The 129,829-nt window shown below is 44.2% G+C and overlaps 1 protein-coding gene across 1 annotated transcript; it reads right to left on the bottom strand.

Annotated features, from left to right (window-relative positions):
• Window positions 1–13,736: 13,736 nt before the first annotated feature.
• Window positions 13,737–119,914, bottom strand: COX10 (cytochrome c oxidase assembly factor heme A:farnesyltransferase COX10). Its single transcript, XM_082326668.1, has 7 exons — window positions 119,814–119,914; window positions 119,091–119,215; window positions 117,062–117,386; window positions 107,194–107,318; window positions 47,047–47,117; window positions 28,392–28,624; window positions 13,737–16,039 (listed from the first exon to the last, which is right to left on the bottom strand). The coding sequence occupies exons 1-7, from the start codon at window positions 119,854–119,856 to the stop codon at window positions 15,597–15,599; spliced, it is 1,365 nt and encodes a 454-aa protein (XP_082182794.1). The 5' UTR covers window positions 119,857–119,914; the 3' UTR covers window positions 13,737–15,596.
• Window positions 119,915–129,829: the final 9,915 nt, after the last annotated feature.

Raw genomic sequence — 129,829 nt, 5'->3', positions numbered from 1 at the left:
TGGTCTCCAGATCACTTTTGTGGATGAAAGGTGCTGTCTGGAGGTGAGGCAGTGGTGCCGATGCTTTTATCCGCCGCTGTCCCCTGCCCAGCACATCTATCCAACGTGCCGGTGGAGCATTATCAAGATCCAAGACGTTATATTAAACAGACTTCCCTCAAGTGTAAAGTCTGCCTAACCGAAGTGGGTCTCCAGCATCATCTGGTGCTGTAAAACCACAAAGAAAAGGACATGTGAGAGGATTTCAGTTTACAGACCGTGGCGGGGCTCTCGGACGCTCTGGCTAACGTCCGCATTCGGGGGTGTCTCTCCCCACCCCGGGGCGAGCCAGGCCCCATATTCCCATGGGAGCACCCTGGCTCCTGCGGCCTCTGGCTGAGGCACCCCCTCCGTCCCCCAGAGCCTGCACTCAAGAATGTTAATCAGACTCGGCTTTATCCCTAAACAAGATTTAATGACGAAATAGTAAGTTTAATTGCTAGACTAAAGACAAGGGTTCAGAGGTCTATCTGCTGTACAGACACAAAAGAGAACCACAAGACAAGATAATGCAATGCTGCATTATACCTGTCAATCCACATTTCCCTCGGTTCCTTTAGTGTCTCAGCTAGATTAGGACGATGGCAGCCCAACCTTCCCACCCGGCAGGCATGTCCCCGGAGAGTTCACAGCTGCACGCCTCGGTGCGATGGCTGCGTCCCTCCTCTGGAGGCTGCAGGACAGAAAGAGAAGCGGGAAAGCCCACGAACCCTGGCAGGCTGGGATTTCCCACTCCCCGTTCCCCCCACGGCTGCGGGGAATTGCCAGCTGGGGCTCGGGCACTGCGGCATCACGGTGTTGGGGGCATCTCAGTCATTTCCTCCTCCTCCTCCCCAAAGTATTTGGATTTACCAATTCTTTTGATGAGCCACACCTTTCGTAGCACTGTATTTTCCGAAATCCCTGCCTGTACAAATACCTGGTGAGATCTGTCACAGTCCACGTATTGGGAGTAACATGCAGAGACCAAACACAACACACCAGCCCGTGAAGCTGAATTCAGAGCGCCTGGCCGAGGAGACCCGTCCCACGACACCATCAGCTCTGGGACCCTCCTTTCTGGGACCAGATCATGCCGGTGTTTTCCAAGGAGCCGGTGGGGATTTTGCACACTCCATGGAAGCTCCTTAGTCAGCCTTCACGCAGCAAGCGTGCAACTCAGCAGCTTCGATGCATGGGTGCAGCTTTTCTACCATATTTTTATTAGAAGATGCATGAATTTTTGTACTGAATTAGCCTGCTTTCAGAGCACTCTTGCTTTAAGGGCAGAGCCACGTTTTGCTGGAACCTCTACCTTTTATTTTTAACTTTTGCTACGAAACAAAAGGCAAATCTTTTCCCTACCAAGGGCCTCGATTTTCTTGTGTGTCAGCAGTGATAGCACGATGCTGACTTCTTGATGTATCAGCTTTATATCAATTCATGAAAAGCGTCGTGCAAAAGTGAATTGTTCCGATCACGTTGGCTGTGGTGTGAGCATCTTGTAAAATTATCCCAAACTACAAACTAGAGTTTACAAACTCATTAAACCAGGCAGATTGAAGAGGGGAAATAAGACCCTGAGAGGTGCATGACTTCTCCAAAAGCTGCTCAGCGGGTTAACACAGAGCTAAGAATAGAGCTTGGGCCACCCAAACCCCCATCAGTACCAGTGCCACTGGTCCCCATCCTCCCTGGGACCAGGTATTCGCAAAGCAGATTTTGGGATGACGCAAGGAGATCTTGTGTGCTTCAGCTACGGAGTCAAACAGCGAACAACTCCAAAGCGTTTCTCTGCTGTGAGATAAAATCGAGGGCACTGCCGGGACCTTGGTGATATGAAGGGTGACACGAACCAAGCAGAGATGAGACGCAGTCGTGGGAGGAATCGCTTTCGAGTTTCCCTCTGCGTGCTGGCAAAGCTCTGCCAGCTGGCCCAGACTGGTAATTGTGGGGAGAATTACAGAGGACACTTCTAGGCAGCGCATGAATCACAGCTGCGGGCAGCAATCGTCCCACAGGTGACACAGGCTGGCTCTCCTGGACCCAGGTTTACTCACCTCTTTACTCGGTGTTTTGTACAATTCAAAACAGAAAACCTGCTGCTTGCGCGCAGAGGTTGCTCCATTGCACGTTCCTACGCCCATGAGGTAAGAGGACAACCCTTCAGATGGAATAATTCTCCTTGTTCCTTACATCCACCAGCACCAGCCAGGATAACATCAACAAAATGTCACAGAAAGTTTGGTTTAAGCCTTTAATATATGTCAGCTGTAGCTTGTAAAAGTTGGATTGGCTTTTTAAGAAAAATAGCCCCAAGACAGGTTTTACTGTAATTGTATCTTCAACAGTTGGATGTCAGGAGTTTTTTCCCTAGGAATGGCAAACGGGTAAGTGATCAGAAACAGCATCCGAGCAAAGGTGGGTCAGGAGGAGGGCCGAGACCGCTCAGTCTGAGCTCTCCCTGGAGCGGGGGGGGCAGGTGAGGCAGGTTTTGACAAGCGGGTTGGGAACCAGTTGTGGCTCCATCCTCCAGCCTGACCCACCTGCCTCCAGCTGGAGCCTGCACGTCTGCTCGGCGGGGCACAGGTCTCCTCCGTACCTGCTGCCACCTCGGGAGCAGGGCTCCAGCGAGGCTCCCACGCTTGCTCTTGGTTCTTGCAATTTGTTTAACGTCCCACATGCAGCAGTTGTGGCAGGAGCACGTGTGTTGTACCCCACTGGTGAGGGCAACGGAGCAACGGGGGCTACATCGTGAAGAAACCGGGGTTGGAAAGAAATGGGCACAAACAGAAATGCAAGACTGGGTTTGCTCCGTGCTGTTGCTGCAGAGCCCTTGAATCATAATAGTAGCTGTCTTGCTAGCTGGTTAATCAATCAACTAATTGAGCTGCATCAGTACAGTCTCTGGATCCCATTTCTTGATGATCGATTTATTACACAGACGGCACTGGGAAGGGCTCATAGTGGCACTTAGTGGAGCACCGCTGAGATGGGCCTGGAGGGTGCCCAGCTCTGCGAAACGCACTTGTTAGGGCAGAAAGCAGAGCACCCAGCGCACCCTCAAGCCAAGACGATCAAAGTCTCCAGCAAGGACCGAGGAAGGGTCAGCTCTGCGGGCTCACCTCGCCGGCGTCCACACTGGATGACTCTTCCCAGGCCACATGCCCTGCAGCTGCAGTCATGGGCTTTCCAGCATCTTCTGGAGTCTGACACAAGGCAGCATCTCCCAGTGCTGATCCTATCCTGTTGGCCTGATGCCGAATTTCACCTTGTTGCTTTATCTCTTCCCAACTAGAAAATCCGTACGTCCTTTTAGCAAACGTTATTTTCCCACCACTGAACAGGGCGGTTCTGAAATGCTCAGCATCGTCTTTCTTCTGAAGTACAAAGACTTGTATGTCAGTGACAGGGCACACACAGCTCCATCAAGATCTGCAGGAGCCAGTCCTGCTGGGGCAATAAATAGGAGCAGGTACCCAAAATCAAGCCAGGGTGCTCCTGGTCCCAATCCAGACAGGATGCCGTTTTCCTGACACAGTTGTAGTTTTGTTTGGAGATAAGTAATTTGCCATTTCATGATGTTAATCAAGTGCACATTCATGGGAAAATAAGGCATTCTGGAGCGTGAAACCCTGGAGTGCTGTTGCACACAGTGACCTGGCTGGAGAGGAGGTGACCAGCCCGCACCACCTCCGTTTTGGGAACCTACAGCACCTAGCACACCGAGATCTAGGTCTTTGGTGTGAGGCTTCTGCATGCTATGGTGTGTCCTCTTCCATACATGTTTTTTTTTGTCCTTATTGGTCTTTTGCAGTACTCTGAGATGTTCCTCAGTCATGGGTCCACGTCCCCAGCCCCTGCCCCCCTGCAAGGTGCCAGGAAGAGAGATCCCGCATATCTTTATTCCACTTCTTCCGCCCTAAGAAGTCCTTGGCGCTGTCCCCTCTCTTCCTCGCGTGTCCTTTGCTGGTGGACTGCAGCTATTTTGGAGCAGAGGGGAGCTGAGGATTGCCAAGGTATAAATCTTGTGCGTCTGCCAGCAGCCTCCTCTCCTTTTGTACCACAGCAGCTCCATCACCGCACACATCTCCTGGACTCACATTAATGTCACGATAGTGAGGTAAGAGCTGGGGGAAAGGGCCCAGGGCATTTGGGATTTTGTTCTGAAAAACGCGTGCATTGGTATCACCCACAGAGGCACAGCTTGTGGCGAGTGCTCCGTGGGTCAGGATTGCTGGACCAGCAGCCAGCGACCGTCCCAGCTGCAAACAGCCAAATGGTGGGGCTGGGCCACCCTGGGGACGAAAGGGAATGGGGTGACTGCGGGTAGCATCACTGGGACTCGAAACAGGTCAGCCCCTGGCAAGGAAAGTGCCCAGGGCTTCATGCGCATAAGCCCAAGTGCCACGTACTGCCCTCGAGCCCTCAGACGTGGCTTCGTAACCACGCCAGCGCTCAGGGACACCCCAGGGACATCGTTGCCTCTTGCAGCATTTTGCTGCCGAGTCCCGGGCGTCCTCCCGCCGGGGCAGCGGGCAGCACCGCTGTACAGATGTAAGAGGAGATCTTATTTCTCTCAACCTGAAACCATTTCCTTTCCCCCACTGCCCTCCCTCCCCTCACCCCCTAATTTGTCCCTGGGGTTTTAATATCTATTTCTCCAAGTGCCACGGGCCAAATTTACTGCTCGCATAACTCCGACGACTTCAATGGAGAAGAGCGTTTAGGGTGCTCCAAGGAGGCGTAAGTAGGAGTGATGTGATGGAATTGAGTAAAGGAAAATATAGTCTGACTGTCAAGAAGAGTTTCCTACCAGCAAAATCTATAGACTGTGGAAGTTTCCCATGGGAACAAGCAGAAACCAAGTTGCTGAAGTCATTTTAAAACAGCACAAGAGAATAGGAAATCAGCCCAGCGACTGGCCAAAAGGAAAGGCGAGATGACATAATGCTACTTCTCCTTCTCTAATTTCTGTGGCTGCATTGCTTTGTCTGTGGAATTATTTTCACACAACTGGATTTCTCCTTGTTTTTTCAGCGATGCGACAGCCCTTGCTGCTTCTGAAGAGGTTTCAATTCCCCCACTAAATTCTGTCCTGCATTAAAGCAATACCCGCTGCAGCCCCCGTTAGTCCTCCTGTTATTCCTGATGCTTGCAAACTTCTTCTGGGGTCTTTTCAAGCTTCTTCCCTGACTTACCTGAGTCTTCGGCTCCAGTTCTGTGCTTATGTAGCTGCACAAAATGAGTCAGCCTAATTTGGGAATAATGGCAGGGCTCATCCAGGCCAAGGCAGAGGCGTGCCGGGCTGCGGAAGCTATCAGACACGGATCTGTAACTTACTGGCAAGCAGGAGAGAGACCAGGGATGGAAATCTTCCTGTCTTCAGGGATCCTCCAGGCAGATTCCTGGTAGATCATCTGCCGGAAAATCATAAAGGCAATTAGCACATGGGGAAACGCTGCTCTCCCTGGTGACTTTTGGTTCTGATAACGACTGCCCGCCTCTTTTGGGCCCGGTATCGAAAACCAGGTCTGCACAGGCTGCGGGCATGCCCAGTTACAACCCGGTGGCTTTTGCAATCTCTTGCCCACGGAACTTCCTAATGTATTTATGAATGACTTAACATTCGCTCACCGTCTCAACATTAGCAACTTAAAGCTCTACTGCTAGCAACCTCCTACCTCGCACAGTTCCCAGATAATTACAGATTAGAACCGGCTAATTTTTATTTTTGTAAAGCTGTCAGAGATCTATGTTTGTTATTATTGTCTCCTAGGTTGCCAGTTGCATAAATACATATGTAAAAACCCCTTTGATCTCTAAGTATAATGACACAGATTTATCAAATGTTTGCCTTTTTCTGTCTCTTTGAAAAGGCTGATTTATGGAGTGCAGTCCCTACCTCCCTTCCTCTCTTGAAATATGAAGTGTTTGTGAGCAGCCAAGGTAATATTTAATATCCTGCCAAGAATCCTTTGCACTTCCTAACAAATGAACTACAACCTAACCAAATGGTTCACATCTGTTTAGCCTCTTCTCCTTTTTAACTAAACAAATTAGCATTAGAATACCTGGGAGGCACACAAAGTCCCTTTCTAGATGACAGAACACAGACAATTATTAGCAAGGGGAGTAACTGTACTGAAAGGAGCAGGCATGGACCTAGCAGATGTTTTCACATCTCCTGTAGTGCCTGTGAATGACCCGCACCGCGGCGGACGTGCTGCCACGGCCTTTTGAAGTGGGCGAGGAGTCCATTCACAGTCCCCTTCTGAATGAAATTAAAGGCGGCGGCCTCAGCTAGTTAAATGTTTCATTTAAACCGCTTCCAGATAAGTTTTGATGTTCCCCCCCCCCAAATGGCTAAAATAAAGAGCATCGCCCCGCTCCTCCCCATGCACGCCAGCTTGGAGGTAGCGTCCTGCTCAGGAGGCAACGGGCGGCTCTGGTTTTATTTCTGTTTTCAGCAGCGGGTTCTCATCCCAAGAGCATCAAACCACCCGGCCTCACTGCCCTTTCTCCCTGCGGAATAAGGCATAACGGGTTCGTTGGGGTTTAGGGGAACCGCAAGGCGCAAATGAACATCTGCAAAGTATATTTTGAATTATTACGGACTTCTACGGCCCGCACATAGGCAATTACAAACTCACAGCCCTCCAACCACGCGGGGCCTTTCGAGCACCCCTGCTCCCGCCGGAGTCTCAAACGCCTTTTGACCAGAGGTGCAGGCGCAGGTTTTGGGGCTGAGGCGGGAGGGGATGGGGGAGACGGGCTCTCCGCTGAGCGCTCGTTTAATTGGATTCATCGCTGGAGGAGGGAGCCAAATGAAACACACATTTTATTAGGGCTAACACTTAGCTTTTGTTGTAAATGTTTTGAAAAAGAAAACACTCTAAAGCCTCAAGAGATACTGCTATTCAATATATCATCCGAATAACAAGTGATTAAAACCAACAACAGCTACTATGAAAATGTGGCTTTGTAGCACTGGACCGCATGGGATGCAGCAGGGAAAATCATTATGAACACACCAGCGGGGTGCAATTATAAATAAAAACAGCTCTGTAAAGGCTACAAAAGCAGCAATAATCAGTCCGGTCTGCGGTTTAGTAAGGGCTAAAGACATTTACGGAAGGTGCTATTTATTACCAGAGACAGGGACACGACTGGATTAAGGGGTGCAACTTCAGGATAAGTCAACAGAGGGAGTTCACTGCCATCACGGCCAAGCGAGACACAGCCTGCACATCCCTGTGAGCGGCCCGGATCACGGCATGTCCGTCTGTCCGTCCATCCAGCATGGCCTTCCTGCAGTCCCCACTATAAGCAAAGCATACGAAGGGCCGGCGGCACTGGAGCAGGCTCATTAGGTCCGAGCTGCGGAGTCAGACAGTGTCTTTGGCACAGGGCACGGCTCGAAGGACAGACCCAGCAAGGCTGAGTAGCTCATACAGCGGCGCTTCTTCCAGCATGATGGCTCCTCATCTCACCCACGGGCAGCTCGCGAAGGTCCTCGCGGAGCCGTCCTTGCAGAAAGCCCAGCGAGGCTGCTCCCGAGCGGGAGCGTGGGATGCAGCGCAAATGCCGTTGCAGGTGCTCGGTGACTCCTGGGGACCAGACCTGCCGGGCAGCAGAGCGGCAGCGCAGAGGACAGGCCCCTTCCCACCCCCATGGAAGCATCTGTCATCGATGGCAGCGCCCAGGCTGGCCGAGGCCCCCGGGGTGGGGACAGCCCCGCACCCCGTGCGGTGCCGTGAATGAGGAGCACAGGGGACAGCCGCTGCGGGAACGTCTGCCTGCAGATGCTTCCACTATGCTCTTCTCACTGCTCATTTTTGAAGCAAGGGTTAATTAACCTCGCTCCCGACATATTGACAGCTCCTGCCAGTCCTTGTTCCCGCTGAAAGCCAAGTGCACGTAACAGGCAGGCAGTGGCCCTAAGCAGCACACCAGGGGCATCAGACGGGGGAGAGGAGATCTGAATAATATTCTTCTTCTGCCGCTGGGTAACTACACGGCCCCGGGCATCCCGCTTCCCCTCGGCACGCCTCGGTTTCCCTTCTGCGCCGGCTGGGAGCGGCTGGGTGCAGGGCCGGCCAGGGGCAGCGCGTCGGTCACCCAGGCCTCCGGCTGCTCTGCGGTGCGAGTATCGGTACGAACCTCCGAGTTCAGCTGATAAACTCGGGCTGTTCCTTCCCCGGCTTGGACGCCGTCCAGCGGCTCCCCTGGAAGCAGGGCGGAAATGCCTTAATCACCTCGTTTGCATCTCTGTTTCAAGTTTAATTTGATACAGTGCCTCCTCTCCCCGGCCAAAAAAAAAATCCCAAACATCTCCCAGCCTTTCTCGGCAGCACAAATCGTGATCTTTCTCGTCGCTCAGAAAACAAAAGGCGAGTCCCCGTGCCAGCCACTTCTCTGCAAATGAGCTTCGACTGCCGTGCACCCGTCTGCATCTGGGCAGCCAGTTCCCATGCGTGGGGACGAGAGGGTCGGCAGCAGAGCCCGTCCTGCCGGGCTGGAAGCTCTGTCCTCCCCTGGCACCACGGTCGGGTCTCTACCCCACCCCACCCGCAGGGATGCCTCTTTCCCTCTTCTCCCTTGCTTTTCGGAGGGGCGAGATGTCCCTACTGGTCCCAGTTAGGGACAGTTTGATCAGTTTGGGAGACTGGAGCCCTTCTGTTTCCAATCGCTCAGGGCAATTCCCCAAAGTCTGTGTTTCTGTTTAAGGAAAAGGCAGCCCAGCTACAGCTGCAGTTTCGACGGGTACAAGCAATGTATTTTATCGCACATATTTCATGAAAAAAAAATATCAAAGGAAAGCTGTAGTTACGACCGAAAGTGGAGCAGGGGCCAGAAGGGACCTTGGCATGAGTCTTGGGCAGCAAAACCAGGGAGAAAACACCTCAACCACCAAACTGCCCCAGCCTCGGGGGCCACATGCGTGAGACGTGAAAGCCTCCCTTCGGGTATCGCACTCTGCCTCGCTCGACGGGCAGGACTGAAGCAGGGCTCCTAGCAAAATGCTAATACAGGCACGAACTTAGGGCAACTTTTCCAGCTCTAGGGACAGCGAGGCATCCTCCTTCCCAGGCACCTCTGTTTAGTGGCAACAGCTCCCTGCCAGCTCCCCAGTACGGTCTGTGCCTACCACGCTCAGAGCATCTCTTCAGAGGTGTCAGCAGCAGCCTGGTTTCAGCTGGGACAGAGTTAATTTTCTTCCTAGCAGCTGGTATAGAGCTGTGTTTTGGATTTAGGATGAGAATAATGCTGATAACACACTGATGCTTTAGCTGTTGCTAAGCAGTGCTTACGCTGGTCAAGGACTTTTCAGCTTCCCCTGCTCTGCAGGGTGCACAAGGAGCTGGGAGGGGGCACAGCCGGGGGGGCTGACCCAGGCTGGCCACAGGGCTATTCCATACTGTATGACGCCATGCCCAGTATAGAAACCGGGGGAGCTGGCCAGGAGCGGGGCAGTGCTGCTCAGGGACGGGCTGGGCATCGGTCGGCGGGTGGTGAGCAATTGCATTGTGCATCGCTTGCGTTGTATATTCTATGATGATGATGATCTTACTTTATTTCAATTATTAAGCTGTTCTTATCTCAGCCCAGGAGTTTTCTCACTTTTACTCTTCCGATTCTCTCCCCCATCCCACCGGGGCGGGGGCAGTGAGCGAGCGGCTGGGTGGGGCTTAGCTGCCAGCTGGGGTTAAACCACGACAAGCAGCAACGCTCAAACAAGCATTGGGAAGCAGGAACCTTTCAGGGACGCGGGAAAACACGTGGTACCTTCCCAGAACGGATAAATGCACCAACCTGAACCGGTGCAAGCCCGCTGCCAAATTGTCAGTTCTCGCTCCAAGGCCTGGAGGTGCCAGAACTGGTTAGGAGCGGTAGGAAAAACATCTCCACGTTGTGGGAAAACAGCTCGTTTTGCCAACCTTGTTCTGTGAAACAGTTGAACTGTGCCTTTTTGAAACACTGGAAACTAAACCCCAGCCCGAGGCGCTGACCCAGGCTGGAAAATCTTCAGCGCAAACAGTTAAAGTCTGGAAGCAGAAAAGCAGAGGTGACGGAAAGTGTACAAGGCAGAGCTGATGAGAGATGTTCCTGCCAGCTCTTTTAAACACTTGTACTGCTGATGGCGGTCTAAATGGCTGTGGGACACTGCACACATGCTGTGCTCGAAAGACCTGCTTTTCCTTGGACCGGGGAGAATTTGGCTGCTCTGGGCCTGACAACAGCCCTTCGGAGGCGCGGGCAGCCCTGCGACACGGCAATCCAGACCAACGCAAGCTCTAACAGAGCACAGAAACTGTCTTGCGTTTAAGAAGTACTCCAAGCTCAGTCAAGAGAGGGGTTTGGAAGGCAGCTCCAAAGCTTGCTAAACTTTGTGTCGAAGCCCTAAAAGGCTGTAGCACATTTATTTCAGAGGGGACTAAAAACCGACGATGGGAACCACCCGGCAAGTCACAGTCTGAGGGACTCTCCGGGAGGAGCGTCCTCACCAGCGACGCTCCTGACCTCACAACTCGGGAGATGCTGCCACTGCAGCCAGGCTCTGACTTGTCTGTGGCAGGGCCAAGTGCTGGACACGCACCCACCGGGGACGAGCCCTGCCCCGCAGGACCGACCCGCAGAAGAAACGGCAGCACCAAGAGGCCAACAACTGACCCCAGGCCACGCCGCCGGCGCGGGCAGCATCCTGCATCCCACGAGCTCTCGCTGGGGCCGGCTCTTCGCCTGCTTAAGAAATACCATGACCAGAAATGCCATCAGGGACAGCCTGCAACGCAGCTTCTAGTATTACCACCTCCAGCAGAGCTGCTTGGTAGGAAAACAGTGCTGATATTTATGTTTTAAAAGCAAAGCGTTCTGTAGACAGCCTGTATTTTCAAGGAAGGGGGAATATCTAATCACCTCTGGAGAGCAACCAGGACAACACGCTTTCTATCTGTAATGATAACGATTTCTAATAGTATCACTCTGTTTCCATTCCTGCTCCCGTGGGATCGTCGGAACTGAAAAGGACGTGTGTGTTTTGTGTAAGCCTTGAAATGCCGTGGCCTGGCTGAGTGGGAAACGCTGCTGGAGCCAGGAGAGTGTGAATGTGTGACTCTGCTGGGGCAGATTATATCAGAGATTGATACAGGAAGCGAGGAAAAAAACCCCAGTGGGGAAACGGGAGGGAAGGAGCTGCGTGCGCAGGGGTTGGGTTTCCTCATTCATTCACGCTGCAACAAAGCGCGGAGCCCCGCCAACGGCTCGGCTCGCTGGGACGCCTGTCACGCCGAGGTACCGCAACCGGCTTCACGCAGGACCCGGGGGCTCCTCGCCAGTGCGAGAGCTCGGGGCCACTCACAGCCGCGTTGCTCAGCTGCCCGCGCTGCCCTGCGAGGCCAGCCTCGGGCTGCGGTGAAGCGGCTTGCTGAAGGTCGGAGCAGAGAAGGGACGTGGGGCGGAATCGAAGCATTAGCCATCGCTCTCTTTACGGGGCCATAGACAGTAACGGGTAGGGGTGCTGACAGACGAAAAGCTGGATGTGACCCAGCAATGTGCTCTTGCAGCCCAGAAACCCAACCATCTCCTGGGCTGCATCCCCCGCAGCGTGGGCAGCGGGGCGAGGGGGGGGATTCTGCCCCTCTGCCCCCTCTGGGGAGACCCCCTGGAGCCCTGCGTCCAGCTCGGGGGTCCTCAGCACGGGAAGGACATGGAGCTGTGGGAGCGGGGCCAGGGGAGGCCACCGAAATGCTCCGAGGGTGGCACAGCTCTGCTGCGAGGCCAGGCTGAGAGTGGGGGTGCTCAGCCTGGGGAGGAGGGGGCTGCGGGGAGACCTCACTGCGGCCTTGCCGTGCTTAAAGGGGGCCTACAAGAAAGATGGGGGCAGACTTTTTAGCAGGGCCAGTAGCGATAGGACAAGGGGTAACGGCTTTAAACTAAAGGAGGGGAGATTCAGACTGGATATAAGGACGAAATTGTTTACGCTGAGGGTGGTGAGACACTGGCAGGGGTTGCCCAGAGAGGTGGGAGCTGCCCCATCACTGGAAACGTTCAAGGCCAGGCTGGCCGGGGCTGTGAGCACCCTGCTCTGGGTGAAGATGTCCCTGCCCATGGCAGGGGGATGGACGGGATGGGCTTGAAAGGTCCCTGCCAGCCCAAAGCATTCTGTGATTCTGTGACTGACAAAAACATGAGCTGTTTACTCGTCCAGCAAGGCGAAATGTCATCATCCCTATTTTACAGATGGAGTGCATTTCTTAAACAGGGATCTGGAAAGAATGAAGATCCCCTGAGCCTTAGGGCTACTGTTTTATCCACAAAACCACACAAAAGGTTTAAAGTCCAAACAGACTAAAACCAGCTTCAACCTCTTGAGTCCCTGGCACTCTCTGAGCTTCGGTACAGGCTTCTGGTGGTGTGCAGCTGCCGGCTGTAGCAGCAACGCCTAGGTGGGACCCCCTCAGCTACCAGCAGGCCCCGGGGCTGGAGGGACACGGCCCATGGCTGCTGTTTTTTCACTACCACGCAAATAGCAGGTATTCTCCCCAGTTCATGGGGACATCCTCAGTAACCAGGATAACAGGACGACAACCAACCCATATTCAAGTTCTCCAAACGGGACACGGAACAAAACATTGCAATTCTATGCAGGAACGGCCGTTTTGGATTCAAGGAGCTGTGCAAAGCCTGACGTTTCACGGCCCAGGACTGAGATGCGGGAAGCCCCAGTTTAACTCCCGGCTGTGCAAAGCCATCACAGCAAGACACTCGCGCGCACCGCGCCCGCCTCTGCCCCTGCGGAATTTCGGCAGCGATATCAGAATACTGAAAAGGGCACCCGAGAGCCCCCGCTGTACCATCGGTCTGTAACCGAGATTTCGGTTTGGCAATGTTTTTATTTTCAAAGCACATGCAACAGCAAATTCCTAAAGGCAGTAAAATGACAGGAGATGACTTCATCCATACCTGATACATGGCCATTTTGAAGCACAGCAGAGACCACCTTCTAAGTCAAAAAAGCTTTTTTTTTTTTTTTTAAATTAAGCTATTTCTTACCTTTAAATCCCAGATCCACTCATTCTAAAACCACGCTCTCTCTCCAGGCCAGACCAACGGGCGTGGAGATGTTGGTGCAACGCTGTGACCTGCATTTTGCAGATACTCAGGGATGATTATAAAGCTCCTGTCTGGCCGTAAAACCTGTGAATGTTACATGTTTTGGCCCAAGAAATGAAGATGACTGCTCTTCAAAACTGAACCACAGGCATCTCCTTGGGACCTTTAATCAAAACTGAGTTTGTCAGGACAGCACCCCGTCCTTGCAGGCCACCCTAAAGCCTGGCTCTATAACGACTTAGGAGAAAACCACAACCCTCCTGCTTCAGCACCACTTTCTGCCTCCGAGAGCAACATCTCTGGGTTTTGTGAGCCATCTGCTCTTTTCAGGTTCTTCTCCCAGCTAAAGGTTGACCAAATTCTTCGGTTTTGCACAAACCCTTTCCACTCACACGCAGCTCGGTTTCACTGTGCTTTTTGCACAATAACCCCAGATTTCACAAGCCGCCCTTGCTCTTGCAGTGATCAACAATATTGTTGCTGCAAGAAATGCCACAAAACTACCAAATACCTTTGCAATTAACTGACGTGTACCAGAGTTTCAATCATAAGTGAATTGTTTAAAACAGATTTTGAGCATTCATCTCTGTTTTTGTACAGTACGCACTTTATTGCAGAGAAGACCGGATGCATTTTTAAAACAAATTCAGGAGTTGCACAGTTTCCAGACTTTTCTACAAAGTGTTGCCCACAGTAACTTGAGTACAGCAGAGTCCGTCAGACAAAGAGGAAGAGCGAACTCAATCCTGTCATCTGCAATCACTTGAGAGAGTCAGAAAATCTCGCAACCGCTTACTGAAGAGCCAGGGGAACCAGGTGGCTCTGCTCCCGCCAGCACCTCCGCCAGCAGAACAGGGGTTAATCGTGTCACTCCTGACTTACACCAGTGTAACCGAGACCAGAAGTTGGGCTTGTATCACGAAAGCAGCCAGTGAAGATTTTATGTCAGCGCGATACGCACGTGGTGGCGGACTTGTGACGTTTGCCGCAGGGCTCTATTCGGGATCAGATTAGAGCCAGCGTCTCCCATTTCAGGTACTCCCGTATCTTTGGATCGATGCACAACGGTGCTGCCCAGTCCCTCTCCGCATGGGAAAGAAATCTTGGCATGAAAACGCATCAAGTCATAACAGGCACTACCTACCGCAATAAACTCTAACAGAGTCCGTGTCTACCCTGGGCGCTGCCGTGTTTGGAAGCATCCCAGCGGGTCCCAGCCAGCCCCAGGGAGGCTGAGGGTTAGCCGCAGCCCGTACTGGCATCACGAGCACATCAGGCTGTGGCTAGAAATACGCTTCGGTGTATCAGTTAACAAAGATAATGCATTTTCCTAGTGAGACCATCCACAGTAATTGCTTTTGAGAGACACTGGCTGCAATTTGAACATTATAATATTAGATAAAAGTCCCCAATTTTTTTTCTGCCAAATGTGTTTCCTCACCGATGACATACCCCGAGCGAGGCCTTCGCGCTGAGCCACCACGGTGTGATATTAAATACAGTTCAAACTCTTGATGCAAGCACCGAGCTCATCCGAGGAGACTGAATGGGCTGGCAGAGAACGCATCAGCATAGAAAAACCTTAAAGCTACCAGACTCCGAGATCTGGTTCTCACTCCTACACCTTTTCAAAGTTTCACTGACATAAACAGTAATGGCAATTTTTACCAGCGAAGATCTGACACACAGGGCTCAAACTCTAATGAAACAAAACCACCCAGGAGTCAGAAATTCCCCGTGAGGGATGTACAGTAGAATGGCTCAGAGTGTGTTCAAGGTACACGCTACAGAAGAGCTGCTCATCTGGAGGCTGTTTTGTGTTTAAATGCTTATGTGTGTGTGCTGAAAGACAGTTTTCTTTACTCCTTTAGCATTGTGCCCGCTGTATGAAAGCTAAAAATCTACTGGGGTGAATGGGAACCTTGGGAAAAGCAAGTGATTGAAAAAAGCCTCAGAAACTCAAGGCTTCTGTGTAATATCAGAGCAGGGGTGGCACGGATCGAGACGAGAAGAGTTCACCCAACCCACCATGTGCCTCAAAGCTTAATTTGGAAAGGATGCTTGGGGAGCAGGGGTGATAAATCATTCATCTGTCGCTTCCCGGCGGCTTCGCCGAGGCTGCCAGTGCTGGCGGCTAGTGAGTGTGCGCATGTGACTCGCTAACTGAAAACCTACCCACGAGACGAGAGACCACAACTCCCGGAGACTTTGGAAGGCCATCCCAAAGTGATGTGCTTCTGACATAGGCTAAATTTTAATCTGTGATGGGTGAGTGAGCCTGAGGCCCGTGAATGCTTTAAGCTCTCACGTCTATTCCCTTTCAGAAGAAAAGAGAAAATTATCACATAAAGTGGTCGCTAGGCACAAATGATTCTTCTTCAAACAAATCCCCACAGGTTTCCCCCTTGTAATTACTAAAACATACTACCTGACGCGTCACGAGGACGACAAGTAATTGACATTTAAGGCAATCTAATTTCCATAGCCCTCCCGTGATTTCCCCCGATCAGATCGCCTTTGTCTTCCTTCTCTAGGAACGACTTCTTGCAGGTGAACATGACGAGCAGCAGCATTGGCAAATGCCACAGACTGCAGAAGAAAAGCCTCCTGGAGCTGCTGCGGTCTGCATCCCTGTAGAACCGAAAGCCGAGGTAGGAGATGTAGAGGTTAATAGGGAGCGAAATGACGGGGAAAGTCCACGTGGTGATGTCGAGAACAGGAGCCACCGTTGAGAGTCCGATTAAGGCCAAGCAGTGACGCAGAGCCACCCGCCTGCACAGCGCCGGGTGGGTGACGGACATCATACAGTATCCTCCTCGGGAGTAATCCTCCCGCAGCCCCCAGCTCAGGGCGTTGAAGTGAGGGAACTGCCAGGAATAGAGGATTCCTCCTAACAGTAACGCACCTGCAGCGGGAGAGAGAGAAGGAAACACGCGTTAGAAGAAGCGCAAGCGGTGCTACGTGAAGAGCTCTGCAGATTCGGGCTGTATTTGCGGAAGAGCAGCGCTACGAACCTGTTACAGCGCACTGCGCAGAAGACCAGGCACGCTCTGTAAGGTAAGGCATGCTCTGCTTGCTGTTAACGGCATTTACACAGGGTTGCGCAGGTTCTTCTGTTTTTGGAGCACTTGAAAAGCATTTCAACAAGTCACTTCCTCCTAATGAACCATCGCTAATTGGTTTCTGCACCAATTCAGTCTCTACCTGAGGGAAGATTGATGGAAATGAAGCAAAGTTGGGCAAAAGTCTGTTCTCCTGGGAGCCTCCAGCTTCCACTCCCGGGTTCCCAGTGGGTGCGTCCAGAGCAGCGTCACATTGGCCAGAAGCAGGGAGCCCTGCTCAAGGACAGCAGAAAAGGAGGATAAGCTGCTTCCTCCTGGGAACTGGGAAAATACCAGCTCCTGGTAGCCTGGAGCATGGCTGAGCTTTGTGTTTGCCCATTGCCTGAAGGGCGGGAATTGCTCACAGCACGGAGCGCCTTGATCTCGGACCTCGGGCAGGCGGCAGAACCGGCAGGAGCTGCTAATGAGGTGACAGAAGATGGAGAACTTTTTACTCCTTCCAATCAATTGTAGGAACTTCTAAGGAGTTTGATCAAGTAACTTTATTCACAGCAATTAGCCACTTCTACATTTAAAAAGGAGCTGTGGAAGCACCACGTTCTTCACAGCTATCCTCGGGACGTGGCACAGGGCTTATCGAGGCAGAAGCAGCTTTAATGCTGATCTCAGCAAGCTCCAAGGAGGCCCTCGGACTAAATTCCCTTCACTAATTTTGTCTGAAGACACAAAAAATCCCCCAAGGCTGTTGTACATTATGAGCATTCCTGGATTTTCCTTTTGTTTCCCCAGCTCCCAAACACTCCGCTCCAGCATTAACACTTTCTTTGCATCTCCCTGCCTCCATGAGCTCATTCTCTACGGAAATTGCTTCTCAATTGGAGCCGTGAGTCTATCATTTTCTTAATGACTTGATAGAACCAGAAACAGCAACGCTTATCTGCACACAGGTTCATGCATTTAAATTCTTCCCCAAACACTCACTTCTGCCCCAGCGACTGCTCGGGCGCTACCAAAGACCAAGTCGCTCTCTCCTTTGAACGACTTCGCGGTTCACGGCTTCTCTCCATCCGCTCTGGCTGTACCTTCCTTGGGGCTGTTGTTGCCTTAAACAGCACACCTTACGCTGCTGTTGTCATGCAAATAATAATAATCTACGTTTGCAAAAGAGCCTTTTTTTTGCCCTGCCTTATCAACCAGTGAAGGAACAGCCCATTAGACTTAATGAGCTCTTCCAGTTGCCTAGAAGATCCAGTAGTGGTGTAAAAGACCCGTCTCATCGTTTTTTTAAAATGAGTAGCAAATACTCCATTAGGTGAGTACATGCTCTGAAAGTTGATTCCACGAAGAATGGAGATAGACGCTCATACGTGGGGCACGCAGCTTTCAGAACACCATTGCCTGCTATGAATTACAGGTGATTTCCTGGACGCGGCCCAAAACGCTTGCAACTCCCGCCATCCCGTCCTACTGAAGCCGACGTTCAGGGTGCGGATGCTTAGCCCCTTCTCTCCGTCGGAACCTTTTAAGATGGTTCAAAATGCTGCACCCCAAAATTACAATTCATTTCAGAAAATCATGGCAACAAAAGTAATTTTGGCCCTAAGAAAACAGGATTTGATTCAGAAACCCAAGGGAGTGGCTCTACTGAAATAAACTGAAATAAAACTTAATCAAGGAGCAGTACTCCCTACACCAGGAGAAACAATGGGGAAAATGTTCTTGTAATATGTTGTTCTTCAGCTTTTTCCTATTCTTGTAAAACACATTACTGGAGGCAAGATCCTGAATTTGATAAACCTAAGATAGGAATATTTTTCATGTTTCATATCTGAAATGCCTTAGAGACATTAGCCTGTCATTTTTCAAAACTTAGGGGAAGGTAAGCTACAATTATCCATCAGCTGAGGGAACTCGGGCAGCTGGAGCCGGGGCCAGGATTCAGAGGCAGGGGCCGTCCCCGCTGGCCACGGCCACGGCCCAGCCGGCCTTTCAGCTGCCGTGTGCCGCGTCCCCGTGTGTCGGCTGCAACGCCGGCTTTGCTTATTCAATTGTTCAAACGTTGTGTGCAGCCAAGCTCAAAACACACCCTAAACCTCAAAGACACAAAAACCTTTAACAGTTCTCTAACTATAACACCATTAAAAAAAAAAAAGTCATCTGGAGAAACTTGTAAACACAAACAGACCAACTAAACTACTTGAGGCTGGATTCCCATTTACAAAGCTCTGGTTTTTACATGCAAGCCTTTGGAATTTAATTACTTTGATTACATTACAACCATTGAGATAATTGATATTTTACAGAGAAGCTGAACAGTAAAACAATTTAATAGCCCATTATGAGGATTTTAACTGACCCGATCTTTTTGCTCAGGTTCCCATGTGCCTCGGCCATCCTGCAATTTCCTCTGCCCAGGCTGAGACTGTCAGGTTGTCAGAGGTTTTTAAGCGTCACGTATGACTGATGACTGGCAAAGCACAGCACATGGTACAGCACCATTCAGCGTCAAATGAGCCCACAGTAGGAATCCTGTCAAGCCCAGCGCAGACACTGTAATACTCATTAATTACTAGATGAATGTTAACTTTGTCGTAATTAGGTCAGCAGTGTTTTTAAGCAATATTACAGTGAGACTAACTCTGGAGACTAACCTGGTTCAAAATAGCGCAGAGTCTACTCTGCCGCTCCTGTGCAGTTCCCAACAGCTTGGGAACTCAGTTTAATCAATGCAAATCCCCTTTTTCTCTATGGGGTTTATAATGAAGTGAAGACCAGACGAGGTCGTTCACAACTGTAACACGTGGAGCTGGCACAGAGTTTGCAAAAGCGAAGCCGGCCGTCGGAGCAGAGCCGTGGCGCTCGCTTTGGCAGCGGGAGCCAGCCAGCACCCGGGGACGCCGCGGCCCTCGGGCTCCTCGGCCCCTCCGCGGCACGTGGAAAACCGGAGCGCGGGCAGGCCGATAGAAATCCGTATTAGATCTCTCAGCTTTCTGCAAGTGTTTATAAACTGCAAGACCACAAGTACCTGGCTCGTGGATATCCCAAACTCTTTGGCCTTTTGGGCTAAATTTTTACTAGCCGCATTTTTAGCCCCTTTATGAGCACTTCCAAACTCTTCACTTCTCCAGGTGTGAGAATCGGGGACAGCTGCGAGCAGACACTTAGGAATCCTGACAACTTGGCACAGGAGTCCTGTTTGATTTTGGAAAAAAAATGAAGTCTCTTTAGGCAAACAGGACCCAGGCCTCCAGTATTCTTCCACTGCTGTGTGCAAAACAGGTATAAAACGTTTTCTTGTTGAGCTCCTATGTTTAATCACTTTGTACTAGCTTAAAGCATCTCAAAAGTTACAGGATTGCAGAGAACCAGGTGGGTCCTATAGCATCCACAGGGTTAAGGATACATAACAGATTTTACAGTTCTTCATGAATTTTAAGGTTAAGCTATTATTTCTTTTCTTAAATTCTTTTAGAAGTATTTAAATAGTAATAATACATCTTCTTTTTAATAAACAAGAACAAGCTGAGATTTTTCTTTTATTTTAATATTTAAGATAAAGCCAAAATGTCAACTGGCAATGAAAAAGATAGAATATGATTCTTTCTTTCTGTAAATATATTTTTATCTAGTGAAATACAGAAGCTTTATAAATTGCACTTTTCCTAAACCAAACGAGACCCACAGGCATTCAGAAACTGCTGGGCAAGACGTTTTAAGGACTCACGTCCCGTGAAGGATACGGACTCTGTTCACGTCTATACATCACCTCCTCAGGAACGAGGAGGCGCATTCAGCCGCCAACAGTGCCAGCAGAAATCGAGCCGGTAGCATCGTCCTGAGCAAACCGTTTCATTCGCGTAAAGCAACGTGAGGACTGCAAATCTATCTTCTCGTCCACTAAAGGGCAGAAGTAAATGTTTGGCTCCTGTTGGACTGCCTCGTGCTGGGGATGCCACTCTCTTAAGCAGCGATTTGAAATATGCCTCTTTCATGCTGGCAATACCTTTCATCATCAAAGAGCTTTATACATTGTGCAGTTGGCACATGGAGCAGTAGCGATGATTTCACCCACAGCTGAATTATTTCAGCTGAATTATTTCAGCTGCCTGCCTTCAACAAGGCACAAGAGTTTGGGACGATCCAATTGAAACTCTCCAAAAAAATTTCTGAAGGCAAGTTCTTCCAGGGCAGAACAGGACTTGAGCTACAAGAGGGCAGAGGCGGGAGCAGAGCGCGCGTTGGTGGGAGCACCGGCCTCGGGAGCGGGGCCAGCTGGAGTCCAGCCAGCCCGGGCAGGCGGAGGAGCGTGGGCCTGTCTGCACACGTCGAGGCAAACGTGTCCCAGGTTATCTGCGGAGCCTGCTGCATCAACATCGTGTTCCTGAAAACACGCTGGAGGTGAACAACTTATTCTTTCTTATCCTTCTCGTTGTTCTTTAGACAACATGCAGTGCCTTCCCTCTACACAGTGTTCTGCAAACCTCTGGTACCACTTTCAAGCTCTAGACAGGACAAACACCTACTTATTTGATCAATAAAACAAAAAAAAATAAGGCAGGGGGAGCTGATCTGTAGCATCAATTCAAGAACGGACTCGCCCCTTCTGTCTTTGCCTTGCTGCTGCGTATGTATGACTGGGAAGTGGCCAACCAGGCATTAAAATAAACATGGAATGGTTAAAATATCAGCTCCAAAACAGATGTTGAAATCTTACTGCATTTCCCAAAGCTGGTGTTTACTGCCTTGGCAACCTAAGAATGCTGTTTTGCTTAAAGCACAATTTTAGTAATTCTTCTGCCTTAAATAATGCGAAGGAATTTTAAAATTATTTCCAGACCCTGGTAGCTCCCTGACTTATTAGAGGAAAGCACCGGCCTTTTGTCTCTAGGTGACTGGTATGAGTTTGCTGCCGTCAGGAGGGGAAGGCTTTGGTAGGCTAAGCTCAGCCTTTCAATGGATCGTAGTCAGGAAACAACCACACACCGTTTTACTTGATAGCACACAACTGGCTCTCCTCCCTTAAAAGATGTTGAACAAATTACTCCTCTCTAATCCAGACAAGGTAGATTAGAGCTCGGAGCCTTGACTTGGTCCAGCTGTATCCACCTGCTTGCGAGCAACCGCGCCACCTCAGAATGCATTTTTCACCTTTTCTACAGGAAATTTAACATAACTCATCCAAAACTCCTCACCGTAGTCCTGCATGGTTTTTACAGGATTGTACGCTTGCAAGAAACATCCTGGATACATCCCCAAGGCTGTCATTTTCTATCTTTTCTTGTGTGCTCTTTTACAACAAGTTTAACACAGAGGCTTCTATACTATACAGCAATTATGGGGGTAAAGAAAGATTCTGAAGTCTCGTCAAAGCCTTGTTGCCCATTGCAGATTCAATGTAATATTGACCACCCAAAGGATTATTTGGATGAGCTGGTACCAATATTCAGAGTGGTTTGGAGGGTCACGGCCGTAACACAGCTGTAATCTCCTGATAGGTAAGGATTGGGCTATTGAGCTGGCAGTGGCATTTTCTGTTCGTGAAGGGGAGTTGGAAGGCGCAATAATTACCGCCTTTCCTTCAGCTTGTTTTGGTGATGGAAAATGACTATTAGGGTAAATCTACCGGCCTCCCATTACAAGCGTTCAAGATACTGCCCTGATACAATCACTCCCGAGGAAAAACGTTACCTACTATTTAATTTTTGTCTTTGGAAGTAGAAAAGAGATTAGCTCTACAAAACTTGCATCTTAATTTGTGATTATGAAGCCTTCTCAAACACAAAACCATCTGGGAATTATCTAGTCATGAACCTTAACCAAACTGATGCAATTCCCCTCTATTTTACCACTGCAGCATTTCCTATCTTAGCACCACAGCAAGACAACGACCGGCACTTCTGCTTCCACTGGAAAACAAAAGCAGATGCTCCTGCTTGTGTCGGATGCCGCCTGAGCGGCTAAGCAGCCTTGAGAAGGAAAAAAAGGAAAGGTATCGCTTCTAAAGCTTTGCACAAGGTCTCTGGGCTGCAAACAATGGTCCCGGCCGCCGGCGCGGGCACGCACAGCCCCGCGCACGGCCCTAATTGTGCGCCTTCAAGGTTACACGGTCATGTAAACGAAGGGCGAGGAGGAAAACACTGGAAAACTCAAAAGCTTCATGGTCATGGGTTTCAATAGCTGTTTCTTTTGAAGGATGGCACAAAAGGCTTGCGGAACAGGAGCGTCTCGGGGCTGCGATAGACTTCTCTGCTGCAGCACATAAAGGGAAGGGGATGTTGGCCGTGTCTATGGCTTGTCTGCCAAACAAAAGGACGATCCTTAGTGTCCACCACGAATGGGAAACGAAGTTGGCAGTGGGGTTTTTCACCTCGAGGGAGTGCTCCTGGCCACTGCCTTTAACAGGAGGAAACCAGATGTCCTCAGGTATGCTCGCCATGCGGAGAAAAGCTGTGTGCATACGGATACACAGGCGTGCACGCTTTTTGTATGACACACACCAGGTTATTACAGCCGAAAGTCTCACAGGTAAACACCTTTCATTATACAGGCGAGGTTGAGAAAAACAACAACGCTGCACATAATTTGTCCTAGCTAACCCCAGCAACAGATGCCATAAAAAAAGCGAGCCTGTTGGGTAAGATGAAAATACGGTCTTTGCGCAGACCATTCGTTATGTGCAAATATGTTTAGGAAGTATTTGCCAAAGGACCAGGCTCACCAGAGGACTGCAACCCTGCAGAGCCACGCAGAGGCTCCTCATCAACCACCTCTTCCCGCCGGGGCTCCCCCAGAGCCCGAGGGTGGGCATCCCCCCTGCAGTGCTTCTCCTGTGGGTGTTGTGTCACACCCGGGGCACCGGTGCTTCTCCTGCGGGTGTTGTGTCACACCCGGGGCACCGGTGCTTCTCCTGTGGGTGTTGTGTCACACCGGGGCACCGGTGCTTCTCCTGCGGGTGTTGTGTCACACCGGGGCACCGGCGCTTCTCCTGCAGGTGTTGTGTCACACACCCACAGCACCGGTGCTTCTCCTGCGGGTGTTGTGTTGTGCCACACACCCGGGGCACCGGTGCTTCTCCTGCGGGTGTTGTGTTGTGTCACACACCCGGGGCACCGGTGCTTCTCCTGCGGGTGTTGTGCCACACCCGGGACACGGGGGTTGCTGCACAGCCCCATCTCCTCCAGGTGCCCAACAGCCGTGTGCGGGGCAGAGAAGCGGGTAAGGGCACGCTGCCTGTGAGTTTGTGGGGTCGGTCCCCCAGGTGCCCCAGCGGTGGAACTGCCATTTCTTTTGTCTCTTGTGAAGATGGAAAGGGGGAAAAGAAATAGCCCATTGGCTTTTGTCCTAAATTCAGACCAGCTGCTCCTAATATTGTCCCTCTGTCTCAGCTTTTACCCCCACAAAGGACACTCCTGGGCCCCCACCTTCCAATTCTCGTTTGTCAGCGGCATGAATATCTCCGCTTCCTCTGGAACGGACCACAGATTCTGCTGTCTTTCATCTGAGAAGTGAAACCCCGAAAAGCTGAGTTTACCAGAGGGAGTTTACAGCCGGAGCCTCCTCTGGTCCTGCGGCAGGACGGCGGAGCTCCCGCGGCGGCGGGACCTGCTCGCACATCAAGGGGCTTTGAAAGCTCAAAGCGCTTAACTGGAAGGGACACAAAGATCTCCAAGCTTATTTTGCATGCAATTAAGCTGTTGCTTTGCTCTCCCTCCTCCTGGCAGACAAGTGCTCCACCAGGGAAGGTATGAGAGACTCCAGGCATTGACAGGTTGGGCGCAGCCCCCCCCCAATTCTCTTTTTTTTGTTACTGAAACCATCCATCTGCCAAATGTCACTAGCTGATAAGAACTGCCCGTTTTTAAATCCCCATTTGTAAATAGATGTTGGCTGACATAATTAATGTCTACCATACAACACAATTTGAATTACAAAGTAAAGGCAATTTAAAAATCAGCCTCCGCATGATTACAATTGATAGTCAGTCTATAAATTCCATGGCCCCAGGAATTATTTAAATTTCAGAAAATGAATGAAAATCAGTACAAGATGTCTTTCAGGAAAGCGAGACCAGAAGTGGAGCATCTGAGATAAACTAAATAGTCTCTTGAGATAAACATTCTTTGGTGCAGTAATACCTATGGCTCCAGGCCACCACGGGTCTGTAATGTCTGCTATACTGGCAGGGCTGTTATCTGCTACGCCACTGCCACCTACTCAGAATAAATCCCCTTGACTGATAAGCACATTATGTTGAGGACCCCTGCTTGTCACTTCCATCTAACTGGGTGGTTTATACCAACGCGGCGGCCCTGAATTGCTCCGCGCCGAGAGGCCGGTGCCGCTCGCCGGCTGGGATCGAGCCTTCAGCGCACAGGCACAGGAAGGTCGGTGGAAGAAGCGCAAAATCTATAAGGCAAAACACGGGCTGTGGCACTTCAAACGCTTACCCTGGATTCAGTTTTTCTGCTAACTAGAAATAACAAGTTTAAACGGACAGCAAACGTTTCTAACAAGCAAGCTGCAGCATTCGTCTGGGGAGAAAGACCAGCAACACTGAGTAATTTAAAGCATGTCTACGCTGTGCCGCTCGCACGCCAAAATAAACGGCTCCGTTACTTCCTAGAGACATCCGTACACAGGCTCCGCGGCGGCGCGGCCCGCGGCTTCCCGCCTGCGGACCCTGCGCCGAGCTTTGCCTCCGTGCTATCACTTATGGCTTTAAGCGAATTTCATTATTTTTCCTGCTAGTCCTTCCTTTGTAAAATCAGGAGAAATGCTGTGAGGGCATCTAGATTTACTAGAAAAACAAATCTCTTTGGAAATAAATACTACCACAAAGGAGCAATGAAATCTGCTTTCAAGGAAGCAAACGTGTTACTGCAAATCACAGGCTGGCAGTTTAGTTCTGCATAAATACACGAGATACACGGTAGTGATATCCACGTGATAAATTACATTTATCAGGCACCTTTGACCATCTCACCTGCACTGGGCTCCCCCAGCGAGGAAATGTGAACATTCCCGATCTTTCATCAGTTGCAAACAGCTGCCATTAAAAAAACACAAAAACCCCCAAACCCACAACAAAGAATTCCACATCTTCCCAGAGATAACCTTATCTTTCGCTATTGAAATGGGAGGTTTTCCCTAAATTACGTTGGCACAAAATCCAGGGTTGGGGGCAGGAGGTTCAATCAGGCTCCAGAGCGTACAGTTAAAGTTACCTATCGGGGCAGAAATGGAAGCAAGCATCACTGGGAATCGCGGCAGGATCTGCAAAAGATGTGTAGTGTAAGAAATACCAGCAAGTGCTTGCATCACTGGAAATATAAGGGTCCCAGATTTTTATCTGCAAATATGCGATATTTGTTTCTTGTGCAAGAAACTGCCAAGGTCTCAATCTTTGAAATAAGAAAGTTATAAACAAAATGAGGACAAATTAAACCAAGGCTGCTCCAGTCTGAGACGCTTTGTTACTATCTCTGGAATTGGAAGCTAGGAATCAGCTCCAACTCTCTCAAACGACCCAAGGCAGCTCGCAGCACGAGCTCTGCGCCGCCGCTGCCGGTACAGAAGAGGGCCGACACGGCTGCCCCGGCTGCCCCACAGCGCGCCGCAGCACTCGGTTACCTCCCTCAAATGGTAACGAAAGGTCTGCGCTTAAATATTGTTTTCCCTACAACCAGCAACATGTACAACAATGCGCCTGCTGTGAGAAGATTACAAGGAGAAAAAATTCACAGGAAAATGTAAACTCAAAAAACCACCAGTTAAGCAGCGAGAACCTTCCTTCTCATTAGTTTTCTAACTCCCTTCCTTCACATTCCTCTTTGTTATTGAGTGGAATGATTTTTTTTTTTTTTTTAAAACGAGGTGTAAATGCATTTTCACACCTCTACCTAAAACTAGGTTAAGTCTCCAAGCTAATTACACATTATTAATGAGTTCAACAACTGCGGGTAGGCCGGTTAGAGAAGGGATGCAGGTCTGCACGTCGTGCATGTACGCAGGCGGATGCACGCCTGTGCGCCGCACCGGCCCGATGCCGCCAGATGCTGAACTCTCTTCTCCCTTCCAATAGCAGAACACTTAACGCTGGAAATCGTAGTTTACAATGCAATCCTTTTCTTCTATTTATCTCTTCTCTTTTTAAAGCTTTTTTTTTTTTTTTTTTTTAAATCCTGAAATGCACTAAAATATGACATTCAGGTCACCGTTTTCAGGACTCTCCCCAGGTGTACTTCATGACAAAGACCAGCATCAGCTCAGTAGCGTTTCTTTCTCTATTAAACAAGCTGCCTGCCCTCACTGACGCAGACCGGGAGGTGACTGTAGAAAGTTTTAGCTACCCAGAACAAACAGTACAGCACGGGGTTACGCACCGGCGCAGATCATCATGTTCTGGCAAAGCCTGCTCAGGTGGTTTGAAGTTATCATCTTCCACTGATGGCATCACTGCCAGGGACTATCTGCTCCACAGCAGAGCTGGCAGCGGGCCTTGTCACCGCATCTCAGCGGCAAATTAGAGAGGAAGAGCTTACTTGGGACAAAGGTGGTGCGCTCTGCTGCCTGCCCTGCCTGCCTGCCTGCCCTGCCTGCCCTGCCTGCCTGCCCTGCCTGCCCTGCCTGCCTGCCCTGCCTGCCTGCCCGCCTGCCTGCCTGCCTGCCGTACAGCGACCGCTTAGCGCTTTGCGAAATAGGTCTCAAAGAGCAAGTCGTAACTTGACAAATTAAAGATAATGAAACGCGGTGCCAGTTTACTTTGCTGGGCTTTATGTGCAGCAGTTTAGCTGCCTTTTTAAAACCAGGGGTGAAAATTTGAACTGTGGCAGCCTCTACAGCAAGGGCTTTTGGTGAGTCAGAGCTCTTCACTCCAGCTCCTCCGGGCTGGACTTTGCAGGTGAAGCCTGGGCACTGAGAGTCATCTGCTAGCATCAACTCTGCATAGAGATGCCAAAACCAACGCAGAAATCTCTAAACAACGTAAGATCTGAGGTCTAAGCAACTGCAGCCAGAATGATACAGTCCTTAGAAGGACACATTTTGCGTTTTTAGTTCATTCTCTTCCCTTTAGAAATACAGCCCTTTAAATGATGTCTGTTACGCACTCCTTAACATGAGACACTATACGTATATATACATATAATTTATAGGCCTAAATATAAAAAAAACTTTCAGAGAAGTAAGTGTTTGTATAGAAGTGGCACACGCATTTACAAAAAAAACCCCACAAACCCTTCCTCCTGGCTCTGGATTAGATCTGCACCAGAACGCGCACACACAAAGCCAATTCAGACTGAGTTTTATAGGAAGTGCGCAGCATAAACGAAGAAGGGTGCGCTATGGATTTTGCACAGATTCTGATAACTTCTGTTTAAAAGCCTTGTTGTTGAAAGTATTATTCAAGCCTTAAATATGCCACACTGTGGGATGAGTGTGCGCTAAAAAAATTCTTAACAGACCTGTTAATTGAACTTCATGAGTTTCTTCAGACTATAACTATGTGGAGCCACTTTGATTCTTAAGTTTCTAGCTGGCAAGAAAAACAAGCCCTAATTGTGTCAGAGTTTAGCTGCTGAAGAGATCAGTGTTTTATGAGGGATGTAAAAACGGTTCACAGTTACTAAAATAGAAATATTCGTTTGCTTTTCAAGGAGGAGGGGAAGGAACATTTATAACTTAGAGTTTAGAAGTGGGCAATTAAAAAATACAACAATAAATTAATCTTCCTAGGACATTTTCTGGCTTGTGGAAAGACAGTAATAGACACATCTGGAAATTTTCCAGCTGAAAGCTCCTGACTTGTAAGTTGGATCTTACTGGGTATGGTTTTAATCCTGAAATTACATAATATTTTCTTCCATGTGAACTCCGAAGACACTACCTTCCTTCTAGATTTTTTTTTTAAGACGGCCTAAACACATATTCAGTAGGACACAGTCTTTATCAGCTCACATTTGCCCCTGAAATGCCCCCGTAAGGAGGATGATACAATCATGTCTACTTCATCAGTCCTTACGGTACCACGCTGTAACAGACTTTGGCATCACAAACTGCAGAATATATCTGCTTTTGAAGGAGTATCAGGTCAACAAGCATAAAGCACGAGGTTTGCTGCCTTTTGAGTGGGTCTTTTTAGCTATCCCAAAGCAACGCTGACAACCACTCACCCAGATGCGAGGGTTTTATACTCACCAGCATCAAGACTACCAGTAGCCGCGGTCCAGCCCATGACGGGGGGAATGGCACCGACGACAGCTCCCACCCACGTGTTGGCAATGCTCATTCTCTTCATGGGTGTGTAGCAACACGTGTATAAGAAAATGTTGAAGGCTCCCAGGGCCCCGGTGAGGGGGTTGACTCCCAGCGTCAGCAGGGCGATTCCCGGGACTCCGCAGGAGGCGGCAAAACAGACGGCGAGCAGGGGGCTGCGGGCAGAGAGCAGGAGACACGCGCTGAGCAAGAGTCTGTCGTAAAGAATGACTGCGGCCCCTCTCCTTTTGCCTCCTCCCAAAAATTAAGATTGCATTTTTGTTATTTTTTACTGCCCAGCCCACATTTTCCCATTTGACTCCCCACCCTAAGGCAAGCCTTTCTAAAAAGCTAAGACACTCTTGCTGCAGATGTGCAGTGATAGGTGATTCTTATTCTCGTGATCACTGTCCTCACCAACTAAATTCAACCTATGCAGGTAAACAGCCCTTACAGAGAACTGCTGCTTCCAGCAGACACCTCTCTCTCATTTTCATCTTAGTAAATTTTGACCTCTGGAAAAAGCACTCAGGGTTTCGAGTGACTGAGAATGCTTGTAGCTTGTCAGATTTTTAATTTATTGCAATTATCCAAGGGATCCTTTGACTGAAATGCAACAGGGTTAGACACAAAATTAGGAAGCATTTATAAGAAAAAGAGGACATTCAATCAGTTTGAAATTATGTCAACGGGAATGAAGTATTTTTTGGCTTTACTGAAAAAAGGCTGAATTTTCTACATTCCCATTTAGCTTAGGCACTGTGTTAAGCAGGGGTAGCACGCCACAGCAATTCTGGCAACAGAACCAAAATTAAAACTTATTATCTTCTAAGTGTGACTGGAATTAACTGAAGATATTTTAGGTTTGGCCGAAAGCAGCAAACAACAAAGGTGCACATTATTTCTCTTGATTTCTACTGCACATCAGCTAAGAGCTCAGGGAAAGCTGGGAAGTCCTGTTAAAACCTGTAAGAAAGCGGCTGAAGCTATATAAACTTCTGCTAATAAGTTCCACAATAAACATCCAAACACGATGAACAAGGATTTTTTGTTTGGCTACCAAAACCACGCTTCACAGGCGGCACCGTGATCCAACCCTAAGGAAGCTTTATTTGTGTTCCCTTGCACCAGATCGACGTTTGCTGGTGGAGGCATCTTTATACGCGCTTGTTCGAGGGTGTTCGGTGGGATGGAAAGAGAGAACTAAATGCCACTAGGAAATAACGTGGCGTGGGAGACCTCTGGAAGGGAGGAAAATGCCATTAACCGAGTTGCATTTAATAACCCATGTGGCTAAATACACACTTCTAGTCATCCATATAGGAGCCAAAAATATGCGTGCTTGCTACAAATGTCTCTGCATGAAGTTTAGCTTTACACGTTTTGTGTAATTGAAAACTATGCAGCCTTTGTATTCTATGATCACTCTGCCCTCTGGCCAAATCCTTAACCCTAAAATACGTGTTGCAAGCACTGCTCCAACCCTCATAAGAAAAATTTGCTGGTGGGGATGAATTTTATGGGAGTTCTATCAGCAAAAAATCCTACCATTCAACTCTTGATTTTTAAGACCTTTGTTGGACCAATATGGTATGGAGATCCTAAATAACTGGAAGAAGTAAAACGAGCCAATCTCACACTAAAGATCTGCCTTCAATTTAAAATAAATTGACTAAGTCATTTTATCCGGCTTTTCAAAACCATCAACAGATTTTAGGTTACGGAGCGTGCACAGCGCACATTTACGCTCCAGCATTGCCAGCCTTGGCGTTACCAACACATCAGGAATAGAGGCAGGGTACAGCATTGCCATCCATCGACAATGAGATCTGCAACATTTGCGACTGTTTTCAGGAGCCGTACTGCGAGAGGAGCCAGACGGTGGTGTGCCCTCGGGTTTTGCAGCTAGCGGTGCTCTTTTGCAGAAAGGCAGGAAAACACAATCTGTACCGTAAACTATCTTGACGCCGACTACAAACGCTGTACTTCGTAGACATTGTCCCTCCGTAGTAAAAGCCTGACTGGGTTCGGTTAAACAAATCTATCTTGACTGATGCCTGAATAAAATACAGTCAGACGGTAAGCACCAGATTTACACAATACACGCTCTTGAGGTGACAAAAGACCAGCGTGACCCTACGAGGCCGGGCTACCCACGTTCGCTCCTGCGGGGCCCACAGACATAAATGAGGACACAGCTTGACCTAATGCAATGAGCGCTTTTCTCGCTAATCAAGAGTGAAGACTCATTTACATGTCTCCAATTCAAATGCACGATACACACCATGAGCTGGTCACGGAGCGGCGGCCACCAGCCCTTCGTGCCTCTTATGGGAAGGGAAGGCGAAGGCTGGGAGCGCAAAGCCCTCCTCCATGGTTGAACTCAGCATTGCGTCTCTCCCACGTCGCTCCCCTGCAGCAGCGATAGCCCTGCGGTGCCAGCCCCGATACCAGCCGTGGGCTGCCTTCACGTCCAACTGATGGATCGGAAAAGCACCTTTAAAAAACAAGGCTTTACCAAAAGGGAAGGGGGAAGTTACATGACCGAGACCTTCAAAGAAGTTGTTCTGTTCCTGGTGGATGAAAACACAGTTTTGTTTCTCAGTTTCTTGCTTTCTGTCTCTTTAAAAGGAAGCTCCTGGAGGCAGTTTGATTAGTGTCTGCGATAGTCCTAATGACCTCAGGGCAGGGCATCAAGTCAATGATGGCTGTTCTTCATAAGCAGTTGAACTATATTACTTTTAGACATCCTGAAAGTATCGCATTTTCTGCTTCTCTCCAGTGTTTCCTTAACAATCAAGGAACTGTAAAATTCTTCTAGAAGAGTAATTGTCCAACTTAACAAGTGCCTGCCCCTAAAACTCCAACTGAGATCGGAAACTCAAACTGTGATCTGATGATTCAGCTTTATTTCTGCCCCTTGAAATACTATTTGGCGTCACAAAGACACTGCAATAAGAAATTAGGACCTTGCTTTCTTGGGGAGACATGAGGTAGAGGAGAATTCAACTCATTCTCACATAAATATGTCATGTTTATAAGGTCTACGAGAAGTATAAGCATCTCCTCATTGGGAAAGAGAGAATATTTGAGGAAAAGGTAGAGAGATTTCAGTCACTGGTGCAGTTTTTTCCGCTTCTGTGACTCAGGATTTTAAGAAGAAAAGGCTGACTCTAGGTTTAAATGACGGCAGTTTAAGGGGTATTCTGATTTCTACTAGTTTATGGTCTTCTAGGGACCATTCTGACCATGCTCACATTTGGTCTACCAAAACTCAGGCATGTGGTGTGAGGCTCACTGATCTGACGCACGCTCCTTTGCCGGGCTGCCCGTATCTCACTGCGGCAGCACAGACCAGGATCCCCTTCTGGAGCAGGAGGAAGGCTGTGATGCCAAGCTGTCACTGGATTTGCCCCATCACCTAACGTCCAGGCAGTTCCTCCCACTACAGCCTCGTGCCATCACGCAGGCCAGCAGGCATCACAGGAGCATCCGTCTTGGGCAACCCAACGCTGGGGAATTCTCACGCCGTGGTCAAAAGTGGCTGCGGGGTCTCTGCTGGTTTCCTTCATCCTTAAACCACCCCATGCAGTAAGTGCAGGCTGATGACAGACACTGGTACATAAGCCTCATTTCACTTGGGCGTTCACTTATGCTAAGGGAATCGCTCCCATGGGAAAAAAAGGCAACCTTCCATTGGAAAATTGGCCAAGGAGCTTGCTCAGAAAGCAAACATATTGAGTAAGAAACTAGGTTTTATGATGGATTCTTGGGAGGAGTTGGTTTCAGTTATTCGACTGATTAAAATCAGACTCTGGAAAAATACTACAAGTGCCAAATGAGTTCTCTTCAAATTTCAACTCTAAAATACCCAGTGTGTCACCACATAGGACACCTCCTAAAGGAAAACCAAAAACTGGTAGTTCTGCCTTGTCCCTCTTCTCTGCCTTATTGAGAATGCCCACACCAAAGTCTGCCTAATAATACTGCTGAAAGACATTCACGAGAACTCCAGCTTGATTAGTGAATAATCAAACCTTTCCTGATCCAAAGAAAACGTGCTGACACGTCTCTCCCGTAGAGTTCGCCCAAGACGGACCCTCCCCAGTCACACTCCACTGAGAGCATCCAGGAGGAGGAGGAGGAGGAGGAGGCGGAGAAGAGAGCCAGGCTTCTCCTCATTCCCCTCAAGCTTTTGCTGACGCAGAGGTGTCTGGGGCGACGCCGCGGGTCAGGCTGGGGAAGATCGCTCCAGGACTGCTGCTGCGGGGGAACAGGGCGCAGGCAGGAGGAATCCCACAGGGGTGATATTCAGGCCCTCGCACACACGACGGCGAGGCATCCACGCGGACCCTCGCTCGCTGTACCGTTCACAGCAACTTTGGACAACGCAGCAGCCTATCTTAATGCATGTGCCATAGCATAATCTTCCAATCTAGTTGCCACTTACAGATGAGCTGGTTATACGTATATAATGATCTTGCGCACATGCACATGAAATATATTTATTTAATAGGCTCCAGAGTCATGGATAACAGTACTTATTGACTCACAGCGTTACTTGGAAAAATTGAGAGGGGAAAACAAATTAAAGCATTTGCCCATCTCTAAAATTAATGTACTATTTTACCTATTTCACAGCAGCATTAGCAAGCTTAATCTCTGTAAAGATCAATAGCATCACTACTACACATGCCTTTCTATGCTGTCTTTGGCTCTTTGGCAAAACATTTTGTGAAGACGACTGTCAAAGTACAGTTAGAACGACAATTTAAAAAACAGTACTGAAAAGGGGAAAAAGTTTAAAGAAAATTTTGTTTGGAAAAAACAATCAAGAAGCTAGACAAAATTCCCTCTTAAAACCTATCGATATTTAGAAATATGGACAATTCCTGTACCACCATCTCATGCTTCGACCCGTCTCTGTGAATATATTGACGCTCGCATACAGACACAAAGCCCATATGAATCCTGAAGAGGCGCATTCATGCAATCAGCAGTTGTATGCAATTCATGTTCAGATGCTATGTAAATACATAAGAAACTTAATTTGTGACCTTGTGTTAATGGGAAATTGGGCACGCAACCGTATTTACATAAAAGCATAAGCCTGAATGTAAGTGTCCATTTAAGACTGCCTGCATATTTTTCAGGTGAAGCATAAGTGCTTATATTTGAAAATTAGATTCAAAGCCTAATACAAAAGGTAATAAAACAAATTCCGTCTTCTCCCTGTCTGTCAAAAACCTTTTATAGCAACATCACCCATTTCTAAAAGGGCAAACTAAAAAAAAAAACCCAAACAACAATGCTCTTTTGTTTTGCTGCAGCATGCACAGAATACCTTAATGGATTGAAACATCCGAATCCCTGGTTGATTATTTTGTATTAGATCTTATTACTATTGCCAACTGTCCCTCCAGCCACCAGGCCAGGGGTGCATTCTGCCAGCCGCAGGGTGACGATCTCAAACCAGCCGGACAGGGACGGCAACGAACGCAGCGGGGAGGGCGAGCGCTGCGGCAGGGCGCGGGCAGGCGCGCAGGGCAGGGCCCGGCACCGCTGCTCTGCTCCCCAGCCTCCAGCCAGGCTGCGCCTCCCTAAAGCAGGTCCTCCACGTCCAGGCACGGGCTGCGGCGGGAGAAGGAAGGTGGGAAGAAAAGGAACTTATTTAGAGTCATTTCTGCATCCAAACGAAGCCAAGATACGCATCCTTGCTTTCCTCTGCACGGGATTTTAATGGCAAATATTCTTACACCCTTTAATTGCAATTTTACTTATTTTTGGTGAGGCAAAACCTGGTTTTGGTTCTATCTGGTGAGTTTTCTGTTTCATTCAAGACACAGGTTCAGCAAGACCACCGGGCTTCCTCCCCTCGCTCGTTTGCTCCTGCCACCCACAGAAACGGTCCCAAATTATCCCCGACTTCAGCATCTTCCGCGGTGGCAGGTGCTGAGACACCAAAGGTGAGACTGACGGCTCAGATTAATCTCAATATTGCTACTCTGGGCACAAATTCCATCTGCGTACAGTGTCAAAACAATTTGTCGTAATAAGAAAAGGAAGAGCCTGAATCGGCCTCGCGCACAGACAGGCTGAACGTAGCGGGAGCTCAGGAGAAGGTACTCAGCAGACAGAGAACACAAGTGTGATTCTCATCTCTGCAATTCCATTTCGCCATCACGGGCTGAGATACGAGTCCAGTGCATGAACACAGTTCCAAAGCCATAATTAAAATCAGATTTCAGGAGTAAGCATCATACGTTGCTTATTATTTCTGGAGTCTGTAGGTACTAAAAATGTCCCCAGACTACTCGCCAGTACAAGGCTGCTGGAGAAAGCCCCCTCTTCTTCCTAATTTTTTCCAGGTCAGCAATAAGTTTTAAGGCTTCTGAAGCTCCTCAAAAACTAAGAAAAAACATCAGCCTGAAGTTTTTCCATTTTTCCAACAGCAATGCGAGGTTACACAAACTGGAGTGCAAGTCGTGTCCCTCTGATTGCCTCTATGGACATGAAGGCCTGTGGTCATTTCAGGAGGGGAGGAGGCGCATGGAGATCCCCAGCACAAACGCACCTAACCCCGTGCAGAAAACCATCATTTTCCCTGGCTGCTGATTCACCGTTTTGCTCATCTCCTGGCATCTTCTCAATTCTTGTGGCCAGGCAACACCAACAGTTGCTGATAGCCAGTCCCAGGGCAGGAGCTGTGCCTGTGATCGCTGACTGTCATATGGTGCTGAGCCATGACTCGGTCACCTCCCCCAGCTGGCGTATCAGCCAAGGGAGTTTTTGAAATTTTTATTTTTTTTTTTTAAAGATCAGCACCCAAGAACTGCTGAACCCTCCTCGGCAGCTTATAGAGATCTACCAAGAAAGCCAAGGAAGGCCATCAGCCCCAGCAGTTACACCAGGCGATCCCATCCCACTTGGTAGAGACACAGGGAGCCGAGGACGTTACGCACTGCAACAACATACGCCTGTATGGAAGCCTTCCTGCTCCTGTGACTTAGGTAACAGGGAGGAAGGCCCATCTCCTTCCAGCCCACATCTGGACTGCATTTGCGTAATTTCCAGCTCTGCTTCCCCAGATGGACAGATGCCTGAAACCAGCAGTGGGGTCGGCTGCTGGCGCAAGAGCCGTAGAGTCAGCTGACTGCGAAAAACGAGCCAGAAAGCTGTAAAAGGCACATTTTGCCCTGAATAGCAACGGTAGCGTCCCTGAAATTATTTTTGATGAGAGGTTAAAAAAAACACTCATAAGCTTCTAAGCTCAAAGTGAGGCACAGAGCATTCAAAACCAATCAGTAATCATGGCAGACAACCGAACGATGGCAATCTACCAACAGTGAAATGAAATTTTAACTTTCCACACAAATCCTTTCAGGCTGCATATTTATATATTTAGTAATAAAAACCATATTCATGACCATTGTCAGCTGTAAAAGCTCTATAGTAATAACAACAACACTAATGGAAACTGAAACTGGAACGACATTGCCTGGATCAGCAGCTTCATCTCTGATGACTTTTCTAAAATGATTCTGATTTTTTTGCAAAAGACGTTAGACTAAACTCCGAAAGAGTCCTACAGACAGATTGGGGATGTACCGGATAGAAAAAAGATCCACACTCACATTTTGGATTTTAAATCAGAGTGGTTCCATGATGATGCATTATGACCCCTAATTGGTATAGTTCTGAGGCAGCACAGCTTTTTTTTAAGGACTCAAAGCATGACTGACAAAATATTTTTATATTCAACTACAACTTTCAATTACAGGTTGGATTAGTCTCAAGGAGAGGTATTTCTTTCCAATTAAAAGGAAAAAATAGCTTTAGCATTGGCAGAACGGACGTATTGCTAGACCCCTTTCTGTCTTTCACATAGATCTGATTCTGCATCAGCCAGCAGCTTTGGTGAACACACGCGATGCACGCTCTCACTTTTGGTATCATCTCCCACAGGTACGTTGTGACTGACCATTATGAAAAGCCCAAGAATCTGCTGATTGAGGCTTAATCTTGCAAAGTATCAGAATTACATTAAACTGAACAATATCTATCAAGGAGCTAAAATGGTAGTATTTTAGAGGAAAAAAATGTAGAGAAAGATCTTAATAGATATTCATTTATTCTCTCTCAGTCATGCAAGACAGTTCATGACTCATGACAAGGGATGAAGGATGATGTGTTTTAAAACTAAAACGTGAAACTAAATTACACTTTTAATTGGGAATTCAATTTTCCCCCATCAACTCCAAGTATCAGAACACACTCTTGTCTACCATTTACCACTGAAGACTGACAAGATGTCCTTCAGGAGGTGCAAACAAACGGGGAGCTTTGTCAAGTCTTTTTTTTTTTTTTTCTTATTAAATTACTTAACTTTGTCTTCACAGATTAAGAAGTAGTATCTACATTCTGGCAGTGGCTGGTATCTCATCCCCAAAAATGTGTTGCTGTGGCAGGTCAGGCCCTACGTGCACTACAAGCATTGAATTTTATATCAAATCCCCTTTAACTGGGTAGAACACTACCACAATTTTTAAGATTGCCAGAACACACTTGCTGCAATTCTGCCTGCTTATGTGTTTGTACCTGGCTTTTTGTGATTTGGTTTCTGGTAATAACTACGACAAAGATGTTGATAATCTCAGATTGGACAGTACTTTGCCCCAAATGTAAAAAAAATAGCGTGGAAAATAGTGGAAAAGTTCTAAAACCAACTTGTAACACAAAACCTGAGCTGAGGAGCGACTTTGTGTTAAGAAGAGGTATGAAACGTGTAGGTGCTCCCAAAAAGCCTAATGAGCTGGGTTAATGGGTAGCATTTAGGCACACTTAAATCAGGAGTTCAACACCACAGCATTGTGTCTCCAGTTTACAGACCTGAACCTCAAATAAACTTCTTTCAAATGCAAATCTCTGTAAAAGGAATCGCCCTTAATACCTTTCCTTTGTCCACAGGGCTCAGCCAGGCCTATCGGCACCAACCTGGATGTGGTTTTGAATGACATCTGGACCGTCAGCGGGGAAAAGGGGCAGGATTCTGTGAGTGATGCCTAAATCTCCCAAGGAATGTCGTACAGTGAGAACCCGGCACATACGGAGCTCAGCGACGGATAAACAGGTATAGCTGGCTGGGTCTCATCACGAAGTTGCCTTCTTGAGTTTTGCCACAGCAGCTCTGGCTTTGCTATCTAATACACTTGTTAGAAGTGTACTTAGTGTAAATAAATACAGACTAGGATAAAATATCCCGTGTCTGTGTCAATTCAGCTCTCTCCCAATGAAGAAACCACCCATGCATGGAGCCCAAGGCGCCCTGTCATGGCTGTGTATCGCTATGGTATAAAAGCGTAATCGACACTGTATTTTAAGCAAATTGGAGGCAATTCGTTCCCCTCGCTCCTCAAGAATCCGAGCTGCAGATGTTCTGTCTCCCCTGCCAGAGCGAGGGACTTTAAAACTATCATAAACAAACACGGCTAATTTAAAGGAATCATTTCATCTTGAAAGGGACACATCTCTCTTTTTTATGCTTGTGTAAATCAAAATTGGCTCGATCGATTTTGCTGAAAGTTTCCACAAAGACGCAACGTGTATGCTAAGATGAGATGAGAGGGATTTCAACTCGGCCGAAAGCAGAGAACTCGGGAGTCCCACCCTCAGCGTGGAGCTTTCTCCTAAACATATCATGCTCCCATTTTCACCAGTCTAACTCCACGCAAATGATGCCAGGATCTGGTCTTCCGTTGTTCAAGGGTTCAAGAGTCTGCCCGGGGGACTGAGACCAAAGCAACTACAGGTTTGGGATGCGATAGCTCAGCAAACCCTGGGCAGACTTGCAGTTTATGAATACTACGTTCAGACAGAAATAAAACTTTTCATGCTGCCCTTTGTTATTAAGCAGATGCTCCAATTGGGCCCCGTCACTTCACTGGAAGTAAAAAATTAAAAATGAAAAGGACCCATACTGATAAAATGTTTATGCTCTTCTTGCATTTGCCATCCACACCAGAATGCTAATCATAACAACTCCAAGCAACCCTGCAGAGCATTAGCACGCTCCTTGTTATACGGCTCTGTTAGGTAGGAGTGAGAGGGTGAGTAATAATATTCACAGCTTCCCTGCAGTCACGAAAATGTAAATATTTTTTTAAAGTGCTTACAAGACAAACCTACAGTAAATTTGAAAAATGTCCCCCATAATATTTAAACTAAATCCTCCTCTTCAACCCAACAAACCTAACCTTACAACATGGCAGTTAAGTGATCCATTCATTTCGTTTCAAAATCTCAGTTCTGTTCATTTAAGAACCAGAGAGCAGCTGACAAACAGGATGGATAATACGGTCTCTCCAGGAACATTTTTCTGTGATTTAGAGTGATTAAATCTAACACATGCTTCTGCTGAGCCCTCAGCCGACGTTTGGAAAGCAGTGGGTAAAGAAGTCTCAGGCCAGTTCTCAATCTCATTAAGATGGAGAAAACTGAAGTTCTAGAGTATTTATCAACCTGCTTTTCAAAAAAAGAGGAAAGATAGTCCAGCCATTCTCAGTACAGGATCACTGACTCTAAATACATTCCCAGGAGCAAGGAAAATGAAGGAAATAAGTTCCTCACTACAGCCACAGACAGCAGGACAAGGTGCGATGTCTGCAGTGGCAGGAGGATCAGGCTCCAGATGCCAAGAAGTGGAAGAGCAATCGAGCAGACGAGCCTGCCAAACTGCAATTTCGGTCAGATCCTTCCTGCCCATCGGCAGATTCCTCTGCAACACTGCAAGCACGCCTCTGATATTCCTGTCATTTTAACTCTATAGCATGCTCTTAAGTAGTTGCTATGCTTCACCTGAGAGGTGGAGAGGGTGAGGATGGCTGTATTTTGGGATTTCTGCATTATTATTTTGGTAGTTTATCTACAGTTAGCATCTGGAGTTATATTTTAGAAACGTTTGGTGGAAAAAAACCAAAAAAACCCTTCATATACCATCAAAGTACTTGACTACAAAATCATTATTGTCACACACGGGCAGCACTATGAGTCACTGTGGCTCACGCTCCTTTACAGCATGCCTTATAATATAATATTCCTTGTGATTCTACATCCCTAGCAAAAAAAATAAAATAAAACATATCAAAGAGGTTCTCCACATATCTCAACCTCAGGAATGCAGCTTTTCTAGTCATAAAGACTGGAGAGCGAGCATCTGCGTTAGTGCAGCTAATGGAAGTTTAAGAAAAACCTCTTTTATATCTGACTTGCGAAGTGGATAACATGTAAGTTATAACTTGTAGAAGACACGATAAACTCTGTCCTTCACAGAGAGAAATGCACTTGTAACATGACTTACTGTAAACAGATCTCAGGGTATAGCAGCTTCTAATCAGAGGCAGCTCCATAATGGACTTGTTGAGCGGTGACATCTCCTACAACACTTGGCACACGCTGAATAATGATGCTGTTGTGGTTAAACCAGATAAGGTTCAACACTAATACAGGGAACAAAGTGTGAGGATTTTGACTGCATTAAGCCAAAATTTACAAACATGAACCTGAAATGTTTGACAGACACGGGAAGAAGAGCCACCAGGAGAACCCTGCGTTAAGCTGGGGAAAGGCTCTTGGGCTTTGAGCTTTATTTTTGCTTGTTTGTGCGGCGTAAGAGGGAAAATTCACTTTAACATCACCTTTGAAGAAAATGACACATCACTAGTCAGTTAAAAAAGAAAAGTCAACGGTTACAACTAACGTCCAAGAGGCCCGTTCATATCGGACACAAAGTTGGAAGGATTAGTGTACAATAGCGTGGCTCCCTCCAGCTCACGGGGCTCTACCCCCTGGCGAGGAGCTGACACGAGAGGATAAGACAACTCCATTAGGAGCCCGTATCACTTCTCCGCAGCGTTCCCCACAAGCAGATGGAGCAGCTATTTAGCCAAATGCACCGTGACTCCTGGTTTATACATGAGCATCTGGGATGTTTCCTAACGTGGGGCGATGTACAATGTACTCCGATTTATCAACCGCCCCACGTGCAATTAAAGATTCGGATAAATAATTTGGCGGGGAAGGCCCCTCGGCTGAACTGAAAAGCAGCAAGGCGTGAGGGGTCAAGTGTTTCCGCAGGATCTGTATTTACCGACCGGAGCTGCCTGCAAAGGAACGTCTCCGTTGAGCTGCCGCAGAATTAGGTCCGGGCAGGAGGACCGAGCTGAAGGCGCTAGCTGGAGAGCTAGCAATTTCTTCAACTGAAACGAATTTGAATGTAATGCTAGAGTTATTAAAACAACCCTCTTTATTGCCCTAAGAAACAAAATATATATGTAGTTAGAGCTATATAATTTCCTGGTAATACACATTTTGATCTGAGGATAATGTGCAGTATCACCATTTTTCTGTGAATTCTACAAAAGGACGCTAATACCTTGGAACCATTTAATCAACATCCTATGCAGGCAGTGAATAGATAATTGAAATATAAGTACTGTCATCCATATCCCCTTTGGGAAAGTGACACAGTAAGCATTATATCGTTCCATTAGTCCATCCTTTGATGTGGGTTTTATTCTCATTAAACTATGTTTTAGCCTCAAGGTTTCTCTCCCCCCACCTCTCCATGACATGGCCATGCCAGAAAATAAAAAATAAAAAAAAATACAGAAAAATACCCCGCTGTTCAAAAGGCAAGGACTACATTTTTACAAGCAATTGTACATGTCAAAAATATCAAGCTGCCTTTTTAATTTCTTGTTTACCAAATACAATCAATGACAGCTTCTGGAAAACACAGGGTGGAAAAAAAAGGAAGCCGGGAGGGCGGTGGTGGGGAAGGAATGCATTTACTTGTTTTCAAATAATAAAGCCTGAATACAAGTAGGATAAAAAATGCTTGAAAAGGCTGCCATGGCGGTGTCTGCTTTGAATTGTGCCCTGTTTAAACAAGAGGAAAGCCTCCCACTGAAAAAAGAAACATTTTTATCATTCAAAAAGATCTCAGGGCAGTCCCTTTAAAATGAGGTATTTTCTAAACAAAATATTGGAATGTTTCCCTGCAGGGAAGGAGCATCTGATCTCTCAAAAATGATTATTCTTGAGGAACTGTAGATTTATGGAGTTTTTGTTTTATTTGTTTTAACTTAAGCAGAATGAAACCTGTCTGAAATGACCACCCAAGGGAGCAGACCAATCAGCTAAGTAGAGGCTGATCTTTAAATGGGAACCAAAGTTGTACTGAAGCCCTTGGGGAGGTTTTAAACTGCTGGCTTAAAGCAGGGCTGGCTGAACGCTTAATGCAGGTTTCAGCGTAAGCTGAGGACATGGATTTCCTCTCACTTACATCAGTGAAGCTCCACTAACATCACTAGAAACGCTCCCGATTTACATTAGCGTTAGCAAGCAAAGAATCAAGCTAATTACACAGAGTTATCAACAGTGATTACAGGAGGATTTTTTTTTAAATGCACACACATTTTTTCAGCATGGACTGGTTTTGTAAGACTGTAGCAGCAGGTCTACTACAGGCAACTGAGTGGAAAGCTCAGCTTTAGTCTTGAGTCTCAATGTATTTTTGAATAAATACAAAGTTTGATGTGTTGCAATTTTCTATCAGTTTATGAATGTCCAACTTCTATATTTGCAGTTATAACTACAATTCATAAATAAAAGCCATCAGTGAGAAATATTGCTAGCTTAGGAGCTCTTTTTGGTCTGATTCTTCGAGAGTTTGGCTTAGTTTTAACTGACCAAGTCAACACTCCACTGAGAAACGTCAACCGGTAGGAAAAGCGTTACCGTCTCCATGAATTGCCATAACCATCAACCCTGGCCATGAGAAGCGGGAAGCTCATACACAGAACACAGCTCCTTGTGCGTTGCTGGGTGAGGAGGCTCATGGGATTCTAGGAAAAAATATTTACTAAACAACACAAAGATTGATTCCTTTGGAAGCATCCAAGGCATTATCTGTGTTGTGCCTTCTGCCAAGTTAGTACTTAGACTTCTTAAACACGCAAGGAAGAGCAAGCTTGAGTGTGCAAATATTCTGCCTAAGGAGAATATAATGAAATTCCATAGCATATTATTCCAATATTGAAGGTTTTTAAGACAAGACTGGATAAAACCTGGAGCAACCTGGTCTGCCCTCAGAGCTGACCCCGCGGCGAGCAGGAGATTGGACTACAGCTCTCCTGAGGTCCCTTCCAGCCCGGACCATCCTCTGATGCTGCCCGCGCAACGCTTCACGGCCCGGGCGACACGAAACCTGGCGGTAGAGCGAGGGAGAAATCCCAGCCCCACTGCAGCCCCTGCTAAGAGCAAAGCCAAAAGCTGTAGGACCTGGTACAGAGAACAGTTGCAAATTGCAAAATACCGCAGGAGCAGAACTGAAAGGTGCCTACATGGTCGTCAGTTAGTTATTTAGAACATGCTGTTTGACGACTTATTTTTTTTTTAAGATGAAAAACTATTCCTGTACAACTATTAAGTTTTTTATGAGTGCTTAGCACAGCAGATCCAGCAGTACGGTAAGTTCATAAAAACAGCCTGCTTTTTAACAAGAGCGTACGCAGGTCTCTGTAGAAGGGCAATCAAAACTGTCACTTTGTACAATATAATGGAGCAGGACACTTGTCATCCCAGAGGCCAAGCTCACTCAGCTACTGCAGCTAATACTAGAGATTTATTTAAATTAATCTGCAGGAAAATTAAATCCATTACCTTAAAAAGCAAGGGAATAAATCAAATGCAACAGGAAGCCAGGAAAAGCTGCTGCCATTTCAGTCAAATCTAAGGTTGCGTGAGCACATGAAATTTTTCCTCGTCAATGACATAAAAACAATTCATAGCAGGAAAAATAATATCAGCTGTTGTTATAACGCAAAACGCAAATATGCTCAGTGAGTTGAACACCGTAGCCGAAGTATGAGGAACATCTCAAGCTGTTTGTATTCCCAAACAGGACTTGAGGGGTCAGGGGAGGGAGGAGGACATGTGGGCAGGCTGGAATGATGGATGGCGTTTAGTGGCATGCTGTGTTTGGGTCTACTCTTGTTATTTTTGCAACAGGATGTCTCTGATTACTCTCTGAATAGAGAATAAGTATGGTTACGTCTCATTGCTCAAAGGGAACATTTTTTTCAGAGCCTCGCAAATTAAATAGGACATTGTAAAGCAAGCAGTCAATGAACTATCAGGTGCTGTTTGTCACAAATCTAGCAACGGTGTCAGAAAATTCCCTGGGGGCATCAGCGGTGGGTTTGGGGCTGGCAAATAAGGTGTGTGCACTCTTGTCCTATGTACTGCAGACCCCAGCTCTGCAGAGTCCTTCTGTGCCATTGCCTATACGGTTTGGTCCAGGCCAAATGATATAAAATATATATAGCAGGGACACACTAAGCATCTAGATAACTATTTCAGCCATAAAGTTGCTGCAATGTGGAGAGGACTTCACAAGGATGGAGGACAATTGCTTTTCCAAATCCCATCCTTCCAGAGATGTCTGCAGAACCGGCTCCAGGCTCAGAGGGTGCTGCCTGGAGCGACGGTCAGGCCAAAGCTGCCTAAATTAAATGCTTATTGAGTGTCACCAGCAGGGCAATGACACTGTCCCCAGCCAGACCTCAGAGGCCATGGCGATGTTCACACTCCACAGCGCAGCCCTGGCCACGGAGCATTTCTTTGAAAGCTACTGAGGTTTTTCACTGATGCCAAAGGGAACTGCAAGTCCTCGGCAACTTGTAGAAAAGGCTCAGATGTGGGGACTTGGGAACGGCATGAACGTGTATGCAGGGACATGAACACACGCAAGCGTTGCCAAGATGGGGGGGGGTGCTGTTTTTTCGAAGTAAAGGCTTCAGGGAGAAAGGAAGGGGAGAAATGTTGGAAGCAAGGTCACTTAGAACAGACAGCTGATCTTAAACCTAACTAAACTTGGGGCTGAAAATGCAAATGGAGGCCACAAAGCGAAACACATGGGAATAATTTCTCTACAACAGCGTAACGTTTCCTAATGAGCCAGCTCCATGAATTCGCTTATCTAAAATAGAGACGCCAGCTCATCCAGGGTCAGGATGACTCAGTAACACCAAGGACCTCTCACTGGGAGTTACCAGTTTGATTCTGGCCCAAGTTCAAAGCATCCAAGAATTGTCTTTGTGATGCCACAACCTCTGTAAAAAATGTCACTGGTCTCAGTGCAGTTTCTCAGTGGGCAGATGTTCACATCAAAGCCACCATCGAAAGCCTTTCCAAGGAGGTGCAGTGAGCCGACACGATGGAGGGCCAACAACCTTCTCCCTCTTCAAAAGGGATCTCCAGCTCAGGACTGGACCGTACAAAAACCGGTACGACTCTGCTACCCACACTGACCAGTTCTGTAACAAGGACTATGCGAAATAAATAAAAAGGAAAGAAAGAGAGAAGAGAGAGAGAGGGAGAAAGAGAGGGGGGAAAAAAGGGGAATCACAATATATTTGCAAACAGCGCAAATGAAGGCGGATCGTAAAATGATGGCTCATTTGCACCAGATATCACAGACGTTTTAACACAGCAGAATTAAAAAAGCACCAAACATTTCATGATATGAAGCAGCTAAAGAGAAGAAAATGTCAAAACTCGCATCAGACAAATTTTGGGCAAGAACTCTGTACATACCCCAAGCTCTCTGGATTCCTTCCCAGAGCCAAGACACCAGTCTCTCACACACAATTTATCCGTCTCTGTCTAGTCTGTTTTTGACTAGTTTTAGCACAACCATTTAAGGGTTTTATTTAATCAGCCAGGAAGGAAAGAGTTCAAGGAACACTAGGGAATATGTGGCAAAATATGACAAGGTTAGATCACTTGCACTGGATTATTCTCCTCTGGCACACCGCAGAAGAAATAACCCCAGTCAAGCTCCGCATGTTCAACGGTCTACAGGGAACGAGACCGGCATTATTCAAGGTAAGTGACACTTTAAAGAACTTTAAATTAGCTGTTGACAGTCAGGTAGATAGATTGATGAGTGATTACACGAAGTCCCCAACATTACCATTTTGTGGTGAAAGCAAATCTGAAGGGGTGGGGGGAAGCAAGAAAAGCCGTTAAATACGGTTTTGCCAAGCTGTGGTGCATTCAGATGACAGTGAAGTTCGTTTAAGGACACTGGAAACTTCTAAAACAAATTGCTTTCTCTGAATCAAAAGCTGACAGAAAGTTTCCTAGCTATATTTTTGACTCCAGAAACACTGCAAGCCACGCTAGTAGACTATGATAAAAAAAAAAAAAAAAAAACAATTAAAAAAATCCCCCCATCATCCTTCTTCCTAACAAGCGTTCCTTCTTCCAGGGCTACAGGACGACATGCGAGTGGAGCAGAAGCGAGCACCCCTGAACTGCACAATTAAGGCTGACTTACTGTATGTACAACAGATGCCCTCACTGCAGTGGTCCCTAAAATATGTTTTTAAATAAAATTAACTCCACTCAGGAATCTGTAATTAGCACCATCTTCAAGAACAAATCGGGACAAGCTCATTGAAGCGCTCTAACTATTTACAATGAGAAGGAATTTACCCCCGAGGTTCACTTTACTATTTTGTCTCAATTTTCTTGTAATTTCATCCATCACATTTTTTTCAGTCCTCCAAAGGTGATGGATAAAACACAGAAATAAATAGGACCAACTGTTCGCAGAAGCCTAAGGGAAAACATAATTTTGTTATAAATAATCCTTGGCACAAATCATGGAAACGCAATACTAAAATTGTTTGTTGAATCATTTATGAATTGGGCCTTCAGTTTTAGTTTGCAAATAAGTTAGAGTTTTTTGTTGATGTTCTTTTTCACTTTGCTTTTTTAGCTGGAAAACAGCCTTTGAGACTCTGAACTGATATATAATCCAGAAAACAGAGTGAATGAAGGAATTTTTTATTTATTTATTTATTTTTAAAGGGAAACCATATGCTAATATAGGGTTTTTTGGGGGGTTGGGGGAGGGATTTACTCATGGATGATAATAAACTAAATGATGACAAATTTTTACTTTATTTTCATAAGATGGCACCATTGTGAGTTTTCACTCCAGCTTTATGCTAAACATGTAAAAAAGGCCAAGACAAAATGGTGCCTTACAAAACCCCTAAAAAAAATGAGTTGCAGATACCTCCGCCGGGAGACTCAAATGAATGTTCGTGATCTAACAGATAAATGTGACTACTAAAACCAACATACACTTCTGTGGTTGTTCTTAGATGTGAAATTTTGAGGATTTGTTGTTACAAACGAATGCGAAAGTTCAGTGGAACATAACCGCGTGCTACCGCGCTGTGCATGTAGTCGTCACACATGAAGAAAACCACAACACGAGTGGAAATTCTGCTGTCTTGAGACAGTATTGCAGTATTTTAGAGGACAGCTGATTACCCGAACTCCTCACATGAAAGTTATAAACGTGAAGAAATATCGAAGAACAGAGAGGTGCCTTTCTTTCTTAAGTTTTTTTGTCTGAAATTGCTATTTTTTGTCATCTGAAGAGAGAGAGAAGCTTGGAGATAGATAAAAGCAATGCGAAGACTCATTTCTCATTAGCCGGAGCAGGTGTGCACAGCCTTACCTGATCTGTCCTCGCACCAGTGGTCTGTTTTTTGTCCTGTTCATATTTGAGTCAAACGGAACCTCAAAGAACTGTAATAAAAAAAAAAAAGGGAAGAATGAAAATGAAAGGATGCCGGAAAGCATGCCATGCGTGGAATGTACTGTCTGCATCTGCAGGTGCTTTAATCTCTATTTTTGAAGGTTCAGAAATACAATGAAAATGGCAAACTCCTTTTACGGAGCTTTGATAGTCTGCGTTAATGCTTTTGGCATCCCCTTAGAAAGAAAATCACCTGGAGGACAAAAATAGTTTGCGCAAGTCCCCAAAAGTTAATCATTTGAAGTAGAGTTTGATTCCAAGTTCTGTTCTCGACAGGTTTGACACAGCTTTTATATGTACACAATTATATATACACATACACACAGCCCTGCCCCCAGTTTTATATTAATACAAACAGCCCTTGCAAATGTTGTGCTTCTGGTATTTAAAAGACAAACACTAAATTTTTTTCAAGATCATCTAACTTCTGAGAACCTATAACCCCCCCCAAAATCAATCAACTCCTGTAAAATGCTACTGAAACTGCACTGAGCATCTAGTCCTAGCAGCCGGGAACGAACACGCCATATGGTGTTATTTAATGTCACAACCCAGTTTGACTTTAAACATCGCCTATGGGAAAATTCAGGCGGCACTATCTTCACGCTAGGAATTCCTGCAGGCTTTTGTGTGCTCCCTTTTATAAAGAATGTTACTGGAAAGGCTGAGCGCGCTTTGCCGTACAGCAAACTGTAAAGCCGTTCAGCTTTACGTGTGGCAAAATAGTAATAAAAATAATAAGCATGTATTTATTTATAAAAAGAGTAGTTTGTGTTTATAGAAAGAATATTTTCTACTGACCTTATGTCTGAGGTTTTGGGGTAGGATCCCGATTATGGTGAATATGTAGGAAAAGCACCATAACAAATCCTAATTTCAAACAATCCGACTGACGGTAAGCTCAGTACAGTCAACTGCAGACAGATGTAAGGTGACAATATGATAAACGACTGTATGATAAAATCTGCGTCATTCCAGCAAGCTGATGTAACCTTTTACGCAACAGAAGACCAAATTAACAAACATCTTTATTTTGACAGTGCCACATTACTGGTCTTGCTGCCTTAACGGGGCGGCATTCCCGGGGGAATGCCAGCGGACGGGGACGTCGGGAGCAGCAGGGACCCCATCGGAGCCCTACAGGTGCACATCAGGGGAAAGACGCTTCATTTACAGGCACGCAGAGACACCAGGAGCCACCTTTCCCATCTATGACTTTAAAGTACTGACTATATAACAATTTGGGAACCTCTGCCGTTGCTCCTACGTACCGCAAGCGCGGCAGGGATCGGATACCCACGGATCATCCTGCTGAACACAGCCCGTGATAATCTCCATTCATGGTGACATTTTTAACCTCAGGTTGAATCATCTTCCCAACAGTTTTAACCATTCCCAGGAAAGGGGTTATAAGAAAATCCTTCATGCACACGAGCGAGAGCGAGCCCACACGCTAAAGTTATCCTGCTCAAACAAAACTTGCTAACAGTATGCTCTAAAGCCAAGAAATTTGGCAGTGGGCATCGTCTTCATGTTTTGTTATGCTTGTGAAACTGTCCAAACCTGGGAAAGAACGCGACTCAGGCGGGTGGCAGGGAAGGGAGGGGAGAAGGTGGAGGAAGCAGCAGAGCCAGCAAGGGGGGCACTGGCTGAGGGACCCCAAACCTGCGCTCCCCGCTGCCAGCCAGCAGCTGTGAACCCCCTGGAAAAGCGGCTGCCTCACCCCCCTCTAGTGGCTGGCCAACACAAATTAATGGATAATTACTGCTGTTAACTTGGCTGAAGCCTGTGCTGCATATTAAAGCCCTCAGTTTGTCCATGATGGATCCAAAACCTACCACGGTTCTGCAGGGGAGGAATCCTGCATTTGTCGGTTTGCGGTAAAGGCTGCAGATGAAATGCTCAAAAGTTAAAAAATATAAAAGAACGGGAATTGAAATCATCAACACAGATCTTAATGACTAGTTCACATCCAGTTCACTAAAATTTCTCGCCTCCATCTGTGCATTGGAGCTGGCTTGGGCTACGCAGCCTTTGGATGGTTTGCTCTCGGTAAGCCTCCATTTGGAGCAATTGGATGGAGCACCCGACCCGCTCCCAATTCCTACCGACTCCCAAAGCCTTCCAGTTTTATTATCGATATTCCTGAAGCAAACTCAGGCTGCTCAGCCAAGAGTTACTCAGGCACAAGAGGAAGAGACTTCAGGAAGAAAAAGGGTTAGCTTACACGCCTTTCGCTTTGACTGAGCGTTCCAGTGCAGTACTAGGCAACTCATTTATTTAGTTTTAGCTAGGCAGCGAACAGGTTATTTCTCACCCTCTGTTTGTTATGCCTGAGCTGCAGCGGCAATGGTCACTCCCAGCTACAACTGAAGCTGGTGGAGACCCTGGTTCAGAAGAAAAGCACGGAGGAGGCTACGGGGCAGCGACACGCCCCAACGCCCGGAGCCCCGGCGGCTCCGGGCAGAGGCCAGGCCGGGCCGGCACGGCTACAGCGCGGCCCTGGAAGGGCTGGGTGTTCCACAAAGAACCTCCGCAGGGCACCGCAGCGAGTACCTTCGGAGAGGGGAAAGCATCCCGTTTGGATCCGAAACCAGTGATTGCTTCTGACAGCTCAGCATTTTGCTAATGGCTTGTTGCACTGTTACATTTCAGAGACAATTATGTTAAATGAAGAAAAAAATGTCATTTGACATCAGACTGGTAGAGCAAAACAAGGGAAAAATTCTATATAGCTGAAGTATTTTCTCCTGAAAATATTCTGAGCGACGCTCAGTTTTGCTTTGTTTTTAAAGACACAATTTTCCCTTGATTTCTGTTTGCAAAGTCTGACTGCTGTGAGCTTACTTCCCGTTTAAACGTGTGCCTGTGAGGAGGTTCTGGCTCATTTGAGAGTATTTAAGCTTACCGGTAACGGTACGCTGTGTGCAATGGATAAAATCAAAATAATGCACAGGTTTTAAACTCCGTGTGTCTCAAACACAAAATGACTGAAATGAAGAACAGTTGGACGGTCAACACTGTTGAAAGAATTTAAACTTATGCAGTTATCAGTATAACCTGACAATACCATAATCAGTGTATGAAATTTTTCCATATATTTAATATTGTAGTTAACCCCTGAATAGAATACAAATTCTGAAGAAGAAATTTCTCTGTTGAGCTAAGGAGTCAAAAAATGTCAGTCTCTGTTGGACACAGACACGGCTGCTCCCGAAATTAAGATTACTGCATGACTTAAGTCAGAATTTTTTCGCTTTTTAAAATCTGACAAACTGAATAATCTGTTACTGTCAACTGTACGCACGAAACTACATATCCGATTGAACCACAGTTAAGAAAAATCCTTTTATTTGCAATGCCCCAGATTCTTTCACTGAGCTAGTTGCTATTACATGTCAGCAAGATGCCATTTATCAAACTTTTCCCATTTTGCTCCCAGATGTTCAGAAAAATTCTCTCTCCACTTGAAATTATTTTCCCCTGATATTCTAGAAAAAATGAAAAAAGTGCATCTCAAATATCATTCCATAGGAATGAAAGAGTGAACGCAAACATATTATCTCATGCCAGGCCAGCACAGTACAGCCTGTTTTAGCAAACAGTAAATTCAGTAAGATGAATCCTGAATAAATAAGTATTTCAGAAGCACTCAAGAGGCTTTTTCCTCAGGAAGCCTGACTGCATCAGCCTGGCTGGACAAGGCAGAATATTATCTGGCCTAGGTATTTGGGAAGCTAGCCATCGAAAGGACAGGCAGAGGGTTAAATCTACAGCATCTAAAAAATCCCTGAGTGACAAAACTTGGCAACAGCTTTCAAGACCCTAACCTAAATTTTAATCAGTATGCATGAACATTTAAAACATGATGATGGAAAAAAATAAATCAGGCCAGCTAGTACTTTGTGGTTTATTTCTCTGGCAGGCTCATCAGACTCTTTTGTGTAGATCTCATCTAGTTAATATACAGTAATTATATCTTAAACATCTAACAATTCTTAGATTAGCTGTCACATTACTGCTTATAGCTATTTACACTCATGGGGTTTTTTCCCTCAGCTTCTTCATATTGGTTTCCACTTTGTTTTTAAGTGAAACATTAAAGATTGTTTCATTTCTTCAAGCTACCTCCTGGAAACAGCAGTCAGTGCAGAGGGTAGCTAATCATTCACGCCTCCTGGGGGACACACAGATTAATAATTTTATTTGGACTAAGCCAAGATTCCCGTAGCATCACCTTGCAGATGCAGACGGCATTACGCTACGCTGGCACTTCGAGGACTAACGTGATACGGAAAGAGCGAGAGGGCGTCCGTGCCTTTACAGGACTTGCTCTCGCTCTTTCCGTATCATCGGTTAAACACCAATACCACCTATTAAGTTTTCAAAGACACTGGCCTGACTCTTTGCAGTTAATTAAGCCAGCGGAGCGGATGGAAAGCCCTGAGCACACACTGCGTTTGCCATCCGTGGTCATTCCTGCGAGAGAGATTTTAACTACTGAATTATGACAGCTCAATACCTTAACTCCTGTTCACACGAAAACGTAAATAGAGTGCATTAGGAGGAACATCGCGCCATACAGTTTATCAAACAGGTCACCCACACTTAGGCTAGTAACCGTCTCTCGTATACTGCTCTGGATGTAGAGCGTAGCGAGCACCAGGCTGGCCCCCGTCCAGGGCCAGCTCTAATCTGTGACACATGGTGGAAACAGCAGCAGCTGAAATAGGCAACCGGTCTTCCATGTATTGACAGAACATTTTACTCTAATGTTAAACACATATTTACATCAGAACCAATAATCCCATGAGTCTAAAGACAGAGCGGAACCCTGCTATTAAAAGACAATTTAATTCAAGGCAACTTGGAGGTCTTCCCATCGCAAAACCATCCCTGCATCTGAGCAGGCTTCCATGTGCTCTTTGGCAGCAGAATTGCCCTCTGGAGGTATTTCTCTCCGAAGACTCCTGGCCGGGCGGTGTTCAGGTGAATCTATGGCACTAACGAGCAAATGAGAAGATGAGGCTGTTGCCAAAGAGCAGTCGCCTCCTCCTGCACCGAAGTGCTGCTGGTCTCCAAAATCCTCCATGTCTTGCACCGCACTGGGGAGGAGGAGATGAGCTACAGGGATGGGTGCAGGTGGTGGCCGAAGCCTCTCCTTGGCTAAAATCTCTTGCTACAGACCCAAGCAAACATTTTTAACACAATGCAAATAACAACCAGTACAGCTCGACTCCCGACTTGAGCACTTCACTAAATGTCACTAATGGGTGAACCTGGACTGTATAAGGCAAGTCTTGCAAATATTGGTCTTGTTGAATTAGATGCTTCTGGGGTTCTCCGATTTCCCCTGTGCTACAGTAAGCTCTGATCCTCTTTGGTCGTCTTTGGTATTGCCAAAGAGCAAGCAGTTAACCAGAAACATCATTGAAACATGTTGGAAACCAAAAAGGCGCATGAATCAGGGAGGTGGTCCACCAGCGGCTGGACCAAAACCAGGTGGAGAGCGCGGTGGCAGAGTGGAGTCTGGATACCTGGACAATAACCTGAGGTTTCCTGGGAAGGTGACATCCAGAAAGCTGTTCCTCACAGCTGGCCATGCGGGCTCCAAAACCATCAGGTTCTACCACCAGCCTTCCACATAAAGTCTCCCGACCTTCTCATGCGCTCAAAGGAAAGTTGCTCTAAGCAGCACTGGAAACCCATCAGACCACAGAGAGTTGAGTTCCTGCCCTAGTGAGTGCTCTTCCCTTCCGTATTACCTCATTATTTCTACTCCTCGTGTTTTCAGTGATTTATCTTACATTTTGATAAAGTAATATATAATTACATAAAAGAAGAAGAAAAACCATAACATATAATTTATGGTAAATAAGATCAAAGTCAAGATTATTATTATAGGTTTTCTTCTGGTTTCCTTTCAATCACTTTTATATGAAACCAACAAAGAATAATTAAAGTGTATTACAAAGGTCTTTTTATTCAATTGTACACAGATGTGACTAAAAAAAAAGCGAAGGGAAGGATTTTCAAAAGCACTCATGTACTGATCTAACACTATTCTCACTGAAGTCAATGGCAGTTTGACTTCAATGAGAGCAGAGACAGACCAACACTGAGTGATTCTGAAAATCCCACCCTAATTGTACAAACAAGGGAAGGCTTTAGAGATTGCTGGCTTGGAGATTGTATATTTGAGAATCATAAAGGGCACACAGCACCTGTTTGTCTTCAAGATATGAAAATAAAGCAAGGCAAATATTTTAAGGATTAGAAATAGCTTTTTTTCTTTTTTTTTTTTTTTTTTTTTTTAAGGCAGTATCTGAAAACCCTCTGGCTCTGCAGTTCCCAGTCTAGCTATAGATCTGCTTTAATATTTTCCATTTCAAAGAGGATTCTAATTAAAAACGCGATTGATGCAAGCCTGAACAATGTTACTTACAGACAGAGAAGGGCAACTAAGCCCCAAACAGTCATGTCCCAGTGAACCCAAGAGAGGACTGCTAGGTAAAACAGCTGCCACAGTTTAGTTTATTATTTTTTTTAAAAGCTTCTACAAAAGACACATTCTTCTTCTTAGCCAGTGTTTAAAAGCCCGTTGCTGTGTAGAGGGCAGAGAACAGGAGGTAACTGCAAAGAAAATGTTGATGCCTGTTACTTCAGAAACCTATTTTCAGGATGGAGAATGCAAAGACTCGCAGACTTTCGCTAGCACTGACTCGTCCCCCCAGACTAACGACCTGCCGCGCAGGCTCTGCTTTCAAGCGCTCAAGAGATGACACGTTGCTATTTCTTTGACCACTTACAAGTGCGTGACTTTCTAGGGATTCCCACAGACATCTGCTGCCCCCAAACCTGAGATTTTTATTTTACGTTTTTCATTGCACTTAGCATTTAAGTGCACTTAGCTGGCAGCAGCGCCCAGAGCCCTTGGCACACTGCTCTGTATTTGTTTTCAGCTCATCCAAATCCTTTTAGTGGGTTTGACCAACAAAACAAGCGGTCATTAAACCCTTGCAGCTTAGCGGCCTCTTCATCAGCACTTTGCCCAAACGATACCCTTTGGTGATACCAGAAGTACCCTTACAAGGAGCTTGAAAAGTGCAGGACCATGTTAACGCTCGGGAGTGTCAAAGCGACGTGGTTCAAATACCAGAGTGCCTCCTTAGTGCTGCTCCGTCCACAGGTCCCGTCAGGATGACGGGGGGTCGGCACGGAGGCGAGGGTGCCGGACACATCCCGAAACACGTCGCCTGTAGCTGCTGAAGCACAGCTGGATGAACCGCTGTCCCTGCGGGTGTGGACGTGCTTGTGGCATCCACCTGGGTAAAAGCAGCAAGGGTGGAAGGAAAGACCCTGGGTACGCATGCGTGTGTCTGAGCGTGCTGCAGTAAGCGAGGAATTAATGAAGTAAGAAAAGTTAATGAAGGACTACATGCGGTCGTCAGTTGTATGAATAACTTTGAATGAAACAATGGGGCATTTGCACCAAATTACTTTATCTACACCTACCTACAACATTTTTCGTGCATTCATCTTTGAATTAAATTTGCTAGCACCAATGCATTAAAAAAGAAAAAAAAAAAAAAAAAGCTTGTTCCATCTCATTTTTTCCAATGAACATGATATCCAAGACTTGAAATGGGAGAAAAAATGTCAATCCCCTGTTTTGGTAAACAGAAAGCAGGTTGGGTGAGCACCGATGAGCCCAGCTCTTCCCACTAAAATCATATTTTGCTATGAAGATATTTAACAAAAATGGAAAAACAAAAATAAAACCAGGCCCTTATTTTATAAGCTGTTCCATCTTGCAAACTGCTGACATTGTGAGCCACCTAAATAGCATATTCCCGAGGCCTCACGGAGGTCAGCCACAGCTTCAGGGGAAATGCAAGCTGGATACCGCAGACAGGCTTTCACCTCATGTGATCCACCTTGGAGAAACAGCTTTCATGGGAAGAAATACTGCTTTCTGGCCAGCTGCCAAAGACTCCTAATAATATCAAATATTTACACCACCAAGTCCTTCTTATTTAGCACACAATTAATGCATCCACAAGCAAAGCTCCTTACTGCAAGCCTTCCTCCAGCCCCACTTCCAGGAGGGCGCTTGCCCATCAACGCGTTTGGGCTCCTTGAACCAAAGGGAGCAATTTCCAAAGCACAGGACGGACTGCACTGAATGCCTTCCCATCCTTTTCTTTTGGACACGACTTTGTCACCAGTGGGCTCTTCCTTTTCATCTTAAAATGAAAACTGCTAAAAATGTGTTTCAGGTCTGGGCCCCCAGTTAGAGGAACACCTCGTGCCCTTCCCTTGTGCTGACCCAACCAACTGCACCCGCAGAATGACCTGATCCGGCCAAAAATATAAGTAATTTCCCTCTGGATCTTCTCATTTTTTGATCTGTCTCACTGGATCAGGTCACCCTGAGCATGAAAACGGGAGAGGGAAAGGGTGAAGCTGTGACTCAGCTCCCACCGCTGCGCTGGTGCATCACGTACCCCGAGACAGAAGCAGCAACACAACGGTGTGTCTCCCATTTAGGTGTCAACCTCTTCTCTCTATCCCGGCTCATGGAGATAGGGCAATGAAGCGATATTCATCTCTAAGCACTGGAATAATAAGGGAAAACTTAGCCTACCCACGCACACTTCAACAACTGGACTCTGATCACCCCAAATCCGTCACCTACCTACGCAAGGGTTTTTGCGAGCTTTTAATGATGAATTATAAGTAGAAGTCAGATGCAGAGACACATACTTTCTGCTCTTCCGGAACTATTTCTATATATTTTAGGAACAATTATTAGAGTTGAATAAAAATACCACCTTTATGCCTACCAAAATACACTGCAAAGCCATCACTTTGCAAAGCCATTTTCTCGAAGAGATTCCTTTGCATTAAATCATATTTGTCACGACGCCAGCATGCCATGAGCACAACGTATAATTTAAAAAACAAACAAAACTTCAAATTACAATCTCTTCGCTGAAGATAGGAATCGCACAAGGTCAGTATCTGGTTTAAGTTACTATGTGTCCTAAAATACACTAGGCCAGGCCCTCTGGACACTGTGCAGCTGCCTTGAGCAGTACTGCAGATAAAATCCAATACTGAAGATGGCTTAGACAAATTCCTGTGGTGGAATAAAATTGTTACTCAGGAACTGTTGGGGAAGTATTTCTGCTGCCCAATGCAAGTGCATAAGTCAAGCAGGAGATCCAGAGTCAACCAGGAGACACGAGTCTCCTCCAGATAGCAAGTGAGAGCAAACAGAGGCAGGAGCTGGTCTAATTGAGATGCAAAGCCTTTATTTCTCCCTAGTAACTACAGAGGGATCCCTGATCTCCTGTCTTCAGCCAGGGCAGTTGTAAAAGGGGCAAGTAACAAAACAGCCCTCTAGACTATCGCTATCAGCTGCTTTTCAGTCCCCTGCGACTACTAGAGAGAGCTATAAAATAAAGCAGCCTCGCGCTGCTCTGTTCTTGCCCAGGGGATTAGAGCAAGGAAGTGGAAAGGTGAGATTTAAATCACTTCCACACGTCTCCTGGCTCCAACCCATGTGTCCAGGATCCAGGTCATTTTAATCAGCTTTTTATAATTTGTCACTCAAATGATAAGAATACTAATCCTCCGCAATGTGCTTCCTGCCAGGCACCCGAATATTAATCCATAAACTGTTCTCTTATATCACATGTAGATGTATTCGCTTTAACTGCTTATAGCTGACATGTCCCCTTAGCAATGCTTGCTTTCTTATAAGACAGCCAAAAGTAGCACCGTACATAAAGCAGCAGGCTTGCCTGCTTTTGGCTATGGGAAGGTTATTTATGTAGTTGCATACGCATAAATTACTTATTCAAAACATCTTTTAGTTTTGGAAATAAATTAACTTTTTTTATTTGAAGTTACTGGCACCTGTGAAAAAGAAATTGCTTTGGTCCATCTGTATTTGGCAAAAGAAAAATCTACAGCTCCTTCCGGCCAAAATATTAAAAAAAACAAAAAAAAAACCAAAACCAAACCAAACCAAAAAAAAAAAAAAAAAAAACCACCAACACAAAACCAACCCCCCCCCCCAAAAAAACCCACAAGGAATGAAATCTGGGAAAACTGTAATATAGCCAATAAAAACGCCTCAATGCGAACAAGGGTGTGAAGCAGCATCAGCGGTTGCTGCCATGCCTCAGAAACCCAGTACGATAACCCTGCGCGACTGTCGCAGAACCGAGCTGCTGGACTGACCCGCAGCTCAAACCTCTCAGTATTAATAACATCATTCCTCAAGAGTTATTCCTTTAAAGTATTTAAAGAGTTGATATCAGGAAGAGTTTCAAGGCATATTTTTACATATGGCACATTTAAGGAATCTACCAGGTCTATAGGAGAGAGTTTACAAGGATACCCTTTGCAATAAAATTTAAGAATGACTTTTTCCTGTTGTTCCGATGCCTGAAAAGAAAGCAAGAAATCTCTGTGGGGGATTTCATGATTTACATTCACTGGCAAGAGAACAGCCTCATTGCTTCACTCCACCAGGCGCTCTCGGTGCCAAAAGGAGTCTAGTTTCTTATATTCCGAAGAGCTGTAAATGTTAAGAGATAATATCAAAGGCACCTTGATGAGTGCAATATTGTAAATTCATTTGTATAACACCGGCTTTACTTTTTTAAAATCTTGGCAATAAAGCAAATTAAGAGAAATCACTCCTCTCTCCCATCTGTACAGAACTTAACAGAAAGCTGTCAAGATTCTAATAATGTATATTTATTTTCTTATTAATTTCACAGACCACAAAGGAAAGCCACATCTCTGCTGAGGAATGTCATAGTCAACCAACCTCCCAAAAGTCTACAGCTAAAGAGAAAGATGCACTTCTGCGAACAGTGGGTTTCAGGCGAGGGTCCTCAGACTGCGCAGAGGAGGACTGGTGAAGGCTAGCAAGAAAAGCAAGTTGTACAGGCAGCGTGGCAGGCCACGTCTGTGACACGTTCACGGCGTTCTCCTCCTCAAGCTATCGCAGCTCTGCTGATCAAAAGACATGGAAGAGTTGCTCACAAAACTGTATGAAGTTTCTGGTCAAGCCTAAGGATTTTGCCCATAGTAAATTAGTTTTGGTAAGGGATTTCTCTTCACAAAAACATGATTTTATGCAGAATGTGTCGATCTGCCAAATACAGTAACAAGGTACAATATAAGAACAGATATCCAAGCTATATTGAATCACTTAGCACCAGCTTTGCAGGTAAAATCCAGCAACCATCTACTTTTTTTCTTTTGTAAAAGCATAATGCACAAACTGGGACAATTAACTGAGGATGGCCATCGTTATGCTCTTCTGCTAAGGGCTGGACGACAAACCTATACACTGCGAAGTCAAGTTACAAAGCCATCGCAAACCAATAATTAGGTCTCACCTTTCCTTCCCCTTCATTAAGAATGAAAGTGAAGCAAGAGTCTGCGATGACCCATTAGAAAGCACAAACACCCAAACCTGTTGCAGGGGAATCACATCATCCATCTTTCTAAAGCTGTCAAGAAATGTTTGTCATTCCAATACTGCTTGCATCTCCCAAATGCTAAGATAACACGCCCATCAATCTCAGCTAGAGTTAAAAGGGGAGTTGAAAAATAAATAGTTCTGAGTCATGTTACGAAGAGGGATTCCACACACTATTAATTTTAGCTTGGAAACCAATTAAGACACCAAATCAGCATCACCTCCCCCCCTTTTTAAGGTATAATGACCTATTTGCTTGTGTAAATTTATTTATTTTGTGACAGTGATCCTTTCAAATGCTTCAGAAACTTAAACAACAATAATTTTAGTCCTGGCTTCCGACAACAGGAAAATTTTTGCCAAAAGGAGGTCAAAGATATGGACAAGACAGCATGATTCTCTCTATTTTAGAAGGCCATTCTTAAAATAAAAGAACAATAATCAGAAACATAATGCCATATAAGCAAAACTCATCCTAAGCACTGCATGAGCATCAATATGTTGGAATAAATTGGTGCTTTCCACTCAAAACCTGGGGCAGCCTTCATCCCCTTCAACCCAACTGCGGCTTCGCGCTCACGAGTGCCCCCAGCTACGGCAGCACTTCTCTGCGTCAAAGCAGTAATCTAGTGATGTGCGTGTCCAAAACTACACAGTCCTTCTGTAAAAAGGTTATTGCGGCACGAACTCCCTGCCCACCCGAAGGGCCCGACGCTCCCGCCCGGCTCCTGGAGCTCATGCAATGGATATTACCTCTACCAAGCAGGGAACCTGCAAGAGCTTTTTAATATTGACACGGAAATGCCACTCTTGTCAGATTTGTCTTCCAGGTGCCTCAAATGTCACATTTGTTTGCTAAGTGCTAGTCCGATATGAAGTTTTCTCAGTATCTATGGGGGGAAAAAAAAAATAATCAACCCTGCACCTCAGTGTCCTCATTTCCCCTGGGTGCCAGCAGCCATCTGAGAGCTTTCTGGGGGACTATTTCAAACTCCTTTCTGTCTGCGCCCGCACTGGGATCTGGAAGCTTTGACTAAAGAGGTCTCACTAAAGCTGGAGAGTTGGGACTAGCGCTTTATTCAACCACAAGGAAAAAAGAAAAAATCATCTGGATTCAACCAGAGAGTTGCTGAGGGTCTTCGTACAAGGGGTTAAAGCCAGACTCTGCATCACAGGAGTTTTTGGCATTCTGTTCGTTTTCCATGGAATTAAACCCAGAATCATGAAAAGTCTTTCTGTGATGACGGAAGTGCGTTATAGTATCTAGTTTTGGACCAAAAACTTTATTTAGGAAAGTAGGAATATATGCGTGAGAAGACAAAAGATCGGAAATCCAGCATCAAGGTCCCACCAATTACAGCAGGTTTTCATTGCTGGCAAGTATAAGATAAAACAAGAATTTAATTTGCTTGTCCCAGAGCCCAGATCTGTGTGTGACGCCACCTACCCCAGCGTATCTACGGACAAGCATAAAAAATTAAAAAAAAAAAATAAAAAGCTATCCTCTCCAGAAAGGATTGTAAAATCAAATCAGTCGCTCTCACAGAAACTCTTGAAATAATAATAAAAAAATCATTACGAACTGGAACTTAAATGAACATTCTTGTATTTCTATGACAAAAAAAGAATCTGCTGAAACATCTGCTTTTGGGCCAGATTTCAAATTCTTCAGCGAGGAAAGTGTGTGTATATACCGGAGAAACACTAACTTTGCAATTCCAAAAACAAGCTTGCGACAAAAAGTTCTTATTCCAAAACAAAAGTACCCATTAAAAGCCATTCCTGAGGAAAAAAATTCTGCTTTAAAATTCACATCCTACTAAAATTCAAATGAATCTCCCTAGGTAGGCAAGTCCTTAAATGTATACCTCCATTTAATTATGCTGCAGTTCCTGTGTAGACAAGTCCCAAGATGCTCTTACATGATAATCATTAAATATGAAGTGGTGAAATGAATTGCAACATTTAGTAATGCTTCTTATGAACTAAGATTTATAGAGGAAGCATGAAATAAAGCTAAAAAAGCACATGGTTACTGGGTCTGCACGTTGTACTGAAAAAAGATGACGGATATGAAAATAGCCATTGAAAATTATGAATAGCTGGGCACAGGCAGCTTACCAAAACTTCTGCTGCAGAAGGTAACGCTCAGCCCACCTACTTATTTAATCTAGGTAATCCGAGTATTAAAATTAGAATGAAATCTAATTATGTTTTACAAGTCATTTAAACACTGAGCACATCATGAAAATAATTGACAGAATTGTGCTATTTAGTAAATACGCTTTTCTGCTTAGCTCCACACTTTAGCACTTGTTTAAACGGAGCGGTGCGAAGTTGAGGTATAACTTGCAGTTTCACTATAAAAACAATATTTCAGGTCTGAAAAACCATCATCTGTTCATGGCTGCAGAAATTATACCAATGCAAAATATCTCAAATTGTGGTCCCAGGAAAAGCAAAAAGGAAGAAAGAAAAAAGAACAAAATAACTGCAACAGAAACTCTGAATGCAGCGAAACGCAGCTGGGTATCCAACTCCTTTACGCACCTTGACAGTTTCTCTCTAAACATAGGCTCATACAAATAAAGGTTTAAAATATATTTTCTACACTAAAACGTCCATAAAACAGGTTTGGAAGATTGCTCACAGGGTTTATAAGCACTTCATTTACACACAAGCATATGCATTTACTATATAAATATTTATAGTTTGGCAGTTCGCTCTCCCAGTCTGCACGGGTTTTCTCTGTTGGGTTTCACCAGCGATATTTCCTCTGAATTTCCACATTTCCAGATGCTTTGCTCCTGCAGCCTTGATGGAGAACAGTTGTGCCTATTAGCAGACAAGCTGCTGACAACTAAGCCGAGCTTCTAAAAGCTGGCAGAGAGATAATCTGGCACCGAGATCTGATAAGTTTAAAGAGAAGAGGCACGGTGGCCTGCAAACACTGAGAAGTCGGAGGAAAACCTAGTCAAGCCTGGAGCCTTTCCTTAGGATGCTTCTCATCTCATTCCAGAGTATTTCAGTCAAATCAAGGAAAAATCTCATCTTAGACAACCATCCTGTTGCCCAGCACCACTCAATTCTTAACAGACACAGCCTTCTACTAAAAGAAGGAAAGAAAATGTTGCTCCGTGAAGTTATAGCCTCTTAAATAAATTATATTTACAAATGTATTTAATAGAGATACACTTTAAAAGGGTTGTTTCTCCTGCTTAATGGTTTAAAATACGATGAAGACAAAAAAACCGGTTATGTTATTCTGCCTTTCCATCCCACAGATACGCAGCACAGCATAATCTTCTTCATTGTACAGAAGATATGATTTTGGGGGCGGAAAAAAGGCAAATGCATCTGGGAGTGCAGGAGATGTTTACTGCAAGTATTCACGCCTTCTCTGAAACTCTCCGACGGCTGAACACCGGTACTCCAGCTACCACCAAGCAGGGGTACCAGCAGCAGAACAAGTCAAACCAAGCGTGAACCAGCAACGTCGGCAACACGGCTCCATCTCAGCCCCTCGGTTTTCAGTCTCCTTTCTCGCGCGGTTTTGCACGCCGTGCACAGCACGCGGCGAAGGATTTGCCGAAATGCCCCGGCCAGGGCTTGCCTTCGCATCCAGGGGAAAAAAGTAATCCCACTGGGCGCCCACAGTTTATGTCTGCTTAATCTCATGGTCATCTGTTTCTAAGGTAACACCAGAGATTATAGGAGGCTTCAGTTTTATCTCAATAGGAACTTGCTGGGGCAGGTCAGCGCAACGGGCGCAGGCATACCGGGAGCGCATCCTGGTCTGGCCCCAGCAAGGACAAGTTCAGGCAACATCGTGCTTCATCTATCCCAGCAGTAATGTCATCGCGACTTCCCGACGGATGAGCCGTACCGCTGCTTCCCAGTGCTGTGCCAGACCAGACAGTGATTTTAGTCAGACAGTGATTTTTCTTTAGACAGCACTGGAATCCTTCCAGGGTAGATAAAATCTGAATTTTTCCATGCAAAGAACTTAAATACTCATCAAAAATAGAAGACCTCATTTATATTCTTATACTCCTCCTCAGGCACTCAGTTTTGGCCACTGTTGAGAGACAGAATTTCTTTGTTTTGACCCCGAATGACTTTCCCAATGCATCTTACAGGTGAAGGGATTCCCTCCCTCTCCTGCTGCTGCCCTCCCACCCGCTCCTTAATTAAAGACGCTGAGGTCTAACAGAAAGCACGTTACAGATTAAAACCGGACTGTGATGCATGAAAAATAAGTATGTGGATAGGTTTGGGAAAACAGACTGTTGGCAATTATTTTAGTGTTTATTTAGAAGCTTTAAATTGTTTTAAAATAGATAGCAAGGAGGATTATTGCAATTTAACAATAAAGAAGTGGAAAAAAGCACAAGGAAATGTATTTGTCACTTCTGAACCAATGCCAGGGACTGGAGATCTCTTTAGGAACGCAACAAATTGAAAAAAATCTTTTATAAAGTAACATGGCAAGCGGAACCACTGTTCAACCAGAACCACCCCGGTTCAAAGGACCGCCAGAGCCGGGACCAGCACCCTCCTCCTGACCGCGAGCGCAGAGGGGCTGCCGCTCTCCCAGACAGCGAGGCATCAACAAAGAGCCGAGCTGCCTCCACCGTCAGGTTCATCCAAATACCTTTTCCATGAACGAATCAAATAGGCATTTATCAGCTGAAAGAGGACTACGCAACCCTACGGGGTTTTATGTAGGAGTTTTTCCCTTCATAAAGAGTCCTGAAACTTTCAGTGCAGAAGGTCTTAGATTATCACGCTGTAGCCAGACTAGTACAAAGCATCCTTGATGTCTAGACCAAATGAAAAGATTAGCAGGTCTGCTCCAGTGCTGATTACACCAGGCTCATGCTATTTTTCCAGCGGATGCTTTCATAATTAAATATCAAGTAACAGGAGGCACTTCAACATTTATGTCACCCTCACCTATGAAAATAATAAAAAGTTTATTTGCACTGAGAACTATAAAGTACTAAGAATCATTCTATGGCTGTAACAGCAACCTGTCAAGCTGTAAAGAGAAATCTAGATTTTAGTGAAGGAGGTCCCTTGGGAATGCCGTGGATCAGCAAAGCAGAACAGCAATCACATTATGCCTGTAACGAATACGGACAAAGCGGAATGAGCAATAAAAGCCAACAAAAAACAACTTTCACTCTGATTAGCGATCACAGACTAATAGGCTTCAATTGCAATTTAAAATTAGGTGGCACCATCAATCACTCGGGTCTCTCCGAGCAGCAGCCGCTCGCCTGCTAAGGAGGCATCAGGGCCACCTTCAGAGACGGATTTGTACACTGAGCTTTGCCAGGGTCTGAGGTTCCTCCAACAGAGTCGTCGTGTTGATCTGGAAGAAGGGCAAACCCCCAAACACGACCCTGAGCACAACGAGAAAGGGCACGTTCTCCAATCTCTCAGTTTTTTTCATAAAGTTAACAGACTTGGTCCAGACAGGCCTATCAACTCTTTGGGATGAAGAAAGGTGACAGATTTTAGCTGGTTTAAATAGCTATTGCTCTGCATAATGCAAATAGATCACATTTAAAATTCAGAGAGGGCCATTCATAGGACAAAACCAAACCACCAAGGGAATGAGTATTTATTAGAGAAATAAACAGACAAATAACGGACCTATTAAACAACATTCATACTTTCTTGGTAATTCCATCAAAATACAAGACAACAGGCCAGGCTTTTATGGGGATTTTTTGTTTTAAACAGCTGGGTGTAAACCTTGAGCAAGCTACTCAACCCTCCTGCTGAATAAAGTTCTCCCTTGCTAAATAAAGCCGGGGGGGCTGCGCTGCCTCTGATACCCAGGCAACCACGGCATATGAAAGGGATTATCGTTTCATAAATTGCTAAAAAGTTTACGATAGCTGGAAACCTTCATCTAATTTCCAGCTTAAATTTACGCATAGCTAATTTATGCCCATTTGTTCTTTTGCCAACACTGCTCTACAGCCTAAGCAGGTCCTTTTCCTCCCTGGTACTTACCCCTTGATGTATTTATAGAGCAATCATGTCCACATCAGCTTTTGGCCTGCCAGGCCATGCAAGCCAAGCTCTTTCAGCCACCTCTTGTAAGCCTGGCTCCTCTTGCCTCCCACACCCCAGCAAGTCCTTTTCAGCACCTGTTCCCATTTGAATTAATTTTTCTTGCATATGGGAGCCCAGAACGGTGCACAGTTTTCCAGATGACTATCTGCTAATGGCATTAATAGTTCCCTACCTCCGGGAAACGCCTTGCTTGAGAGAGTCAAGACCTCATTCGCCTTTTGCACAGTCATGCTCTAAAAAAAGTAGATTTTTTTTTTTTCTTTTTCTGTTCTTTCTGCCTGAGAAGCCTTCAGGCTTGATCCAAGAGTAGATAATACTCTGAACTAGAAAGCAAAAAACCTGGCTCTTAACCTAGGTCAGGTATTAATAGCCCACAGAGCAATCCTGAAGAAGTCACTTCGTGTTCCTCTTTTTCATTCCCACACTTGCCTATTTAAATCCAGAACTCACTGAGGACAAGAATCACCTCTGAATCTAAATTAACCCAGCGCCTCACAAGGATCCGGCCTGCGGCTGGAAAAATCTTCATGCCTCCCAGGTTAGGAAGTTTCACGAACCAGTGTAACTCTCCATTCTTTTACGGGTTTGTCATCATTTTGGAAGGACACATATATAAAAGCATACACACACAAGTACGTGTAAGATGAGGTGGTATTAGTAAATAAAAGGAGAGCTGCTAATGGCACACTGAATCATGGCAAAATCTGAAGGCGTTTCCAGGAACTTGCAAGTTTTCTGTTATTTTTGTGAATGTTCCCATAAACGTCCATTACTGAGCAATCTTTGGGGAGACTGCAACGGGTGTGAAATTTACTGAAAATGAGAAGAAAAGCTGGATTCGGGGAGACATAAATTCACTGGGCAATTTGCAACGTCTGCTGTAAAACCAGCGCAGATGGGGACGGCGCTGGTTAGAATTACGCTGGGCTCCCAGCATGCTGCCCCCGTCATAAAAACGAAATTGTGAACAGAAGATGAACTGTCTTGGATATTTTTCAGAAGTTTTTATAAATTATACAAAATGACAGTCAGGGTTAGGAATCCTCACAAGGAAATACGTTAAATCTGAAAAAAACCTCTTAACATTAGAAAAAACCCCTCTTATCTAAGGGCAGAGGAAACCAATCCTTCCAGACTTGTCACAGGGCACGTGAGATCTAAGCATCGTTATTAATATAGCACCAAGCTTATCAGAGACAAACTATGTACTACCTACCAATATCCCGACGGGAATTCAATGTCTCCTAGCACAGTGCATCGCTCGTACAGGTTTCAACTTATGCACACACAAAAATATACCAAAATTCAGACAACCGCAACCCAAACTAGGTCCCCACCAAATGCAGCCACTAACATTTCTAATTAAAAATATAATAGTGTAAGATGCGTAGTCATATTAAACAGGATTAATTCTGAATTTATAAAGTTCTAAGGACTAATTTTTTTTTTTCACTTCAAGTCTATTAGAAAAAAAATATGCTGCTGGGTGGCAATAGCCAGGAGGGAGCTGTGCCGCTACCCAAGTTTTTGCTGGCACTTGCACCAGCCCCTGAGGACGAGCCCTCCCGAGGACCTGAGCTGGGAAAACCCTCCCCATTCACAGGGCTAGGCAGGAGGGCTTCCACATGGCATGAGAAACACAGAACGTGTGCTAAAATAGCTTCTATCAGAGCAAAAATATATCCTGTGTGATACTCACACTCAGTTAAACTGCTTCAACTTGCAACAGCAGGTTCAATCAAATACTCAGCTCGGATGCACCGGAGGAGCCGCCAAATTAATACGTGGGACTAGAGAAAGGCGGCAGCAGCTCCGCACGGGCTCCGGCAGCGCGATGCCAGGTACTTTCTGTACTCAGCCTGACCTGAACACAGGCAAGGTGCCTTTCTAGTGGCAAAGTAAAACTCCTCGGGCTAGCAGTAATGCTGAGAAAGAAGCTTAAGAAGACATTTCAATGTGGAAAGTTTCACTCGAGCTAAGGAAATGGCCGATCCTGGTCCTTCTCACTTATCACTACCACAAAACCCACATTTCACAGTCACGCTGTTACACTGCCCCAATACAGAGCTTTTGTGAAAGGCCTATTTTATTTTAAAATATACTTTGGATTCGAGTTCTCTGCCTCAATGATACCTTTGCCTGAATTATTGCTAAAAAAAAAGTTATCCAGCTACCCACCACTTGTCTTTATGGCTCATCTCATCCCGAGTATTTGTAAGCACACCAGCCACGCTCGCTCACAGCGATTAATTTAAATGCCTGTAGGAAAGAAAAGCCTGGCAAGCAAACAACGCTGAGTGTCTGCTGTGGAAATAACAGCAGTAAAGTCAGCAGACATACCGATAGGTACCACCGATAGGATAACCCCAGGACAGCGACCAAAAGCTCAGCTGACCTATTTATGGTAAAAGGTTAAGAATTAATTATGCTGGGGATGATAGCTCAGTGGTTTGAGCATCAGCTCAGAAATAACTGGACTTGTTGGGAAGTCAATGGTTGAATTCCAGCAGGGCCAGTTTAAGCCGTTCATCCCAGTGAGGTAGACAAGCTGGGCTCCAGGAGGGTTACTGCCTGCGGGTCTCCTGGGCTACTATTTAAAAACCTAAATCTTACGTATGAGTGTTACAGGACCGTGCAACAATTTCCCCTAAATAGACGCTACACTGGGCGGCACGGGAGCCCCGTCCCTCGGGGCGAAGTGACAGCATCAGTGCGTGAGGACGCACGACAGCTCACACCCGCGAACATGCAGCTCCCCTTCCTCAAGGTAAAATGGATGAATATTATTAGTGGTTTGGATACTACATATTTTAATGGCAAAACGCAACAGGCAACTTCTTCTGCCTATTCTTTATACCAATTGAAAACAAAAGGATTTTTCCAGTCTGGGTCTTCCTGTCTGATACGTGACCGTCGTTTATGTTAGCTGCTACGCAAAATGTCACCCTTTTTCTCAAGGCGTATAACAACGTGACAACCATTCCACTGCGAATATTAGCAATGCTTTAAGGAAATTATTTTTATTCCTCATTATATAGAAGATTACCTGAGAGGCTGTTATTATTGTTATTAACGGCAATTAGCATCAGACGGCAATTCATAATTTCCAAACCTAGATACAAACATTAGCAAAATATTTGCCAATAGAAGGCCATGTGTTATTCCCATTGCGTGGGAAACAAATCATCAAATTCAAGTGATTTGTGTCTTTACAACTGAATCGGGAAGCTTATACAAGACTTACCATGCGAATAGTACATCGGGGATAGTTTCAGTAGACTACAAATTATTCTGAGACTCTGACTCACTCTCAAACAAAATATTCTTAGTCTGAACTCTCTTGCAGGCAGACTTTACTATAAAGCAAGAAAAATTTAAGAAACCACTCAGAAGAAAACACTCATAAAATTTTATAAAGAAAAATCACTTGTAAAGCCATCATTATTAAGAATTATATTTGGACTCCGGGCTGAGAAGTCAGCTGATGTAAGCCTATCCTAATGCCATTTAATTGAGTTATATAGATGTAAAACGCGAAAGAATCCACTCCTGAGCCTACCAGGAAAACAATCTCCGCTCACATTCTCTGCAAATGTTGGTCACTATAAATACATAATAAACATGCAAGGATGAGCCACACACGCAGGGTTTTGGATAGAATATTAGGCACTCATAAACATCTTTAAAACGTGTATATAACGCTCGGACCAAAGGATGGATCTTTATATTGTGGGAAACCAAACTTGCCCATGTGAGCTGCATTTCTCACCTCCCCATGCGGCCAAGATTAGAGGACAGGAGAGGAGAGTTCAGGCTTTGGGAATGTTTTAGAGGTGGAAGAAAACAGGCATCCCCACACCTCTGTGAGAAGCTAGGCTGGGGGTGAAGGTGCACCCCAAAACACCACCAGCATTGGCCGAGCAGACCCGTACGGGCTCAGCCTCCTTGCTAGGGAGCTTGGGCTCTCCAGCATGGCCAGCGCCGGACCCACGGCGGAGCCACTCGTGGGCTACGGATGCGCCCCGTGCTCTCGGACTGATGCAGTATGGCAGCGCCCGCTTCATCTAGCACCTTCTCCTGTGCTGCTTCTCCCACGCCAGAAAGCAATAGGTTACTGGGGAGGTGGGGGAAGGGGTTATTTTAACATTAATATATCATAATACTTCCAATAAGTGACAGCTTAAACAATACTTCTCCGACAGAAGCAAAACATCTGACATTTTGTCTCCTCGAATCACTAGCGAAAAGCTGAATTTTGCAGTACAGAAGAGTTACAAACCTAACAATTGAAGAATAATAAGAAGAAAGCGTGTACCAAGGGATTTCTCAGCAGAAGAATGATATACTAGACAAAAATAAAAGGATATACCATATGTTGAGTAATAAAATTGGCAAACCTAGTAAGGTTCAAATACTGCTATTATACACATCTGGGCAAAACGAAGGGGGGAAAAAAAAATCATTAAGCAATCTGAGAACTCCCAAACAAAGAAACTGTAAAATTCTGAACTGTAAAGCAAAGGAAACACACTTAATCCCTCAGGAGTTTAAGTATGTATTTCAACTGGGTTATACCATCCCTCATAAGGACATGGAAGCACACAAAAACCTAGAGACACAATATAGCCACTGTGAGCCTGCCGGCAGAAAGCCAACTGGCTGCAGCACCCAACAGCCCTGGCACCTGTTGGGTTTATCATCGGCAACTGCATTACCTCCTTGGGGCACGCAGGGAAGGAAAAGCCTCTACAAAGTGCCCGTTTTCCAGCAAAAGCGCACGATTGTGGACGGCGAGTATTTTAAATCGGGATTTCCAGCTGCAAAACAAGCCTCCCGCAATGCTGAAGTAGTCGGGGCTTTTGTGTGCTGCAAAGCAATGTGCAGAAATACATAACCAAGCAGCAAATAATATAATCCTGCCCTCATGAAACTCTGTTTCATCTATAACTGCAGATGTAACCTCTTCCACGGCCTCCCCTGAGGCTAATTTATTTATGAATGTTCCTATTAAAAATAGGACTACTCACATAGTAGCTTACTTTCCAGCGTGAACAGGGGAGGCAGGATAAATGCAGTTTAATGAATAAATGTCTTGTGACAAGACATCTCTTTTTACGGGTCCACGTAGTCTGGCTGACCCTGCCAGACTGAAAACACCGTGCTCTCGGGCCGCCTCGACAGCAGACCCTTGCACGCAGGCGCGGTACCCCACATAGGTTGGGTATTTTGAGGTGGCTTTTTGTTTGTTTTGCTTTTTTTCGGATGCAATTAGAAGTCCTGTGGCTGTATCAGACGTTTAGAAGGAAACTGCACACAGGTAGCCAGCTACTATCGCCTTGGATTACAACATAAAAAATAATAACATATCCCTAATACTACATCAACACAAATTGCCTTTTTTGAATTTTTATTTTTTGACAGAGCGGTTTATAAGCTCGTCTCATGCCTCTTGGCACCACGGAAAGGTTTGTTATTGCCATCGCTCTACGTGTTCTTCAGCGGGAGGAGGAGACGGCTTTCCCCTACCAGGGCAGCAAACGGCACATGAAGGGGACCAGGCTGCAGGGGACGCGGTGGGAAAACCTCACAGCTCGCTTGGAATTGCCCTTTGAGGAAAGGGGGCTTGGGGGGATCGGGGAAGATGGGGAAAAAGAGAGGGAGCATGGCTGTCCAACGGAACTGGGAAACTTCTCCAAACGTAAGGGATGGCATGCAATAAATAATAAAGAAGCAAAACGTGAGAGCACGATGTAAAGGGACGCACAAAGAAGGCTTTGAACAATAGCAGGGCGCGAGGGGAGGAGACGAAACAGAGATGCCTTTGAATGCCGAAGGCACAGAAGGGAAAATCTCTGCCATGCTTTTCATCCCTACGAACAGAGACTTCTGTTCAGGGCTGCTGGAAAAGCACGTGGTGGATTTGGAAAAGTCTCCAGCCATGGAGAAAGACCATGATGGAAGATCTTCATTTGGGGGATGACCTGGCAAGATCCTGACAGCTTTCAGCAGCTGTACTCGGAGTCCCAACCGCCCGCCTGCCGCTCCGCCGACGGCTGCGCTCGCCCTCGCTCCCCTGCCTGTCATTCTCAGCCCATATCAAATGAAAGAGAGATGGGGCAACCTTGGCAGCCTGCGTGATAGACGGGCAGGAGTGGGACCACAGGAGGAGCTGCTGAAAGGTCTGAAATTGCTGATGTGTCCCACAGCATGAAGGACACTTGCCATGCATAATGGATAGGATGCTGAGTATTTTCCCAGTATCCCAGTTGGCCTGTGTACCACTTGCTGCCTGCTTCTCAAAAAGGGAGAGAAAAAAAAGAAAATAACCCTGTGAAATTTTGCGACGGGGTATCAGAACAGCTTCTGTGTTTTGAAAGAGCCGTTTATATGTTGCCACCTTCCCGAAGGATGCACAAATAACAGGGCAGAGCAGGGGAAGGCTGTCGCGTTTGCCGTCGTACCTGCCCAGAGCAGGGGGATGCGGCCGGTCCTGCTGCAGCCCGGATGGGTCAGCTCCTGGGGCCAAAGGCTGAGCTTTTTAGCACTTGAAAATAAGGCATATGCACTTTTGATTTAATACCATGTCTAAAAATCAAAATACAAAGACTGCCTAAAACAACCAACAGAATTACTGGAAGCAGAAAACAGTTTACTGCTGGAAAACCAATATCCAAAACCACTTTTCATAAACACTGGGCATTACCCGAGCTATGGACTTCACCACGCGTCCAGGATATCAGCAATGTCAGTACAGTAAAAAGCTTTTCTGGCACTCATACTGGATTGGAAAAGAAATTTAAAAAATAACGCAAAAAATTCAATTCAGCTTTTCAAGGGGGAGCTTGCATTTACACTTCGCTACCCAACAGCCTCAAGCGAGCCACAGCAGCCCCTTCCCTGCCATTCCCAAATTAAAGCGAATCAAAATCTGAAAAATTCGGGCACCAGTTTTCACATCCAAGATTCCAGATATTTGCTTCAAACGAGATTTCAAAGTCTACTTGTAATGGCAAAGCTGCTTTCACGCAGGCATCTTGCAGCCTGGTTATACACTGTTGTATCTCTGGTTATACACTCCTGTATAACGGAGACAGTAAATAGCAACAGGGGAAAGGTTCAGTAGGATTTTAGAAAGTCTAGTTGTACACGACAGTAGTTTGGACAAGGAGCAGAAACTGCGAAAAATTGATTTTCTTCAGTTTCCACAAGTGTGGAAACCAGGATTTTTTAAACCAAATTAAGCCCCAAATGTAATTAAATCCATAAAAGCTATGAGGAAATTGAGTCCGTACCACATACTAACGCTTAAATTTATAAGCGGTGGAAAAAAATCCACAGGAAAAAACACATTAAATTCTATATATTAGTGTAACAAAATAAGGAAGGGAATTCCTTAATAAGTTATGCTTTTTATGTCATCCAGTTACCAAAAACAATATTTAGGACTCCAGTTTTTCAAATCCGTAGCAATTAAAAAACAGTGCAAGAGCGAGGGTTTGGTTGGATCAGTGTCACAACACGGGAGGAAGAAGAGTGGCTCGTGGAGCAGCAGGAGAAGGGAACAGATTTTCAGAGTGTTAAAATAATAAAAATAAATGAGGATTATGGGCATTACCACTCACAAGTTCGAAAACTTAATGAAAAGGAACAGTAAAACAGTATCAGGCAAATATATGAGATTCTGGGTTCTAATAACAATGTTTCTTAATGATGCAGAAGGGAAAAACTGACTGAATTCACAATTACGTTTCGTGAAAGCTCATTCCTTTATGAAAACATGTAATATTGTGTTGAATTTTTTTTCCTTATTAGAGACAAAAGATATCCTATATTCTGACATGAAGTACTACACGCAGTCTTACACGCACTCGTGCGTGCAAAGTGATCTCAGTTTAAGGATAATGTATTTTTGTGTTCGGCCATTTAAATTATATTTAAAGATATTTTAAGGAAAGTCTCGTCAATTGTTCAGCCGAAACAAAGATTTCTTTTGCACTTATTTTCCTAAAATGCTTCATCTAAGTTGTTCAAGTCCGCATAATTTTATTGATCTGAAGACGTTTTTCAAGAGATGACACTGCATTCCCAGAGGTAATCTCAAAGTTGAACATCAAAGTTTATATTACTTTTCTTCATATTTTTTCCCTTTTCTTTTTTTTTTCCTTTCTCATTTTGAAAGACTTTATAAAATGCAAAGAGCACACGATCTTAAGCAACATGAATCTTCAGAGGATTGCTAAAATATTTGATGATTGTGTCCGGAAGGGATTTCACTGCTGTAAATATTTCTAACATATTATCTGCAGAAACTATATATAGAGAAAAGCACTATTATTTGATTCAAGCGCTGAAGATTACTTAATGCCAAGCTCTGTAGGTATATCATTAAAGATAATAATAAAATACAAGCGTTATTGTGCTCATAAGATTCCCAATTTTCAATCGCAGAGAAGAAAGCCTCATAAATTTCCAATACTAAAAAATCTCATATATAAAGACTATTTCCTAGTGATTTTTTTTATTCCAAGAAGTTTTTTAAGGATACTGCAGCCAGCTCTCTCTCCTACACGCCCTTTGCAAAAGAGCAAGGCACAGGAAACAGATTTTAGGATAAAAAGGGAGCGCGATCTCTAAACCAAATCCCCCCGGCGCTCCCTCCCAACGAGCAGCATGCGAAAACTGAAAGAGAATCTGGTCGGTCGAGAAACCGTAGTTGCAGAGCGCGTTGCAAGAGCACATAAGAACAAACAAACGGTTATCTGATGGCTTCAGGAAAAGGAAAGTGTAGGAGGAGGAAATAATATTAGTTACCCTGCAAGTACCATTCGCAACTGGAGTAGGAGCCGCCGTGAAAGGAAATATTGCAGCTCCACGGGCCCCCAAAGGATTATAAATCTTTTGGCCCTTGGGAGCAGGTAAAAAAAAAAAGGCATTTCAATCATTAAATAATAAAGAACAGTGCTGAAACCTTCCTGGTGATAGCATGTGCAATCAGGTGTTGGCCAGACGGACGGAAAGTGATTTACAACAATGGCTTTGGTGGGTAAGGAGACTTCTCTTTGTAAATACCAAAAGGTGGATCTAATTTAGTAGTATTAAAAATCAACATGTAGATTTGGATAAATTCTCTAATCTTGCAATGGATTTTATCATTTTGGAGTTCTTGGCCAACTCTCTGTGGTTTCTCAAATAGTTTTATGAGGCAAGGGAAAAGGATGAATGAAATTTTTCATTTGTAGGAACTGTAATAATTTTAAACCTTGGTTTCAAACTAAAAAGCAATTAGGTTAAACACGGAACACCCCAAAGAAAAATTTGATCATTGCAATAAATAATATCTGAAAACCACAGCAGCTTCAACATTAGGAAACTCTTTCTTTTAGTCAATTGTGAAACAGCTACGGACTGCCAATGGAATAATGTGGAACAAAAAGATACTAATAATGTAGGATCTTTTAGAAAAGAATTCAAAGCTAACAGGAGTCAAATAAAATATCACTTCAAAAGTAAATTAAAAGATCACTACGGACTCCTTTTGGATCAGAATTTCTGCCCTACAACACTATCACAAAACCCAGAAAACAAAACTCCCTCCACTTCTGCTCCACGTAGCACCTTCCCAGGATAATCCCCTGCATATAATTGTTACGGGGAAATAAAAATACACAGATATAATAAATTATTTATAACATCGCAGAACACGTGAAACGTTAAGTGGCAGATGTTAACAGGAACAGTAGATTTTCACATATTTTTGAGAAATGCTGCAAGTTGCTGACAGAGAAGATACAGAACAAAGTTATCCCGATAGCTAATTGAATTCCCAGAGCTCTTTCTGAACAGCAAGGGTTTGGTTTAGTTAAAGAATCTTTAACTAAAGACATTTTTCATACATGCATATACTTCCATGCACTGATAATGAATTATAATTTAGAATTGTAAATAATTTTGTCTAATTAAATTACACTGCAATATAGGATTTCGGATATTGATTTAACTCCTCTAAAGCTACATGACGGACGATTCAACTGCAGGCAACAAAAACTCTAGCCTTGATCTCAAGAGGCTTTGTACATTGTAAGGACCTGAGTCTTAAAATTAAACTTTGCTCCCAGTTTTTAATCACTGCTTAGGAGAGACAGCTGTGGTAATTTTCCCCCAGTAAAAGAAATTTCCTTGATAATTTTTCTGTGTTGAATTGCATTGATTTTCCAAGATTTGTTAACACAAGTCCAAATTACAATTTTTTAAAATATCCATGATGTAGGCAAACACCCTCACATCCATGCTTTCTTCCTGGAATTTCTTAAGCCATGCCTCGACAGAAAGGGGGGAAGTAGAAAAACAGATGAAGGGAAAAGCGTTGCTGAAATAACACCACTGGCTGTTTTGCTCCGAGATATGGACACTATAATTTTAAAGTTTTCTGTTAGAGAAAACTAACTGAAATAGTTTCACGCTAGCCAGACTGGGAAGGTAGCTTAAACCTTTTTTTTTTTTTTTTTTTTTATTATCTAGTTTCTTATACAAGTTTTGGGTATCAAACCTTAGGAAATTACTTCGGGCTTTCTATGTGTTCATAAAATGTCAGAATAAACTAAAGGTAATAAAACCGCACTTGGGAAAAATGGTCGCTGTGTTAAGAAGATGTAAAAATAACGCCGCCTCCTTAGCTGCAGACCACGGGTACAACGGTTCCGCAGTCCTGCTCTGCGCCCATCGGCCCGTTTATCCCTCGGCCCGTTTGTGGCCAGCGAATTCAAGCAGCCAAGGACGTAAACGATAGACCGCCGTCGTCATCCCGACATACACCTTCTTCTGCACGCCGCAGCCAGCGTGACCTTTCTGAGAGGATTTTTTTTTTCTAGTAAGCATTTGCTAAAGGAAATCTCATACATAAGAGTGCACGTGTGTGTTTTATACACATATTTAACTTCCAGATTAAAAAAAAAACACCAAAAATGGATGGAATCTAACAGTGGCTTAAATACGTGGAGGCTCGATCCCGCAAGCACTCACATATGAGCGCAGAGACAGCAAAGTTGTTTTCTTCAGGCAGCAGGACTGCTGGCTGACAGGTACTCACTATTTAAAAGACGCAGTCTTAAAATGCTATGTATCCTACAAAAAAAATGATTTTTATATCTATGAAATTGCTGCGTTTCCATAAAATCTCCTGTTAGATTTACTTCACTTTAAATAAAGCTTACTTGCAAAATGTTAATGCAGCCTCTCTCTGTATCAATTAGCACTATTACAGAGGGGGTGACCTCTCACCTTGGCAGGCAGTGATTAAGGGCCAGAAATTTTATTGATTTTTCTGTTAGCTTGATTTCCTTCAGCCATCTCGCTGTCCAGAAAACACTTTCTGCTACTCACCCTGCTTACCGCCAAAGGAACTTCACCTTGTCCAGGAATACTGACTGTTTATACAATGCAAAGCTGCACTGCCATCGATTATTCATCGAAATTCAGAAATTAATTTATTCCATTCATCTAGCAACCATTTATTGATACAAACGGGCACCATCGCTGCCAGCAGCGCCCAGATGTGCAGGTCTCGGTTCTGCCGCTACAGTCTCGCCACCGAAGCAGGACCTTCACTGCCCTCCCCAATAAAATTACAGCCACATTTTGGAAAGGATTTTGAAGCTAAGTAGCAAGTGTAAAAGCTTATTTAAAAGCTTATTATTAAAACAGACGTAAAAAGCAGGATTAAGTCATACTAATGCAGTGCTCAAAACACAGTAGGCATTTAATAAACACGAGCTTATGCCTCATCCCCAAATAGCTAGAGTCCCAACCCTGGGTAACACTATTAAGGACTGATTTTTTTCTAATATCTCCCACCCCAACTGAGATCAATTCTTCTACTAGTGAGGTAGTGGATTTAACTGAAAATATGGTGGTTTCACCTCTCCATAGGCAATCGCAGCTATGGGTGAAAGAGAGAAGGAGCTTATACGCCCACCGCCTGGTGCCCGAAAGGCAAATCAGCAAAAATGGACCAAGAAACTTGAAAAGTAACCACTGCATTTTTGCCTAACAAGGTCACCAGTGTGGGAAGAAGAATAGCAACCAAAGTTAGTTCAATAACTAGATCGACACCGATAATTATAGCTACTTTTTTTTTATTTTAAAACCAATCCTATTATATCTTTTCCCAAAGAAAAGGAAGAAAAAGCAAAGAAAGAAAAAGAAAAGCAAAGAAAGCAAGAGAGAGAAAAATACGAGCAGTTCTGTCAGATTAATAAAAATTTTAAGCAAAATGGAGAAAACTGGCAGGAGAAGGAAAGCTTCGCCTTATACTAACCCACATTTATTTTAAAAAATATCAAAAAGATTGTGCATTACAAAATGCACTTACTGAACCTGCACTCACAGGGACATATTTCTCCTCCTCTGTCAAGCTTCGTTTTTCCTACTGAATCGAGATCCTCACTAAGCCAAATACTTTTTTGAAAGTTATCTCTAGCTCGCCTACATAAATACATTATATCTGAAAAGACCCCTAACGTTCTTATGAGGGCGAAGATGCTGAATAAACACGAGCTTGGTTTTTATTTATATTAATGTTTTAAATAGCTTTTAAAACATTCTAGGAGAGATGATTTTTATTTATAGCTTAGATTTTTGTGTGTCACATTTTTAAACAAAGGGGAGAGGGGAGAGAAACTCTGCTGTGCACATTAGCCGTCAGGCAGACATGAGAAAGTTGTACAATTTCAGAAATGGAGAGACCAAATTATAACAGTAACGTCGTATTTGCTTATGTTACTGACTTCTCCTCTCCCTGCTATTAAATTCCGTGTTGCGGCGCAGGCTTTTTGGAGCTACACACACCACCGCTGAGAAATCGCCCCGAAACCTTCGCAGCGTCGCCGCAGCTCCGAGAATAAGGAATTAGAAAATGTGACATTTGACAGGCAGCGGATAACAAGGTGCAAAAACTGCAAAGTTCCTGTAGGTAGAAAGAAAGCAAAGCAATGTAGTGGAAGAAAAAATTCCTGACAGCTCTGACACATGGGACCTATTTTTCTCCTCGATGCACATGCAGCTCTCCTATGAGTATAATGAGTTGTGCACGTATGGGGAGGAGGAAAGGTTACTCCGTAGAGCAAACTGCCAGCTGTCCCCCTTTAAAAATACTATGTCAAAGAAAGCATGAAGATGTTTTTGGTAACTTTTTGAGGCAACTAACCTGTTTGGCAAAGGCTTTAGGTCACTTCAAAGTAGAAGTAGGAAAAGACAAATGTTTATAACATCTCAGTGAATGTCTAATGCCTAAAATCAATCACTTGTCTACTCAAAAGATAACTCCTCCAATTCCAGTCCGCAAAGTAACAGCTACATCAATCCAACAGAAAGCAAGGATAAGAGGATTGATGGCAAAAACTGAGATTTCAGTGATTAAAAAAATATTATTGAATAGCTGAATTACTCAAATGCCTCCATTTAATGTCATCAATGCATTACTCCGGGAATGGAGATAATAAAAACCCCTTGTTACGCCAGGCCAGTAGCAGGAGCTTCCAAGGAGAGCAGTGGAAGCACAGCAGCAGATTAGCTGTGATTATAATACTTGCACCTAAAATCGCACGGAGGTTCAAGCACGGACGCGATTACTCTAGCCGTGCAGAACGCGGTTTGGCTGGCAAACCCGGGGGCTGCCACTGTAGCTCTGCAATTCACATTTTTTTTTGTTTTATCCAGGTAGAAGTTACAGGGTTAAACTTTCAAATTATCAGATGCTAGTTGCTGGTGAACATGCTTCTCTGGATTTTAGACGCCGCTTTTCCTCCTGAATGATAAAAAAGCCCCTCTTCTCATCCCTCTTGCCGACCACTGCAGGTCCCTCAGCACTACACGTTTACACCCCAGCAATGCAAAATGATTCCTCCAGCCACCGCATTGTCACGGAGAACAGAACGTCCTACTGCTTAAGTTGCAGGCTATTATTTTCAGTTCTGCTTTTCAGAGCATTAAATTTGTTGGCTTTTTAAACCCACCCCTACATCCAGCACCAACGTGTTCCACAAAACCGGGGCTGATCTCCTCCTGGGTGCAGCAGCATCCCTTTTCTGGGGGTGGAAACATCTGTGGCGCACACAAAGCAACACCAGGCTCCCCGCCGAGCCCCGCTGCGCTCCGAAACCGGGTCTGAGAAAGGAATTGGCTTTTCATCTCCATTGCTGGCGAGCCGTGAAACACTTCTCCAGCACACCCCCCTCTCAGAAAACCTCAGCTCAGGCGTTCCTGTACCCACACGATGCCTCCGGGGTGGGGCAGGACAAAGATGCTCTCCAAGCCACCTGAAGCCCAGCGGGATTTTCATGCCCAATTTTCAACGGACCACAGGCTGAGTATTAAAAAGACTGGTGGCCGTATCGAAGATAGACCTCCAACTTTAAGCCAGAAAGCTAAAAAATCTGTTCTGTTTAACTGATCCCGACACGCCTGCTTGATCCAGGGAAAAAGAAGCTCTGCGGCTGTTTACCATAGGCGGGCTGTTCAAAGCAGGAGGACACCTTATGTTAAAACCTTAATTCTTACAAACCGTAGCACGAGACTGCAGAGAGGGCTACACCTCCCAGCCAACAGCTCCAGAAGAACAAAGTCCATTTGCCAAATATATGTTTATATGGAATAGAGCTGAGGTAGATTAAATGTGATTTCTGTTTATTTTAAAGATGTCAAAACCTCAAGTCTTCATACAGCTTTCTAAGTTAAAGGATGTATCTTTTACATTAATTAAAAATGCAGCATGTCATCCTCTTTGAAGAAGTAACTTATATTCACACATTTTAGAAGTTAATTCTTAGGAACATTTGTCAGCTCAAATGAAATTTCATTCTTCAAAAATAATCCTTCCCAAATAAGAAGAAAAAAAAAAAGACACCAAGGGAGAAAAATGAGCAACACAGCCTAGATAATTGCCACCTTGCCAAGAACATGTAAGCTTACTTTTTTTATAGTTCTTTAAAATTTGAAGCAAATTCATTCTTAAAGTAATTATTAAAATGCGAACTAAATAAATATTGACTTCACCACTCCCTACACACCCTCTCTGCAGAGTTTTCCTGTAAACAGCTTGATTTTCTCACTAGAAGTTACACCAAAGCAGACAGAGAGGTTTCACTGTCTGCAGCCCAGAGACATCGAGCCAAGGTGTGAAAGCAAGGGAACAGAAAGGGAAGAAGCAAAAACATAGCAATAGCTACTTAAAGCTGCAAAGTTTTCTAAAGGATTTGTTTCAAAACCATCCTCGGCCATTCTGGATTGCAGTGCTGAACCACGCTCATGAAGCTTCAAGGTCGTTTCGAAAAGTTTGAAATAAAAATAAAGCCATTTAATATTCTCGCTTTGTAAAATAGGTGGGTGGAGTTCACGTTGCCACGAGCCGTGAGGAGGTAGGGCGGGCTCCAGACCCACCCCAGCAGCGCGGGGCCAAGCAGGAGGCTGGGGCGGCTCCTGCCCACCGCCGCCCCGGCAAACACGACTTTCTCTGCCCGCAGAGCCGCAAAGCCATAGAACCACAGAATCACAGAATCGCTAAGGTTGGAAAAGACCCTTAAGATCATCGAGTCCAACCGCTAACCCAGCACTGCCACGGCCACCACTAACCCACGTCCTCGAGCACCACGTCTACCCGGCTTTTAAATGCCTCCAGGGATGGAGGCTCAACCGCTGCCCTGGGCAGCCTGTTCCACGTCCTACCAACTGAAATATTTTCCAAATGTGATTTATCTCCCCAGTCCAGACCATCACTTCGAGGAGCTGGTATGAAGGAAAGACGACGAACTACCTGCAGCGGGCAGGGTGAACACGTATTCACCCAAAGCCCTCAACTGGAAACCCGGTCTCATATAGCTCACCTATGGATTTGTAACGGTACATACACAAGTATTTAGACATGCACACACACCCCCAACTTAAAATCACCGTTAAATCATTTTCAGAATTCCTCCTCATCTGTGATTAAATGACTGAATTCCTAAATAGCTGTAAATTAACCCTCATAAGGATTTAATAAACTGAACTGATAAGAGAAATGAGCTTAGTAAGGATATAAACAAGGTGGTTTTTCTTTAATCCTACACCATGGCTATTGTAAAGAAATACGAATGCGTACCAAGCTCTTATCTAAAATTCAGTGCTCTCCCAGCGAGCGTCCACCAGAAGCGAAACCATAGCAGCCTACATGATAAATATTTAGGTAAAACAGGTGGGTATTTTTTATGCATTACAATATTATCTCTCATGAAAGGAAATGAACTTTATAAATGAGTCAAAGCACAGATGAAGGCATTTTCTCTTCTGAAGTTGATAATTAATGTTGTTAATTTGAAGCCATGCACTTCAGTCTGTACGTAGCTACCTATTATTTAAGGTTTTGCTGTTAATCTGTCGCTCCCAGCAGACTCAAAAACACATACTAAGATCGTTCAAATTAGTCATTCAAAAAATAGTCAGAGCAGAAATCCTGTCTAAATATCTGGCTCTTATGAAAAGTACATAGACTACTACATAATACATAATATCCTGTATAACCTAATAGTCAAAACTGTTATGTTACTGGAAAACGAGAAAATATTACCATATGTGAAGATGAGCACCTCTATAAATTAAAAACAGAAAAATAAAGTCCTGCAAGCAATATACACCAGTGTGGTCTAAATATAGCTTTGCAAGTGTCATGCAGTAACACTGTTAACTTGAATCAAAAGTTGACACCGACCCGCAGCAAAGATACCCATCCGCAGAAGCGTGCCTTGCTCCCGTTTCAGCCCCCGGCCGCGGCGCTCCCCCGGTACGGCCGAGCCGGGCCGCGGTCACGCACACCAGCCCGCGGTCACCTCCCCACCCAGCCGCGGTGCTGGGAGGCGTAGGACGCAGGCATCGGCCCCTGCAAGTCAACAGCGTTCGGGATTATAACCCGGCCAGCTCGGGATTCTCATCCTCTGGGGCTCACTCAGAGATTTAAATCAATGAGGTGATTTTAAAGCGCACACCAAAAACGCTGCTTTGCACAAACGCCCTTCGGTGCCGCTGAGGACTGCGCGGCACATCTGCTTCCAGCGCCGGCGCTGCTGGCTCCCGGTGGTGCTGGCATCGGGTACCAGGGTTGGCGACGACAGCACGAGGAACAGAAAGCTCAGCTGTTAACTGCAGCTCTGCAACAGCTTTCACAACAGCAGTCTTAAAAAGTCACTGTGCACATGAAAAAAGCAGTTTTAAAATTAATTTACTAATAAAAAGAAATTTAATAATAATAAAAAAAGTCTTCAGATGAGCTTTCTGAGTATGTGTTATGTCCTATATGCCAGGTTCTTCTGCTCAGGTGACAACTCCTACTTCTCTTCGCTGGAACAATAAAGTCACGCTACCTGTTCCAGCATCCGGAGGGTTTCCAGCAGCATGGGATGAAGTTTAACCAGTAAAAGCAGGCTTTCCCTGAAAAAGCAATGGCTAATTTCAAAAAAGCAATCTTGAAATGTACCTTTAGTTTTAAAAATGTATCAAAAAAAAAAAAAAAGACATTAAACACTCAGCAGACTGTTTCTGGCAGTGTGTGCAGGGGGCATTTGGGGTTTGTTTTTATGCAAGCATGGACCCCACTGCCATAAACGCTGACTTTTCCCATTTTGGATGCAGGGCGGTGCTCTGGGTTCGAAACAAGCACCAGCCTGGATCCGGCCTCTGCAAGCGCAACACGCGCGCGCCCCCAGACCCAAAGGTGCAAAAGCCCATGGCAGGGACCAAACCGCTCCCGGCCGGGAGCAGCTCGAGGCCCCCGAACGCAGGGTGCGTACGCGCTTCTGCAGACGTTTGCTAGACCTACGTTATAGGGAACACCAGGAAAAAAAAAAAAACACACACCAACAAAACAGCTTCTTACAACATTTATTTAACCAAGATTTCCAAACTATTCAAGAAATCATTTCTCACTCCACCACACTCCACAACCTAGATGGTGATCCTAAGTTATTTTGACAGAATCCTTTTAAAGTTCTCCATAGCAGAAAAGGGGGGAAGCCAGGCAGCTTTACGTCCAGGAACTGCAAAATCTGGGCTATGGGCTTTTTGTCTTTGCGGTTTGCTGCTATAATTTAAAAACCACACACAGCGCTGGAGTCTTAGACCACTCTTAGAAACGCGACTTTGGAATAAATTAAGAACACTCGTGGGAAGGGGAAGCAAACTTTCATGTGGCTTCCTGGAGGCTGTTTTGGCACTGGAGAAAAATCAGACACTACACAGTAGTGGATTGGTAATAAACTGAGCCATAGCGGGACTTACAGCCACTGTCAGGCACTCGGTGACGTGGACAGAAAACATATGTAGAATGAAATCATGGTCCCGTGTCATTCCAGAGCGCAAGAGGAATTTTTCAGTGAGGGGATAAATGCACGCCCAAACATACATAGATGTCCACGTTAGAGGGAATGAAAAATGTAAGAGCTTTAGAGCAGGTCTTTCATTTGCATCTTTCTTACTATCCTTGTTTACTGCATTAAAGAAAACCGTTTATTTTACAGGACCCCATATTCGCTAAAATAAATGTATTATTATTCCGATAATAAATGCAGAGCATATGCATAAAGCCAATAGTAAATCTGTGAGATAAAGCAGAACTGTTCAGGTTTTCAAAATGAGAAAGCACTTGGTGTTTACTAGGCACAAAAATACACGCACCACAAAATACTGCTTTGTAATTAAAAGGTCTATTTCTGGCAATTACCATGCAGTTTTCTCAAGTTTTCCATCTTCTTGGACAGACAATGATTTAATTCAGGTTTTAATTATGTTACAGAGAGATTATTATTCCGTAACAGATAAATAGCATTAAGTCAGTTAGAAGTTATTTCAGGCATTACAAAGTTACTGAGACTCCCTGCTAATACGGTTCCTTTCTTTCCCAACATTTCTCTGTCCTCTACTAATGTAAGAAAGACCTACACAATCAAATGGAAAATGCAGCTACATGCTTCTCAACGGGAAACCGAAATTGGCTGCGCACCAAGCACATCAGTATTCAGAGATTTTTTTTTTTTTTTTTAAAAAGGGGGGGAAAAAAATCAAATTAAGTTGACTGTCTCCTAGCACTTTTGATTACTCAAATTATAAAATCAAAGGCATTCCCATGCTAGCAGTGAGGCCAATGGGCGGATGAATTAAATACGCTTTCACTATGAGATGTCTCCTTTTGAGGTTAACTGCTCTCCTGTTTTCTAGTAGTACATAACAATATTCCTATTTAGCTCTGTAGGATAAATCCTACTCCTGTTAAAGACAGCGTAAAAGCTACCAGTCCAAGCAGACTTCGGCTAAAGAAAATGCAATTACAATGAACTAACACACTACCCCACGCGAGAGAATGGAGTATAGCACTGCACAAGCCATAAATAAACTTCAGATATCAAGAAATCAAGCATTTTCTCAGAACTTTTGCAAGATATAATCAAATATAGAGTTTAACTTTTTTATTAAAATCTTATTTTACTAATCAAAGTTGTTTCTTCGCCCCCCTCCAAATCGCATCTGAAAGCTCAGACATGCTGCTATTCAAAATACCTAAAAGTCAACGCTAGAATTTACCTAACATCGTTCCTAAAATATTATCATATTTGTTGGCAGAAAGCTGTTCAAGGCATGGAGGCAATTAGTTCGGAGAGCACGCTTCCGAAAAGGACGAAGAATCCCCCGAGATTACTAGGAAAAAATGCGAACGCTGAGGGCATGTTGTTCAACGCGATACACCCCCCAACAACCAAACACAGATGCGCGATTAAAAGGCCAATTAAAGGAACATTAACCTTTAACCAAAAATATAACAGTAGTTTAAATTAGTCAAGAAAGTCAGAGCAGAATGTTATTTCAAACTCCTTTTCCTATGCAGACTTCTTTAAAGTGTTATCCATTCATTTTTGTTTTATGAGGGCAGCACTACCCATAAAACTAACATTTTTGAGGTTAACACATGGCTAACTTGGAGAAACAATGTTTTCACAGAATGTAAAAAAAAAAAAAAATTAAAAAAAAAATCAAAAAGCCAGACTCCACCACATATCTGCGATACGCATTTTGCACATTTTGAAAGTCAAGGTGGCAACGCAGGTTTAAACCAGGATTCGCTTTTGATTGGAACAGATTTATCAGTAAAGTACGCATACGTTTATGTAGCATAGCTTGCCGCACACCGCTAACACTCAATCCTGTACTACTAAATTCTAATTTCAAAAATCAACCATAAATGCTCAAGTACAGGGGTTACACTGAAGTTTCATGGTTAAATAGAAGGTGTTCAACAATTTACTGCATTAGGTGATCGAAAGGCTATTGGTGTAAAGTGAACTTGGGAGTAACATCTAAAATGGAGGTGAAATAGTAAAAGGCACTCAAGTTAGGTTGCTTAAACTAAAAAACAAAGCGGTGAGAGGCACAAAATACAGGGAGCAGGGGGAAAAAACCCAGCAATGACTCAACAGGAGCGCCTCTTCTTAACCGCAGGACCCCATTACAGGCATTTTTCTAATTGACACTGAATTAGCATTTACTACCCCAGCGAGAGCTCGGCGTGGCAGCCGCTTGAATGGAGGCCGCTTGATGGCTTGGCTCCTGCTCGAGGTGTAACGAACAAGATTTAGGGAGCGGAGGGAGCGGGGGTGTCCCGGGGGTGTCCCGGCGGTGCCCCGGCGGCGTCCCGGCGAGCACCAGGCCCCAGCCCGCGCGCTCGCGGCGAGCTCTGCGCGCAGCCCCTGCCCTCCGCCCCGGCCCCGCACCCCTAAAACAATGTATTAATTATGCATTCGCCGGGAGTCTGGAGACTGTGCTTAATATGATTAGTGCTGCTGTCTACCCAACTTAAGTGCTGACGTGTATTTTAAAAGCTGAAAGTCGAGCGGATGTCTTCTGCTACCCAGAACATTAGGTTTGAAGTCTTCTCAGAGAGCAGAGAATAAAGATGAAATCTTTTCACAAGTGGCATAAAAGAAATGCCAATACTCTTGCGCATACCCCCTACGAGTACAGCTCTGCCTTGTTTTCTGCCCGTTGGTTTGGGGTTTTTTTGCTTTACTGTTACCAGCAACAACAAAAACTATTTTCTTGTAATGGGATTCTTTTTTTTTTTTAATCAAAAGTATTTTACGGTTATGGGTCTGTTCGACTCTGCCTAGCTCCTAAGTGTGCCATCTAGTATAGTTTCTCTACCTTCCCAATTTAGTTGTCTTAAAAATAGTTTAATAACAGTAGCCAACATTTGGTTTTTATACTGTATTAGCAGAGGAAGGAATAAATCACTAAATTAATGACTTGAAGATATTTACTTTAAATAAAAGGATAAAAAAAAAAGTACAAAATCTGCCTTGAAAATAAAATTGACAGTATTTTCGGATTTAATGGTATACCCACTACCATGGCTGTTTTAAATATCTGTCAAAGGAACCTTTTATTTGTGTGCATTTGCTTGCAATCAATTGCTGAAGAGACTCTAAAGATGAAGCTAAATGTTAATTAAGGTTAGCTTCCAAGAAAACAAATCCTACAAATGTCTCAGGAGTAAATTTATCGTCTGATTTTTGAAGCTGTGATCTGCAGAAATGTAGGCCACTAGCACAGCCGATGAACTTGAAATTAAACTTCAAAGGGAAAACTTGATGTTCCAAACTGTTTTAATACAACGAAAGAAAAAGACAGCTTCAAAAGTTAGTTTTATTAATTGTAGACAGGATCCTTGAACAGATCCTTAGCCGGCACGCTCTGGCCGGTGCTATCATACAAGATAAATCTGCGGTGCTGAGCCCCGCGCTGACAAGATACGCCGTGCGTACGGCGCTTACGGCTTTGGGAGGACCACCCAGAAAGACAGCCCCACGAAATAACTCTCCTCCAGCAGCATCAGCTACCAGGGCCCCTAGCCGCCCACTACAGCATCTGCGAAATGAAATACTTCCCAACAATTTAAAGTAGAAATCCACATATTGCAAGAAGACGAACTGAAAACACTTACTGCTCAAGTAGGTGTTTGATGCTCACGCTACTCCAGTCCCACCAGCAAACCTGTTTCTGTCCTAGTTCAAGTGGTCTTTGGTAAAACTAATATTCCAGAAGAAGAAAGGAACTTGCCATTTTTATGCATAAAAACACTTTCATGCCTTGGAGAGCAGTGAAGTTGCTTTCTAGTTGCTACGCACTTCCAAATTGCAGGAAAACCCTGTACGGTGAACGCTTCCATCTCTCCATGATATTTATGCTTTGTTTTCACTGCATCTGTTTTAAAACATCACAGAAGACTCAGTGTTGAAAGCTAGCGACCAGACGAGGACCCTATTCTCTCCGCACTCAAGCCTTGGTTACGTTTCTAACACAGGCTGATGCTGAAGTCTCTTTAACGGCTCTTCAATCCCATAAACATGCTGTTCTGTGCCTGCGCTCTCTGGGGCATCGCACACAATCTCCCAAACCGACCCACGTATGAAAGCAGAAAAGTCGAAACGGGCCATCGTGCACTTACGCTACCTGCAGCTGTTACTTTGGAGCAGAAAGATTAAAATTTCAGCAACCGGGTCTTTTCCACATCCCACCGCTGGGTCCTACAGGACGCCGATCCACAAAAGCACCGACCGCGGCCGATTGGGTAGCACGAGAAAAGTAGCCGTGGACCCATATGGTTTGACTTAACATTAACTGATTAAAGGTATTTTGACTAGTTCTACAGTTAAATTACATGCACCTGTTACAGACATTAGTAGCACCTACACCCTACTGCAAACACAAGGACGCTGGCCTGGGGATGTAAAACTCAAGAAGATTACGTTTCACATGTTTAGCACTGGAACAGAGTAGATTTATTTATCAATTTCACAGTTTCCTTGAAATAAACCATTTACATTAAAATAATTCCACCTAATATGCCATAAAAATAACATTTAAATACTCTAATTTATACCTTTTTTATATAAATTGTACTATTAATTTTATGATCTGTGCAAAAATAATTTCTCAGCATCCAGTTTGTATTATGTATTTTCAGGTTTTCCAGGGCAAAACCATATGAATCATGAGAGAAAATGTTCCTGCCCTTCTAATAGCTTTCATTTCAGTAATTAACCATAACAAATAAAGCCAATCTATCTAACATGTATAAACTTTTTTGATGCATTAATTATTTTTGCTCTGACAGCCCGTCACCGGTGTATGAGCCTTTTTTCTGCCCAGAAAAGGGCTGGTGCTTTAGTTCACACGCTAGCCTGACGCTGACTCAGCTTCAGTTTGGGGCCTATTTTGTCAAATGGCGAGATAAAGGGGTATTGTGAACACAAACACGGTAAACTGCGTTGTGGGGGCACATCAGTACAGAGGACAGGCCGCTACGCTGCATTTCTAAAACTCTCCTTGCCTTTAGGTTACTACGGAATAGTAGGCAATTTGCTGGGAGAGCACAAACATTTTATTGGAGCGAGTGACATAGTTTGGGGCAGGGGGAGAAAAAAAAAAAGACAAGTTTTGAGCACACTAGTGATCCTGTAGATCTGAAACAGATGCAAGTGCTCAGCTGAGCTGGGGCAGGGAGGAGGCACTTTCTCTTTTGAGCCTAATGAGAAAAGTCAGCACTCTGGCGAGAAACACAGGGCAAGCGCAGCAGTGCTCTGGAAGGCAGCTACAGCACACATGCATTTCCTCCACCCAAATAATAAACATCCCAGAACAGGCACTGACCACAAAGAAAAAGACTGCAGTGACTCGGGAGAAAGTCTGATTTCAGAAGCAGAAGCCATCGAAGGATGGCATGTAGCCAGACACACGGAGCAGGTTTTGGATGCCTTAGATGATGGGTTAACCTTGAAACCCCCACGCTGAAGGCTTCAGAGCCTCCCTCTGTCCACATTGCAGCTGAACGTCTTCTGACTTCATGACAGCGGTTTAAAAAAATCAATATTCCCATGTGTCAAAACCAACACTTCAGTAATTTGAGCAGCAAAAGCATGGAGCACTCTCGTTAGGGTAAGGCTGCTCCAAGTCATCTGTGTCTTCTGCAGCAGACTTGGGCTCACGCCTCCCTGTTGGTTCTGCTTAAGCTCAGCACAAACTGCACATGCTTAATCTGTGTAAATCAGACCTCTGATTGACGTCCCTACATCGAGAATGTAAGGTATCTAAGTGTGTAACTTTAAAATGTACAGCTCCTAATGCAAAAACTACAGGTTTGCACAACCTTCCTACATGCCTTTGCAATCCGTAAGAAATTCAGGGCCCCCCAGACGGGATTCCCAACCTGTTTAGCTGGGACTCACATGAGCAAACCAAGAGGAAGGGCTGAAAATAGGGGTCTTACTGAGACCATCCTTCTGTCACAGAGTGAATTACTTGGGTTACAAGTACCACTTGCACTAGGCTGACGGGCACTGGCAGCAATCCCATCCTGGACGACACATCTACGGCAGCCCTTCCGAAAGACGCTACCTCTTTTTCTTCGCATGAACAGGAGGCAGTGGTGGTTGCAGTGACCCTCCCCTTATAACAACAGCTCAACGTTTCGAAACAGGGTAATTCCACCTTGGAAAGATGGTTAACGTACTTCACAATAATAAGATCTCAGATCTCATTTCACCCAAGAACAGGGCGTGCTCAGGTGGACAGACCACTTGGCTCTCCTAGCAAAGCCGTTCAGACCTTTAAGGGTGGAAGCCGATAGTGAAGAATTGCAGAAGTACCTTAAAATACCAGGTGAGTAGATATTGAATGAGAGGCAGAGGCCGGTATGTATGGATAAATGTAAACGTTACCTTACCCGTGGAAAAGAAACCAATCATCTCCGAGCTATGTTCCCTTAGAAAGGACACCACAGGGTAGGAATAGATAGGTCTATGAAAGAGTCAGTCACTATTCAGAAATTATTTTAAAAAGAGAAGAAAAACAAAAGCTAGAGGCACCATACCGGAGATAGCTGATTGCTGTGATTGATTACTGTCCCAAGAGGTCTCGTTTAATTTTAATTATGTTAAGGACTTGATTAATCAAATTTGCTGTTCTCAGTTCTACTCGCTAACAGAGCGTGTGTACGTGTGTGCGCGTGCACGTGCCCGTTGAGGGAGGGATGCTGCCCTTCCCGTACACTGTCACTGTATAAATCCCTCTCTCTACCCTCAGGGGATGGAGTTCGGGTCCCCGTTTCCCAACGAGAAGCTCGCAAGCCTAGCAAAGAAAAGACAAAGGCGATCACAGGTACAGAACAGCTTCCACATAGGAGAACCAAGACGCAGCAGCTTTCTTCAGCCTGGAAAAGGGCAAGTGTGGGAGAATATGAGAGATGTCTATAAAATCATAAATGGCATGGAAAACCAACAGGGAGATGAGTCGCCATTGCCTCTCCCAGTGCTAAAAAGGGAAATTGGACAAATTCATGGAGGAAAGTTTTCACAGATACAAAGATACCATCACTGTTTCAAGGAGTCCCTGACACAAAACTTGCTGGAGAGTCTTCTGGAGCCTCATCCCTTCATGCCTGTGCTCATCTTAACCTTAAGTATCTACTACCATATACTTTTGTTACTGATTTTCACCTACCAAAGCAAAATACCATTTTCCATCTCCACTCCAAACAAGTGTGGCGGGGAATGCTCACGGGAGAATGAAAAGGAGAAGGAAACTCAACAGTGGAAAAATGGGGAAAAGCCGGAGGCACTGACCAGCCTTCTCCAGGAGCGCCCACCGTCCCTGCGGGCACCCAGGGAGCTGGCGGTGCTGCCCAGTCGTGCTCCACGGAGGACGAGAAGCAGGTCTCAACTTCTGGGACCTCCCACATCAGGCATCCTCCTCCCAGCACTGCAGATAGCCAACAGGGCCAGGAAGAGATTAATGAGGAGTTCCCGCAACCCGATGGGTCTGAGACAGGAATGGCATCCATGAATTCGGATGAAGAGAGAATCCTTGCGTCAGACAGCCCTTTGGCCTGACCCAGGGTGGTCTTTCTTACATGAGAAGCTAAGGTAATAAAGCTTGTTTATGATTTAAAACAAGTGGGGAAGGCTTTTTTCAGTTGTTTATAGAAGTGCTGTTTATGCTCAGCGCTGAACAAGCACTGAAAAGTTGCGCTTTCCCACATTTTTCTTAGGGGAACGTTGAGCAAACCAGCCCCACCGGTCCCCATGTCCCACCTGGGATGATGACAGGTCCTCAGCTCCAGGGATGCTCTGCGGACCCTGCAGTTAACACTAGTAACACCTCAAGCCATAAAAATAGACTTACGGACATCTACTGGAGCTCCCTGCATCCTACCATAACACCACCTTTTGAACAACTCAGCAGCCTGTCATCTGTGTGCCTGCCCTCAAATGTAAAAACATATTCATAAATAAGTCAGAATCCATCACAAATAAGCTACTTTCAGTATTCAAGATCATAATCAAATCAAAGAGATTATTCACTCTGAAGATTTCAAGTGACATCTGCTGAAATAAAAATATAGTTTGGAAAAAGACTGTAAAAAGATGACTACGTTATTACCAATAACTTTTACATCTGTCATTAATTTTCACTTGGTTTTATCTGCTCTCCTAGCCTGCATCCAATTTCACATTGACTTGTGTTTTATTACAATCCCAATGCGGATCCCATCAACCAAAAAGACTAATAATTGCCTATGAAATGCCTATGAAATGCAGCAAATAGCAAGGATATCGTTTCCCTTTACTTAGCAAAGCACAGGGTCTTTAAGCAACTGGCAAAAAGGAGTATCGATAGTCTTTAAACTGCCTCTTTCCAGAATGCAAGAGGCGACAAACATGTATGTATAAACCAGAATTTTCCCTTAAAACCTGGAAAGGGTTAATTAAGTTACACTTCTTGAACCGGTTAGTGAATGACGTTGAAATGGCACAGAAACGCTTTCTGGCACAGCGTGCCCTAGACAAACTTCCCCCAGTGACCATAATTTAAGGCTACTTTTTAAAGAGCCTTTTAAAGCTCAGTGCTGCAGAGAACTGCTGAGGCCTGTAATAGTATCTCTCTTGCCTTCCTCCCCTGAAAGTACACCAAACTCAAAAGTATACATTTAACACCCAAGGGTCCTACCTGTCTTTAAGGAATTTTTATAAAGTAGATGGCTACCTCAGGCTATTTAAGTACTTTGTAGTAAGACATCAATGGCATGTATAGAGATAGTCCTTTGATCATTACACCACTGGAAAAAAATAAGAAAACAACTCCTAAATCTTCACTGTATAAATTTACGCTTGGAACTCAGCGACGTAAGAAACATCATACTACAAAACCACAAATAGCATTCAATTTAGTCTCTGTGTTCTCGCTCATGTGATAGCCTTTGATATTCCTGAGGATGAAAAATGAATACATTTTACTACAAAGATGATTTGTGAACAAAGCCCTTTGTAATTTTGGTTTTTTATTGAAGAATAAGAAATCAAAAGTTAAAGGGGGAAATCAATAGCTAGGCCAATTATTAATCAAAACCAACGATAAATGAATGAAATTGAGATTTTCTTTCTTGTAATTTCTAGCAACACATTTCAAAACTTTTTTTACTCTTCTGTTTTTCAGTTCAGGGTTCAAATTGCAATTAATACGAGGCAGAATTTAAACCATTTGCATTTACGTTGCCTGCACTGAAGATACAGGACCGTCTTCCTTTAGCTGTATAATGAAAAGCCTCAACAAAGGAAAAGTTACAGGAGTTTTATTTTAAGGGCTGCTCTTGAAGAGCGAGAGGATGTGAACATCTGTGGAAAACAAGTGCAGAAAGAAGACGAAGATATGTAGATAAATCATTAGTTATATTAAGATATGAAACAGGCACCCAAAGAATGGCATAAAATGTAAATGAACTTTGGGATCTGGTCTCTTAATTTGACAGCTGTTTGACAACTGCAAAATGGAAAACTGACCTCAGACAACTGTGTATAAATGAGACTATTAAGCAGAAGAATTTCACATGGAATGATACAATATACACGGCACTAACTCCTCACATGGGAATAGATAAACGCAGACTGGAATTTTTATTGTCTTTGAAGGTGGTGATGTTAAAAAGACTTGAATTTCACAAAGAGGAGCTGTATGCTACATTATCACAATTAATGCCACTTTCTGAAATACAACGACTGTCGCCTACAGAAGTACCCTCACACACAAAACTCGCAGGCATTTTAAAAAGGTACCCGACGAAGCAGCTCTGGAGACACAGAGGAAAACGTCTTCTGCGCTGGGGCTGCAAATCTGAAGCCAGCAAAAGTATACAGTGACTAGGTCATGGGATAACTTATTTCAGGGGTTTCTTTGGAAGCTACGGGTAGTCACAATTGCACATGGAAATATATAGATCACCAAAGCAGAACCAGAACAGACGCTGATCCGTGGAGAGAGCGGCTTAAGGAACTATTCTGCTATTTGGCCCCTACGGAGGGTCCTTCTTGGAAAGAGCGGCAAGGCAGCAAGGGGGACACTTCTACCCTGACTGCCTGAAGCACGGTTTAAATCTGATACTCTCGTCAGTAACAGAGAATTAAATAGAAAACAGGGAGGAAGCCTACTTTTAGATGTAACCAACCATTTCTGCTCATAGTTCTGCTCCAGATCCCCCTGAAAAGGGCAGATCTTCCAAAAGCATCCCCAAGCACTACTTCTTCATGTTCTCCAGCAATGCAGAGAGCCATTTGTGATAAATACGTTTCATTCCAAAGCAGTTAAGCACTTGGCTGTTTCCTTTATTTCTCTCTTTGGGACAAATACTTAAAATCAGCCTTCCCTATGTTGTTTTTTTAACCACAAAAAAGCCACAGAGGTTGCACAACCTGCAACAGAAGCAACAAAAAACCACCCAACCACTTGCAGTGAAATCCAGACTTAAAAAGAAAGGTTACAGCAGAAAAGGTGAGCAGTAACAGCAGCAGAAGCAAAGCGGGGTCAAGTGAAACCAAAGGCTGGATTTTTGGATAGAAAAGCAATTTGCTGTGCAGCTCCTTTAATTTTCAGTAGCAGTTTGTTGGGGGCAGGGGGGTTGTTGTTTGTTTGTTTTTTTAATCTCTGTTCAGTTGTATGTCTCAATGTCATTCAATTTGTTAGTAACTAAAATGAAACTGAAAACTAGACAAAGCAAATCCCAGAGATGTAAAGGCAACACGAGCACCATCACCAAAACCTTTGTCGTTCAAACCTCCTGCAGCAAGGAGTCCCAGTGTAACTGCACACTGCGTGTAGAACAGACTCCTTTGGGGCACTTTTAACTCGCCTTCTGCTAAAAGCTCTCATTCTTGTTTTCAAGAGACAGTAAATAACCATTTCCTAAACATCTTCTCCCTGCCAGTTGTGCTTTTACAGACCTTCCTCACAGTCTGCTTTACTGTCACCTACTTAATGCTATTCGGAGACTAATTATGGCATTCTATTAATACCACTGATTTATTCTTACACAATCCTGGCATAAAAAACAGCTCTCGGAGTCCAAGATGACTAGTCTCTAGATATCACCAGAGCCACGGAACCACATCTGCATGATGACTTGAGGAAAGTTTGTGCTTTATAGGTTATCCATTTTCTCTGACTCTAGCAGTACTTCTAATAAAATATTTTAACTCTCCCTACAAAACCTGCCCTGCTTATAAGCCTCTGCATCACCTCTTGGCCCCACTTCAAAAGAAACTTTAGAAACATCCAGATCAAGAGGGAGTTAAAGTCAACTGTCATCTTCCAGAGGAGGCACGAATGATTTCCACCAGGAGTGGTCCTTGCTCTGAAGACGTTAATCAAGGATGAAGAATGTGAATCCAACACACAGATCGCAGTGCAAGTTTCCCCATTAAGGCTGAAGCTCTGCCAGGTGATATTCTGCGTTCGTCCCTTCCAGACGCTGCTCTGCTACTTATCCACAAGCTCACGGGAACTTTCCTCGGAGTGAGAAAACCTTCACTGAGCAGAGACAGCCAGGACGAACCGGGGGCCGTCCTCCGCCCTGCCCGCTCCCGCCGTCGGGAAGCTGCCGAAAACGACGGTAGCGGCACCCTAGGAGTTGAGCTGTAACCGGCACAGGCAGAAGTTAAACACGGCAGGGTCCTCCACTTCACTGCAACTTTGTTTTCTATTTCCAATTCAGTTCCGTTGCTGTTTAAGGCCATTTCAGATAAACATTTTTATAAAGGATGCCCTTCAAAGATAATACTTTGCTTTTATTGCCCTTTAATAAACACAAGGCATTCTAAGTCCTAATGCATCTTGTAAAAGATTATTATTTTTAAAAGTATCTAATTTCAGAACATAAAAATGAGTTTGAAGCTGAACTATTTAGCCTGCTTTCAAATGCCATCACCTTTATGACACTCTCTGAAGTTAAAACGGATTGTCATGTCTCTGTTAGGAGCATCGACATAAATCTCGAGTGTAATAAGAAAGAAGTCTTAAAAGGAGGATTATAGGGACAGATTTTCATCTTCTAGAAGTCTGTTTTACTTCAAAAATTTACATAATCTATACAGATCCAGACAGAGTTAGCCTTTAGTGACCTGAGAATACCAAACCTCAGAGATTTGCAAAATGTTTAGTTTAAAGTCAAAGCTTATATTATTAAGCTGCTACAACTCTGACATTTCCACCCACGTGTCCCATTTTATTTCTTGCCCTAGTTTAATGCTACTTCCAACGTGCCTTGTGCTTTTTAATCTGGATGATGCACCTAATGATTTTGGTATTGAAAACTAACCTCCTCCTCTAGTTTCCATGCAGATCTCATAAAAAACAGAAGAAATGGATTACTGCCCAGAGCTGTGGTTTACTCGTTCATTAAACAGCTTACGCTTAGAATCCTCTTAAAAAGTCACTTAGTAGTAAATGGCTATTCGACACTACAAATAAAATTTTTTTAAAAGAATTTACTACAGCTTTCTATTCATACCAGCGTTATAATCCCACTGGGGATACTGCTGAATATTTGGTGCCATTTGGACAACTCTCCCAACAGAATCCAAAGAATTGTGAAGCAATTTATATATATTCTACACCTTCCCAAGGAATATGTCAGATGCCCATCTACTTAAAGCATGACAAATTTTAAATCAAAAAATCCAACCGTCGGCAACTGTGGGTAGAAGAGATCTTTTTAGGACAACTGACAAATGCCCCAAGAGTTGGCAGCATCGATATCGTACACGCCGTGTGTGCTCATCCCACCATAAATTAGGCAGATCACTTATTGGAAACCTCTTGCACAGCACAGGCATGCTTCCAAGAATCAAGCAACATACTTTGCTAGTGCCTAGAGCAACGCCCAACCCAACCCGTGAGCAGAAATAGAGGGAAAAATTAAAAAGCATTTTAAGAGTAAGAATTTTAATCAGCATAAATCAACTCTCAATGACTTTCTTGTTTCTTCTAGGATGTGACGTGTGTTGATTTTTAGCATACTCTAGGCTGACGCTAGTAAGTAGCCTTACCAACAAACACGAGCTTTGACAAATCTTAATACTTCCTCCAGCACTTCCAAGGTTCAGTTCAGTCACGTCCAGAAAGAAGATGGATGGTCCTGGAGTTTTTACATGCTTAATTCAGCTTGTTTCCATTCAAGACTACATCTCTCATGACAATAACTACCTTCTTTGATTTCTACAGACTAATCAACTCGCTTTTCAATCTTCCCTCTATGCTCCCCTGAAGAACTAAAGTATGCGACTCAGAAGTGTTTTGGTTTTTATAGGCAAACCCACATACTTTCACACTCTGTAACTTCCCAGATTGCAAGCTCTGCAGACACACATCATTACCTTCTTACGCTGGAAAATCACCGGACTTTCAAGACACTATTGCAATACAGATACAAAATAATAAAATTCTGTGCTACCACCGTAGATACGAAGGGAAGGATCCTCTGTAACTCGTATCTGCCACGATCCGCACACTCTACTTCAAAGACTTGTTACGGTGCCTTCAAAACTGTAATGTTTAAATGCCGTAGCGTTGACACGAGAGCAGATGAGCGCTATTACGTATGACGGGGAGTTTTCAAAACTGGAACCGAACCCACCTATTGGTGCATCACTTCTGTCAGAGCACTTGGTCACGCTCCCAGTGACCTGCTACCCTGACAACCCTAGAAGTGCTTTTCCAGCAAACTACTTATGGAGTTTGAAGGAAAAATCAAAATAATTATGTCATTGCAATGTCTGTGCCAAGCTACCGGGACAGTTAAATTCTACATAAAGATAACAGAAAAGGATCAATGTGACCAAGGAAAGAAGAGTTGAAATAATCAAGCACTTCATACTACACCGCCATCAGACTTTCTAATATTAGTTATGGCATGGGCTACAGAGACATTCACCCAAATATGCACTACATAGGCATGTGTTTACATCAGACCCCTACTGAAACCCGAAACAGAGGTACTCTTCCCCACATGAAAAGTCCCTAGAAAACAAGAGTTTCACTGTTAATAAAATAGCGCATCTCTTCGACCTCCCAGTCACAGCAGTCCTAGCAACTGCGCAAGAAAGATCCTTTCCCCTTTCAGTGGGGAACATCCATAGCGATTGCTCCTTCACTCTTTGCTAGGAAAAGGTGTGCCAAGACCCTCCTCATCCCTTTCCTCATAACCTAGAGGTCTCTCTTCTTCCTTCTCCCTACTCAGCTACAACAGGGAAAGAGATGCTTCCCTTGGGACACCTGCCTGCCCAAAACCCGCTACTGAGATCAGGTCAGCAGAATCAACTTTGCGCTAGGCTTTAATGTAAAATCTTGCAGCTTTGGAAACAATAAGTCAAAAGCCACATAACGTAAATTAACGTCTTGCAGCCCATGCAAACAAGAACATGACGAGCACTTGCTCCTACCCTACTTGCCTTTGCCAATGCTAGTCGCAAAGCACGATCAGCGCTCTGCTGGCAAACTCCGCTCTTCACGGCCACAGTCGTCAATAACCGGAGCGTGTAACAAAGACAAAGCAGAGTAAAACTTCATCTAACAGCAACAACAGTCATGCAAAATTAAAGAGAGAGGACTTTTTTTCCATTTGACTGCACATAAATCCCATCCAACATTATGAAGCCAAAGTAGAATCTGCACTCGTGGCATTTACGCAGTATTTTTTAACAATGGAAATTTGAAGAGCAAACCCTAAAATAATTCAAAAGGAAAGGGATTGTTCGAATGCTCTGGGTTTGTGTTTCAATGAGCTATTCCCCGAAGAAATGGTATTGGTAGGCTGTTTCAGGGAACCAGGAAATCATTTTCCTTAACCCTTGTGAGTCATACTTCACCGCATCCTTGTTATTTTGCGTACCGCACAGTACACAAGGCACTGGATTGCCATTTTTGAAATTGTCAGGAGTCTCACTCAAGGCAATAAACAAGATGAATAGAACACCATTTAAATTACAAAAAGAAAATGACATTTCACTAATTACCTAATAAGGTTAGAATTTAATAGTTGCTTTGCTGAAAAAATTCTCAGCGACTTGGAAAATGACAAAACACGTATTTAAAGACTGACAAAAAAATATCGCCTAGCTATTTTCACTTTTCCTTTTCTAAGCTTAGAAAGGCAATACCCCTATGGATCAAAAGGCCAGATAAATCTTGTTAAGTACTAGGTTTTCCCTTTTGTCTAGTGCTCTCTCCACATTCCATCATTTCAGTCCTTTGAAATTCCTTTGTTCTGCCTGTGATCAGGGTTTCCAGGGGAAATCTGGCATTGGATCTAAAGGGAACCCCACACCGCTGAAGTATTCCTGACAATTAATCATTTGGTAAATTATTTCTTTCTTTTCCCCCTACCTCACTTGCTCCCACTATTTCCAGAGAGCCTTTTAGTGCGGGGCTAATGAGACAAAACTTCCTGTAGCATCAAAATGCACCGTCTCGAGGATTCACGTATGCACAGAAGTTAAGCGGTTTCTGCAGTTACCACCCAACAGTTCCTGCCGTCAGACCGATATTTCAGAATAACAACAGGAATTGTCCCCGTATTCACTCTCGGACAGTATCTATCACCAAAGCTTATGCGGATGAAAGGCCAGTTTCAGTTGGGGAGCAAGCAAACACCGGACCGCAGGGCTGCTTCCCTTGTGCCGTCCTGGCAGCGCGGAGGAGGCTGCCGCCCCCGCAGTCACATCTTCTCCATAAAATCCCCTTTACCATCCTACCCACTGCCTGGTGGTCATTTAGGACATCAACTGCTCACCAACAAATGCAACCAGGGAGAGAAAGTGTGCACCCAATGCTAATACTGATTGCCCTGTTAACTAAATAATAATCAATGGGATGTACTTATTTTGTGTATCTACAGAAAAAAATTTCTTTATCAAATCAGGAAGCATGGCAATCCATAAAGAAAGGGCACAACATTAAATACAACTTTTTATCCATTCTTTATGGGTTTTTTTTGTGTTGTATTTTATTATATACAAAATATAACATAAGAGAATCAAATCAAAACATTTTGATTTAAACTCCTCTAAAATCCGAACCTTCATGCTAATAATGAATGCCACAGAGGGAGGCAAAGTAGTAAAAAAGGATGCTGCTTTATTTATTTTCATTGTCTCTGTTGAAGATCACACTTTGGTGACCGGGGTCTGAGTGCCCCTCCCTCTGGGGCTATGGGAAGCCATCCACTTTCTTTCAAAGACTCTTCATGTACCATACTCACACAATATGCATATGAGGAAAGAAAATTTCTTCCAACAATGGTATGCATTAATTTATAATATTTTTCCAAGATCCTTTATCAAGTTTCAGTTGTAGGTCAAATAATTTATGCTTTGCAAAGATAATCTCTGCATTTAAAATTTATCGGTCCTTCAGAGGTTGGTTCTCATTAGTGCTCATCATTTTCACCGCTCATGAAATACATCTTCACAAGCTGAGCCATTCCTGCTCGATATCAAGGATTCCTATACGCTAACTTGATCTAACTGTTGCAATTATGAATCATCTGATGGAGCTGTAAGTTATGATCTTCAATGACCACTAATGAAGGTTGCCTAGCAGTTAAAATATCAAAGCAGCATATATCAGCACACTTTAGAGCACAAGATAGACTTCCAGTGTTGCACTTCTCTTATATTTATTATATACTGTAAATTACATCCCAGGCTGCCTCCACCACTGACAGTCCCGTCCTCCAGAGTTAAACACCAGGTTTTAATAACCACTCCTGACAATCTTTTGATCGCTGGGGGGGGCAGATGAAAGGCAAGGCCGCCGGCTGCAGGCAATCTGCTCAGCCAAAACAAAGGGGACTTCAGAGAGAGACAGAGATGCATCAGGTGTTAATCTCAGATGAACAACCAGGAGTGCAGGCTGATGGGCTCGCTCTCCACCGCCAGCCGACAAAGGGTAAGCGCCTGCCGGTGGGCTCGTTCAGGACGCACACGGGAAGGGAAAGGTGCTATTAGCTAGGCATGAAATATTGTGATTTGGAAACCCAAAACCTTGGAAAGTCATTTTAGCCTCTTTCTAAATCACTTTAATCATTCAACTATCTGATTTTTCAAATATGCTGTATGGAGCAAATCTTGTTGGCATTTAAAACAAACTCTCTCATTCAAACGTGGCAGTGTAGTAACCTGCTAGGGGAAGAAGAAAAAAAAATAAATTTTCAGAGCTTTCAAAAAGTGGACAAGACAGAACTTTGAGGCGATGACTTGGGAAGAACCTCCTGCATGGAGTGGAGGTGGGCTGGATGATCTGACAGAGGTCATCTCCTCCAACGTGGGTCCGAATGAGAGCGTATTAATAACGTTAGCATCAGAAGAAAAAGTTCCCACTACATGCCTTCAGTCATTCAATAAAACACCTATTTGGTAGGAAAAGTTCCGGCATGATGAGGTAACACCAAAAAAAAAAACTCAACTTGGTTTGGGGGAATATAAAAAGAACTATTGCTGTTCTCTCCTTTGTGTTGAATTTCTTTACTGGGAAATAAAGAGAAGGGGGTCTGAGGGACTGCCAGGCTCCTGCTATTTTTCTTTTCCACTTCTTCAATAATCCAAGCATCTATCACCAACCACCATTTTCTGCGCATTAGTTTAACCCTTGTGGGTTTGGTTTTTTTTTTTTCCTATTGCTTCAATCCTTGTAACACATTTCTCTACAGATTTGCTCAGAAACCACAGCAGCACTTTCTGAAAGGAACAAAACTACTAATGTCACATCACTTTACATTATTTTCACAGCCACAGAAAGCAAACAGTTTACTTGGGGTCTAATAGCCCAATGTTTTACTTCTAACCCCATTTTTACTTCTATGATCAAAACCCCTGCATTAAACATCTCTCAGATGAGAAAACTGAGAAACAAGTAGTATTGCAGGGCCTCTGATCAAGCTAAAACCAGAATATTTATAAAACTTGCAGAAACAAAAGAAGAGACGAGTAAAAAAACTCCATGCTCACAAGATTGGTGGGACTCAACCACATACGAACCTCCCAGGTTTCTTCTCATTCACAAAAGCTGTTTGATGGGGCAGGGGGCAAGAGGGGAAAGAAGGGATGAGTTAATACCTAAAAACTATTTCAGATGCTGCGTCTCATTCACATAAAATCATCCTTGTTACTGCTTGACAGCCCTGAAACAAAATGCGGAGATGATAAGGAGAAGACTTTGCTCCGCTATGGAAGCTGGCGGCACATCTCCCAACCACCCTCCTCCTCCCAACAATGCAGGTGTTCACAATAACTAATTCCTCATGGTTTTTTCCCTCCTTGAAAAATGAATTACAATTTTTACTGGCCCGGCAAGCTAAAACAGTTACAGCCAATATATCTTGAGAGAGGAACAAGGTGTTGGACTTCTGACAATCAGCGCCACGCATTCTTTCATAACATTTACTTCAAAATTCAAAAAACCCTCAAACTTACTTTTTCCTACCCCTTTCATCCTGTTACATGACCTTAAACATCAGGTAGTTCAGAAAACCACAGATACACGACAAACATCAACTCGTTATGACCGAGCGCAGAAATACAAGCATATTAGCATGACTCCAACTAACGACGTTGTTGCTTGGCCATTACGGTATGAACTATTTACCCAAACTGGATCAATTTGCCTGTTTAATCCCTGGAGTCCAACTATTGCTTATTAACCCATATTTGCAAAAACAACTGTAAAAACGTTGATTTCAGACCATCAGTACAGCGAACCACGGCTTCACTAAAGGCAACGGAAGGGCAATGAAGACTTCAAAATGTTACTGTATTTGTAAGCTCCAGTTGACCACTCTCTGGAAGATGGGCCAATATTTGCTTATTACTTTTTTAGCATTTTTTAATTTGTTTTGTGAGTACTGGTCAATCAAGTCATTACAGAACAGCAAAATATCATAAAAGGTGAAGACTACAGCTATCCTTCTGGCAGCGTAGAGATAGTAAGTGGATTAAAAGCTGGAGGAGAGGTTGCTCTATTCTGACTTTATTTAGCCTGGTGCCCATCACTGCAGTATCCAAACGACCATCACAGTTTGTCTTAACACAAAAGATCACACACAGGGTTCACGGGCTGGCAATTGAACGCGGATCCTGCATTTCACCCTGTTATTTTAACACCAAACCCATGCTTCCCACCCATTACAGCTGCACTTCTGAGGGATCGTTGCTGTCAAGAGAGGATGACATTAAGAGCAAACCGCAGCCACCAGATCAGACCCTGAAGGGACGGGGATGTTAACTGGTCTTACATTTGTTCTCTCGTTCTGGTTAACGTATTTACTATATTTCTTATTTCAGCTCTCTAACTTCATCTAAGATATTCAGTCCAGTCTGCTTCCTTTTCAAGGTACCATCAGTCAAATCCAACCAAATCATTTTATCTCTCGGTTACTAAATTCAAACCATTTTAAACATCCTGCTTTCATCTTTATAGCTCTCTCCCACTTAACCGTGCTGCAGTTACAGAAGAATGTACTTGACATATAAAACGTGCATGTGATTCCTTTAACATTTTAATGCCGTGTATTGTGTTGTAAACATCTCTTCATGTTTTATCTCCTTCTCCATAAATCAGAGGCTAGTATCTTAGAAGTCTCAAAAAATGACATGTTTTCTCCATAATATAAATGTAAGACTCCACTCCTTGAAACTTGAGTCAGCTTTCAAAAAATCATCAAAAACCAGAGCTACAAAAAAGCAAAAGATTATCAAGTAGCTTAATATCATTTTCTCCCACTCCATTTCTATGGCAGCATGAGTACAGGATGGGAAAAAGTAAGTCACAAAATTGTTCTTCACCAACCAGAAAACCAATGTTTTGATTATTCTTTTTTGTCGCTTGTAAAGAACAACACTAAGGTAAAATACCTTCTTGTGCATCCATACCAATATAACAGCACTGAAAGAGTCAGGAAAGTGGACAGTATAAAAAAGTGATATGCTAGGAATAATTATTTGCTTTATTCAAGATTAACACGCAGTGTTTACAAGATGAAACCCCAGAACACATTCCCATTTCCTTACCATAACTGCGATTAATAAGACTGATCTCTTATAATGAGATTTTCTGGTGGTTTTGGCCTAGCTCAGTAATGTTACAGTAAAAATGTCTATTCCTTGGTAAATGCATTAAGTGATTTTTTTTTTTTAATTAAAAACCACTGTAAAATATTGATTATTTTGAAAAGAGAGAACACCAATAAAGAACACCTGTCCAAAATAATTTTAAGTTACTTCAATGATGGAAAAAAGAAAGAGCACCATTAGAAAAAGAGAAAAAAAAAAAAGAGGAAAGGAGTTTTAGCAGGTGGGACTGAGAAGTGGTGACATGTTGTAGTACAATACTGAAGGGCTGAAGGATATAACGTGGTGTTGCGTGATGTGGAAGAGAACCAGGGACCACTGGATTAGCGTGCCACTAAAATGCTAGATTAGGTGCGAAGTACAACTCTGAAGTATTGTGATACGAAGGAGTGAGGCAGAGGCAGAACTGCTGGTAGAGGACAAGAGAAATAAAACACTATCTTTTCTTTGGCACCTTCCAGCAGGAGTTTACTCCCTCATAGCCCACAGACCCAACACACGCTACAGGAAAACCCAAGGACCCTCCAATATTTATCCAGATCCCCAGAATTCATAACATTTTCAACCAGCCTGAGAGATTCTGTTTCTCTCAAACTACTGTCTAACATAAATTATTCCAAGACACTTTTCTTGACATTTTCTACACAAATGTTTCTAGAATAACCTTGCTGTAGAACATGCACCACGTTTCCACCTAATGCAAGCCCATGCTCACGTACTTTTTATCTCTATTTTCCAGGATATTTTCAAACACAGCTTTTTCACTGTTATTTCTCAAAAAAAGAAGTCATCAACTTCTTAAAAATAATTATCCAATTTCACAGAATTGTCATAAAAATCCATTCTTTCTACTTGCATCAGAAAGTACAGCTAGAATTCAGAATTTACAGGTTGTGAAACCTGTTTGTAAATACATGCCTTTGGTTGATAGATTTCCAGATTTTATTTCCAGATTGTATTTCTATAAACAATGGAAAAATACAATGTTGCCAACTCTCATGATTTTTTTATTATTGCTTTCCTGTTAAGACAGTGAAAGTGAGGGCAAGAACCTCCACTCTGGCAAATTTTTCTAACTTTCTGGCTCTTGCGGTTAGGAAAAAATTGTTTAAAGTATGACATACAGCCATCTGAAATCAAGAGAGCAAGCGATAATTAAAAGATTATTTTAGACCAACTTCGTAAAGAAATAAAACATGACTTCTCGGTCTCTGTGCGTTACATAGCCCAGACTCCCTCCCCAGCAGTTAATTCAGCTTCAATAGTTAATTCAATGGGGGTAAACCAGCCTCAGCTCCTACCAGATTGCTAAAATGAAGTGGTTGAGAGAAGGAAAAAAAAACCCAAACCACAGAATTTGAACAGTTAAAAGTCTGTGTCAGTACCTCCCCGAGCATTACGGGATCGCCGTTGCAGTTCCACAGGACCAGGCTCCTCACATCCTGTCCTAAATCACGAGGAAGAATCTCACACAATCGACACTTTACCTTCCCACGACATAGTCGAGGTCTGTAAATCCTGAACACAGATTTGTCAGGGAAATGAGGAGTGGGAAAGACGAGTTGCCCTTAAAGATGTACAGATTTATAGCAATATGGGAAGCGGAAAGACGGTTATCATATAAAAAGGTCCTTAAGGGACAGCAAGAAGCAACAAGGGAACCATGAGTCATGAGCTGCCAGAGAAGAGGATGCGTATGGGGAGCAACGGCCAGAGCAAAGTAGCAATAAAGGAAGTTCCAAGTCAAATGTGCTCCTTCCCAAAGGTCGAGATGGATACCCAAGCTTACAGTATTTATCGAAAATTAAATTCCCAGCCAATTCAGACACTGCGCCAACAGCAACCCCGGGAAAGGGACATCGTCGACTGAAAGGATCCACTGATAAACAAGGTCACGGACCACAGCTCTGCTCTTTTGCTTTGTTACCAGCTCTGCTTCTTTATTTTCCTTAGTAAGAGTAGTTGCCTTGAAGGTCTGTCTACATAGGCAAGTGGCTCAACACGAGCAAGAGTGCAAACTTAAACATCCAGCTGAGATTCTGAAAGACAGCTTTACACTTCGGGAGGCTGGAGTAAGCTTCTCAGTTTTACACTTTGGGAGGCTGGAGTAAGCTTCTCTATTTAAGGGCCTATTACCAGCTGTTCCTATGGTGAGACAGCAGTGAGTAAACAGGGAACTATGAGCCCAAGCACAAAGTTACTGCACTCCTAACTTTCCTTTCCCATCCCAGAAAGCCTCAAGAGTGTCAAACTCCAAATTATGGTGCAGGATCCCTGGTACTCCCAAGTATCTCAAGATTTTAAAAAGTAAGATTTTAAAAAGTGACTTCCAGGAGTTTAAGAAGCAGCTATTTTTGAGACAAAATACAATGCTGAGCAACACATGGAAGCTGAAGACAAAGAAAACCAGTTATCTGTGCGTGAATATCATCTCCAGGAAGATCTATCAAAATCTCAAGAAAGGCAAGTTGCACAGGAGTCTCTAAACAAGAAATAATTAATTCTCCTCTTAGTCCAGTAGTATCCACATCAAAGGTGAAAGTAAATATGACAGTAAATATTTCAAAGGATTGACAAGTCACAAAATGAATTTTTAATACTAAAAAAATGTAGTAAAGGAAAAAAGGGAGGGAAAAAAGCACATCTCTCAAATTGTATCAAACCCAAGAAAGCTTCACCTTAGTTATGACAGATTCACCCAGACTTTATGTGAAAAATATATGCATGATAACCAAAGGTATACTTCAGAAAATAGTGTGACTTTCTTAAAATGATTTTTCAAGGCTACCTAAGTGTTTTCAAGTTAGGTAGGCTACCTAAATATTTCCAAGCAACTAAAAATCATGCAGCATCCTTCCTATTTTGCAGAGAAAACAGACACAAAGTTAGCTGCCTACCCCGATTTTAAGCTCAGTGAAAACTAACAGTAAAACCTGTACTTACTTCAGCCTGAGCGAGACGCATGCTTATGGGTGCCATCTCAAAAAACACATCGGGTGCCTACAACTCAGGTGTTACAAGGCGTAAACGTGAAAGAGCCCAACTCCATCGAGGCGACCCCAGGATGTAGCTCACAGGAAGCCTCCATGCCCTGTTCCATTAGCAGGGTCCCAGGACTCAGCCCCCCATCTCCCAAGTGATTGCTGAAACCATAAAGTGCTATCGAAGGTGGCACTGCCTCTGCCGCTCCTTTCTCCAGGCCATAGTTACAACTGAAAGTGACCGTGGCTACTACGCTTTGTAACTCCGTTCAACACCACAAGCGGTGTTACCTGTTCACTAGTTAGGCTCTCCTTCGGAACTTAGGAAGAGCTTAACAACAACTTTGCTTCACAGCTGGATTGCAAGAGAGCTGAGAGATCAGCATCAAGCTCCACGGGCACGTTCACACATGTAAGGAAGGTCAAGTTCAGGCACCTGGAACATCTCCGGCACGAAACAGCTACCCCATGACGGAGGCTTATGGTGTGTTTTATAGGTGCATGGGATTCCGTGACTCCAGCCTGAACAGAAGCACACAAACCCCACCGAAGTCCCACTACAGACGTTTAGAAAGGTGCTCCGAGCCATTCTTTAGGCAGATCTGACAAGGTCATACAATAACACAACTGAGAAACCAGGCTCGTAAGGCTGGAGCCCCGATGGCTATTATACTCCAATTACACAGTTCTTCCTATGTCATTTGCAGTGACCCAGGCTTAGTATTACCAAGATAAACATTATTATTGGGAGGCTTAAAACCTCATCAACTCCATTCCGAATAAACACACTGTGCCTAGCAACTATACTTTAATTCGCAGACATATATTCCTTTCGCGGTGTCAGTTTTAGTGGCTCAGAGCTCGCACGGCAGCTGAAGGCACAGTGCTCCCAGCCATCCACGTACACTCCTTGGCAGCATGTCAGAAGCCAGGACGACACCAGTTTGCAGTACGGGTGAAGAGACGGACTGACCTGATTGATGGAGTTGGCCGCACAGGACGCCAGTCCGGTTCCGAGGGAGGCGAGCAGGAAACAGGTCAGGTCGAAAGGGACCGGGGCCATGGCAAAGCCAGCAGACGCGGTGCTCACAACCAGAGCTGCAACACAAGCGAGAGCACAGTTCAAGGCATCAACATGAAACCGTCTCCTTTCTACGTACCACTAGAGTTAAAGTTTTTAAACCCTGTAAAAACCCTTGTGCAGATTAACTTTTTAATACTTTTATGGATCAAAGTAGCTCCAGGAACTGCGTTCAATTAATACTAATACTCTACATAAAGAAGTCAAAGATGAGAAGGAGAGCTGTCAGGGATGAAATGAGAAACCCAGAAGCATCAGCACCATAGTAGAAGAGGTGAGAATAAAACTCATGCCTGTATTCCCCGTTCTATGGATTTGCTCCAGGATCAAACTGCCTCACGCAACATGTACATGAAACATTTGTTCCACTAACTCAAATGCCATTGCAAAGTCTAACATGGAAGAAAAACAGTAAAAAAAAAAAAAATCCTGAACAGAGAAATATGCATTATTATCAAATTATAGCAGGAACTTAAGCAGTGCAGAAAGTCAAAGAGAGACTCAGGGCATGTTGGCTACAGCTGGTGAGGCCAGTAGCCTCACTACACAAGTGTTTGCCCCCACTGCTCCCATCTGACATGCCCACTTCAGGCAGAAGGTACAACCACATCATCACATGGACCTAGCAACGTTTAAAGGCCTCAAAATTTGAGTGGATTAATAAAAATCCATTTCGGTTTTGTCATCCAAAATTATAACTTTAGTACAGTACTGCAAATCACATCCTTAAAATGAAAGTTACCCAAGTCTCAATCCTAATATTGTAATTACCCAAATAATAGGTCTTACGAACATCACTTTTGGCAAGAAATAATACAACATGAAAAATTTCTTATACTATAGAAGTCAGCACATTTCCTGAATATCTTGCTCATGACCTTGAACCTTACAATTTAAAATTAATCATTTTTAAACAGAAAGTATTTAAATAATATTTTGCATGTAATTACACGTTCCAGACCTCAGCTAGCTCAAATCAAAGAATCAAAATGTTCTTATCTTCCCGATTCCTGCAAAGTCTCCTCTTTCTCTGAAGTTAAATGACAAATAAATAACTTCTGCTGACTGAAAATACCTGGATTATCTACTAAGCAGCGTAACCCGAGATGAAGAACTAAATGTCACGGCAGAGACCTGCCGGCAAGGATGCAGATGCAAAGTGCTAATTTTAAGAACTATGCCTGCATAAGAATCTTAGGATTTAATCCTAAAAAGACAGTGAAGAAAACTTGCTGCTCATCAAAACTTTCCTCTAAGTATTAAACTCTATTGGCAGCTGAATACGATTATAATAACGTACATAATATTATTATAAGCATCCATTATTTAGCCCTGTTACGGATTCACAGGCTGCTGTGCAGATGGCTGTCACAGGGCCCGGCTGCCAGCGCGCTGCGTCGGCGTCCTTGACACCAAGGTAGGTCCCTGGCTTTCATTCCCCACCACAGCACCGCCGGGGCCAGCACCGCCGGGGCCAGCACCAGGCTCCTGCTGCAGGCCCTTCAGCTCCTTCTCAAATACCGTGAATCTACGACGGAGCCTGACCCCTCCGAGAAGCTGAGAAATAACCAGGGGTTCTGTAACCCCCCTGGACAGACACGTAGCTACTGATCATTTCTGAAAGACTGGAGCCCTTTATTATGGAAACACAACAGCATCTTGGTTTCAGAACTCTTGGATCCTTCTTAGTAGAGCGTGCAAGAAAATATGAAATGCATTGGTTTACAACTGATAGAGTTAAAAAATACACTGAAAAGATGACGGGGAAAGAGTGGCGTTTGCATTTCTGAGAGTGATTAGATCCATTTTTTTGCATAATAAATCACACGTTCACTTCTAGACAAGAATTTAATTAAAACTTATCTTAGAGAGCACTTTACACCAATTTATTATGGGAAAACACCAACTCATTTACTGAAGAAGAAAGGTGGAGAAGATTGGCAAACAGTCAGTGTAACATTACCATTACACTGACCTCAAAGAAATTCTAATACTGTACAGCCACAGCACTAATTAAAGTCCCCATTGATTTCTCCAGATTAATTTCAGCCAGTCATTTCAGCGTGACTTATCAGGATCTCATTAAAAAAGGCTGTCGGACATCCTCTCACTTATCCCACTGGAACAGGTATTTTCAGTTGTTTGGGCAGTGCTCTGAACTCAAGGCATTCCCTGCTTGTCTCATTGCCCAGCAATTCAAATGCAACACATCAAGAGTAAATAAGAAAATGTTCCCTTTGGATTGGGAAGTTTATTTTCTTTTCCTGTGGAAGCAATAATTTACTCTTCTACTTTCCTCATGGAGGAAAAGTATATTTAATTGAGATCACATCAAGGGAATGAGATAATTGACTCTGTTTGTTTTTTAATCCCTGTTAGTTTAGTGCTTTAGGGGCCAAATTAACTTCACCTTATTGCATAATAGATGGAATTGATCCTTTCAAGATTTGTTGATGAGAGCTGGCATTATATATGCTCTTCAAAAAGAAGCAAGGATTTAAACTTATGATCTCAGCCTAAACCTAATTTTTGGTCTTCTAAACATCTTTAGCTTTAACAAAAATTAACAAGGGACATTTGTCTCCAATTTCAATGTAAATGAAAAAGAAAATGCTAATGGATGGTGACAAAAAGAGTGAGTTATGATGTGTCTAGCATAAAAAGACATTCCAGAAGTCTACAGTGTACAGTATTCTTTACATTCCTCTTCAGCTTCATTATAACGTGATCTGCCTTTATAAATCCCTGTATTTGTATTTATAGCATGCGAATCACTATGCCATATTTTGTTTAGCTCCTATTAAAAAGTAGCCAAGCCAAAATAAAAGCGTAGAAAGCCAAAGCAAACCAATTCAGTTTTAAATCTCCTTTCTGCTCCTGTACTGATGATATAGCCGTACATAAGGAAGGAAAAAAGCGAATGCATTTCTACTTTAATTTAAGAAGCAATTTCACTGTTTTACTACAAATGTTTATATACTCCTTAAAGGAAACCAGCATTCCAAAAGCTGATGGAATTTTCCTTCCAGAATTTTCACACTTTGGTTTCTGGAAAGCTAAATGTAGCATCAGTGTTAGTGCTATACATCCAACCAATGTTTCCTTTGTCAACTTAGATTTCTTTGGGTATAGGCATATCTAAGTTTTGTTGCAGATTATAACCTGCACGCTAAAGAAGGCCGAACTCCTGAAGCACACTTAAATTTGGGACAATAATTTGAAACAAGTCTTTGCATCATATCATAGAAGTTCAAGTGCAATACTATGAACAGAGCAGATAATCTTTTTACCATCAAACGATTTTAAAATGCTTTGCAAAAAATAAACTGTAATAATAGTTTATTTTTATTTCATTAGTTTTCCTTGTAGCATGGAAAACAAATTGCCAGAGAGCTACCACTATTAAGCTTTTTTTTTTTTTGATAGGATAACAGTCACTGTTTTACTAATCACAAAATGAGAACTACTTTGACATGCGTATGAAATATATTTAAAACTGAGAATAAATGTAGACTAGTAATAATCTAAACAATATGCACCGCTAAATCTTTCTCAAAGTTTCTGGCTATATTAAAGCTACCATTTAAAGAATAAATGCCATAATAAATGCCATTATTCCAGAATAAAGTGGAAATGTACTAGAACTCCACTAAAGCAAATGTTTTTTTTTTTTTCCTAGCGCGGCTGTTACCAGATTTTTAGCCTACAAACACAACATCGGCGCCTAATGTAGTCATTGCTGCTCCATTACGTAGCGGTTTGGTAACAGTCAAACGTCATTATGCAAAGCTGGATATCCATCGTCTTCGTTTTACAAATACGCAACAGACGCAGAGATGAAGCAGGATGTTCACGATCACATCGTAAGTCAGTAGCAAATATCTCAGGCTTCTGAGTTCCAGTTCAACACTTTCATGCTAGGGGATCACTAACGCAGACACAAATTCATATGTGAGCAATACATTCAATAAATCCCAGCTGTCTTCTAGTAAACAAGATAGGATTATTTTCATAAAAGGGGACATATGAGAAAATGCTCTATTTTAGTCTCCAAAATTTAAAATGCTCATGAACTATCATCTTTGTCCACTTTGAAAATCTTAAATGTGGGTCAGTAAGTCCATGATGTAGAAACCATGCACAATTTTGTAGCTGGTAGTCTTTACTCCTCGGTTTTTGTCTAACATTGTCTAGCACAACACAGAGGAATTCAGATTGGAAGGGATCTCAGGAGACCATCAAGTCCAACCTCCTGCTCAAAGCAGGGTCAATGCTGAATTCCAGCCAGGTCCCTTAGGGCTTTGTCATCTCCAAGGATGGAAATTTCACACCATCTCTGGGCAACCTGCAGCAAAGTTTGACTGTCCTCATGGCGAAACTACTTTCCCTTATGTCAAGCCAGAACCTCCCGTTTCAATTTATGAAACGTATTCTCTGTGCCAAGATTCATGTATTTTAAAAGAGATTTGAAAACTAAAGCATAGATGCTTCCAAATCTGTCTTTAAAAGAATTTTGGCACCTGATCGGAGAATGTCCCCATCCTCCTGCCTGTGGAAGGAGCTACAAATGATCAGATGGCATCAAAATGATATGTAAATCTTTACCTTAAAAACAAATATCAAACAAATTTACGGGCCTCCTCAGAGAACTGATTATATCAGTCTTGCGATTCTGTCCATAACATGCACATTACACTTTGATAAGGAAAAAGCACAATAGGTTTGATTCTGATCTGACCACGGTAAGCCCTGGAATGACTCTATTCCAGGGAGGTGATGGTGCCCCTGTACTCGGCACTGGTGAGGCCGCACCTCAAATCCTGTGTTCGGTTTTGGGCCCCTCACTACAAGAAGGACATCGAGGTGCTGGAGCGTGGCCAGAGAAGGGCAACGAAGCTGGTGAAGGGTCTGGAGCACAAGGCTGGTGAGGAGCAGCTGAGGGAGCTGGGGTTGTTTAGTCTGGAGAAGAGGAGGCTGAGGGGAGACCTTATTGCTCTCTACAACTCCCTGAAAGGAGGTTGTAGCGAGGTGGGGGTCGGTCTCTTCTCCCCAGTAATGAGTGATAGAATGAGAGGAAACGGCCTCAAGCTGCGCCAGGGGAGGTTTAGGTTGGATATTAGGAAAAACTTCTTCACCAAGAGGGTGGTCAAGCATTGGAACAGGCTGCCCAGGGAAGTGGTTGAGTCTCCATCCATGGAGGTATTTAAAGAACGGATAGATACGGTGCTTGAAGACATGGTATAGACGGACTTGGCAGTGATAGGTTGATGGTTGGACTCGATGATCTTAAGGGTCTTTTCCAACCTTGACGATTCTATGATTCTATTAAAGATAACAAATTACTCCAGATTTACAGAGGTGTAAACACCTCAGGCTGGCCTATTTTAGCTCTAAGGTACAGACCATGACAAAACCAGAGGCAATTTACTGTCAACTCTTCTTACGTAATGTTAATAGGATACTGGGTTGAACTCTCTGAGAGCTAGCTATAACCAAACAACATCTCACATCCTCAATGAGAGAAACGCAGCAAAACATAAGCTGACTTGGAGAACGTTTCCAGATTTCTTTGTGTTTGGAGAAATAGTAACATACTTAAAGTGAAGCAAAGGAGGGTTTCTGCTAGAGAGACGGAGATGCTTTTCAGCAGTAAGGGCAGTGACACGCTGCTGCAGACTGCCCAGGGAAGCTGCATATTCCCTGGCTGGTTTTAGGAACAGACAAAGTGACATCAAGTCAGGAATGATACACCTAAAGGTGATCCTGATTTGAGGGAAAATAGAGAAGATTAGAAGTGTCCCTTTGAGGTCCCCGTGATTCTGCATGGATACTGCACACGCTGAACCAAAGCAAGATACAAAGTGCAGAAGCCGCCCTGGTGAGGTCTGAAACAAAGTCTTCAGTCATCAGAACAGAAAAGCAACGTTCACCATGCTTTAATGGATTGACTGTTAAAATGTACTTTGAAGAAAATACCACCAAAACTCTAAAACACTTTTTAAGAGTTGGAAGGTAAAAGTGCCTTGCAATGAGCTGCTGTAAGAGAATATAAAGACTTTGGGGGAGAGACTGTGACTTTGCATATGATCTCTGGGTAAACAGCCAGCAGTTAATACACAATCGTGAATAAAAAAGAATCTTTAGACAAATTAATATGCTTGTGAACACAAGTGAAAATGTTAACTGTAGTATATTAAAACACAGGATAGAGGAAATGTAAATGAATGTTTGAAACATATGGGCTTTAGTATGACTTTCTAAAGGAGATCCGTGTTACGGCAGCCTGGAGTCAGGATTCAATTCTTCCCGGCACAGCAGACAGAGATATGCTAAAGGCACAGCCCCTTCCTCAAAGAGCTTGCAAGTTAGATTAAAAATTCTATAGCTGTTTAGAAATTAGCAGTTAAGTTTACACCTGACCTACGATACATCCATTTCTCAGACAGGCGCCACACATCTAGCTGGTTGTCCTCACCAAAAGACCAATAGGCAAGACATCCTTTACTACAGAAGCAACAATGAGAAAGTGTTCAGAAACCAGAGAAATAGCTAATGAGAATACTCAGCATTTTTCATATCATGTCTTCATCACACTTCCCCCAAATTAAAAACTGAATCTTAATGTTCCCATGTTTTTGCACATAGCTTATCTTAGTTTTCATCTGTGATCACTAGGGAAAACATTACTTAAATGTAAACTTGAAGTTAAATTTAAGATGATACAATCTGAAATTCTTAACGTCTTTGCGTTATAAATCATTGGAATTTCCTCCTATTACCATACCCTCACAGCTCGCTCTCCTATTTTCAGCTACAGGTGAACTTTAGGATAAAGTTGAAAACAATGACACTTTTAATTCTGAAAACTTATCAGACAGACGCACTGGCTTTCCAAGTGCCTAGGTGGTAAGGCACCGCTGTTCAGACAGCAGCCAACACAGAACACCACAGAGACGGGAAAGGATGGAAACTGAACCCATAAAGGTAGATTATGCAACAAGTAATTAGAAGTTCCCTAATTGTCTTCTACGGAAAAGAATATAAACAAAAGCCTTTTCCTGTTGGTAAGGCAGAGCTTCTAACGGCAGCGTCATGAGAGCTGCAGTTTACATGAAGCAGGAGGGTATGGTAATAGCTAAACTCATTTCCTTTCAAAGGTGAATTACAGTTCAGAATACAAACAAACATTCTCTTTACTTCAGCAGCAGGAAAAGAAGAGGGCATAAGGAAGTCCCATTTTAGCATAATGCAGAGTTTGGTTTTTTGCTATTTCATACTCTAAAAAGTATAAATAAAAAGTCTGCCAAAAAAACCACACAGGATATGAGATCTATCAGAACTTCATGGGTGAAAGGAATTGAGTTGTGTGTCATTTGTAACTTAAAAACTGACCTCAGAGAATTTATTTTTCTTTTAAAAAAATTAAATCAAAGAACTGCACCACCATATTCTTTACAGAATATATAATTTGTCTAAATGATTACACAAGTTGGAAAAAAGCTAATTTGTCTAAATGATTACACAAGTTGGAAAAAAGCTAATTCTGTTTCCTTGCTCTGCACAGTACACCCAATATTCTTCCTGCTCCTGTCTCCTCCTACACTATCCTATCACCAATAACGACCAACAACAGAACTCCCCTCCTACAAACCCCTCTTCATCCAGCTTATTCTTTTACACTTTCTACTTCCAATAAAGTCTCCCCACCCCAGATCATCTTCCCCACCAAATACGTAAAGATTACAACAAGAAGAGAGATTAAGGTTTTTTCTATATCTCTACACCTTCTCAACAGGTACAAAGTTTACTACACTTGCCTTGGATCAAGAACAGCACATCTCAAAATGCAGACTCACACAAAACAACAGACAATCATGGAGCAAATGAAATTCTGGAACCTTTGCCTTTTACAGGTTTCAAGCAACACCCTATTTTAAAGTCAGAGCAGTACTTTCTTGCCTATCAATATTGCCTTTTGCATTAAAAAAAAAAGAGTCTACTAGAAGCTGTTGAAAAGTTTGGCAGCAACAGTGAGGCCACACAACAAAAGTATCACGTAAAATTATTTTCTCCAGAAAGACACTCTTCCATCTTGCTGCAGTTCTTGAAACTCCTATTTTGAGGAGCACCAGTAACACTCTGATGCGGTACTAACACTGAGCTTACCCCTGAGGAGTATCAGCAACAACAGTTCGTTCTCTCCCTCTTTTAAGGCGGTCACTTAATCATTGCATTTTAACTTTTAATTTCTGGATCTACCGAGATTTTTTAAATTTAATTCTACTTCAGTAACTAGCACACCTTTCAAGTTCACACAAAAGAGCCACTTAAATAAAAACACCTCACTGAAAAGATGCCCAAAGAGCTACTTGTTCATAGAGCACCTGTAAGTTATCCACGGTCAGCCCAACAGAAACAAAGTATTACTAGAACTGAACAGCTTGGGGAAGAAAAAGGCAAGACCTTAGGCAGAAAGAAAGAACAGTTGAGGTTGTATGTGCCACAAAGCTGTCACAAATTTGAAGTACAATAATCCTGATAACTGCTGATTCTGTCAGTAAGAGTTTTATATACCTAAATTTGAAATTACTAAGGCTAATACGTAAAAGTGACACAGTAAAGTACCAAAAGACATGCTTTTCATCCCTCAAGTCTACTAACCCAGCTCTTTACCAGCACAAAATAAATGCCTTGAGTTTTTTTTAAAAATAATGAGGAAGAACATTTGGACATACAGACAAGATCAGTTTTGCCAAGTCCAAAACATGAAATGCCTCATCAACACTGAGAACTAGAAAGCTTTTTATTATAGAAATATTTAAATGACCACTGTACACTGTATGTGGTCAGTACAATTTTTCCATGGAGAAACAAACAATGAAAACTTATATATTGTGAGACAACAAGTTTCAAAAAGTAAACTGAATTCAGGATTTTTATTTATAACAAATTGTTATGGCAAAGAACAACAGTTTTATTATCAAGAATTTATTTCACCCAGTGGAGAGAGCCCCACAGTAGGGACTTAGGAAATTATATTTCTGTTCTTGGCCCTGACACAGACAAGATGTAAGGCTTTGGTCAGATCATTAGAGTTTCCTTAGACATAAAAGTATACATCGAACTACCTATTGGCAAAGAAGTAATTTATAGTTGTTAAGTATTACTACTAGAACAAGGGAAAATGTAGCTAGGCTACAAGGCAATTGCTTAACAAACTGCTGGTTTGAAGATACCACGCTATCATTGACTAGAAAAGTAAATTAAACCTTATTTGAAAAAATTTAATTGGTCACACTCAAACATTTTCCTTTATAAGACAGGAAATTATTCGGATTATCTTTTGTTGGCACTTTCAATTTCACAATAAGCAGTACTAAAGTGAAAGGTAAGTAAATAAGACAGAACATTGGTAAACTTAAGGAAGATGACTTTAAATACTTAATACAATGCTCGTAAATTCACTTCCTAACTCAGTTGCACCGTATTTTTTGTACTAACGCTTGCTTATCATTCCCAAAAGCTAGCTGACAATACGATGCAAGCTCCTCCTCACTGTTTTTAAACAAATTTAATGGGAAAACTATTAAATGCTTCCATAAAACAATTTTTCCCTGCACACATATGATGGAATTGACCCAGGCGCTTTCTGTCAGTAAAGTGGGAATTATCACAGGAAAACCCACACAGTACCAGTAACATGCTAAAGAACTCTGCTACCAAACAGGATGCACAGAAGTGAAAAAGTGACCAGTAGTACCTGTAAGCTTAATTTTGGACAAGCGTGCCAAAATTCCTGGCAAGTCATCCAGCCGTAGCTTCATTTCTTTCCATTGTCTGTCGTCTTTGGATTCTGCTCTTACTGGTGTGACTGAGTCTGCAGTTTCTGCAGCTGACTTCATTTCTCTCAACTCATTTCTGCTTGATGCCTCAGATAAAGGTTGATGAACAGGTGGAACTGGTCTAATCTTGTGTATAACCTTTTTTTCTTGATCAAATTGCTGAAGCTCACGAAAAGGAGATACAATTGAATCCGACTTCGGTTTGGCTCGTTGGCTGAGGTCTTTGTTGTATTGTGTTACATACTAAATAGAATGAGAAATGTTAAGATGAATGGTTAAGACAATATTTCTGTCCATTTCAGGTTATTAACAACATCAATTATATTGCTATATTGTTCTTATCGTTAGGAGAATTACTTCCTACGATGACATGACTGAGTTAGCCTGAATTTCAAACACTTATTTCACGTACAAAAAAGTTTCTGAAGTTGGACAAGACATTACAAAGGCAGCTTTTCATTTCACAACAGCATCAGTAATGTCTACTTAAGCTTGAGGAATTGCTTCTGCATAAAACTATTTCCTCCCTTGTAGTTTCAACAGCAAACTCTACTTTATTCATATGCAAAACAAGCAGATAATAGCATCTGATTTAAAACTGATCAATTCACCTTTAAACAAAGGGGCACACATGTGCCCATAACAACTCCAGTCTCCAAATATAAGGATTAATTTTTTTGTAACTTTAAGATATGAAAAAAAAAACCAAAACAGAAAAATACCAGAAAATACAATCTACCTCCTATGATATAAAATCAACTCCCACATGAGGCTATTACTATTTATCCCAAACTTTATGCTAATTTACTAGACTTAACAATTTTCAACAGGAGTACAAATGAACATATATTGAAAGAAAAATTAGGAGACAGTTGTCTCCTCTCTTTTAGAACTCCTACAGAATAAAACACAGAATAAGAAAAAGACCATTTAGCTTCTCCTAGCTTTCTATTTCCTTTCCCAAAATATTCTATATATTTCAAGCACAAGAGGCAAGCATAAAAAGACTGAGCTTTTAACTAATCATAGCTTAAAGTACACATTAATAATTATAATGAGGAAGAGGGATCTGAAACTTTTCAACTCTGAATGAGTGATGTGAATACAGCTCAAATCAATAGGAAAAAAAAAATAATAATTTGAGAAGTGCTGGTGATCCTCAGAAGCGTGGAAGAGACCCCCATCTCTTGCTTCATACAGGACTGAAACTCAAAAAATACCAACAGATGTACACACTTCCTGTGGTCAAAGCAGTCATTAGCTATAAGGCTTAGCCTTATCCATATTTCATAGATATACCTCCAAAGTACAACGAACAGGACAACTCAGGGAAGAGCAAAATATATCTTTTACTACCATCCTCTTAGATGTGATACAACTCTTCAAAGAAGATAAAATTTCAAGAGTTTGAATGATAACTGTGGCTCTTTTAATACCCCAAACTAACAGCATACTACAGAATGCAACCCATTACGTTAACGAGCTGAGGAGTTCTGATACAAATTAACTCATTAACTCTTCAGTCAGAACACACTACCTCCACAAGTGAGTTCTATCTATCACTTGTATGAAAGCTAGCCAAGATTTCATTTGCTTACTGGCATTTTAACAAATAATAACTTTGAAAATAATTTCATTTCACATTTCTCAACATGAGACAAGTGCTCCACTTCAAAGGCACAGAAAGGAAAGCCCCCCGTCAGGTAGAGGCCTCACTGCGGCAGAAGGCACTGTCCTTGCCACACTGAGTTTCCTCCAGCCTCAAATGTTTTAGATCCCAAGTGCTTTACTCTGATACAACGCCAAAAAGGAGATGCTTGGAATTGCCTGAGCTTGGTAGATATGAAAAATATTATTTTTATCAACTACTTTCCATTTGGACTCATCACATGGGACAAAACAAATCAAAGAATGAAAAATGTGGGATAAATACGCTCCCTGACTTACCATTCGTTTGAGAAAGTTAAAGTACTGAAATGTAATCAATCTGTCATTGGCTACGCGGCATAGATGCACACACTGGCATGGTACCTGCCGTATTCCAGTCTTCTTCAGATGCCAGACAAATAGTCCTATTTAAAGAAAAAACTGAGAACATTAGATTACAGTTCCTTCTCTCCCATTGAGCTTGCTTCTACTCCAGACTACGCTGCCTGTTGTCCGCTGTGACACACAACACCCGCACAAACGAGAACCAGGGCAGCTCAGGTGGGGAGAAACGTGTTTGCAGGCTCCAGGTGAAAGACCTGAAAGTGCAGCCTTGCCCTGATGGTTTTGGGGTTTTCTTCCAAATCTCCCCACTCCCTAGCGATGCATGTTTAGTTTCTTGTTCCATGGCTATCTCTACACACTATAAATAAAGTTCTCTTGGCAAAATGGCACGAGCAGCATGGAAAGGAAGCAGGTGACACAGGGCAGGGCCAAAGTCAAACGCATCAAGAGGACGCCCCTGCGTGACACGACACCTATATCCCTATATAGAGGAACACATACAGAGATATACAAGCTCTGGATATCACCATACTGGGCAGCCCCAGGGACTACTCACAGCCCCAGGGTCGGCCCGGACCAGCCCAGCCCGCCCCACCGGCCGCCCCGCACAGCGCCGGGCGCGGCCCCCCTCCGCCCCCAGGCCCCGCCGGGGCCTCGCTGCCCCGCGGGCGGCCGTACCTGCCAGCGCCCGGGGCGGGCTGCAGCGGCGGGCGGCGCTCATGGCCGCAGCGGTGCTCCCGCCGCCCTCTCCCCTCACCGCCTGGGCGCCGCCATCTTGCCCGCCATGACCTCCAAACGCCTTCCGGGTCGGCGCTTCCGCCGGCGGGCGGGGAGGCGGGCCCGGGATGCGGGCCCTGGCTGAGGCGGCAGCGGCCGGCGCCGTTCCCGTTCCCCGTGAGCGGGGGCCGGGCCGGGGCCCGGGCTGTCCCCGCAGGCCGCAGCCCGGGGGATCGGGGCCCGTCAGGCTGCGGGGAGGCGCCCTCGGCCCCGCCGTGCCCGGGCGGCGGAGCGGCAGCCCCGCGCGGGCCGAGCCCACCGCCTCCGGCTCCCCGCCGTTTCGCAATGGGGAGAGAAAGCGCCTCACGGCCATGGCGGGATATATATATATATATGTATATGTATTATTTGGGGTATAATAACAGATTAAGGCGTTCAGGTGGGAGCTGGGGCCGGACTGGAGACTTCAGGCACCTTTCCCATGAAGAAGCGGCCCAGAGCCCTGCCTGGGGCATCCTCACAGCTGCTTGTTGCTGGCACTGGCTGCAATTCCCTCGTTTGGGAATTCCCTCATCATTCCTGGGCTCGTTTTCCGTTAGCAGTTGCAGACTTGAGGTGGTGTCCGTGACGGAGGGCGAGAGGGTGCTGCGGCGTTCGTGGGGAGATCCCATGATACATGCAAAGCAACCGAGAGGTGTCTAATAAAAAAATGTAATTCTTGAGGACGTGGAGTCTCATTCCCAAAAGAACCCGAGCTTTAAAGAGCCAAAGGCTTGGTAAAAAAATAATAAAATCTGTATTTAGTTCCTAAAGTAATTTTTGAAATTGAAGGTTTGGTTTCTATACCCCTGGAGCAAAGTTACGCGTTGCAGGAGGTCAGAGCGAAGAGCTGACCCATCTCATCCTCCCCTCACGCGAGTTCTGGGGGTGGCTGGATCCTTTGCTAAGCTGACTCAACTGGCTAACCTGAAGAGAAAAAAAAAATGTTGCTTTTGCTGGTTTAGCTGTTCAAACTCGCCCTGTGCGGGGTCTGATGGGTTGAAAGCTGGTGCAAGGCACGGAGGAAGGGGCCTTGACTGGAGTCTGAACAAAGAAGGAAGGGAACGGCTAGGACTGCTTGCGCTGTAAAGCGTAATTGCACCCCCAGGCACCTTTAAAATGTTTTCTCTTAAGAGTTTAAGTTCAGGAGATGTAAGCTATAAGTCACTTAAATGCTTCGGAAAATCATTCTCAATATTTTAACATGGAAATCTTCCTCGGAACCATCTTCCTCCCAGGCTTTCATTTCTTTATAGTGCTTAAATTCATGCAAAAGTCATCTTAAATCATTATTAGGAAGATAAAATGAAAACACTCACTCTAATTCACCAAGAATATCCTACTTCGAAACATTTATTTCCACTCTCTTTCTATTTGGGGAGCTGGGGAGAAATTAGGACTTCACATTTCTTACAATTAATATCCTGTTTCACTCTGACTTCTCATCACTCAGCATATATCACTTCGCAGTTCCTGTTTGCATCTCTAGTTTTTGTAACTTTCACAGATTTGGCCTCAAATTTACACCTGCAAAAATAAAATAAACATCACGTAGCAAACGCACACAATGGTTACACAGAGGGCTGGAATGGTTCCTTGGGTTTAGGGCAGTTTGGGTCAGAGAGGAAAAGGCTGAGGTAGCCGAGTGCTCTGTGTCAGGGCTGAGATTTAAGGTTTAATGATTTTCATTGCCTTTCACTTGGGCAATAAATTGCACCCCTGGAGAGAGGGGGTAAAACACTACTTTTCTAATTAAGGAGAATGTTATCCACAGGCCTCAAGACAGAGCAATACCTTCTTGTGAAAAAATAGTGATGATTTAGGGCACACAGAATGTCACGTACCCGTTTGGGTTTAACCACTAAAGCTACTCCTAGAGAGAAAAAAAAATCTTAGGATTTTTAGTGGACACAAGTATCCAAATGTCGGAGTTGTATTTCAGCCTAAAATGGCTCCGCAGGCTTTGGATCTCGTTACCAAAGGTTTGGGTCTGCAAAGCGCTGATTCCGCAGAAGCTGGCTCCGCCAAATACTGAAGGCTCCGGAAAGCACCGGGGCAGGGGACTACAGAAACGGGGGTGGGGCCCTTCCAGGGAGCTCTCCGCACCTTCCCCACGCAGCTCCCGCCATCTAGTTCATAAAAGCCCGGGTACCGATGTCACAGGGCCACGTCGAGGGTTGCAGGAGAAGACTCATCTGTCGCAGGGCTCCAAGGTCAAGCACCGTTGCGCGGCAGAGTGATCCCTGAAGCAGCTCGTAACTTTTTTGCTAATTGCTAGGACGGGCAATTGCTCGGTATCTATTGCTACTTCCCTGCAGTTATAAAGTAAACACCGCACCTACAGATCCGTTTTCAGGGTGATGCAAGAGGCATTTAACCACGCGACTCCCATTAATGTTAATTATAGAGCACATATTAACAGCATTATACGATCCTTTTTCCTATTAGCACTATCATAAATCTGATTGGTGGGGCTTAGTTAGATCTCAGCAGCAGAATGCAATAGTTTGGTACACGAAAGGGCGACTTTGTGGAGACAGCAAACTATTATTATACTTTAATCTCCAAATCTCTCCTTCTCTTACTCATAACACCAACAAGGCTGGTTGTAAGATTGATTTGTTGTCAGAAAATGATTTAAAGACCGACTGTAAAAATACTATATTTTCCTTGCTTCATAGAATGTGGCATTGATGTTAGAGCTCCACAGAGACTTGATGTACTTTCAGATAGGGAACTCTAAAAGCCAAGTGCAAAATAAATAAGATGGCATCCTGCTGTTATTGTGGTAACCTTTACAGATCATTTCAGAACTGTGACTGTTGTGTAGTTTAATAATACGCCATGGGGGAAGCCGGGCCTTAATGCAATTCTACCCCGGTCAGCTGAAGCCGAACTGTATTTGCTTTTTGGGGGCCCAGTATGTACCAGAAGAAATGGTGTCCAAAGTGAAGGGCACTAGGACATATCAGAAACACAGAAATAACAGATAAGAAGAACTAAGAAAGAATTAAAGGCCAAGCCAGACTGTAATGATAGACAGCTGATTGACTGCTTAAGGCATCTAGATTGAGCAAAAGATCTCTGCTCAACACTACAGGTACATCCCTGCCAAGATCTCCTTGAGTCAGGACTTGTCCCAGCTTCAGTGTTTGAGAAACTCCAGTGATCCTGATGACCCGTTAAGTAGTTCCTTGCGTCACTTGTAGTGGCGTGGGTTTGGGGGTTTCTGTGATTTTCTACAAACCAGCATTTGTGATGCACAAGCTTTATATCAATGCAAGATTGAAGTATAGACATAGTTTGGTCTTAAATAAAGAAACCCCACAATCAGGAGCAAAATCTACTGGTACCAACTGAGAGCCTGAAACATGCCAATTCCATGCTATTAAAGACTTTCCCTCAGCAAAAGCCGCCAAGTGGAACGTAAAAAAACACACACCAAAAAAACCCCACACCAAAACCTCCAAGTGGAATGTAAAAAAAAAACACACCAAAAACCTCAAACCCTTCCCACCATCCCAATTCCAGTGTTTCAGAGTGGTTAAAGCTTCCAAGAACAAGTGAAATAGTAGTTCTGGTAGATCAGGTCTCAGTAGCCTTTCTGAAGTAGTGTGCCAGACATTTCGTTCCCAAAGTAGAGTTCAAATATACCATAGGAAATCAGCAGAAGCTAGAAACTGCTGCCTCTTCCCAGCTGTCAAAGGTGGCCTTGTGCTGACCCTGTGCTCTGCCATTTTTTGGCAAGCCCTGCATTGCTTGCTCACCACCTGCAATGGCCTACGAGCTATAATAGCTTCCTTCAAGTATAAAACTTCCAGCCTTTCCTTAGGTAGAGCTTTGCCGAGTGTCTGGTGTAAATTCAGCTGGGATCAGATTGGGAGTTGACGTCAAATCTGGTGCAAACATGTAGGCAATGGGAAGTAAACAGCAAGATGACTGGGGATGAACCGTACCGAGGGCAGCGTGAGGGGAATCGCCCCTAATAATAATAATTCTCTGAATAAAAAAAATGGCAAGACCTGCCTTAAGGCAGCAGCAGCTAGCCACGCAGATTCACAAAGGAGCTACATAACCCACTGCAATCCCCCATCGCATCAGCCATCCCTGGTTAACTCACCCTGACATTGCTGTTTCTACAAGTAGTGATACCTCTTATCCCTTAAAGTTCTCAGCCAGAGTCAACAACAGCTCTTTCCAGCAGCCCCTTGCCCAGAAAATGACATTCTGAAGAAAAGGACCCATGTCCTGTGCTCTTTTGGCTGAGAATTGCTGCCTGAATGTCTCTAGACCCCATTTCTTTTTTTTTTTTATCCCTCTTTTCAGAGGTCTTTCTTTTCCTGGAAAATCTATGTGAAATTCCCAAGCTGCCTAGGACTCAAAAGATCTAATAAAAATAAGATTTATTAAGAGCAGAGGGAGGAAATCAGATTAAAACTGAAGAAACAGCTTGCATAACTGATCTCTCATACTCAGCAACTGCTCAGGAAGTGCTCGGTACACACACATTAACTGTTTTGTGGAAGTGCTTTTCAGCCTGATAGCCAGAAACGGCAGGCAGCGGTCTGCGGAGTGTGTCTTCTCCGCAGATATGGCCATTAGTTGCACAAAGCCCACCAGTGCTCGTGCTCCCAGCTTCTCAGCACCAGATGCAAAGCCGTGTTTTGCTAACCCACTATGAACTTGTTTTGCCTACAGCTTGGGAGGGGCAGACCTCCCCCGGCAGCGGCAGAGGGACCCCAGGCAACGCTGTCCCCAGAGGAGCTCAAGGCACCAAGACTCTCCAAGCTCCACAGCCCAGTATCCCCCACCACAGCCAGTATCTCTCTGCTTCTGCCCACCACCGGCTCTCAGTGGGAGCGATATGTGCATGCTATGAGGCCAACAGGATGGCTCTTTCTGCCTCTCCTGCTGCCCCAGCACTCTTTTCTGCTCACCCTAAGGCCATGATTTGCTACCCCTATCAGCCCTATCCACCTCCCTGCTTTGGTTTGGTTTAAACCCCACCCTGCAGCACCCACGTTGCCAGGACTTCTCTTCTGACTCGTTTTTCTCCCTCAGCAGCGTTTTTGCCCAGGTAGGCAGCGCTCAGCCCCAGCAGTTCTCGCGTTGAGAGACGTGACAGGCAAGGCGGCACCCATCTGCTCAGTCCCTGTCTCCCATCCCTCTGCGGGGGCTGACTGAGCGCGATGAAGCCCCATGTGCCAGGCTCAGGAAACAGCTTCGGCTTCCTCCTCATTTCAAACGATGCCCAAACAGTCCTAATTCAGTCGCTGTGGGCTTCAGCTCCTGGGAGCAATTCTTACTTTTTACTGTCCTCATTTGGATGCCTTTGCCTCCGTTCCTTGAACGTAGATTTTGGACTTAGTAGCTCCACTAACCCCCATTAACCTTCACCAGACATCTCCCTCCTTCTCCCTAGCTGAGTCCAAGCACGGCACTGCTCTTTCACTTCTGCTTCCACTGACATAGCTTCTCAACTTTGCTTATGGTTTCTTATGGTTTCTTTCATAGAAGACCTCTCACAAATCTTCATAGCTTCTTCTGGGTATTTTTCCTACTCTTTCTCCAAAAGGAATGAAAAAGGAGCAAATGGATTTTGTCCCCTGTATCTCAGTGCAGAACCTATCCCCTATGGCTTCTTGGATGCAGTTTTTCTCCATGTTTGTTGCCACCCCAACCAGGCGTGCAGGGATGTTGGGGGCTTGGCAGGTTGGGAATGGAGATGGCCACCACAAGAGGTGCATGATTTTGAGAAATGATCCGCAGCATGACGGTGGCTGTGAACCCTGTCCCTACACCCATTGGAGGCTGCGTGGCCTGCTCCTCCTCCTTTCCCTGCGGTGGAAGAGCATGGTTGTCCTCAGGCACCTTAGCCTTCCCACCCGTGTAGGTCCTCCAGGCATCTGCCCCAAGTCAGGAAAGGACAATTTACGCTGTCTGAATTACTGCCCAACCCAGTCTGTGAGAAAGCAGCACAAGCATGCCCAGGTATTTACAAATTACGCTTTATAATTATATGTCATTTGCAGGTTCTGGACTTTTAGATAATTCAGCTGAACTTCAGAGAACCGGTCGTATTTCTGCTCATTTGTATGCTTCATCTTGAAACTTAAGCCCTGAACCAGCTCTTACTGAAATCAATCAATAAATGCTTCCATTGACTTAAATGGAAGTTGAATCGGATCCACTGCTAACGCTCACACATCCCTAATTAACTGTCCGCGGCATCATTGAAGTGAGAGGAGCTAGCTCCTCAACCATCTCAGCAAAAACCGTGGCTGAAGCCCTCACTGGCAACCTTGTGCTTGCTTGTTTGGGCAAGAGGTGCCCTCTCCCGTGGCAGCCATGGCTCCGGTGCCTGTAACATCCGCACAGCTTGCTCAGCGCCTCGCGTTATTTGTCTCACAGGCTTAACAGCTTTCCAGCAAATTTCCCGTTCCGTGTTACTTCCTCCTGCCCTGTACTATTTCAAGCCTTTATGTAAGAAGCATCACAAGCCCCTTAACACTAGGTTGTTTGGGCAGTGGTTCTCCAGCAGAATTTCTTGGATTCAGCAAAAATGCCTTCTGCTGTCATAGCAGCACCAAACACGTAAGTGCAAATGACTGACTTGCAAGGGTAACAACACTCCTGAGCTTTGCAATTATGCACAGTGATGCTATTATATAATTGATCTAGGGATTTCGTAAATTATTCTTTTTATAGTTCTGAGCAGTTCTGAGAACACCCAAAGTCAGGTTAGGGAGAGCCTTAATGCCCACTTTCCGTGCTGAAAGGACGTTGGTTTATTTTGTGACCTGGAAGGTGTGGGAGCAGCCTTGCTCTTACGGAAAGCCCAGCTGCCTGATGGCCGTCCTGGCTGACTCCAGGATTTCTGTCTGCTCCTCTGCCTACCTCATCCTCACCTCAAACAAGGATGAGTGCAGTAATAGCAGATCCTGGTATAAATAATGTAGCCCTTGGCAACTTCTCAACAGCGTGAGACTGAACGGCTCACGGAAGGAGAGGACGGTGGCACTGGTGAAACGGCATGCTGCGGGCAAGGGTTGCTCGAGCATTATCCCCACCGCTTCGCCCATGCACTTACTGCCTTGACCTGCAGTACGTGGCAGGCGGCCAAGCTAGTCCTACCACCTGGGGCTGCCATCTTCTCACATCACACCAGCTAAGTGAAATTTGGTCTTGTTATTACTTGGATTGATCCCTAAGGAAAACCCGAAGCGCTGCAAGAAGTGGTCCTGGTGACTCAGACGCTGGCACTTTTCCTTCTGAGTCAGTGCTGAGCCCTTGCCCGAGCATGGTACAGGGGCACGGCGTGGCGGAAGGCTTTGCATTTCAGGTGTGGAACATAATTGAGGTCGTAACCACTCATCATCCTATTCCCCTTACACCTTCCCATCCTCCCTGGCTTGTTGCTGCCCGGTTGAGCTCTGGATCCCCTGGGAAGCAGCACTTCCTCGCAATAATTTCCTTACACCTACCTCACTGGTGAGCACAGCCCTCCCTGGCTGGGAGATGGGAGGGCTGTCTGCTTTCCCTCCTTCTGGGTGTTAAGCTAGATGAGTCCCTTGTGGGAGAAGAGTGAGAAACTCCAGTGTTCCCCCTCACTGTGAAGGGAGGAATGTTTTATATTTTTCTAATTTGTTCATGAATCAGTTTAGTTTCTGAGGAGAAAATGTCATGTAAGAGAAACACACCAGAGTTGGCAACAGGAGGTGCAGGAGACACCCCTCAACCCTACTGCAGTTAGCAGTAATCCGTGTCCTTCCCCAGCGTCTTGCAGCCTGGGATGCTAGATGGCCAAAATAAATGAATGCCTTGCTTGTGTTTCCCGTCGATCTTTACGTCACAAAATACATCCAAGACACAGCAAGTCTCTTTTTTAGAGAAATACCATACGTGTCCTGTTGACTGCAAATTCCACAAGCTGTTTGGGACCTGCAGGCTGCAGATCCAAGGCCCTAAGCAAGCTGATACCAGGAGAAGGCTGTCATGGTCAGGATGGTTCATCTGCCTGCAGACTGTTCCCATCAGGTCCTCAGGAATGGACGAGCCTGTGGTCGGAATGACACATGGGGAAGGCTGCAGGGGCGCACGGTGAGCAGCCCTGCTCGAGGGAGCAGAGCAATGCTGGACACCTTCACCATTGGCTTTGAGCCTCCATGGAAGAATGTCTCATGGAGATGTTGGCAGACTGTGCAGAAACCCCTCAACAGGGGAAGGGGCTTATGTGCCAGACAAGTAATGTTATTCAAAGGCTGCCTGTTCTGGTTCCTGGCTGCTGCAGTGGGTCCTCGTCCCTCCAAAATGAGTGTTGTGATGCTGTTGATTTCAACTGGAGCAATGTTTAGCCCATGGTGTACGTCATCCTGAAAGACGAACCAGGCCCAGAGCAACCTCCGCAACTTAAACAAAGGAGACTGAAGACGTCTTGATTATAGAAAAGCAGAATACACATTCTCCTTATTTATGGATGGTTAGGGCAGTCAGAGTTATTATAAATCATGCAGCCAAGCAGTTATTTTTTGAAGCTCTCACACCCCAGACCAACTAACCGTGTTCATATTAGCCTCAGCAGTTGACAACCATAGCAAAGAACTTGCAGAAAGGATAACATTTATGAACATATCAAAATGATTCATAATGGGCTATTAAAAATAGCAAGAGATGAAAGAGGCAGCCTACAGATAAGCCATTTTGAGATCCTCAGTAATTCAGAACACTGTTTTTAAAAGTCAAGTTTTAGCTATCACAGATCTGTCCCTGCTGCTCTGCAGATAACAAGGTAGGCTGTTCTGATCAGGGTGAGAGCTCTCTTCCACCTAGGGCTCTTTATTTCACTCTGGCAGCTATCACATAGATATTGAAAAAAGCTCTATGTAACTCACACCCACCTTCCATCTCCTGTACACTGCCGAAGCGACAAGCCTGAGCACACATCAAATTCAGCCTTATTTTCCGTGGGCAGGCTCCGCTCAGTGCTGCCATATTCTAAGGGTTAATTTTAGCAAACAAGGGTAGCTGGTCACGTAAAGCGTGTGCACCCCCCGGGCAGTTTTCATAGTCTGTCAGGCACTTGTTAACACACTAACCCATTCATTTTTTGATGAATTTGTGGCATGTTGGACACGAGCCAGAGGCTGAGCTGGCAACAATATTTATTTATATCTACACACAATAATTCATGTCTGCCCAAATCATGGACTTTCCCTAATCCGCAGTATTTCAAAACATTTGCAGTTCTCTCAGCCGATTAGCATTGGCTTTGCTTGGCCCGACCTAGTGGAAAGAAACGTAAGACAGTGAATGCAGCTGAATGCTTTGATTCACTGATAGAGACTGACATTTCTGCCCTGGCTGTTCTATCAGTCCATAATTTAAAGATTCTTCTGAGGTGTAAGGAGCTGCGTTTTGTGCTGTGACAACAATATTGGACCTCCAGTCCTTGTTCTGTGAAAGAAGTCTTGCCAAATACCAGTCTGAACGAGGGGGTGATAGTGTTGTGTGCCACTGAAACAAAGTAAGAGCCTGCAAAAGTTGCTTCTTGAGAGCTATTTTCTCAAAGTGAATCACAATCTGCAATCTGGAAGGAGGGAGTCGAGGCAGCCTACATCATCAGCTTGATGGATCATGAAGTTTTCATAGCATTGCTTTCCAGCCACTGTGCTAAGCTACATGAAACATAAACCACAGTGTTTGGGTTGAGGAGAACGGCGCAGCAGTATAGGAAGCTACTGAAGATAGCTCACAAGTATCCTCCATACCTTCTAAATGTAAGAGGAAAAAAGAAGAAAGAAAAAGAGGGGGGAAAAAGATTCAGAGGTGAGTTGGATAGGTTTGCAAAGCATTTGGCAAAAAATGGAGCTTGGATGCAAAGAGGTTTAGTGTCCATTAAAGCTAAGATGAGACGAACGTGCTGAAACCAAAACTGAATT

The sequence above is a fragment of the Platalea leucorodia genome (assembly GCF_965183815.1).
Source record: "Platalea leucorodia genome assembly, chromosome: 14".
Taxonomy (NCBI): Eukaryota; Metazoa; Chordata; class Aves; order Pelecaniformes; family Threskiornithidae; genus Platalea; species Platalea leucorodia.
Note: the sequence above shows the minus strand (reverse complement) of the source record. Positions and strands in the feature narration are given on the sequence as shown.

Bases quoted from the DNA above. Each gene is read 5' to 3' on its own strand.
- COX10 (XM_082326668.1), bottom strand. From the start codon at position 119,856: ATGAGCGCCGCCCGCCGCTGCAGCCCGCCCCGGGCGCTGGCAG. The intron at 119,216-119,813 runs GTACGGCCGCCC...TTCTTTAAATAG, and splicing joins CCCGCCCCGGGCGCTGGCAG to GACTATTTGTCTGGCATCTG. The intron at 16,040-28,391 runs GTGAGTATAAAA...CTCCCGCTGCAG, and splicing joins TACTGGTAGTCTTGATGCTG to GTGCGTTACTGTTAGGAGGA.